Source organism: Furipterus horrens, unplaced genomic scaffold (assembly GCF_987537825.1).
Source record: "Furipterus horrens unplaced genomic scaffold, mFurHor1.1.pri manual_scaffold_6, whole genome shotgun sequence".
NCBI lineage: Eukaryota > Metazoa > Chordata > Mammalia > Chiroptera > Furipteridae > Furipterus > Furipterus horrens.
In genome coordinates, this window is record NW_028327176.1 from 17,542,475 (window position 1) to 17,684,579 (window position 142,105).

General features: G+C 48.2%; 2 protein-coding genes, 1 long non-coding RNA gene and 1 other non-coding gene across 5 annotated transcripts; all 4 read left to right on the top strand.

Annotated features, from left to right (window-relative positions):
• The first annotated feature begins 1,118 nt into the window (after positions 1-1,118).
• Positions 1,119-72,651, top strand: DNMT3A (DNA methyltransferase 3 alpha). Its single transcript, XM_090281092.1, has 22 exons — positions 1,119-1,268; positions 14,713-14,817; positions 29,675-29,945; positions 35,859-35,902; positions 36,347-36,493; positions 59,232-59,447; positions 59,711-59,869; positions 60,270-60,377; positions 60,616-60,772; positions 61,076-61,225; positions 61,331-61,375; positions 61,998-62,077; positions 62,791-62,903; positions 63,026-63,209; positions 63,451-63,535; positions 65,322-65,467; positions 66,276-66,366; positions 66,552-66,700; positions 67,755-67,840; positions 69,618-69,687; positions 70,473-70,591; positions 71,377-72,651. The coding sequence occupies exons 1-22, from the start codon at positions 1,206-1,208 to the stop codon at positions 71,516-71,518; spliced, it is 2,730 nt and encodes a 909-aa protein (XP_090137218.1). The 5' UTR covers positions 1,119-1,205; the 3' UTR covers positions 71,519-72,651.
• LOC150005781 (U6 spliceosomal RNA) lies at positions 19,854-19,959 on the top strand. The gene has a single exon (XR_016512072.1). It is a non-coding gene; the product is annotated as a U6 spliceosomal RNA (small nuclear RNA).
• A 19,287-nt stretch (positions 72,652-91,938) lies between the features above and the next one.
• On the top strand, positions 91,939-101,043 carry LOC150005782 (uncharacterized). 2 transcript variants are annotated; one of them, XR_016511702.1, is made up of 4 exons: positions 91,939-92,050; positions 94,386-94,483; positions 97,259-97,349; positions 100,904-101,043. It is a non-coding gene; the product is annotated as an uncharacterized LOC150005782 (long non-coding RNA). The 2 variants fall into 2 exon arrangements; XR_016511701.1 differs by lacking the exon at positions 97,259-97,349.
• A 21,543-nt stretch (positions 101,044-122,586) lies between these two features.
• Positions 122,587-134,536, top strand: YPEL5 (yippee like 5). Its single transcript, XM_090281093.1, has 3 exons — positions 122,587-122,765; positions 131,403-131,567; positions 133,597-134,536. Exons 2-3 carry the CDS (start codon positions 131,427-131,429, stop codon positions 133,819-133,821), a joined length of 366 nt encoding a protein of 121 aa, XP_090137219.1. The 5' UTR covers positions 122,587-122,765; positions 131,403-131,426; the 3' UTR covers positions 133,822-134,536.
• The last annotated feature ends 7,569 nt before the right edge of the window (positions 134,537-142,105 follow it).

Sequence of the window (142,105 nt, forward strand, 5' to 3'; positions counted from 1 at the left end):
GGAGGGGGAGCCAGGGAAGCAGAACAGGAACTGAAAGGGGAAGGGTGTGGATGGGCCCAGATCCAGCCTGCCTCCCACTTTCCTTCTCCTGCCAAACCCCTCCAGGGCCCTGGCTGGCGTTCTGGAGGCAGGGGCTTGGCCCACATCTTCTGGTGGGTGGGGAGCAGAACTCCGTCTCTTAAGCGAAGAGGGGCGAAGCCCGCAGCACCCCAGCCCCCAGATGAGGCCTGCGGCTTTGTCATTTCACTGGCTTGAGGCCCACACCTGAGGCAGGGAAGATGAAAATCCCCTAAAATTCAGCTGTGTGCCCACCAGTTTCTGAAGGCGAATGGGGTGGCGGGGAGAGGGGCCTGGCATCCTCCCTCTGCGCGGCCTTGGCCTCTCCCCACCAGGATGTCCTCACCCCGCAGGTCTACCAACACAGACTCAGCCTGGCCGAAACCGAGTTCAACCTCAGCTCTCTCAGGGCCCAGTGCTGGTCCTAAAGCACGGTGACATTCACTTCACGACATCCTGTGACTACCGCTCACTTCCGCCACGTGGGGTGGGAGCCGTGTGGGGGTGGCGTGAGCAGAGGGCAGACTAGAAGGAAAATGTAGCTGGGCTGGGGACCTCTGGGATTTCCCAGGGGGTGGTTGGGGTGGGAGGGGTGTGGGAAGCTTTCAAAGGGAAGAGAAGACGTGAATGAAGAGAAGGAGGAGGCGGGAGGCAGCTGGAAGTCCCAGCCGTGGCTCCCACTGTGCCACAGCAGCGTGGACTGTTGCCGCCGCAGACGCAGGTGGCCCCGAAGGAAGCCAGGCAGCACTGGGCCTCCCTGTCCCCGCTCTCTGAAGGTCCAGGCGGGCCCGAGCTGCCGGTGAGCCTGGGAAGAGGGGTGAGGGCAGAGGACTAGGCCTTGCAGGCCGGCAGGGCTCTGGGGCTGAAGGCCTAGCCTTGAGGAGGGGCTGGGCATCAGGCTGGGCCTGGGTTGGAGGTTTGCTGCCCTGCTGACCCCTCTTCTCTCCTTCAACAGGTGGAGCCATTGAAAACCCAAACCCAGAGGCAGCCCGAAGCAGAGTTTCACCAGACTTTTTCACTCAGCACCCGGATCTATGTCTAACTTTTAACTCTCGCTTACGAAGACTACAAATATTCCTTCCCCAAAGCCAAGCAGCCTCCCAGCCCCTTGCAGCCCCAGCCTGCCTCCCACCGCCCAGCTGCCCGCGATGCCCTCCAGCGGCCCCGGTGACACCAGCAGCTCCGCGCTGGAGCGGGAGGAGGACCGCAAGGTGAGCAGCTGGCTCTGCTGGGGACCTTCTTGCCAGAGCCCCGGTCGGGGGAGGGCCCGTCCCCAAGTCACCGCAGCTCGGATGTGCTGAGCACTGGACTGCACAGCTCAGTTTTCATGTAGGGCGTCAGGAGGACTGATAGCCCTATTTTGGCGATGAGGAAACAGGCTTGGAGAGAGAGGTCAGATCCTGGTGGTAGAGTGGGAATTTGAGCCAGGTAGTCAGGTTCCAAGACCCAGGCTCCCCCTGGCCCCCACTGTGGTGTTTGAGCAGAGGTTCAAACCCTAGGTCTGTGCAGTTGTTGGGTCGGCCTTGCAGAGTCCCCAGACATGGATTCCTTTTGGGATCGGCCTTTTACTAGCTGTGTCCTCAGGTGAGTCACTTACGTTACCTGTTTTAGCTGCCTTTGTTTCCCCGGGGTGTTCACTGGCTTCTAAAAGGCCAAAGACAAGTTCAGGGGGGCCTGGTAGATGTGAAACTGTGTCAGGCCCCCCCTCCTGCACAGGAATGGGGCCGCGGTGTGCTGGGCACTGGGGTGACACCCGTCATTGGGGAGATGGTGATTTCCTATGCCCCACCCCCACCCCAAGCTCTGAGGGTGTCATGCTACCCATGGAGCTAGTGACTTCCTTTTTTTCAGAGCTCTGTGAAGGGTGACCTCTTCACCATTTGGTCAAACTCCAGGATAGGCCTAAATCAGATAGAGGGTCTCACAGCAAACTGGTTGGCGTCCTTGCTGGGTCCCCACAGGCTGCCTTGGGTGCTCTCCAATTGTGTCTACCTACAGGCAAAACCCCCCACCAGTGGACTAGTAAGGCTCCCTTCACCCTCCTAGGGAAGCTGTGCCAGCCACGGACCTTCCTAGGGTGCCCTGTATGTCATGCTCTGGTCCCCACTGTTCCCTCTGCCTGCACCCCTTTCCCTGAGGGGTGATGGTTCTTGATGGTATCGGGGAACAGCAGAGCGTGTTCATGGGCACAGTCTGTCTTTCTGGAATCAGGGCAGACACCTGCTCCCAGGTGTGGGACCCTGAGCAGTCTGAGGAGCGTTGGGTCTGCTGGCCCTCCATCAGGGGCAGCTTTGAGACCTGCTCCCTGCTCACCTCCTTCCTGGGCTTGTTCATTTTTAGAACGTGTTTCGGTTTTCTGGGTGGTTTCCATTTGTTTGGTCCTTCAGGGACAACCCTTGTAACAAGTGGGGCAAGGACAAACGGCCCTAGTTTACAGATGAGGAAGCTGAGCCCAGACTTAGTGGTGGGTCCAGATGGGAGCCTGGTCTCCTGCCTCCAGGATCAGTCTTTCCCACAGAGCCTGCCTGTGTGGGTCCTGGAAGGGACACACACACACACAAGCATGAAGTCCAGACACCTGCCTTCTCTGCCTGGAAAGCTACTGCGTGCCGTGGAGGGGTGCCTCCCCAGCAAGCTGGAGAGAAAATGCATGGCATGGCCTGCCGGGCAGGGCTTCGAGGGGTCATTTCTATCCTTTTGACCCCATAGAAAAAGAAGAGATAGTCCAGGTTATCCCACGGGTCTTCTGGGCTACTCCCACCTGGTCTCAGGCAACAGCAGACCCAGACAGACCCTGCCGCCACAGAGTCGGGGCCATCTGTGGCCACCTGTGCTCTAAAGTGGCAGCTGTGGCCGTGGACAATTCCCTGTCTTCCTTGAACCTGGCTTTGCTCCTCTGTTGGATTAGGTGACCCTGACCCTCCTCCTCTGGCCCAATGTCCTGACCGGTGCCGACACAGCTTCGTGTCCATGTACTTGCAGCGGGCGATCAGCTGCCCCTGCAGGTGGGAGGGGACAGCGGGGCAATTCCTCATGGTACTGGCTATGCTGCCCAGGGCAGCAGAGCCTCAGCCGCTCCCCTGGAGAACAGCAGACGGGCGCACACTATTATGACAGCTCAGAACAGAGGAGGAGCACTGCGTGGAGAGTCAGAAGTCCCAGGCCCCATCCACTTACTGGAGAAAGGACGTCAGGCTACCAGGGCTTGCGTTTGCTCAGCTGTGAAATGGGGATAGTAATTCTAGCCGCTCCTGTTCTACGGAGTGGTTGTGGAAGTCAGGTGAGGTCATGGCCATGGAAGTGCCCAGCAGACAGCAAAGTCTTGTCCAGTTATGAGGGATTACGATTGCTATTATTATCTATCCATAGTAACTGTTCAGGCTCAAGCGGCAACAAACACATCCCTGGTCCCAGATCCTGGTGCAGATAGAGGGAGCTGGTAGACAGGGGCCGGGGCCCGCCCACAGCACACGTGCCAGCTCATCTGGCACACCTCCCTGGCACCTCTGGGCTGCCTCCTGACGCTCCAGGGAGTCGCCCTGGGAGGGTGGGTAAGGACACCCACAGCCGCCCACAGCAGCCTGCGAAAGCCAGGCCTGGGGCAGGGGCACCTCGTTGCTGCCGAGGGGGAAGATGGGCTTGGGCCGGAACTCAAGGAGCCTGGCAGAGTTGCCAGGGGTAGCTGGCACCAAGCAACTGCTTGGGAGCCAGAGGGAAGGGGTGTGGCCACCCACCAGCCCCACGTGCCCTTCCAGCTGCCCTCTCGGCCCCGCCTCCATTCACCTTTCACTCCAGTACTTCCTGGAGCTGCCAGGCCTTTGTTTATGCTGTTTCCTCTGCCTGCTATGCCGTTTCCCTAGTTTTCTCTCCTCTTCTCTGATCAAAGCTCTTGCTTCAGTCTGCCTTGAATCACCGCTTGTTGTGGACCAGGGGTTCTCAGAATGTGATTCCTATCCATTCACCCACAGATGGACCCTTAGGTTGTTTCTTGGCTATTGCACGCAATGCTGCAGTGAACTTGGGGTGCATGAGGGTATAACGCTAAGTGAAATAAGTCAGAAAGGAAAAGACAAAGCCATATGATTTCACTCATATGTGAAATCTTAAAAAGAAAAACACTAAACAAACAAAGCAAAACAAAAACAAACTCAGAGAACAGATCGTGGTTATCAGAGGGTAGAAAGATTGGTGGGGGGGGTGAAAAGGGGAAGGATGTCAATTAAATGGTGATGTGGAGTAACCAGGCTTTTGGGGGTGATCACTTTGTAATGTATACAGTTGTCGAATTATAACGTTGTACACTTGAAACTTATATAAGTAAACAAATGTGATTCCTAAACCAGCAGCACCTGGAAAGGCTAGAAATGCACAAGCTCGGGCCCCACCCCTGACCTGCTGGGTCAGAAGCTGTGGGGATAGGGCCCAGCAGTCTATATCATAACCAGCCCTCTAGGGAATTTGAGAAGTACTGGTACAGATAGTACCCACCCCCACTGCTACCCCAGGGCCTGACCGGAACAGAATAGGTGCTCAGGGAATATTTTGTGGAAGAAGTGGAGAAGAAAGTGAGAGTGGGTGAGATCCCTTCACAGGAGAGCAAGCCCAGAGCCCAGGAGCAAGCAGGCAGGGTGCAGAGCTGTGGGTGATGGGCTGAGGGGGCCACGCTGTGGGGAGGCGGGGCATGCACAGAGAGGGCTGTGTTATGTAGTATCCCTCCAGCACCTGCCCCACACCCCTTTTCCCTGTATTCCCCTAACCATAGGGGGCTTCTTGGGAAAGCTGGGAGGAGGCAAGCTTTGGGGGACTGAGCTCCTATGCTCTGGCCAGGGTGGGTCAGCTGGGTAAATGTGGGTCATGGTGGAGGCAGGGGTGGGCTGGTCTTATGGGAGGTGGGTGGGAGGTGAGCAGCAGAGAGGCCAGGAGTCTTCGTCCTGGCTTAGAGGGGATTATGGAGGCAGGGTGCCAGACCCTGTGTGGCGGGGAAAGAGAGGGGTAGGGGAAACAGGGAAGGGGACTAAGAACATTGCAAGCCTTGGGGCTGGAAGGACCTCCTCAGATATACAAGTATGAACCAGTGACTGGGCCAGGAGTCCAAGCCCCTGGCTGGGTCCCAATCTTGCTGCTTCCCAATTTCTTTTGGCCTCAGCAACGTAACAGCCAAGATGCATTCAGTGCTGATTAACTGCCAGGTGCTCTTTTAAGCACCGTACTTGCGTTCTCTTATTTCATTCTTACAATTTGCTGTGTAAAGTAGGCTCTGTTATTTACATCACTTAATCTCATTGAAAGACTAAACTGATGCTCAGAGAGGTTAGGTCACTTACCTAAGGTCACATAGTAAGTGGTGAGGCTGGGATTGGAACCCAGGCAGCCTGTGCTGTTGGCTTCTGTGCTCTTCAGGCTCCCTTCTGTGTGAAGGATAGAGTGAGAGATGCCACCCAGCTATGATGCTTCATAGCCACAACCACGTTTCATCTGCTGCAGGTTCAAATACATTTGTTTAGACTGGAAGTCAGGGTGGCAGAGAATGCTTTTCTCTGTGTAACAGTGCTCTGCCCTGGGGTAGGTGTTCAGGGCACTTCATCTCCAGCAGAAACTCACACGCACAGGCTAGTATGCATGGCCATGGGCTCCTGTGTATGTGTACACGTAGCTTCTTACCATCCTTCCTCCCTTTCTCCCTTCCTCCCTCCCTCCCTTCCTTCTTTCCTTCCTTCCTTCCTCTCTGCACAGATTGCTTTTCTTCCTCTTGCCCTCCCTCTCTTTTTTCCTTCAGGCTCAGGTATCTTTCCAGGTACCTAGCACATAGTAGGGCCTCACAAGTCTGTTGTACAAACTGAATTAGCATTCTTGGAGGACCTAGTAAAGCAAAGAGTATAGGAAGATACTTGCCTGCTGGGTGGCAGAAACTGCAGCAAAGGGGAGCATATCCGTGCTGGGGGGGCACAGCAAGTGTGCAGGTGTGTGCATTGCGTGTGAGTGTGTGTGAGTGCATAGGTGTGCACATGCTCATGCAGGGCCAGTGCTGTGGCCAGGGCTCCTCCTTCCTCACCTAAGTCCGACCCACGACCCAGAGTCCTGACGAGTATCGATTTCCCTTGGGCACTGACCACTTCCTGTGTTCTGGTATGAAAGCTCAGGGCGTCTCTGGGTGGGGGCTGCCCCAGCTCCACCCTCAACTGTTCTTGCCGACCCACAGGTCTGTTGCCCGCCCCTGGGCACACTTTGCATTTTATTGTACTTAGATGCCCACATACCCCACTTAAACCAGGCTCTTTGCTTTATAATTGTCATTATAAGGGTCGCTTAAATAGCATCCCTCTTAGTACATTTAAACAGTTACAGAAGAGGCAGCTTTACCTTCACCTCTTCAGGAACAGCTAAGAATAATAACACATCCATTTTTAGCTCTGGGGAGTCAATTAGATGCTTGGGCACGTGGAGCAGACGTGTGATGTCAACAGTGCCCACCCCTCAGCTGAGCAGGACCTACATTTCAGGCTTCAGGTTCTCTAAACGCCTCTAAGTCAGATATTGCTCCATGTCAGGTGTAGCTAACCTTGCCACCCATAGTCTGAGTGAGGATCAGATGGGGTGACTCAGCTATGTGACCTCTGAGCAGGTGAATGGGAGGTTAGCATGAGATGATGTGCGAGGGCTTAACACATGGACCTCGCACGTATTAAGTTAGTCTTATAATTTATTTTAGATACCTGTCTACCTACCCACCTACCTACCCCCCTATCTCCCTGCCTACCTGTCTGTCTGTCTGTGTGCATATTTGTGGTGTTGGCCTGCTATTTCAATACAACCCCAAGGGTGGCCGGGACCTGGGAGAAGAATGCAGAAAATGCAGATGGGAGTATGAATGGTGTGGGCTTATTTCTTTTTAATTTTTAAAGATTTTATTTATTTATTTTTAGAGAGATGGGAAGGTGGGGACAAAGGGAGGGAGAGAAACATCGATGTGAGAAAGAAACATTGATTAGTTGCCTCTGGTACACACCCCAACCAGGCACCAAACCCGAAACCCAGGCATGTGCCCTGACCAGGAATGGAACCGGTGACCTTTCGCTTTGTGTGACAATGCCCAACTGACTTAACCATGTTGGTCAGGGCTGAATGGCATGGGTTTAAAGTCTGCAGGGCACCCAGCACGTGTAAGGAAGGATATTTCTCTCTGGGTCTGCAAGCACAGGCAGGCCTGAGCTTCCTTCTCCCTTCATCCATAGAACAGAAGCAAAACTGAGGCCAGTGTCATGACACCTAAGTCCTGATGGCCAGGGCTATGGCTACCTTCAGAGGCCCAAGTGAGGGGCCACGCCGGGACCAAGGTCCCTCAGGTCCCTCCTGCCCTAAGTGATTTGACAGGGACTGGAGCCCATCCCTTCCAAGAAGTGGGCCCCATGGTGCTGGGTGGGGGAAAGCTGAGCTCAGCTCTGCAGAGGGGAGGAGGGCAGGCAGGGAAATGAGCTGCAATGGTGTCCCAGGACGATCGGGAAATAGGGGGATGCCCTCCTTTCTGGCACCTGCACTGGGCACAGGGCCTGGTCATGCCCTGCAGCTGCCCGTGCGGAGCGCCATGGGGCAATTAGCCGTATTGTTTACGGTCACCCCACTCAGCACCTGCGCAGTGAGGAAGAGCACATAAAGGAGTTTCTTTTGCCTAGCAATCAGTGCACTTGGTCCTCAATAACTTAGGAGGTTCCCACGGTCATTATCCCATTTTACAGATGAGGAATTAAGACTTAAAGACGTTAAGAAACCTAGCAAAGGCCACAGGGCTGTGAAGCAGTTTTGCCTGCATTCTCTACCTCCGTAAAGCAAGAGTGCCTGTTGGGTTGGAGAGGAGGTGGTGGGCTGTGCCGAGCCTGGGTGGGCTGCTGAAGCACTAAGTGTGAGTGAGCCGGCAGGGGGTCCACAGAGGCGGCTGCTGGCAGGAAGTGGGCGTGCTCCACTCTAACCCTCAGCACTGGGTCAGGTAGTTGTTTGCTTGCATGTTGTCTTTCCTCTAAACCGAGTTCCCTACTTGCTTATCTTTATACCCAGTATACAGTAGGTGCACGATAACTGTTTTTGAGCACACCCACGGTCCTGGCGTCGCCGTGGCCCCGGGACCACAGAGGTGAGCACAGCAGGGCTGCAGTCCGCTGGGCGTGTGCTTGCTGGTTCTCATTCCGAAGGCAGTGAGGCCCTGCATGGACACAGAGTGTGGATGAGGGCCTGGGAAAACGCACAGGCATGACCGTTTTCATCCATTTAGCATTTATGAAGCACCTGCTGTGTGCAGGGACTGGGATCTCTGGGGACTCAGAGGGGCCAACAGGACATGGCTGCTGCCCTCCAGGAGCCTGGCATTCTGGGAGAGAGAGAAGGCTTTCATCAACTGTTGTTATGAGGCCCACTAGGCAGTCAGTATTTGTTGATTGCTGTTGAATAACTGAAATAAAGGGCTGATGAGCTTTGGAAGTGACTGAGGTCAGAAAAAGCAGGGCTTTGGAGGGCTGTGTGGCAGTGTGAGCATCTCCAGTGATCCCAGGGCCGCTGTGTGAAATGTGGCAGCCGTTCACACCGTCTGTCTGCCTCTGCCCCTCCCTGCCCATCCGGCAGCACACCCTGCCACTCACCTGTCTGTAGGCCCGACCCGGGCAGGCCGTGCCCGGGAGCGCGCGCGCGCGCGTGTGTGTGTGTGTGAGTAAGTGGGCGCACGTGCACAGTGTGCTGTGCGGGGTCCTGTGGCTGTAGCACTGCAGGTGCGGTGCACAGGTGGCTCAGGACGGCGCTCTGCCGGCCGGGGAAGCCACTTCATGTCATGGCGTTTCACAATCACAGACGGGCCCTGGGAGGCTGGCCAGCCAGCTGGCAAAGGCTGCATGTGCTTCTTGTCCCAGGGGGCCCGGGGAAGTGGCTGGCTAGATCTGGCAAGTTCATCCCCTTGACTCAAACACCAACTTGAGACATCTGCTCAACGGATGCAGGGTCAGTAGCATCCGGTGTATGTTCTGAAGGGAGCACGTAGGTCTGGCTGGCTACCTCTGGGGGAGGGCCTCGTGGGATGCCTCTCTTGGAGAGAGGGGTACAGCGTCCAGGTGCAAGGCCCCTGGGACAGCTGTGTGTGGTGCGCGTGTAGGAATGCTGGTGTGCACCTTTACCTCGGTGTGCCTGCATGGTTACAGTTTCACTGGGTGTGTGCACACTCGGGCATACATGTCAGTAGCACACTGCATACTAGGGGATAGTGGTATGTTGCAGTGGAAAGACCCACAGGCTGGGAATCAAAAGATTTAAATTTTGATTCTCAAAGGCCTCGCTTCCTGGCTCTCTGATCTCTGCAGGTTAGATAACCTCTCTGAGCTTCAGATTTCCCGCCAGTCTAATGGGGGGAAAAAAAACCCAAAAAACTAAAACAAAACAAAACAAAAAAATCCAGCTCTGCTTTCTGTAAAGTGTAAGAATAAAAATGAAATAACGTATGTGAAATGCTTTGTTAATTACCATGTACCGTACAAATGTGAGAGATTATTATTGTCACAGCCCAGCTCATCAGAATGAGAAGTTGTATGTGGCTTAAAATAATCCAGCCAGTGAGCTGAGTGAAAATGTAGGTCAAAGCATAGCCTCAGAAGTTGAGAGGGGCTGATGGTGTCTATCTGATCTAACAGGCCACGGAATGTGAAGGTGCTTTGAGAGCTGTAAGGAGTTACATAAATGTAAAGTGATGCAATGTGATTATGTTTAAGCCTAGAAAGTACATCTTAGTCACCCTGTTCCCTGATTTGTAGTCAGAATGATCCGAGCAGCACTGGGACCTCATGCATGGTTGTTCTTGTGCAGATTTGTGCATGTGGATGTGTGCCTCTCTCTGTGTATAGACTCACTTATTGAGCACCTACTATGTGACAGTCACGCATCAGATATTTTTGCGTGCCTTCCCTCTTTCAGGTGCATTGGTCTAGGCACTGTGGGTGCCAAGGTGAATAAGACACAGTCCCTTACTGGTGGCCTGGCCAGGACGGTAGCTGGCAGTTGCAGTGCTGGGTAGTGGGTGCTACAGGAGAAGGAACTGTGAACTCATTCTAGGTGGGAGGTGGGAGGAGGTGGTCCAGGAGAAAGGAATCTAGGAAGTAAGCTGGAAAATTAAGGGTTTGCTGATCAACCTGAGAGAAAGGTAGCTGGGATTGAAGGAACGGTCTATGCCAACGTGCCAGGGAGGGAGACAGTCTGCTTTTGTGCCTGACGTGGTCTGTTTGCGAACAGGTGGGAGGAAGGCAGTGGAGAGGGGAGTCCAAGGCTGCCAGCCAGATCCTGGGGGTGGGGTGGGGCTTCCTTCACACAGGCTAAGGAGCTTGGCTTGATCCTACAGGCTTCTGGGAGCCCCTCAGCAAGGGCTTAAGCTCAACAGAGTGACATAATCGGCTTTGCATTTTGGGAAGATCATGGAGCCCCAGAGCTCCTGAGTATCTCACTGCAACAGCAACAGCCAGATGTTGGGGTGTGTCTGAGCAGTGAGTGATGGCTGCACATGCAAGGCAGTGAGCTGGGACTTGCCTGGGGGCAGGAGGGAGTGTGGGGGAGGAGGGAGTGATGCACTTCTTGTGAATACTTCTGGTCAGGATGTGCTGTGGGAGTGGAGGAGGTTAGCAATTCTTGAGTGAGTATCACATGTCAACTTCCCATACACCACCTCGTTTCATTGTAATGTCACTGTGAGGCAGATATTATTATTATTTTATGGATTGATTTTAGGTGGGGGGGAGGGAGAGAAGAGAGAGAGAGAGAGACATCAGTTTGTTATTCCACCTGTTTATGCATTCATTGGTTGATTCTTCTATATGTCCTGACCTGGAATCAAACCTGCAACCTTGGTGCATTGGGATGATGCTCCAATCAACTAAGCCACCCAACCAGAGCCAAGGTAGATATTATTATCCCCATTCTGTAGGAGAGAAAAGCGAGACGCAGAGAGGTTAAATATTCTTGAAGATATTTGGAGTAAAGAGAAGACCAAAAAGTCCCCCTTCTCTGTCCTCCCAAAGCCCACCTAAATAGAAGTTCAGCCCCCTCTTGCCACTTCCCAGTGGAAGGACTGACTAATTAGTTCCCTTACTTGACAGATTAGGAAACCAACCTGGGCTCAGATCTGTTCCTGTTAAATGTGTTACTGTTTTCCAGCTGCTCCAAATCACTGTGGATCAGATTCTTCCCTTTCAGAGTATTAGCAACGCTTCCTAATTCAGTGCTACTTGCAGATTTGATAAGCATGTTTTAGATTCCTTTGCTTCATCTATCAGCAAAGATATTGAGGGAAACAGGCCCCACGACAGATGTGAGACTGACCCCCATGCTGCGCCTCCTTGAGGGACATGGCCCCGAGCCACCTGCTCGCCCCTCTCATGGTTTTAGCCCCTAACGGGCCATGTGAACACAGGTCTGGAGCAGAAGGCGTTGCCTTCCTTTTTGCCCCGAGACTTGTGACTAATTTGAGGAAGAGCGATATGTTGGCCAAGAATAACATGCTTTTCACAGAGCTGTGCTTTAGGGTCTGTTGGAAAGGGCACGGAGTCCCTCAGACCTGGGTGCAAGTCCTGACTTAGGCTCCTTGGTTTCCTCAAGCACCACCCAGGGGCTCCCGAGGCCTGAATGCCCCCCCAGCAGGCTCAGGGCACAGCAGCTTGCCCTGGCGCTCTCTCAGCCGGTCAGGACCTGGACAGGTGGGATGGTGCCGGGGCATCCCACCCCTTCCCCTGGGAGTGTGTTGCACTGAATTGAATTCAACAGGGGAAAAAAGAGGCTGAGCACGTGTGACATAAGGTGAGGAACAATAGCAAAGCTGCAGAAAGCACAGGGGTTGCCCGTCAGGGGCCCCCAAAGGCTTTCTCCACACGCTGATCCTGAAATGTCAAGTGCCTTTGTTTTGGGGTCATCTCTGCGTGGTTATCATCATTCCTTTTTGCTGATTAGAAGCTTTCACATCTCTGATTAGTTGAGAATAGAAGTGAGAAAATCAAATGAAGCCCCTATAAGAAGTGCAGTTTGTTAAAGAAATGGTTCAGAGCCAGGATGTCTAGGCGGGAGGCGGCTTCCTAGACCACATGGCTGGTCAGGCTGATTCTGATCCCTTTGGCACCCCATCTTGTCTGCTGCCTTGTGTGGTCCAATCCCATGGGCCTGGCCACTAGGAATGGCTGGAGGCTCCATGGGTCAGGCCTAGTGCTCTCCAGGAAGCACAGGGGCTGGGCGAGCCTCTGGCTGCTGCAGAATCTGGGGGGCATGACCTGTTAAGTGATAGGCCTGTTCTAGGCTCTGGGGATCCAGTAGTAAACAAAACAGACAAGGGACAAACCATTTGTTCATTTGCCCTCTTAAAAATCTGCAAAGCAGGCAGAATGGACACCCATTTTATGGATGAGGAAACTGAGGCTCAGAGAGGACGGTCTGTTAACTACCAAATGGATGAGCTGGGCTCGTGAGCATTTTGGTTAGTGGTAGGCCCTGTGCCTTCCATGACTTCACATGGATTCTGACTGTTCTGTAAGTGCTGAGTTACCTGTTCGGAAGGATCAAGACTGTGCCCATTCAGCAGTGGTGGAATCAGACCAAGAACCACCTGAGCTTGAACTTCACTATAGTTTTGTAGATCCAATTGAAAACTTCACAAATGTTAAGCTGCATTGGTAATATTTCCTCTCTTTGAGATCCAAGCGGTCTTTTCTTAAGCGGAGGCATCTGTCTGTGGGGTCTCAGAAGATAGCTCAGGACCAGCAGGACTGGACGACCTCGGGGCATGTGCCCTGGGGCCACACTCAGCGCAGGCCTCCCAGAGCTCTAATGGACACCCGGAGCTCACCCCTCAGCCCAGTGCCCTCCCCTTGCACCCACAGACAGGCGCCAGGCTCCCTGGCTTCTCTTCCAGATCGTTCTTGGCTGGGCTGCTTACATTGTCTCTTTAGTCCTTCTCCAGCCCCTCGGCCGTCATTGCATAGCTTACAGACAGTGCCCTCTGAAAGGTCACTCGTCACCACCCCTAGCTTTGTCCTTGGCTTCTTTGCATCTGATGACTTTGGCTTCTTGGCCTGGCAGCTCTCTCCCTCCTTGCACCCAGAGCATCCCAGTGTGCTCTTCCTGCTCCCCAAACACCCGTGTCCTTGCTGAGTTCTGCCCTCCCCCCAGCCTGGCCTCCACCTGGTGCTCAGGTCTGGCGCCTCTGTTCCTCTCCCACTGTCACCTCCCAGAACGCAGCTGCGATGCCCTGCGGCCTTCCTCCTGGGAGCGTCTGTCCCTCAGACATAACTCGAATGCACGGATGGTCCAGTGTCTGCTGGTCGCAGTAGGTGTCTGTCTGTATGTCCCACCATCCCCTCAAAATTAATGTGGCAAACCACAAGATATTTTGAAATCATAGAAATGAAAGTTGAGTGGGATGTTGAGGGCCATCTTAAGCAGATCCTCAGGGAACCCCACGCCCCTTCCCCTTCTTCTCTGTGGCACTGGCACTGCTCTGAGTTGGCAAACCACCCCCCCCCCCAGGGAGGCCACGAAGCCATTCTTGGCTCCTGACATCACGGAGGGCACAAGGAGCCATCTGTGGTCCCTCTGCCGAGTCAGGGTCCCTTTCTCTGGTGTCCTTCCCCAACATCGTTTCTGCTTGTGATTAGTCATGCTGGAGTCGGCTGAGTCAGAAGGGACTTGTGGGTGGTTTGTGGCCAGGCTGGAGCAGTGAGGCAGGACTTTCTAGGTTTAGGTCTCTGTGCCCAGGCGAGCATGGCCCATCCCAGCACGTGCTGGCTGATGTGTGGGCAACTTCTCATCCAGAAGTTTGGAGAATGAGGGGGATCAAGGTGAACTAAGACATCATCCCTGAGACGTTCCTGTGAGATGACAGGCATACATGATGCCAGCGCCACATGTCAGACCCTTTGGGATATATTTTATATTTATAGAGCTGTAGATGTCCTCCTATGCTAGCCCTCATTCCAAGTGTTGCATGTGCTTCCGATATACATTACTAAAATTTTTAAAATATTTTATTTTTAGAGAGAGGGAAAGGGAGGGTGAAAGAGAGGGAGAGAAACATTGATGTGAGAGAGAAACATCTATCGGTTGCCTCTCGCACACTCCCTGACTAGGGACCGAACCTGCACCCAGGCATGTGCCCCGGCCAGGAATCAAACCGATGACCTTTCACTTTGTGGGACGATGCCCAACCAACTAAGCCACACTGGTCAGGGCTACATTACTAAGTTTAATATTCCTTTTCTTGTGATCTTTTTTTCAATAAAGATGATGTATTAAATATGTATCGAATTTAATTTTTATACTGTGTAAGATTTTTTTTCTGTATAAATAAACTCATTTTGAGAAACAGATTCTTTGTCATTGCGTGTATCGTGATTCTGCAGTTCAGAAATGTGGCCACCAGGAGGGAGAGCTGCATTCTGCTGGGGCAAGCGGGCCTGCCCCTAAATCCCCAGGGGGTATATTTAAATGGGGCTCTAAGGGTGGCTCAAGCTTCTCCAGGCGCAAGGGGGTGAAGTTCATTCCTGCCAGAAGGACCACCATGGCACAGGCCTGGGGGTGCGGCTGCTGAAGGGGTGGGACGGGGAGGAGGCCTGTTGGATCCAGCCCTGGCTTCACATGCTGTGTCTTTGCCCGCAGGAGGGAGAGGAGCAGGAGGAGGCACGAGGCAAGGAGGAGCGGCAGGAGCCTTGCACAACCACACGGAAGGTGGGGCGGCCTGGGAGGAAGCGCAAGCACCCGCTGGTGAGTGTCGTGCAACCCCCGAGCCCACGCGCCCACAGTGCAGTGATGGGTGTCTTTCTGGGCTACATGAAGACCCTGCGACGTGGTGTGGCCCCTTCCCTATTCTTTGATCTCCTCCACCACCCTCATGCCTTCCCTTTTCTACATAAAATGGGAGGCCCCTAGAGACCAGAGGCCTTGTGTTGTGGGTTCAAGCAGAGCAGGGACTTGAACCAGACCCCTGACTCCCGGGTTCCTTCTAGAAGGGCAGCAGGAGATGCTGAGAGATACCCACTGGTGACCCTGACAGGGCAGAACTTGCTTCTGCCTAGCCTGCCTGCCAAGGCCCCTCCCCTGCCATCCACACACCCACCCTGGGCCTCAGCCCCACCTGGAGAACCTGGAGCAAGGGAACTAAGGTCTGGGAGTTGGATTGAAGTGAGCAGGGAAGAGATGCCGGCTGACAAGTCCCTTTGTGAGGGAGGAGAACTGGGCCCTGTTGAAGTCCCATGGAAGTGTAGGCCGCAGGCCGGTCCACAAGCCCCAGGCAGCTGGGTGCCATTGCTCTGAGTCTAGGGGGAGCTCTGGGGTTGCCCAAGCTGCGGAGTGCTCTGGGGGGCAAGGCCTATGGGCTATAGGAGCCTGCCTTCCTTATGCCCCAGACTCAGAGGCAGAGCAAGAACTATTTGCTAGCACCAAAGACAGCTGGTTCCTTTCTCTTAGCCCCTTCCAGCTGAGAATGGGAAACTTGAAGCGTGAAGGTAAGGAGGAGCCAGGAGCTCCGGATTGTAACTCTGCCCCTCAAGGAAATGTTCTCAGCAGAGCAGGATTTGCTCCCTTGGGTAGAGTCAGGGTGCGTGGTGGCTGAAGTGAAAGGAGGCAGCAGCAGGAGGGAGGGCTGCAACAGCTGGCCCTGAGGGGGTTGTGCTCAGAGCCAGGCATTTGGGAACCTGCCGGGGACTAAAGAGCACCACTCCCAATCCTGCTGGAAGATTTGCGGGGAAGGGAGTGGGGGTGGGGCAGAAGTGAAATCATAGAACTAGGAAGTAATTTTAGATATTTTAATATTAAAGCAAACATGGATAATTTATGGCCTGGAATGAAAAATTCACAAGAAGTTGAAAGATAAAACAGGGGACTTTAAAGGGATCTCTAGCTTGCAGCAGACTCCAGGCTGTACCCCTTCCACCCTATTCCCCCATAGGACACCTAGTGGGAGAAGATGGGGGGCACAGGCTGGAGTGGGTGTGGGAGCCGGGCTGAGTCAGAGACCACTGATAATTCCACATCTGCACAGGTACCCATGACCCACCTTCCCTTTTTGAGTGCTGGCGACAAGAGCCCCCGCTTATAGCAAATAAGGACCTTGCAGCCCTTTGACTCCAGTGGGAGAGTGTATCACTGAGAGTTGGGGTGAAGCCCAGGGAGCATAGGGTACAAGGAAATCAGGGGCAGATGTGTGGAAATGTGTCCAGAGATGTACAAATGAGGTGAGAGGGACACGGGAGAGTGGGTGAAGGGTCAAGGAGTCATATGCTCCCAGCCTGGAATAGGGCCCAGTGTGGAAGGCAAAGCTTTGTCTTTGGAGTCCAGCAGACCAGGGTTTAAATCCCGCCTCCACCACTGACCACCTGTGTAACCTTGAACCTTGGGTCCCCCTTCTAAAAATTAGAGATGATAAGGATACACTTCTCTTAGACCCCTGTGGGAATTAAAGGGGTTCAGTCGGCCAAGAACTAGCACCTGCCCTTGCCTGGCCAAACCTCTCCTCTTCATGAGGCTCCAGCATCCTCAGTTTGACAGAAGAAACAGCACTGGATTTACTGCTTCCCAGCTGTGTGATCCTAAGCAAGTCACTCAACCTCTCTGAACTTCTGCATATTGGTAAAATATGGCCACCAGTAATACCTGCCCTGTCTACTCCAGTGGTGCTTTGCAACCAGCAAAGTGGAGCCCAGATGTGCAGGGCTGACTGTAATATACCTGCTCTGCCACAGGGGCCGGTGGGCCAGCGTCTGCAAGGCTTTGTGGGCAAGAGCCTAGCACGGGCTTCTCAACAGCTCTAATAGGACTCTGTGCACATCACAGTCTGGATGTGGTCCAGGCCATGTCCTAGGTGACACCTCAGGAGAGGCCCCAGGATGGGAAAGAGAGCATGGGGAAGGCAAGGTTGATTGGGGAGGCAGGAGGCTGAGGCAGCCATTGTGAAAGACTGGCACATCAGGGAAACAGGGAAAGACTGACCCCAGAGAAAACAGCCAGCCCAGCTCTCTCTGGGCAGCAGGCCCTGGGGTTGGGGGTTTGGGCAGAGGAGAAAATTCGTGTTGCAGCTAGAAGCCAGTTAACCCACCGTCCCCTGGCCCACAGGCCATCTGGGTCACTTGTGGAACAGGTGCTTGCCCTGGCCTCCTCCCCTCCCGGGCAGAGGAGCACAGCAGGGAGGGTTTCTTGGGGACCTGGTGCAGCTGTGGCCCTGAGAATGATTGGCCAGGAAAGCAGCTGAGTGTATGTCGTCCAGCTAAGCCTGCAAAGGGGAGGGAGCTTGGCTCAGTTCCCAACAGGTGGAATAGAGGGAGAAGTGCTGGGAAGCAAATGAGGAAAACCTGGTTGCAAGCTGGGCTCTTTATTTGTGCAAAGGTTGCATGAGATACATTCACTAGAGTCCTTACCATCGCCTCCGACCCCAGGGTTAGGAAATCTTTGTCCCTCTCCTTCTGCCTCCAAGGCCTACGTGTCCCTGGGTGCCTTCCACTCATTCCTGCTCCTGCTCCTGCCTTCTGGCTGCACCCTCACCCAGACCTCACCCAGACCCTAACTGCCAGCCCTTTCTCCCGCAGGGACAAATATTTTATACCTACTGAGCACCTACCAGGATGGAGGGAGGCCACACAGATCAATAAGACTTAGCTTTCAACCTAGTGAGCTTGAAAGGTGACCACACAAAATTATACTAACTACAGTCCACGGCACATCTCTGCTCGAGAATCAATCTCCAGGAACTCTATTTCTGGTGGAACAACATCTGGAATATTCCATCTAGCTCCTCACCATAGGATCTCTCCTTCCCCTGCACTGTGGCTCACTATTCGTCTCTTGCCACAGAAACATAGAAACCTTGTCTTCTTGCTGCCCCCTGAACACAGCAAGCATGTTTCACAGCCTCTCTTTTCTCTGTCTGCCCCAGAGCGCCTGCCCATCAAAGCCTGTCTTGTAAACGCAACTCGGTTCAGCCATTGAGACCCACACTGGCTCTCCCTTTAGAACTCTCTGTAAAATTAAAATGAACTCTAAGAAATCAAAGACAAGCTACATGCTTCCCCAGTCACTTGCTTGGACGGCAGTGGTCTTCAGACCTGACGCAGGTCTGCGAACTGTTGTTACCTTTCTGTATAGAATTTGAGAATAAGTATTTAGAAACTTTTAGATCCGTTTGATACTGTTGCTGCATCCAAGTGCTTGATTTTGCATTTCACAAAAGTATCATTTTTTGATGGACTGGGAATTAACAAAAGCAAAAGTGAACACCTGGCCTTTCACCCCAGACAGTTGGAACAGCAGGTGGAAAAAGCCTGTTCCTTCTACGAGATGGGATGTTGAGGGCCACCCAGCACTGCGGTCGCTGAGCCGAGCCGCGCGGCACTGTGTACCCGCCTCGCTGAGGACAGAGACCGGGAATAAACGCTCGGGGCTGCGCACCACTTTACCGCCTACACGGGCCTTTACAGCACGACTCGGCGCGATGCCGACAACACACCTGAGTGTGGCGTGGGGGTGGGGAGTGCCGTTACTACCCTCCTCACACTAAGATGAAGAGCCTGAGGTTCAGAGAGGATGGACGCCACACCTCCCAGCTGCACAGCCCACAGTACTCATCCCTCCGGGGTACCCAGAGTTTTAATTGTTAATATGTAAACACGTGGCTCTGTGAAAGCGTGTAACCTGGTTGAAAAGCGCACAGAGAAAACGTAACCGAGGAGAGCGATTGCTCCAAACACCAGAGTCCATGGGGAAAGTGGGTGAGGCTGTGGAGGGGCTGAGGGGTAAGAGGCGGGCCCACGAAAACCGGGCAGTGGCCTGGTCTGCAGCGCGGCTCTCAGCGCCAAGATGCTTGAGATCAGAGCCGGCAACAGGAAACAGGAAGCCGCCGCAGGGCTGGGCGGGGCTTAGGAAGGGAGCTGGCACCTGCGCTCGGGCCTGCGGGCTGGCCGGTGCCTGTGTTAGGGGGGAGGGGACAGCGGCTTGCCAGGCTCGCCTCTGTTGGCTGAGGCCATGAGTCTGCATGTGGGTGAGCGTCGGGGTGGGCAGAAGAGTCATCTTCCTGTTCGCCAGCTCCCCAGGACGTCGCCGAGTTAGAAGCGAGGGTGTCCAAAGTTGGTTCCTGCCTGGTCACAAGCCCAGACAAGTCCTGCGAGTGCCTTTGTCCTTCGTGCTGGTTACAGCTGGGGAACTAAGAGGGACGGTTTCTGCCCTTGCCCACCAGATCCTAGGGGGCGACTGGCCCTTCGCGGCTCCATGCCCTATTTACTAGTTGTATGTATTTATTCATTGAAGATTTATACCCACCAACTTCCTCCAGGGTTAATTTTGCTCAGTGGGAGCACTCTGAGGTCACCTCTTGCTAAGAATAACCCAGAAAGGGAGGGAGGGGAAGGAGGGGGCTGGGAGCAGGCGCTGAGCTCAGCCAGAGCGGCCCAAAGCCAGTAGTTACTCACTCCACGTTGAAGCAGAACCTCCAACGCAACGCCTGAGTGAGTGAGTTCCAGAGGGCAAAACTGCCCCACTTCAGAGCCAAAGACTGGGGGTACCAACCGGGGGGAGTTAGGGAACCATGTCTCTGCTGCCTCGGCCAGCTGGGTACAGTGTAACTCAGCTGTTGGGGGTCTGCAGAATGGGCGCATTTCCCACCCTGGTATGACCTTTCGTTTCGTCTCCAAGTTAAGGCAGAGCTCAAATCCCCTCTTTGTGTCCGGGCCAGAACAGCTCCCTTGCTCACCCCCGGAACCCTGGCTTGGTGGCTTGATGCCCTCTTGTTCTCATGCACAAAACTCCCTGAACGAGCGCTCACTTTGGCAGCGCATATACAAAAATGGAACAATGCTGAGAAGACCAGCATGGCCCCCGCGCAAGGATGACGCGCACACTCGTGGAGTGTCTCATGCTTTGTGCAGCGCCCAGTGGGCGTCCTCACACCCTTTGGTTCTCTCAGAAGACATGTGAGTTGAAGCACAATGTGTGGCCCTCGGTAGTAAAATTGTGACTTTCCACCATAAAGATATTGATGGAAAGCAATCTGTGAAATGAAAAAGAAGCTGAGTTATACCTGTGGTATTTGCGCTAATAAGTTAACTTGCATTTCCTTCACAAACCTTAAAAAGAGAGAGAAAACTTCCTGACAGGGTTGCTCCCCTTCCTGGGCCCCAGCCCCTGGAGTACCTGTGAGCCTGCATCCGCACACCGCTGCCCGCTCCCCGTCTTACCATGCTTATGAAGGTGTGAAGGGAACGGGGCTGTCCTATTTCTCACGAGGTTAGGGACTTCTTGTGACTGTACCCTGCAGATCCATGGCTCATTCCCCAACCTATCGGTCAGACCCACACCCATTAGTGGTATCCAGTATGGAAGAGCCTGGGCCAGGGCCCGGACGCCAAGTGCGAAGACATGTTGGGGGTGGAGCTGCACTTGGGCCTTAAGAGGAAGGTAACGTTTAGAAGTCAAGGGAAAAGTGGGAGACTGTCCTATTTTAGGACCCTCCTAGGCGAAGGCGTGGAGAGGGAGTGAGCACACCAGTGCGGATGTCGTGGGGAGGCCCGAAGGTTGAGTGGAGTAGGGTTTCATTAAGAATGACGGTGTCCGTCTTGGTCAGAGAGGTGGTTTGCAGGCAGCCTGCACAGTTGACACCTTATCCTGTCTAAAATGTGTTTCTCAGGAAGGTTCGTGAGGGGGTGGCGGGCGTGAAGTGATGGGAGTCATGTTTTGGAAAGCTGGCTCTGGCATCCATAAGCGTGATGGGTTGAGCACAAAAGAATGCAGGGAGACAGGAGCCCGTTGTGAGGGGGCAGTGGTGAGACAGAGCTGGCAGGGCCAGCGCCGCTGGCTGCCCCAGAGGAGGGAGAGGAAGGGGCAAGAACAGATGTTTCCAGATCTCAGACATGGCGTCAGTGTTATTGTCCGAGACCGAGCCTTCTGGAAGGCAGCGGATTTGTCAGGGGCCCTTTGGAAGGCCACTCTGGATGGCTGGTCTTATTGGGGGAGCATCTCAGTTTTGTTTTTCTAAAAATCCCTGCTGATTTTCATCCCTCCCTGGCCCCTTCCCAGAGTCACACATTCCAGGGCCACCTCCAGCAAAGATCCGCCGTCCCCTCAGGTCCCCAGCCTCCTGGGCGGCTCTGGAGCCCCGGCTGCACCTGCACTGCTCCTGCTGCGGCAGGTACTCGCCGGCACACGCACCTGGGCAGGGCTGTTGACACTGGTTTTCTTTCATCATCCTCACCTAGGGAATTTTGTGCTTCACTTCTGTCACCTCAGGAAAGATATAACCGAGCTGGAAAAGCTCCAGAGAAGGGCAGCTAAGTTGATCAAGGGGAGTCAAAGCTGCCAAGTGAGGACAGGCTAAAGAAATTATGACTCTCAAGTCTGGAGAGACAAAGGCCGAGAGGGGATATGATTAAAGCTATGAAATCATGTTGCTGGGCGGTGCAGGATGAGCACACCCCAGGGTTGAGGTGGGGGTGGAGAGGTACCCATTAGAAACTTTAGAAAGGTACATGAAGCACAGAAAAGAAAGCGCCATTCTCCATGGTACATTCCCTTCTTACCAAACTTGTCACCCTAGGCATGGATGGTAGAGGTTGAGAATAGCGAACTTCAAAAGAGATTTACTTAAATACATAGATCTTCTGTACATAATGGCTTTTGCAAGGAAGCCTTCAGCTCTCCCTGAAATCCTTTGAGGTGGACTTCAAAGAGCACAGCCAGGCCCTCTTCCAGGTGGACAGGTGTCCCTGCTGGAAGTGGAAGCCCAAGTGGGCTGGCCACTCACAAGGCATGTTCATTCTTGTGTCTGTTCGCCATGACCAGCAGGGGCGCGGACTGAGTGACCTCTAAGGCTCCACCGAGCCTTGATGTTCTCAACTTGAGCCACACACACACACGTACACATGCATGCGTGCACGCACACACACAGCAGAACATGATGGAGAGATCTCAGGGGAGGGCAGGAAGGCAGCTCCCAGCCTAAATGGTGAGGGAAATGGAACCTAGAAGTGGGTTCCCAGGCTGGAGCCAAACTTTCCAGAGTTGGCCCTCTTTGGTCTCTGGTCCTGCTGTCCCTTAACCCCACTGGTGACCCTTTTAGCTGCCTCACTAGGGAGAAGGAAATTGGAGAACTCAGGCTCCTAGTTCCAAAGTAAGGGAGCCTGGCTCCACTCACCCCAGGGAGGCTGAGTAGGGAGGCATTGGGACCTCTCTTGGGAGTAAGCATGGGGTGGATCTCTCTGGGTCTCCCTGTCTCAGGGCCACTTCCAGCCGATCGGATCACAGGGCTGGCGGGAAGGGGCTGCAGGAAGGCCTGAGCAGAGGAGGGGGAGCTAGGCCCAGAGCCAACCCTTGGGTGCAGGGCTGCCCTGCTTAATCGGACTGTGCAGCTGTTCCCTGAAACTGGAGTCAATCTGGGGAAATCTGGGGTTTGGTGGGGGGCTGATGGGCCTGCAGGAGCCAGGGGAGTGGAATGAGCCATGGGCATGAGTGGATGGCGACTGTTTCTTGATTTTGTTGACATCACTCTGTGGCATCTCACTCAGTCTTGCAGAGTGGGCGGGTGTCGCTGAGCAGTGGTGCACAACCTAGTGTGTTGGTGTATGTGATTGTGTGTCTGTGTGTCTTTAATCAAGAGGCCAATGCCAGCCTGACGTCAGGGCTCCCGGCTGGCACTGGGCTGAGCACTGCCAAGGGCCTTAACGGCACAATGGCAGTAATGTGGAGAAGGCCAGGGAGGGTAAGGTGAGGCCAAGGATGGGCAGGTGAAGGGCCATCCCTCCATCTGCTGGCCTCTGGGCGTCCCTCCCCACAGCAGCTGGTGGCCCACGGGAGAAAGCCCCTCTCAGCCACAGACCCCATCACCAGAGTAAGGGTGAGTAAGACACCCAGAGCCAACCTGGGACCGTGGCTTCTATGTGCAGAGTCTCCAGGGCTCCCCCTGCACACCTGGGCTGAGTTGAGCCTCACAGTCCCCCGTGAATGGGCTCCTGCACCCATAGACACCTGGCCCCGTTTCCCAGGTATGTTTCTCTTACCTCGTATTTGCTAGGCTTTAATTGTTTATGTGTAAATATTATATAACTACAGTAAAGGGCTTCCAAAAATCGCTTCCCTATTTGGAGCCTTTGAACTCTGCTCACCTTGGGGGACAAGGCCTTACCTATGAGGACGGGGTGGGAAGTTCTGGGGTTCAGACCAGACTTCCAGCAAAGGTGAGGGGTGGGGAAGGCTGGAGGCCTGGCTTTGGCCTGGACGGGTCCGCTGCAGAAGGCTCCTGCTTGCTTTGCCTTGCTTCGCTGCTGGCTTTTCCTTGCAGGGGCTGCTGCCAGGGAAACAGCCTGCAGCTTTCCCCCGCCTCCCTCGCAGCCTCTCCAGGCCCTGCTTAGGCCCATCAAAGCCTCCTTTCCTCTGTGGAACCCTTGGGATTTGAGGTTGGGCTTTTCCGGAGACTCAACCCAGAGCGGGAACCCACTTTCAAATGCCTCTCCTGTACCTGGGTCATTCTGGAAGCTTTACCCCTTAGAAGGTGTGTGACCTGAGGTAAACCTTGGAGGCTTTGTGCTCAGGAAAGTGAGGGTAACACTACCTGGCAGGATAATGGCGATAATTCAATTTATTAATCGTATAAGCATATTTATGTTGGGTCCTCTGTTTAGTGCTGTGAGCTGCAGGTAGAGGGTCAGAAGGGAGAGGAATGAAAAGATAAATGAAACAAAGCTCGCAGTCTAGGAGAGAGACGCACAGTAAACAAATAATTAGGTGCAGGCTGAGGAGCTCTGTAATGATCTAGGAGGCGCAACTGCTCTGTAAACAGACAAGGCACGAGGCGGGCTGGGGTCAGAGGGAGCTCTGGGGCGGACTTTAACCCCACTCCTCTCCTTGGGGGCCAGGCTGGGGCTTTGGGAGCTGGGGGTGCGGGTGAGGTGGAGGCCTCCAAAGCCCAGGGCCTAGCACAGATCCCTCCCAGGTCGGTGTGAGTGAGAGAGACAGACAAGCCGGCGACTTTAAAGTGTTCCTTCAAACAGGGGTTAGGATCCGGCCTCCCAGCCCTATCCACAGCATGTAATCGAGCAAGAGAAGCTCACCTGAGCTGCACACCCTCCATCCCCTTGCCATGTCTTCCGTGAAACTGGCCCCTGGTGCCAAAAAGGTTGGGGACCATGGCGTCGAAGACAAAGTGGAATAGTGGCTACTGCCAGGGACTGGAAGCAGGGGCAGTGGGTTGTTAAAAGGTATAAAGTTTCCGTTTGGGATGATGAAAAATGGTTAAAATGGTAGATTTTAGGTTTTGTATATTTTATCACAATATTTTCAAAAAGTTTCTTTTTAAATTGGTCCCTTAGAAAAAAGTGCTGTCCCCAGTGAGTGCCCCTACCCCTGGCCCAGGGTTTTTCAGTGGCACCTTTTGACACAGGCATCTTGGGCGGAATAAATGGTTCTTGGCTGTGGGGGCTGCCCTGTGTCATGTCATGTAGGGCCCTCAGCAGCATCGCTGGCCCATGCGCACAGGAAGCCAGCAGGCCGCCCGCGCCAGGTGTCTGAGACATTTCTGGTGGTCACCACTGCCCTCACCCGCCTGCAATGAGCTGCTCCCAGGAGAAGCCCGATGAGTGGGCAGCAGGCCACAGGGAAGCAGTGGGCCGCGGCCCCAGGGAGGAGGGGTCTTGCTTGGAAGGAAGGCAAAAGTCAGCACATTCTGAGCGCCCCTCTGGAGGCGGTGGGCAGGGTCTGAAGATCCAGAGTGAGGCTCAGGGGGCATGGTAGGGGCGCCGCAGGGGAGAAGACCAAGCTTTCCTCAAATCTGTTGCCCCCACCCACCCACTCACGCAAGGGAGGAGGGTATGCGCTCCCTACTATCATTCCCATTCTGCCACCTCTCCTGCCCCTGCCCCTCCCCCCAGCCCCACGGGTGAGAAGCAGAGGAAGATGAAATTGTCACCTACAGCTGCTGAGAGTGCCTTCTAAAAGGGCCAGGGGCTTCTCCCCATGGAAAAAACAAGGGTCTCAGGGTGTGCTGTGTCTCCTTTCAAGGCAACAGCAAAAATAGAAGCAAACAAAAGCAGGATTTTTAGCAGTTAGGTCTGACATGCAACAAAGGTGAGACTCCCCCTAAGAGGGTGGACGAGCAGGCTGCTCTCCCTACCTTATCTTCAGCAGTCAGGAAACAATTATGAGTACTGAACACCAGCCAGGTGCCCGACTCCATGAGGAGTCTAACCAGATAAAGTTCCTGCTCCCTAGAGGCACAAGCTCAGGGCGACAGGGGAGAGGGCAGGAGAGCGGAGGAGGGAGCTGAAGGGGAGGTGAGGAGGGAGGGGCAGAAAGGTGCAGGCCTGTCCAGGATAGCCTCTTCGCTTGGCTTCCCAGTATGGACCGTGCTTTCTTCTCACCTGAGATGCCCATTCTGGGGAGCGCCCAGCTCCTCTCCAGAGATTTGATGAGTTGCTTTAGTCCATTTGCCTGTGGATCTCCTCTGTCTCAGTGACATCCCCAGTTACCCTGAGACCCAAAGAGGGCCAGAGAGGGGCTCGGAGTGGGTTCTGGATGGGTAAGGTGGAGCAGGGGGTCCACAGCAAGAGTCGGTAGCGCCCCCTAATCCCAGAGCTTTGGTTGATGCAGGCTCATCCAGGATCAGGAGCTGACCCTGGGGCTGGGGCTGGGGCTGGGCCAAGCACGCCCCTTTCTCCCCATCTGCCCACCTCAGAGAGGATGGTGTGTCTGCGCTGCTTCAGACAGCGGTCCTGCAGGGCGGGCTGGGCGGGGAGCTTGACCAGTGTGGGTCAGGACCCTGGGGTTGGTTGGGTTCCGAGCAGGCACTCCTGGCTGTCTATGGTAGGGAGCTGGCAGTCAACAGGAAGCGAGTCCCAGGATGAGAGGAGGTTGTGTGGTTCCCAGGCAGGAAGTGAATGGCAGCGGAGTTGTCTTGAGCAGCTTTGCGGTGCCGGAGCCTGCCTCCCCCAACCTGAAGTGTCTGTGGGGCGGCAGGCAGCTTGAGGAAAGAACGCTGCCATGGTAAGGGATTGGCTCTGACCTGTAGCTGTCTCAGCCCGAGTGGGCCAGCGGGAACCCCACCCTCACCGCCCTGGGGCTCTGGGGGTCCAGGCGTGACCCGCTCTCCAGGCTGCCTGGGCCACTGACTTCCTCACACACAGGAGAAAGTCTTGAAGATGAGATGATTTATACCCGGAAGGGGCCTCCCAGGCCAGGGAGCCCTGCTGGTTTGAGCAGGGACGTGGGAAGAATGGCCTGAGTCCCGGGCGGAGTGTGTGGGTCCCGACATGTGGGACTGCAGCTGAGGAGAGACAGGGCCTTCTTGCCCCACTTGCATTCCTGTGCTTGACCTTCTGGCTCTGCTGGCTTCGCCCTCCATGCCCAAGCCTAACGGAGGAATTCTCGCTTCCGCTTCTGCTGGAGGCCTCCTCTTCCTCTTGCTGCAGCGCCCCCCCTGCCCCCACACCCCAGCTTTCCACGGGAGGCTCTCTCCCTGGAAGCAGGCCTGCCCAGGCTGCCCCACAGGGCCGGGAGGACGGCTTGGCAAGGGTCCTGGCGTTCCCTCTGCCCACGCTCGTGCTGCTTCATGTGCGTGCAACCTTGTCCAAGGAGGACTCTGTCTTTGTTCTGGTTTTTATTTTTGTTTTTTTTTCCCCAAGGCCCTTGTCCCTATTTGCCTCCTCTCGGAGTTTGTCACCAGATAGTAGCAACTCAGAGTTGAGGCTGTAGACCCTTAGAGCAGAAGCCACCTTGGAAATGGCTGGGCTGTGCAGGGCAGGCCTGGGGAAGCCAGGGCTCTGTCTGCCTTTCAGGGCACAGTGAGCGGTACAACACTCTCGAGGGAATTTGGCCGTTTCTCCGCACACTTACATGGGCAGACGCTCCGCCCCAGCCAGTCCACTTCTGGGACTCTGGCCTGCAGAAAACTACAGGTGCACAGAGCTCTAAGTGCAGGTGTTCACGGCAGCAAAAAGCAAATCAGCCCAAAGGCCCACCATCAGGGAACTGTGTGAGTGATTTGTGGGGTATCCATGCCATAGAGTGTGGACCAGCTGTGACAGAGTGAGACAGATCCCTGGGCACAGGAATGCAGAGATGCCCACTCTGCTTGTTATGTGAAGAAGCAAGCTGCAGACCAGGATAAGTGTGATATCCTTTTAGAAAAAACAACTCTGGACCAGTGTGTGAAAACATATGTATAAACATGTAACTTACACGTGATGGTAGGTGCATAGGAAAAAACATCTAAAAAGACACTTGCCAAACTGTTATTAATGGTTTACCTGTGGGGAGTGATTTTCAAGGTAGGGAATGGAAATAGAAGTTTTAACATTTTTTAATGCTACTCATTTTTGTGGTTTGAATTTTTGTAATATATGTGTCTGACTTTTATAAATAGAAAGAAAAAAAAGACTGAAAAAAAAGGAAAACACCTCCATTGGTCCAGCTGAGCAGTTTTCAACCTCTTTCATCTCATGGCACACATAAACTAATTGCTAAAATTCTGTGGCACACCAAAAAATATATTTTTGCCTATCTGACAAAAAATAGGTATAACTTTGATTCATTCCCACTGGATGGCTATTGTGTTGGCTGTTGCCATTTTTTAATTAAACATTCTATGGGAAAAGAGGTCAGTGCCCCTGACTAAATAGTCAGGATTACACATCTTAAAAATTCTTGTGACACAGGGGTTGAAAATCGCTGGCCCAGCCTAGTCATCTCGTGGTCCAGGTGGGGAAACTGAGGCACCCTCTTAGGCAGCGCCTTACCTGAGGCAGCAGGCGGGCAGCATGATGCCTCCTGGCCTTCTCAGGGTGGGCGTTATGCAAATGAAGCCAGCAGGCAGGGTTGCGGAGGGCAGCCTGGTGCCCGTGGCCTTGGCAGAGCTGAGCACAGGGGGCACTTGCCTCTTCAGCCCCAAGAGAACACCTCCATTCCTTCTGAGATATCCCAGCCTACTTGCCACCAGATGGCCAAGGACAGAGTGCTCTCCAGAGCTGGTTCTGTCCTCACCAAGTGTATGACCTCGAGCAAATCACAAAATTCTCTGAGAGCCTCCAGGGGAGGGCGAGCGGCTCTAAAAGGGAAGTGGGGGAGAAGGACCTTTGCTCACTGTGCAGTGACACTTATGAAGGATGGTTATAATTACATTTTTAAAAATTGTTTTTCTATTACAGTTGTATCACTCCTCCCCCCAAATTTCTCTCCCCTGTCCCACCCACCTCTTCCCTCTTCCAGTCATTCCCCATCCTGTTGTCCACGTCCATGGGTCATTTATACTAGTTCCTTGAATAGAACCTTCCCCTTCTTTCTCCCCCTTACCCCCCCAACCCAGTCACTGTCAGTCTGTTCCTTGTTTACATGCCCCTGGTTCTGTTTTGCTCGCTTGTTAGTTTTGTTCATTATGTTTCTGTATTAGGTGAGATCACATGGTATTTATCTTTCGCTGCCTGGCTTATTTCACTAAGCATAATACTCTCCAGTTCCATCCATGTTGTCTCAAATGGCAGGAGTTCCTTCATTCTTTCTGCTGCGTAGTATTCCACTGTGTAAATGTATCACAGTTTTTTGATTCACTCATCCACTGATGGGCATTTAGGCTGTTTCCAGCACTTGGCCATTGTGAATAGCACTGCTAGGAACATAGCGGTGCATAGGTTCTTTTGATCCAATGATTACTCTGGATGTGATTCTTGTAGCAACTTCAGTTCTTAGACTCGCGAGGGGGAACCTGGGACCACATGCTAGGGAGGGCATGCTATACAGACTGCAAATTGTTCACTGAGGCCTTGGCTCTCCTGGGCTCTGAGCACCAGGGAGAACCCATGAGAGCCAAAGTGGAGGGAAAGAACAGTTCTGGGCTTTGGGGCCCAGAGGAATGCTTCTATGGGGGACCCCACTGAAAACTCTCCCTCTCTGGCAGTTCCGGAAGCTCATGACAGGGTTTAGGCCTTGGGAAAGCTGGAAGGGCTTTGGCACAGAAGTCAGATCGGAATCTTCTGAGGAGGGGTCCTGATTAGAAGTAGGGATATCGTGGGAAGCATTTGTTTTTAACAAGGGCTGCAGAAGGCTGGAGGGCGCTGTGTCAGCTCAGGGAGTGTGTGTGTGGAGGTGCAACATGGGCTGTGGAACCAGGCTGGCAAGTCTGGCTATTTTCTTCTCCAGTTTCTTAAACAGGAGTCTATGGACCCTGGTCCTAAGGGGGTCAGTCCTGTGAACCCCATGAAACAAAGCAAAATTGTGAGTGTATGAATGTCATGCAAAATTGCATGAACATTTATGTGAACAAAATTATCTGGCCCTGGCTGATGCAGCTTGGTGGATTGAACACTGGCCTGTGAGCCGAAGGGTTGCCGGTTCAATTCTCATTTGGGGCACATGCCTGGGTTGTGGGCCGGGTCCCTTATTGGGGGTGTGTGAGAGACAGCGACACCTTGATGTTTCTCTCCCTCTCTTTCTCTCTGCCTTCCCTTCTCTCTAAAAAATAAATAGATAAAATCTTTTTTTTTTTTTAAATGGTGTGGACAGAGAGTGCGTGACTTTCACTAGCATTTCAGAGGTCAGGGATCCAAAAGAGGCTAAGGCCACTGGTCTGACCCTATCCTGTGTTGTTTCTTCATCTTTCCAGGTGGAGAGCAGTGACATGCCGAAGGACCCTGCAGTGACCTCCAAGTCCCCATCCATGGCCCAGGACTCAGGCCCCTCAGAGCTGTTACCCAATGGGGACTTGGAGAAGCGGAGTGAGCCCCAGCCAGAGGAGGGGAGCCCTGCTGGGGGGCAGAAGGGCGGGGCCCCAGCAGAGGGAGAGGGTGCAGCCGAGACCCCGCCTGAAGCCTCCCGAGCTGTGGAGAATGGCTGCTGCACCCCCAAGGATGGCCGAGGAGCCTCCGCAGAAGAGGGTGAGTCCTGGGCTAAAGGGGCAGCCTCTTTTGGGCTCACCTGGGGATTGGAGACTTGGTACCTAGCTAGTCCCTGGAGGCACAGGCTGGGCCTGGTAGTTGAAGGTCTCCTTGCCCAGGCTGTGCCCTGGAGGCTACCAGCTGGATGTGGCCTGCACACAGGTTTTATTTGGCCCATGTAGTATTTTAAACATTTAAAAATATTAGTTGCCAATATTTAAAAATCAAGACATTTCTCATCAAAATCAGAGTTTTGGCTTCTCTTGAAAAAATAAGAAAAGCTAAATCTGGTAACACAGGGTTTGCAGAATGCCAACGGTTGCTGGACTGGGGTGTTGGCTGTCCCATCACCCCCTAGGGTCCCCCCAGGCTGGTTGTGCACCCCAGTTTCCCTCAACCCCTACCTGGCCTGCTTACCCTTCAATGAGACCTGTAGCTTTTAGGGATTGCTGTATGTGTAGCCCCTGGCCTGGGTGCTCAAGGGCAGCCTGTGCCCTTGTGGGGATTTAAAGCCCAGTGAGCCTTCCCCAGCCCAGATGTCCTGAGCCCACCACAGTTTACATGACTGGATGAAACTCTGGTTGTGACAGACTGGGCTGGGGGAGGGGCAGTGGCCAGTGCATTGCCCAGCCCAGGCCACTTCTTCCTCCGGGGACTTGTTGGCCTAGCCTTGGAGTCCTGGAAAGTTGCCCACTTTTCTCTTTCAGGTTAAGCCAGTGATTTCAGGGCCAACCGAACTGTATACATGTTAGTAATGAGCACAACTAGCATTTGTACAGGGCTTCACAGTTTACATGGCGCTTTCTCATACATTATCACATTTGATCCTCCCAGGGCCCTGCCAGGTTGTTTTGCATATGTGCATGTTAATTTCGAAAAGTCTTCCTTCCAAGTGTGTATGGTGGAATGAGTAAATTGATTAATTGGCATAACTCATTTTGCATGGATCCAAACCTAACATTCCTGCAGGATTGAGAGCCTTTCCAGGAAAGAGATTTCCAATTTTATTTTTAAATATCTTTTATTATTCAACTGATATTTATGATGCTCCTGCTATGTGCAGAGAGTTTTCTGAGGTACTCTGTGTTCATTGTTTTACTCCTCCAAACAATCTTCTTCCAGAGGAATTATTATCCCCATTTTAAGGTGGAAAAAAAACTGAGGCTTGGTGAGATGAAGTGACTTGCTCAGGGACTGCAAATCCATAAGTGGCAGATCCAGGATTCAGTCGGTCCCAGTCTCTGGCCTCAGAGGCAGTGTGCCCTTGCACTCTTCCCTTTATTCTGCAATGGAGTTTGGGAGGGCTGGCCCCAGCTCCTAGCCTCACCCAAGTGCCTCCTGGGATGCAGTCTGACGTTGGTGGGAGTGTTCAGGGACCTGAATGGAGTAAAACAGAGGGAGAAAAGGGAATGGCTACTGTCCTCCTGTTAAAAAGGCCAGGTGTGCAAGAGCAGAACCCATCAGCCTTTCCCACCAAACGTGCTGGTCCCGGGAGATCTTGGCTGAGGCCCAGGTTCCTGGGAGCCCACCACCCCTGGCACCCAGCTCCTGCTCAAGACCCGGGCAGTCCTTTCTGGCTGGCAGGATGGAACCAGAGCTCCAAGGCAGCTTTTCACCTTGAGGGTTTGCTTTCGGTTTGAGATTTCCCTGTCTCCATTTCCGTTTGTTCTCAGGAGTTCCTTTTTCAATCAGTCAACAGATATTTATTAAGCACCCCTTTGGTCTGTGCCACACTCTAGAGAAACCCTCATGAACAAAAACCTAGTTCTTGCCCTCAAGGACCTCACAGTCCTCTGGAGAGACGGCCATTAATGAGAAAGCTGCACTGAAAAGGGCCTGATTATACAGAGAGATAAGTTGTCTAAGGGAAAATAAACATGATTCTATGAGGAACTATAACAGGACCTCAGCTGAAGGAGGAGCGAGGCTTCACCAGGTGAGGGGGGGTGTGCAGGGAGGGAGTGAGACCAGGTCTGAGGGCTCCCAGGTGGGAGGGAAGCGGGCATCAGAGGCCTCACAGGAACCCCCAAGGCTGCAGTGGAGAGCAGGGGAGACAGGGGTGAGGTGACGGGAGAGCAGACAGGGCCACGGCTGAGGCCCCCTCCCAGGGGCTGACATAACATGCTTTTTACATCCTAGAAAGATCAGTTTGCCCTCTGGGTCCTGGAATGGCCGGGAGGTGGGACGCGTGCTGAGGAGCTGCTGCAGGCACAGAGGGAAAGAGGGTGGCTCTGCTGAGCGAGGTGGCGAGGTGGCAGCAGACATGGAGAGGCGGACAAACACTGGGGGCACGAGGGGAAAGGGGGGAGATGGTTCAAGGGCGACTTCTGCATCGGAAGACTCTTCCTCAGAATCTCAGTGCTGAGCATGGGGGGGTGAAACTGCTCTGAGTTTCCTTGCTCTCTAAACTTCAGCCTCAGCACTCCTGTGTGGCCGCAGCAGGGGTTATAACTGGTGGGGCCCCTGAAGGCCGCTGTGAACTGCCCGACGCTGAGACTGGTGAGGTGTTACCTAGCGGGGTGGCCAGCGGCCTCCTGGAGGCCAGAGAGTACACACTCAGCTGCTTGGTTCCGAGGAGGAAGGAGACTAAGGCCCCCAGGAGGAAGGGACTGGGCTGCGTTCTCCTTTCAGTTCCCCTCGTTCGGGGGCTGCTTTTCAGGGCACTCCTTCTGTCTCTCCTGGAAGCCCTCTCACTTGGTCCCATGCAGGAAAAAGGGAGGGCTCTGAGGCAGAGCTCCTGTGGCCTGAGCACCCTCCTGGGTGCATGTGGGAGCCCAGATCCTGAGAGGACAGCCAGGAGAAAGATGGAGGAACTGAGGAGATGATGAGTCATCGGGGTGAGAGCCACCTGGACAGGCAGACGGTGGCCTTAAGAAGGCCCCTGCACTCCCTGCACTAATGCCATCATGATGCTAACAGTAACGATGGTAGAGTGGCTTCCTTTCCTTGGCTGTGTTGAGTGCTCTGTATCCTCACACTCCAAATGGTACACCTGGCATCACCTGAGAAGTCAGGAATGCAGACTCCCAGGCCCCAACCTAGACCTATGGAGTCAGGATCTACATGTTAACAAGATCCTCATGATTTCAATGCATATTCAAGTGAGAAGCCCTGCTCTCTATGTATTTATTCTTTAATCTGTATGGTCATGCAAGAAAGACTCTTTCATCCCCATTTTTCAGATGGGGAGATAGAGGGTTCAGAGAGTTCAGTTACCTACCCACGGTGATACAACTAGTAAAGGACCAGATTAGAGCTCCTCCTTCCTCATCCTGAGCACCCAGCATTGGGCTAGTGACTGCCTTCTGGGGCAAGCCTGGCCCTGCCCTGTCATTGAGCGTTAGGTTCCTTTTAAAGGGGATTTGGGTTGGCACCCTGCTGAGTATCATCCCAGACCAACAGGTAAGCGTTAGAAGTACCCTGGCCTCCACTGCCTCTAGGACCTGAGACGCTCTAGGGTCATGGCCAAGCCTGCCAGGGCCACCCTGGAAGGCACACAGCCACCTGGCCCGGCCTGTGACCCTGGGTCTGGGCCAGGAGCAGATGGACCGACTGCAGAGGAAGTGTTGAGAGAGCAGCTGACCCTCCTTGACTCAGGACAAGTGCAGCATTCTGAGGCAGCCCAGTCTGCTGTTGGGCTTGCTCAAGTGTGTGTAATATTACCCAACTGGGCATGCGCAGACTCTGTCAGAGAGAAAATGCCAGCGAGAAGGCAGTTAGAAACTGCATAAGGAAAAGTAATTCAGTTTTGGGGATCATGAGGCCAGGCACTAAGAAAGGGGGTACATCAAGTTGGTGTAGTCCCACCTCTGGTAGTCAGTCACGCCACTCCCCGTGCCTCAGTTTCCCCATCAGCAAACTCTAGGGGCTGTTGGAGTACTCCATCACCCTTGCAATTTCTTTCCTTCAGCAGCTGATTTGCTTTCATTTGAATGAATTCGTGATTTCCCATAGATCAAATGTCACGGAGGGTCCCGTGTAGGAAACGTTTGAGGTCCTCGGGTGCAGTCAGATCCGAGGGTGGGCGCCCCCTCCTGGTAGCGCAAAGCCTCGCTGGGCAGAATGCGCAGGTCAGAAAGAAGCCTCACACTCCGGGGAAGAGGGGGGGCTCCGGCTTGCCGGATGGGGCGCCCCGCTCTAGGGGCCTGAGGAAATGTTGGGGAGTGGGCAGTGGAAAGATGAGAGGGCCTAAAGGAAACATGTTGTTAGAGACAGAGATAGTCTGGGTGAGACCTTAAAAGGTCTGTCGTGTACAAAGCGTCAGCAAGTACCGCGCGCCCCGCAACCGACACGCGCGCTTCCTCCCTCTCGTCCCTCCGCCCCTCCACAGCCAGCTCGACTCTGCGGTGCGGTGCACCCACATGCAGTCGCGGGAGTCCCCGCGCGCAGGCACCCCGGCCCCTGTAGATGCTGGCCCCCGCCGTCCTGCTCCCCCCACCCCAGAACTACCCTGGCTCCTGCCCGCAGGCAAGTGCCCACATGTTGTCTGGTGAGAGGGAGGGGAAAGAAACATCCTCTGGGCGCTGAGGATTCAGAGGCCTTCAGTGCTGTGGCTGGTTTCCGCTTCTGAGCCAGGAGATGAAGTAGGGGCTGTTTTTTCCGTTTTTGGCTCTCTGTGTCCCCCTCCGCCTCTGGCCTCCCCCTCCTCCCCCCACCCAGCTACCATGAACCAGCCTTAGTGGCCTTCCGGCCTTTGGGCCCACACTCAGTACTCTTGGCTTCAGAGAAAGGACCTCTGGGGCTCAAGTAGGAGGAGGGCTCAATGCCCCCTGACCTGTAGGAAGCCCAGGAAGGCATAATTAACGCAGACCCCAGCCAGGGCCCGTCCACACCCCCTGCGGGTCGTGCTGGGAGTGGGACCTGGCATCTGGGTGGTGAGCACCCTTAGAGGACCAGGGTAGGACAGGGATATTAGGAAGGAATGTGGCTGCCTTCCAGCTTGGGACCAGGAGCAAGGACAAGGGGAGGATAACAATCTCCTAAAGACAGAGCTGGGGGGGGGGGCACTTCTGCCCCTAGGGTAGCCTCCCCTCGGGGAACTGGAGTCAGGAGGCAGATGAGGAATTGCAGGGAAGAGGAGCAGGGTACTGCTGCCTTAGGGAAGGGGAACAAAACTTAACTTTTATTGAGCACCTACTATATGCTAAGCCCTACTCTAGGCGTTCAATGTTCCCCAAAATGTAAAGATTTTAGAAGGGTTTTCTACCTTAATTCAGTGAGGAAACAGGCTAGGAGAGGTTACAGAGGTCTCATCGAGACTATCGCAACCCAAGTCTTCCAGAATAAAGGCTGACCTCAGGAACCTGAGAACGGGATGGGGAATGGGGTACAAAGGCAGATAATGATAATGGAACCATAGTTTGAGAACTGCAGAGTAGGATATTAGAAATTATCTCCAGCATCTCTGTTTTCCAGATGAGGAAACTGAGTCTCATAGAAAAGAAGTTGCTCCACCAGAGTCTGGCCCTGTACCCCATCGTTCCCCCCACCCCAGGGCCCCCCACATAGAAGCAAATGTTCCATCCCAGGGCCAGCGGAGGCTATGCAGTCTGGCCCTTCCCTGGAAAGGGAGCTCTGTTCTGTTGACTGGGAGGAACTGAGTAGGGCTGTTTCTACAACAAATGATCCCTTCTGTGTGCCCAGGACGGTCTGTGGGCCTGAAACCACAGCCCTGGTTTGTTGCCTGGATTTGGGCCTCCAGCCCTGCCCAGGCCCTTCTCTGCTCTGGCCCTGCTCTGAGCCCTCGGGGCCAGCGTGGCGCCTGGTACCTCATGGGCCGTCCGGTTTGACACAGGAACACCTGAGTGGTTGGAGGACCCCTGTCCCCATGGCAGGCACCCCAGGCACAAGGTGGGGCCTCTGAGCCACTCCTGTAACTCTGCCGACAGTCCCTTTGTTCTTCCCTCTCCACAGGCAAAGAGCAGAAGGAGACCAACATCGAAACCATGAAAATGGAGGCAAGTGTTTCCCTCAACCCCAGGGGCTCTGCGGATCCCAATTCTAGAAGGCCACTGCTCTGACCACCTGTGGCGAGTGTGTGTGAGGGTGCCTGAGGTGGCGCCGGGCCCCTTCTTTACACATCCCTCTCTGTGAGGAGGAGAGAAGTGGGTGCAGAGGTTGGAGGTCCCCCAAGGCAGCCAGGTAGTCCCCCTTCAAGACCAAGCCCTTTCCATCCTGGTTTATGTCCGCCTGTTCCCTGACCCCAATACCTCAGTCCCCAGCCCAGGCAGGGGTTTGCCCAGCCCTGCGGGGTTCACATCTCTGGCCAGGAGTCAGAGCTCTTGTATCCTTTCCTTCCGAGGTGAGTGCCCCCTCTGCCTCCCTCCATGAGGGACAAACTCTGCAGCGGGGCTCTCAGTGCCCACCTTAATGCCAGTCTGTCTCTGTTGTCTCTGTCCTAGGGCTCCCGGGGCCGGCTTCGGGGTGGCCTGGGCTGGGAGTCCAGCCTCCGCCAGCGGCCCATGCCGCGGCTCACCTTCCAGGCGGGGGACCCCTACTACATCAGCAAGCGCAAGCGGGACGAGTGGCTGGCACGCTGGAAAAGGGAGGTGAGGTGCCTTCTGGCCTGGGCCCCAGCTGGTGCCCCAGTACTGGAAAAGCAGAAGTTAGCTTCCACCGCCCCCTGAGGCTGGCGTCAGCTTCCTTCAGGTTAACCTCTCCCCAACTCAGGGGACTGCTTAATCCCTAGGCAGTGACTGCTCCCTTTGTTCTTTCAACAAATGTTTATTGAACACTTACTGAGTATCAGGTGGTGTGCTGGCCTCTGTGCGTACATTATTCCTGCCCTCATGGAGTTAACATTCTAGTGGGGGAGACAGACAGAACCAGTAGACAGGGGCTGAAACAGGATAACAGAGGCCTGCTCTGGGTGGGGTGGTCAGCAGGGCCTTCTTGAACGAAGTGGTATTTAAGTTGAGACCTAAAGGAACCAAAAAGCTGGCTCTGCAGGAACAGGGTGGGAGAGAATATTTGAGGCAGGGGAAACAGCACAAGCCAGACCCTGGCTTGTTTGGCTGAAGGAAAGACCAATTTTCCCAGAGTGAAATTAGGAAGGAGGAAAGGGGAGCCAGCCCAGGCTGGGAGATAGCATGGGTCTGGTCAGTCGTATGGGGCCTCCCAGGTGGCAGCCAAGAGCTGGTTTAATTCTAAGTCCCCTGGGATGCCATTGATGGCTTCTGTGCAGAGGAATGATTTGAAGTGGGTTGAAGCGGCAGCAGTGGAGACTCGGGACAGATCCCAGATGGATGTTGGAGATAGAATCAGTAGGGTATGCTGATGGATGGGAGGCGTGCAGGGGAGGGCCTGGAAGGGCTCAAGGATGGTCCCCAAGGGTCTGGCCTGAATGCGGGTGATGGTCAAGTCATGTCCTCAGATGGGGAAGACTGGGAACAACAGGTTTTGGAATGAAGAGTTGCAGTTGAGATGCTGAGGTGCCTGGAGTCTGGGCAGAGGAAGGTGTGCATCGCAGACACAAAGGAGGGAAGGGAGTCAAGAGCAGAACCTGGTGCTTAAGTCCAGGGAAACCGATGCGCTCACAGCGGGCGGTGTTGTGGGGCGGAGCTGCGGCAGCCGGAAACCAAGTTCCAGGATTGCATTTACAGAAACTCCTGTGTTTATGGCGCTCATGGGGAGCAGGAATGGCAGGCAGTAGGGACAGAGCAGGGGCCTGGGAGGAAGCCAGGGGAAGAGTGGGGTCTCAGAGAGTAGGTTTCCCAGGGAGTGTGGCCACCCAGCCCTGCGGAAGCTGAATTTGTTGAGACGCACCCATTGCATCTGACAAGCTGGAGGTAGCGGGTGGCTTTTCTAAGGGAAGCTGTGGTGGGGGTCGTGAGGTGGACAGGAGCCAGCCCACGGAGGGCTTCAGCAGGGAGAGGAGGGGAGGCAGTGGAGAAGGAAAGGCCAGGGGAAGACCAGACCACCAAGGAAGGGGCTGCCCTCCTATATGTTTGATTAGTGGAGAGAACGTTGAACTACCCACACCAGGAGGGAGCGGAAATGTGAAATGCTGTGAATTGCCACCACCTGGGGCATTTCACTGTCACTCTCACTTGTCTTTACCCCAGGCCTGCAAAGGAAGGCATTATCCTCAGTACATTGTTTCTGGGGGTTTGCTCTAGAGAAAGTTCAAAACAGGGTGGGGGTTTGGCGACTTGATTGTTCCCAGTACTTTCAGGATCCGGAAAGGCAGAGATTACTTTTCTGGTAGAGCCTAGAAAGGGGGCAGCCAGGCCAAGTCTAGGAGGAGAGAGGGACTTGACCCTGAGCAGTAAGTGTGATCTTTTGGTTTGGAAATTGGGAGCTGGGACTGTTCTCCCAGTCTCATCAATTGCCCCACTCCTGACCCACTGGAACCACGGGAGGGGCTTTGCCGTTTAAGCCCTTGTTGTGCATGGCACTGTTTCTGCTCTTCCTTAGCCTTGGGGTCTAAGCTAGACAGAAGGGCTTTTGGACCTACAAAAGCTTCTAGAAATTCTGTAGTCCTCAAACTGCCCCCTTGAAGAAGCAGCATGGAGCCTTGCCCTCACTTGCAATAAAGAAGGAAACCTGCCCTGGCTGGTGTGGCTGAGTGGATTGAGCATCAAACTGCGAACTGCAAGGTCTCTGGTTTGACTCTCGGTAGGGCACATGTCTGGGTTGTGGGCCAGGTCACTGGTGGGGGGGTGGGGTCGGGGGGTTTGGGGTGCGAGAGGCAGCCAATTGGTGTTTCTCTTACTCTTTCTCCCGCCCTTCCATTCTCTTTAAAAAATAAATAAAATCTTTCAAAGTAAATAAAAAAGAGATTCTTTTCTAACTTGCTGGAAAAATTAAGATAACAGATACATTTTCTCAATTTTAAGTTTTCTACTAAAATTTAAAAAGACTTGTTTATTGTGAACCTTTTCTAACACCTACAAAAGTAGAGAGAGTAGTATAATGAACCCCCATGAGCCTATCACCCAGCTTCAACAATCATCAAAAGCTTTTCTAGAAAATCTTAAACCTCTGGCCTCTACTTCTTCCCCACCCCTAACCCCCAAAAGGCACCCCCCCACCCGCCATTGTTTCCCAGGCAATGTCCCATGAAGGTCCAGCCAGCATTTCCTGACCTCAGAATAAGACACCTGCTCTTTAAAAGTTCCTGTAGGGCACTGTTTCTGAGCTGATACCCAGAGTGCCCCAATCTGAATGCAGTGTAGGGCACTGGGGCTGCTGGAAGCCTAGAGGACTCTTAGCTGTCCCATTATAGAATGAGGGGAAGGCAGGGAGGAGAGGGAGAGAAACATTAATGTATGAGAGAAATATCAACTGGTTGCCCCTTGCATGCCCCCAGATGGGGACCTGGCCTACAACCCAGGCATGGCCCTGACTGGGAATCAAACTGGTGACCTTTCAGTTCAGAGGCCAGCACTCAACCCACTGAGTCACACCAGACCAGCCAGGGAGGGACTTAGGCTCATTCTGCGGGGGGTCATCCATACATCAGGAAGAAGTGGCTTTTGGCTTTTAAGGGACCAATTGGAATTTATGGACGGGAGAGGAAGGGCATTGCAGGAAGAGGTGTACAATATGTGCAAATGTTCTGGGGCACGAGATAGCATGGCCTGTTCAGGAATGGAAGTTTGCGGGGGTGGAACACGGGAATAAGGGGCTGAAAGCAGCAGGAAGGTGGGTGGGGATTGTGTGCCCCGCTCTGGGGCTCCCGCCAGACTAGCCTGCACTTGCACCTTCCCTGTGGGGCCTTCTTGCCCCAAAACATCCACATCTGCCTAATTTCCTTTTCCAGGGACCACCCTTCTCAGTCAGAGCACAGTTATTAAGTGAGCGCTTCTCTTTACTTTTCTGTCCATCTGAGATTGCCTGCCTTCCCAGTCTTTTCTGCCCACCACCCCCACAAATTTAAGAAAACATAGAGTATCACAAATGAATGAAATTTTAAATAAGTGGATGAGGAAAATGGGGCATTTCTTCCTTCCCTGAGGCAGAAGTAGGAATTCCTGCTGGGGCTGGGAAGCTGTTGTCTTCTGTCTGTCCCAGCTCCTATTCTCTGCACCTCTTTACTAATTCTTTTAAGGATCAAACTGCTTTAATCATATAGAATGTGGCTCCCTATTGTCTCCCCTATCACATCAGAGATCCTCTGGCTTTTCCTCTAGACTTCAACCCTCACTGTGATCTCCACAATCACCCCATCCCACTTCATTGCCATTCTCTAATATGCGGGGCCAGCCTCCCCTTTATAATTGCCATGCTCCTTCCCTCTGCTTTGCCTTTTTTCATGCTGTGCTTTCCCTATCCACTCTTCAGGGTTAAGTTCAAGATCCACTGCCTCCTCCAGGGAGCTCTCCAGGATTTCTCTAGTCTACACGGCTTCCCTTCCCTGCACTCCTGTAGCCCTTACTGATAATGTTGGACTTAGCACTCAGTTTCATAGAGTATTTTTTCACTATTTAATGTGTGAATCATGTTTTCTCCCATTGTACCCAACCTGGTATTTGGCAGGGAGAATAGGCTCAATGAACACCTGTTGGTTGCTAAACAGTTGGGAGGTTGGTGAATGTGGTATCCCTTCTCAGGGAGCTCGGCCCTTGGTTTCCAGGGGTGCTGGCAGGTGTACCTGGAGAATAACTTTAGGCCCAAGGGCAGCCTCCACAGGTAAGGTGGTGCCTGGACTCTTCTTCCCCCTGCGCTCCTGCTGTTCCCATTGGGCCTTTGCTGTGCTTGAACCCAGGAGAGACTTCCCTGGCCTCGGAGAACTGGCCCAGGCTCCAGTGGTAGGGAGGGCAGAGACAGGCAATTCTTCCTCCCAAAGGAAGGCAAGTCCTGGGACCCTCTTTCTCCTAATTATCAGAACAAAAGGACCCAAGAAAGTGCTCTGGGTTTAGGAAGTCTTCTCATGTGTATTACTTCATTGGTACTCAACACTGTGAGGCAGAGGGGTGCAGTGGCCCAGCCAAGCAGCTGGAACAGCCATCAGCCAGAGGGAGGGGCTGTGGACTCCACCTCTGTACTTAGGGTTTTAGGACTCAGCTATAGCCCGGTGATGTTACGGCTCTCTCAGTGATCTCTCCCCTCCAGCCCGATTCTAAATTACTTCAAGGCGAGGAAGGATACCATGTCCTGCTGATCAAGGATCAGGTCTCTTTCCTGACTCTCAACCTGAAGGGAGGAACTCATGCATTCTTACACTTTAATTAGAGGCTTAATTCATATTAAATAGTGATGATAACACAGCCCTGGTCAGTAGATCGGTTGGTTGGAACATCGTCCCAATGAGCCAGGGTTGTGATTCGATTCCCCGTTAAGGCACGTGCAGGAATCAGCCAATGGGTGCGTGGATGGGTAGAGCAACAAACTGATGTTTCAGTCTTTCTCTCTCACTCCTTCCCTTCCTCACTTTCTCTCTCTCTAAAATCAATATATTAAAGAAATCTGTTTTTAAAAATAATGATGATAACAAATACTCTGTGGTCCAAATATGATAGTCTCTTCTCTCCCATCCCTCAACACTCAGACCCAATCTTCCCTTCCCTTCCCGAAGGCTGCCCAGCAGGTAGCAATACTTCACATTCCTGAAGGGAAGGGTGCCTTTGGAGGTGAGTTCAAATGCTGACTCGGTCTCTTTCCAAGGTTCAGGCATCACTGAACCTTGCCAAACTGAGGTCCCTCCACTGTGGGTAGACTGGACTGTGCTCTGTTCTCCCAGGCATATCTCATTTCCATGAGAACGGCACTCACCAGTTTGTTTTCTGCTTCTACCCATCCCGAGATTGTTCGGTGCTGGCACTCTGAATACCTCTGTCCCCAGGGCTGGCATTCAGAGGAACTAGGTGAAGATTTGCTGAATGAATAAATAATTCTAATCTCAGAGTTGTCTGGCTTAATAAGATAATGCATAACATTTAGAGCTCCTAGCACAGGCCTAGCATATAATAGCAGCTCAATCATGTTTTAAAATAAATTAAAATTATAGCCCTGGTTGGTGTGGCTCAGTGGGTTGAGCGCTGGCCTGCAAACCAAAAGGCTGCTGGTTCAATTCCCAGTCCGAGTACATATCTGGGTCTCAGGCCAGGTCCCCGGTTGGGGTTATGCGAGAGGCAACACATCGTTGTTTCTTTCTCCCTCCCTTCTCTTCTCTCTAAAAAATAAATTAAATCTTTTTTAAATTAAAAAAATAAAATTAATTAATTATATAAGTTTTACACAGATACATTTTTATTGTAAAAACCCCTCTCCCCCTATTTTAATTACTCCATCAGCAGTACCTGATATTATCAGTTTGATGTATACATGACATGATTTTTCTGTTCATCTATGTGCGTGTGTAAATATATAATTTTGCTTCACAGTTTCCTTTTCGTTTCCTTTTTTATTTAAGTGGAACCACACCGTAGTTTCATTTTACAGCTTGATTTTTCACTTACAATAAGTCTGGGCAATCTAGCCACATAATTACTGTTATATTCCACCATATGGATTACCAGGATTTTATTTAACCATTTTCTTCTTGGGCATTTGTGTTGTTTACAGTGTTTTACTGCATAAGTATTGCAACAGTAAACATCCTTGGTTATGCCTCTTTGTACATCTGTGTTTCTCTAGAAAGAGGAATACTGGGTCGAAGGCAGCATGTATTTTGCATTTTATAAAATCTGCCAAATTGCCCTCCAAAAAGGGCAGCACGAATTTATGCTCCTGCAAACAGGGTATGAGAAGACTCCCACCTTTGCCAACATCAATATTTTGCTAATCTAATGGTTGGGGAAAATGGTATCTTGTTATGATTTTAATTGGCATTTCCCAAATAATAAGTGAGGTTGGACATCTTTTCATATGTTTATTTGCCATTTGTGCTGCTGTGTTGCTGCTGCTGCTGCTGCTGCTGCTTCTGCTTCTGTGAGCCGAGCAAATGTTGCTTCCTCTTGCTTTTATAACCCTGCAGTCTCAACAGACTGCTTCCTGTCTGCCCTGGGAAGAACAGCCTGTGACTGTCCAGAGGGTCATCTCCTGCTGCGCTCTATTCCATTTAATAAGCCATCACTATGCACCTACTAAGTAGGGAGCATTGTGCTGGGGCCTCTGGAAACAGGTGAATTAAGTGTGATCTCCTGGGCTTTAGCATAGGAGACTTGAGAAATGGCAACATAAAGGAGACCATTAAGGACTAAAACCAAAGTACTAGCAAAATATTGTAAAGTAGCAACTTTAGGATATTTTGACCGGCAAACATTCTGCATGTACTCACCATATATAAACTAATGAAAACCTGAACTCTTGCAGAGTGGCCTCAAAAATAACATCAGCCTTCAAAGAGATGATGCCATTTGGAGCGGAGGTGACAGTATACTTTACCAAAAGGCTGAACACGTTTTAAAGGTACTCCCGTGACAGCCTGTAATCAGTTGTGACTTCCAGGGCTGCCGGCCTTTCGGAGAGGCTGTGACATTGTCATCACAGAGGTTCCCCATTGTCTCTTAAGTGGGTGGGCTGTTTGCCCACTGGAGTGATCACTTCATCTAAGAGAGAAAGGCTCTTAGAACAACCCCCATTTTTTGGTGGTGAGAAAGCAAGTGGCGGGGAGGGTGGTTGTCACTCACCCAGGATCCGTCAGCTGGCCACAGCAAAGCCTGAACTAGGCCAGAGGGGAGGGCCTTTACCGAGCACCTACTGCATGCCAGGCATTGTGCCAAGAGCACTACTTTTCACCATACAGTAATCCTAAACTATGGTAAAGTTAATTCATATTTCGGGCCCCACAAAATGGAAGCCACCCCAGTGGCCCCAGCTCATGTCACAAATCTAAACCCAAGTCAGCCTGCACTTATGGGAAACACCTGTCAAGGAAACCTAACATCCACCAATCACAATCCTCCAACTCAGCTTTAGCTACCTTACCTTACTCTCTAGAAAATAAGACCCGCTGGCCTTATAAGGAAATCCCCGACTTCCTACCCAATCCTGTGCTGTTTCCGCCTTGCCTCTTCTAATGCTTGGGAAGACGGCCCACTGCTTGTGGGGCACTATAGTCCCCCAATCTGTGGATTGTTCTCCCTTGAATAAAGGCCAGCATGCGTATCATTAAATTGTAAAATTCTTGTTTGACAAGTACATGGTCCAGAGTTACTATATGAACTATTGGTATCCCCATTTTACTGTTAGAAAACTAAGAGTCCCCTAGGTAAGTAGGTAAGAGCCACACGGACATCCTCGTGGAGAGGTCGCATGGGCAGAACTGGCCTCCAGATCTCGTGCTGCTTTTGTTTGCATCCAAATGGCTCAACTAGAACCGAGTCTTCCTGGTGTGCAGTCTTGGCTTCTCCTCAAATTGAAGTATGGGGTTGAAAGAGAGGCGTGGAGCTGGCCCAGCCCTCCCACCAGCTGCCTCTCCTCCCCTCCTCTTCAGCCGCTCCATCTGTGCCAGGTTTGGGTCCTTATAAGCCCTCAGGACTCGTCCCCCTGCTCCACTCATGTGGTCCTGAGACCTTGCCATTGAATTGCTGTTTTCTCATGACCGTGTGTTTGACATTGTAAGATTGGATTAGAAGAGCATTGGAATGAGTCAGGAGGCCTGGGTTCTGGTCTCAGCTTCTGCCCCTGATCCATGCAAGGCTCCTCTCAGGACTTTAGTTTTCTCATTAGTAATGTAACAGATATAGACTAGAAAACCTCAGAGATTCTAGAATTTCATAATTTGGGGGAGGAGGACTGGAATCATGGTCTGCAGGTCCCCTTGGCCCCTTTACTGCCTTGTCCATAAATTCTGAATTAAATATTTGAGTGCATTCTCAGACTCACATAAATGCCTCTTCTAGAGGCACATACATAAAGCATCCTTATAAGGATTCTTTTAAAAAAACTTGAATAAAATTCACACGTTCGGTGTTAGAGTCTAGTGTTCCTTTCCTCTTCCCTACTGTCCCCATTTCCTCCTCTGTCATTTTTTGCCTGGAGCAGAAAGGTGGAGCATGAAGCTCATCTTTAGACCCTAGGTTTTGGCACGAGGGTGGGGCTTGGATTCACCTCTAAGGAGGTGATGTTGCACAGCTTCCCGTGGCTTTGGTCACCAAAGATCTGCCTAGATCTGCTATCTGCTCATTACCGCTCCTTTTTTTTTTTCCCATTAATCATACAATCACTGGTTCATTATTTCAGAAAGTTTTTGAACCCTAACTGAGCAAATACTGTGTGCTCAGGCTTTAAGATAACACCAGAAGTATCTGGGTGTCTCCTGTGTTTCAACATTTTCTGGACACTAAGGAAACAAATTTAAAGGGAAATCAGAATCCCACTCTGGGATGCCCCCCTCCCCTGGGTGAGTGAATAAATTATGCTGCTGAATCCAGTAAGGGCTATTACAGAAATATGAGGAATGGGGCCTGGGGAGTAACTGACTAGCCCTGCCCAGGACCTCGGGGAAGCTTGCCAAAGAAGGGACATCGTGCAGATCCTGCACAGAAATAGGAGTTTGCCTGACCAGGACTATGGGGAAGGGCGTTGAGGGAGATCCTAAGGTAGGTGATCCAAAAAATTCTCTAGGAGTTTGGAGTCCAGAGTGCCTCAAGATTTCTTGCATACTTAGTTCAACTTTTAGAAGCATTCTCATAGCACCTTCTAGGAGGCAGACAATGGAAAAGATATGGTGGTGCTGTTTTCTCTGCTTTGCTTTAAAAACCAGACCATTTGGCAAAGAGGTCCCTGGGCCCTGGCTGGTATGGATCAGTGGATTGAGCTCTGGCCTTTGAACCAAAGGGTTGCTGGTTTGATTACCGGTCAGGGCACATGCCTGAGTTACAGGCCAGGTTCCCACTTAGGGGCCTCTGAGAGGCAACCAACTGAGAGATGTTTCTTTCCTTCTCTTTCTCCCTCTCTTCCCCTCTCTCTAAAAGTAAATAAATAAAATCTAAAAAAAAAAAAATGTCCCTGGGATGTTCAGGCATTGGGTGGTAGGTTTGGACTCTGTGACTCTGTGAAGGAGCCAATACAGTAATGTAGGAGTTAACAGACTTGAATTCAGTGCTTACTAAATACACACAGCGCTGTGCTGGCCCTGGAGGAGACAAACGGACACTGTGCCAAGGCACACATGGCCCCGTGGGGCAGTAGGAGTGTACAGAGCGCTCACCACGAGCCTCACTGTCAGTGGGGCATAGGGCTCGTGCTGCAGTTCTGGCCCCGAGTCTGGTGAGCATGAACAAGGGCCAGAGAACTTCTGGGAACTCCTGGAAAGCTTCCTGGAGGAGGAGTCCTTTGAGACTTCCAATAGGGATCAATAAATAAGGAAGACTTTTTAGGGAAAGGAACCACTGAAGAGAAAGAGAAAGACGCATGAAGCTTCTGGGTGGTTTAGGGAACAGCAAGAGGTCTGGTCACTAGTGTGTGGTGGGAGTAGGGGAGAAAGTGTAAAAAGAGATAAAATCACAGAGGAAGATGGTCAGATCGTCAAAGGCCTTCTTGTCATAGTGAGAAATGTAGGCTTCCTTGTGCAGTAGGGAGCTGGAATGAGAGAGCACTGGGGGGTGTCTATTAGGAAGACAACCCTGGTAGCATCATAATAAAGGGCCTGGAGAGGGGAAGTTTAGAAGCAGGACTGGTTAGGAGGGTGCTACATTTGGCTTTGAGGGTCCAGGTAATTGGAATCGGGCTGGACAGAATTGATAGAACTTGTCTCTGGTTGGAGGGAAGGGAGAAGAAACCGGCCAGTTCTTTGGGGAGTGGGGGAGGGTATCATTACCTGAACTAGAGAATCATGGAGGAAAAGCAGGTTTGGGGCAGCAAGGTGGTATGGACTTTTTATCTTAAGAATGTATATATTTTGATGAGCCAGAGCTTTTTATGTTAATAAAGTTCGATTTCTCCATGTTTTTCCTTCATTGGTTAGTGTGTGTGTATCTCTTAGAATTCTCTGCCTACCTTTTTTAGAAGGGGGTGGACTTTTGATTTAGGTTTTAGACAAGCTGCTTTTGAGAAGCCAGCAGGGTGGCTGTCCATGGGGAGAGGGTTAGCAGGCAGCTCCCGAGGTGTCATCAACCCACAACTGCTGAGGAGGGCAAGTGCAGGCTGGAGAGCAAGGAGGGAAGAGCCAAGCCCTGGAGAGCAGCCCTGCTCTGGAAGGACCAGGACAGGGAGGGACTGAGACTTGCAGTGTCTGGGAGCAGCTGGTAATCAGGACAGACTCAGAAAGGAGTTCTGGAACTGACTGCAGGCCCACTAAGCCCCGCTTTTCACCTGTGAAGCTCTTTCTAATGCGCATCAAGTCTCTGGCTACCCTGTTCCTACCTCTCAACACTCCCTGCCAACTGCACGCACGCGCGCGCGCGTGTGTGTGTGTGTGTGTGTGTGTGAATTTCACTATTTTCCTGACTTGCCATTCTCATAACCCTTCACAGACTACATGTTCATCTTCAGGCAACGAGGGCGGGCAGTATAAATATATTCATGGTTCACTTCCGTCTCAAATGGATTAAGTAAAAATAGGGATAAAACAGTTTACTCTCTTGTATATTTGAATCTAGATGCAGTTTGAAAGGCAACTTTGTGCAGCAAAACCCCCCCCCCCAAAACTAAAATTGAGCTGCACATGCTTTATACATACCAAAGATCCTATGAGAATTCAGTGTTTCTTAAACGGTGGGTTTGTGTCCTACTCCCATACAGTCACCTGGGCAGTACACTAAAAAGGCACATTCCCAGGCCCCATTCTGAACCAGTGTGGGCAGAATCCGTGGGTCGGTTCCCAAGAAATCTGATTTTCTAGCCAGGTGCCCAGCTGATTCTGGGGCTTGTGAAAACTTTGAGAATACTCAAGCTTTGGGTGATTCAAAGTACACTAAATCTGGCACGGGAGATACCCCCAAAGATGCGTTTATTGTATCACGACCACCCTATCACCCTCATCAGAGGTCTCGCTGCACATTGGAATCACCTGGGAGTTTTGTTGTAATTGCCACCCCTGGGCCCCCGATTTGGAGTCATTACCAAAGGCCGTGGCCCAGCTGCTTCTCCGGGTCATTGATTCTAAGGTTCAGTACCGAGTCGAGGAAGGACAGGCTCTAATGCAGGCAGAGCCAGGGAACTGTTTCCAAACATGGGTGGGATGAGAGGCCGGAAAAGACTTGGTACAGGAATTCAAATTTTTCCTTTGGGATGGAGATGATAGGCGTTCCTGCTGCTTTCAGCCTAGTTTACCCCACTGCTCATAGGCTGAGCTCCTCCTGAGTCTTCTCTTTGGACCCTGAAACTTGAGAGGGTCTGCATGCCTGAATCTGAATGGTGGTCCCCGAGGCCCACCCTTTGACCCCTGGAGCCCAATGCCAGGGTGGAGGAGGGGAAGGAAGAGCAGCCCAGGCTGTTGGGGTTTACGGGGTGCCTTTTGACCCACATCCCTCCTCAAGTATGAAGTTAACACCTCTCGAGGGTCAGGTTTCTAAAGAAAAGCGACAACATCGATATGTCCTCAAGCAAACTTGTCATAAGGTTCTTTCCACCTCTCAGATGTTCCGCCCTCCTGACTTCCTTTGATCTTATCTGTAATATTGAGCAGATAGTTGTGGTCCCATTAGGCTGATCCAAAGAAGCTAGGCATTTATAGGTCTCATCCTCAACTGTGATCCCCTGATCAGTCTCAGCCTTCACAGGCACTCCTGTTGATTTTCTGGGTCACGAGCCAGTGAGGTCTGGGGACCTCCAGCACCCTCACTTCCACCCCTGCTCCCTGCCCCTCCTGCACCCTCCTCACTCCCTGGAGGACCAGTGCCCCCCCCCCAGCTCCCGGCTGGGGGATGAACGTGACCATGAGGGAGAGTGGGGTTTGTGGAGAAGCCTTCCCTGGGTCGAGCAGGCCCAGAGCCACGGGGAGGGAGAAGGCAGACAGGCACAGCGAGGAATGAGGTAGCAGCTGACGTTCCGGAAGCCTAGGGCAGGTCTGGCAAGTTCTGGCTTCCACGCACACGCCATTAGGAAGTGGAGCAGTGGCAGAGGGCGGGAGGGGGGGCAGGGCTGGGGAGGAGTAAGGGCTGCTTGGGGTAGAGGTGGGGAGAGATGAAGTGAGGGGTCATTTTGCTCTCTGGATCAGAATTTATCTGAGCGGATCCTAGGACAGGCGCCAGGCAGCTCCCGTCCCGAACAGATAGGCAGGCAGCTGTGCCTGTGCTTCTCCCCCTCCCTTCACTGGCAGGAAGCAGATGCAATTGCAGATACCCCCAGAGATCTGGCCATCCCTGTGGGAAACCTGGGAGGATGTCCACTTCCTAGTTTGCCACCTCCCGCCCTTGAGTCTTACTGCCTTTGCTGATCCCAGCCTCCCGAATTCCCTTCTGCAAGAGGAGAGATCATCTCAGCCACACCATTTACTATCTCACTGCACGCTGACTTGAATAAGGGCTGCAGTTCCATGTGTGATGGGTCTCGGGCACACACTCAGGCTGTGAGTCACAGAAAGGTGGAGGCCCAGCTCCTCCACCATGTCCTCTGCCTCCTCAGTGTGCTCCCCCATCCTGGCTCTTTCAGGCTCTTGGGATGCCTGGTGCTCCTGGACCCTAGCGTTGGGGGTGTTTCAGCCAGGGCAAGAGGTGCGCTGCCAGGGAGAGCACCTGCAAGGTGGGTGGGGTTCCCTGACCCATGGTGTTTGCCTCAGTGCTGCACCTCTCCTGGGCCCAAGTTTGGGATTCTGGCACAGGGCTCAGCCACCCAGCACACTGCAGGTTGCCATGGTGACCCTTTTGCTTTTTCCTCCGAAAGAGGATGAATTTCTCTTTCAGCCCAAATCATCTGCCTGGGCTGCCACCATTCTGGGAACCAGACCGCTCAGCTGCATTGCCTGACACTTTCTGCCATAGAGGACAGCTTGTGGATAGGCGTGGTTTTAAAGTACAACCCAGTATCAGACAACAGCATGTTCTGGCTTGAAGGGGGAGCTGGAGGGAAAGGCCCAGGAGATGGGGCTTCACCTCAGACATGTGCATTGAGAGAGCTTCCCTCTGCATCTCCTTCTGCCTGCACTTCCTCTCTCCGGATCACTTCCTCATCAGTTAAAGGCTCTGACCCTGTGGGTGGGCTCCAACCCTCTGGGCCTCAGTTTCCTCATTGTAACAGACAGCCAGGGCCATTAGGGGTTTCCATACCTGGCCAGTATCAGAATTACCTAGGGAGTGTTTATAATAGAGTCCTGGGCCCTACCCCAAGCCTGCTGATCTCCACAGGAAAGCGCAGGAATCTGTATTTTTTAAAACCTCCTTGGGTGATCCTGACACATTTAAACCTGAGTGAGTTTAGGATTTTCCTGGCAAGATGATCTGTGAGGCCCTCATGGAAAGAAAGGGAAGCTCTGCCCTGTGCTGAGGACTGGCTGGCCTTTCTGGGTTCCCAGGAGCGTCTGAAGATCCCCTTGCAGGTTACTCCTGTTGGAAAGCCGGTATTTCCCGGTCCTGCTGGCTAAGCCCAGTCCAGGCCCCCACCTTTCCCCCACAGGAGAAGCCAGGAGAGAGAGAATGACCGAAAGGGGGGATGTTGCCATAACAACCAGCTCTAGGCAGAGGCCTTCCTTCCAGGGGCTGGTACTTCACCCCAGTCATGGTGGTTTCCATGGAGATGCATTACTGAGGGACAGGGGAAACATTTGCCCCACTTAAAGCATTAGTCAGGAGCTGCCAGAAGGCAGAACATCTCTAGGTGGGAGCCTTGGACCCCTGTCAACTTGGAGTCGCCCCCACCATGGCCTCTGCTCTCCCTGGGCAGGTCTGACACTTTCTCCCTGCTTAGTTGCTCTCTCTGCGACTGGTCTCCCTAGCAACAAGTCCTGCCAACTCCTTGCGGTTGGCTTGTCGCTATTTTTAGCTTCACTGCCAGCAGCCCAGTCCTGGTCATTTGCTTGCAACTTCCATGTGGACTGCAGGGGAATAGGAAAACAGATTCTCGCCTCTTTGGGGTATCCTAGACCTGGACCTCTTAGCACCTTTAGAATTATGCTATGGAAAGTATCTGTTCCCCACTGGGAATGTGGGCAGCAGATTCCAGGTGAGGCTCTTGAGACAACGTTGGTTTCAGCTCAGCAAACACTGTTTTAATCCTCTCCAAGGTGCAAGGAGTTCTGGCCCACACTGCTTCCATAGGAAGCTGAATAAGATCCAGTCGCTGCCCTCCAGGGATTTTTAATCTCATGGAGGAGAAAGCTTAGTACACAATCACCTTAGTGTGGGCGAAGACTGGCAGGTGCAAAGGGAGGATTACCCAGTGCTATGGGAGCACGGAGGAGGAGGAGGAGGGACAGGACAACTTCCAGTGGGGGAAGAGACTGCTGAGGACCTAGAGCCGTATTGTCCAGTAGAACCTTCTTCAGTGATGGAAGTGTTCTAAAATCTCTGCTATCCAGTACAGGAGCCCCTGACCCCAAGTGGCTCTTGGATACTTGGAATGTGGTGGGTGCAGCTAAGGAACTGAATTATTTTTATTTAATTTAAATAGCACATGCAGCCAGTGACTGCCTTACTGGACAATTCAGGTCTAGAGACACCTTCATGGTGGAGGTATTTCGTGAACTGGACCAGAGGATAGGTAGGTAGGATTTGGGCTGGTGGGAGTTGAAGGGGAAGGGCAAGGAAAGCATGAGCAAAGGCACAAAGCCCCACACACATTTGGGGATTAGCAAGTAGGCAGAGTGTGGGGTGCATGACGTAAGTGTTGTGGATTGTGGGGGCCTTGAGTGTCACGCAGAGTGTTGACGTCATCAGCAGGTAGTCAGAGGTCCAGTGTGTAGCTTTGAGGCTGTTGAGCTATAGGTGGGAGGATAGGATCAAAATAGACATCCATATTTGTCTTGCGATCTTTTTTCTGGATAAGGTCTCCTGGCCTTGAGGTCAGTGGGAATGTTTGTGTGGCAGAAAATACAGTGTCTTCCCAATGTGTGGCTTTGCACATGGCGTCCCAGGGATTGTGGCTTCTCTGATTTTGAGGAAAGGGACTCAGGTGGGAAATGCCCTGTTGGATGGAAGCAAGATTACCTCCCTACATCCTGTGGGCCCTGGATTTTGACAGAGCATGAACTGAACACTGAACTTTGAGTTAAAACCAGCCAGGCAGGCATGGCATTCCCACCCGGACCTGTGGAAGTTACTGCCCTTTGGTGGTGGGATGGGGTGAGGGGCGGGAATCATGGCTGTGTATCTCGTCTTAGTCCAGTGAGTTGGAAAGTCACACTAACAGCACTTATGATCATGCTCTTGGGAAACACAGGAGAGCAACATGTACCAGAATGTTAAACTTTCCAACTTATTCCAGGACATGTCCTTGCCACACAGACCCTCATACGTGTTCTGCTGTTTTCTGGCAACTGACTGGTATCAGAGTCACTGGAAAATGTAATTAAAAGTAGAAGTTTGTTTGATGAATCCAGGATTGGGACTAACAGTCAGGTGTTCTCAAGAGGTGTTTTCATCAGGCCTGCTGAATCACTGCCCTCTCCTTCAGGTGGCCCCCTCTTTTGGACCAGGCTGGATACTTCCTCTCCAGCACTTCTTTAGGCTCTTGACATCCATCAGATCCTCTTTTCATCCAGGAGTTCCTCCTTTCAACATACTTTTTATAACATTTCCAAAGACCTGACTGTTTTATATGCCCTGGCTTCTATAGGTTGACTATCTTTATCTCAATCAAAAAACCTATCCCAGCTATCACACTGGGAGGGTCATTCTGGAAGGTCAGGGACAAATGTGACCTGAGGATCCTCGAAGGCTGCCCTGTTTGTTTTCCTGACCTTTTACTAAAGGCACTCTTGCTCTTGATTGTGGCGTCTTTTCTGCTTTGGGGTCTGTCTCTGCCCACAGAGCACAAAGACATAAATCTCTGATAGAAGAGAAAAGGGTAACATTTTCTGTTACAGGAGAGGGATGGTGCCCTAGGTTGACAAGGGGACACCTTTGACTTTGGGCTTCCTTTTGCTTAAGATGGGAGCTGTGTTTGAGAGGCTACTTTTTTAAGTCCGCCAAGAGAAAGTGAAATTGACGGCTCTGGTCCAATCTGACATTTCGAATCCTGGCTGCAGAATGCCAAGACCAACAGAGTGTAGAAGCGAAGGTGTTCAGCCATATACAAATGGAAAAGAAGATGCCATAGATGAGATAGAGTGTCATTCAAATGAGCCGGGCAAGCCAGATCACAGACTTCGTTTTGAGAGGAGGCCTGGGCTGAGGTCCAAAGTAGCCTGTTCACAGGGCCTGGTGCTGAGGAAGCATCGCTGAGAGAGGTAGCTAAGCAAGTCCTATTGCATTCCGTAAAGGGTGGGAGCAGGCAAGAGGCATAAATGCGGGGCTTCTCTTCTCTGCTTGGGGATCTTCTGAAAAACTGTGCCAAGCAGATACCTTGACTGGGTTGAAAGAGGAGTTGGGGCAGAAAAGGGCCTGTGTCTTGTCAAATGGCTCCCTCTTGCTGTACGGATCCTGGGTCTCACTCGGGGTTGGGAAAGAGAAGTCTATAGGCTCCAAGAATTGTTTAGAGAAGGTGCTCTGCTTTGGAGTCCTCTTCCCTCTTCAGGGCTCACTCGCTCAGAAGGGTGCTCAGCCCCAGGAGAGACGGTGGGCTCTCCTTCACTGCACATCTCTTGACTTCATCCTTCCAGCACCCGTTCTTGCTAGTATGTTCCTGCTGTCTGTGGCTGGGAGCCAGGCAGCCAGGGCGTTAGGTGGTCCTTAAGAGATGCTGGTATTCCAGGGTCTTGAAAAGGCAGGTGTCATCACCCCTGTACTTGCAAGTGAGAAAACAGACTTCTTGTGGTTAAGTGGCTTGTTCAGGGTCATGATGATGGAACCAGAATCCAAGTCCAGACCTTGTGACAAGTGCCATTGGCCCCCCAGCCCTCCCTTTGGGAGCACTCACCTTCAGCTCCTCTGCTCTAACTCATCCTGCGAACTGAAGCCAAGCTCATCTTTCCAAACTACCACTCATCTTCTCTTGTCAGAAAACCTGCAGTTATTCTTTGTTGCCGGAGCATCTAGCTCCTGACACCTGTCTCTGCACTGTTTAGCTTTAGTCGTATTGGGGGGGTGGGGGAGGCAGGCAATGGTTTTCCCCCTTCCCCAGACTAACATCTCTTAATCCCCACCTGTCCCATCTCATTCCAAATCTAGTTCCTACGCCAGGCCCAGTCTGTGCTCTGCACTGACCTTTTCACTACCCAGTTTTTTGTTGACTTCTAGGCCATCCTGACCTAGGCTTGGTATTTGTGATATAGTTATCTTTACAGGTGTTCACTTTTCCATGGCTTTGTCCTCTCTCTCCAAGTCTAGTTGAATGTCAGTTCCTGTGTGACTGTTCTCCTTGGGGCCTCTGCCGAGGAGGGAGCTGGAAATGGTTGCGGGTGTATCTTGAGGCTCCACCTGGAGGCTCCTGGAGAAGAGGAATGTAGTCTTGAGCTGCAGATATTTGATTGGGAATGAAGGAATTGCTATACAGTAGTCTCCCCCCCTTACCTGTGGTTTGCTTTCTGAGTTTCAGTTACCTGAGGTCAACCACAGTCCGAAATTAATAAATGTCCCCAACCATCCACATCCTTATAGCTCAGTGATCCAGGATCACCTAAAGCAGATGATCCTCCTTTTGACACGTGGTCAGAAGGTCAATAGTAGCCTAACAGGAACAATGCTTACCATTCACTTCACTTCATCTCATGTTGGCATTTTATCATCTCACATCATCACAGGAAAAGGGTGAATATAGTGGAATTTCAAGAGAGACTACATTCACATAACTTATTTGTTACTAATCCCTTACTGTGCCTAATTTATAAATTTCATCATCCATATCTATATATAGGAAAAAACAGTAATATAGAGGGTTGGGTACTATCCATGGTTTCAGGCACCTACTGGGAGGGGGTCTTAGGCCAAGCGCTGTCCCCCCATGAGGGGGGGCTATCTTACTTTTGAACTAGCGCCCCCGCCCCCCAAAATCTGGCAAACAGGGAAGGGAGAGAAGTTCAAGGCAGAGTTAGTGGCCTGTGGAACCCAGGGACTTGGCTAGGAAGAGGTTTTCAAAGCCTGCACTTCTCAGCCAGCTTTTTAAGGCGCCGCTCTCCATCCACCTGCGGTGGGAAGGGAGCCCACTCCCCCGTCTTGTTCTGGAGCGCTCCCAGTTCCGTGCGGGCGTCTCCAGGCCACCTCCGGGAGCTTGGAGTTTTCCTGCAGCTTCTTGGGCTTCTTAGCTCATCTGCACCCTTTCTCTTTCTCTTTCTCATGTTCGTATGCTTCTGAGACTCACTTTTAACAACTTTATCCTGGCTCTCTCAGAGTGTCCGGATCCTCACCTCTCCTTTCGCTGCGCTCCCGACTTCCCTCCGCACCTGGATGGAGAGCAGCCCTTCCCTCCTGCCTGCAGCGCCCCCCGCCTCGCCCCCCAGCCTCGCGCGGAGGGCCTGCCGAGTTGGGGGAGAGGGGGCGGGGAGGGCCGGCCCGCGAGGAGGGGGCGGGCACCGCCTCCGGCCCAGCCCGGGCGGGCCCTGGGAACCCGCGGGGGCCCCGCCGCGCCCCCAGGCCCCCGCGCCCCTCGGCCCAGAGGAGAGGGGCTGGCCCACTGCCAGCGTCTGAGAGCCGGCCCCCTCCCCCGGCCCGCTCGCAGCCAACCAGGCAGTCCAGCGGGGCCCACGTGACCTGGAGTTCTAGACAAAGAAAATGTTCAAGCCCTCCCCCCCCACCTCCCCCCACCCCCTTTCTCTGGCCCCCTCCGCCCCCAGCCCCATCGCCCCCTTCCCCTCCCCCCAGACGGGCAGCTACTTACAGAGCTCCCGGGCCGGGGCTCACACCTGAGCCGGACCTCAGAGGGGCTGCACCTGGCCTTATGGGTAGGTTCCTGGACGGAGCCCCAGGGAGGCTGGAGGAGGGGAGGCGGCAGGGCCGGTGGGGGACCTCTGGGCTGTGAAGAGTCAAGTGCCTCCCTGGCCCGAGTTCTGGAGATGCTGAGTTACTGCTGTCCCACCCACTGCCTCCTCAGGAGCGCCAAGCCCCACTCCTCCCTGCGCTCAGGTGGGACCTGGCCGGTCAGGGCCGGGGGGAGCAGCCCTGCTGGGACCCCAGGGCAGTGGTCAGTGAGGGCTGGAGCAGGCCCCAGGCAGGGGCGCTGGGAGCCCAGGAGTTGGGCTGGAAACAGTGCTTTTGCTGAGCTGGCTGGCAGTTGGGTTGTCGGCATTTCCTGGTTGACCTGGTGGTCAACAAGGCTGGTGGAGCATGCTGTCCTCAGGCTATGCCAACCTTGTGGCCTCTTGATAGGGATAGTTTCCTCTGCTGTTTGTCCCTGCGAGCCCCCGGGCAGGCCACCAGGAAGAAGTGGTGCTGGGGATGGAGGGCGCAGTGCAACCCTGACCGGGGCTGTGGCACATCAGCGGGCGCCCTGTGGGGGGACAGCCTGATGCCAGCCTGTGACGGGAGAGGCGCCTGAGACAGCCCAGGATCGGCTGCATCAGCCGGGAGTAGCATGGGTGCCCAGACCTCTGACCTTTGGAACAGGAAGCAGCCTGCGTGCAGAGGGAGGTGGAAGTAAGGCTGGACCCGGAGGCCCTGCCTCCACCAGAGTGGAGTTACCAGTGGCTTTCCAGGCTGGACAAACTCCAGGCAAAGTGGCTTCCCCGAACCACAGTGACGGGGGGATGGTGCAGTGTCTCCCTGGTCCTGGCCAATCTCTGGGCCACCCTGGGGTGTTGTCTTCTGGTCTGGGGGAAGGAGCCTTCAACCCAAATGCCAAGGCTGAGTTAACCCTTCTTTCTATTGTTTGCCCGGGAGATGGATTAGAGTGAACGTAGAGCAAAACGGCATTCCCTCACTACCCTAGGCAGACTCCTCGGATGGGGAGGCCCCTCCCCCACCCAGTCACCGTCTTTGCCCCTTCCTCCCCTTTTCTCCTGCCTCCTGCTGCTAACCCACCCTTTCTTCCTTCCCCCACCCCTGCAGGCCTTGTCACGATGGAGGCCCCCTTCCTCCACCTCCGTCTGCCAAAAATTGTTTTGGGTGCATGTTCTCCTGCACCTAGTGGGTGGGCAGCGCTTAATAGCCGTCAGCAGCAGCATCTGACAAGCAGGAGGAAGTTGTGGGGGAAGAATAATGTTCAGGAACTGGCTGTGGAGGGGTGGGGAGGAGACAAGAGGGCTGTGGGGGTGGACGGAGAGTGGAGTGGTATCAGGCACGACTGGATTCTAGACCTGGTGAGCCCGGCACCCCCCAACTGCTGTTTGCTGTGAAAGTGACTTCAGCTCCTTTCCTCAGAAAGCCCCTCTTGTTCTCCTGCCTTCTGCTAACTGCACACCTTGTTTTGGCTGAGGGGCCTTGTCACCTCTGATGGTGTCTTTGGGTTATTCAAGGGAGCACCCTGGTCTAGCTCAGTCAGCAGACCTGATGTTGGAAAAGGCAGGGTGGAGGGGGAAGGGAGCAGAAATAGCTAGGCATGGCGCTTATCTGACCTGGTCTGGTACTGCCTCAGCCAGTGATTCTATAAGTAGGATTTCGTGCCTACCTAAGCGGCCCACCTTCTTGTTGGGGAGGAGGTGGTGGATAATTGATAGTAAGTAGGAAGAGGAGGGCCAGGTCCTGCCAGGTGAGTGGGGCTAGGTTGGGACGAACAGTTATACTCTGCATTCTTCCATCTCATTCTCCTGGCTGTTGGTGGGCTGAGGGCAAAGGATGAATTATCCCATTTTAGAATTTGTTGAGTCAGAGAAAGAACTAGGACTTCCATCCTTAGTGTTTTAGGAATTGCTACAGGAAACTGACTGGCTCAGAAACAAGGACTTGAAGATTGAATGAAATGAAATCAAATGAATCTACAAGAGAGTAGATCACTGAGTTTAAAACCAAGGTTCTTTAACCTGGAACTCTGTGATTTAGGGGTCCATAGACAGGCTTTGGAGCATCCTTGGAATTCTTGATACATACATACATCAGATTCTTATACCAGTTGGAAAAGGCTAACAGAAATCCTTCCATTCAATGCCTTTTTAGGTTGGAGCAACTCGGCAAAGAAGGGGCTGCTCCAAATTCAACTATTAATGAGTTGCCAGGGTTATAGATGCTCTGACTTCCGGCTTAGAGCTCTTATACTCCAGGTTGCTTTCTGATGCTGTTTCCTTCTCCAGGATGGGTTTGCACTCACAGCTCTAAGCTCTGGGGGAATGCTTCATACTGAAAGGCATGTCGAAGGTGGGATTTTCGCTCTCTGAGCCTGGTATGGTGGAAACAGGTGCATAGGCTTGAAGTTGAAGGGCCACATGTTCTAGATTCAGTAGCAGGGGTGAAGTGAGGTTAAATGGCCTTCAGAGCTAAATATAAAGGAGTTCGTAGTCCTCTGTAGGGTGATAGGAATCCTGGAGCAGGTTGTGAGAAGGAACGGGCTTGCAGGGCAGAGTCTGCTGCCAGCCTGTGATGGGAGAGGCACCTGGGACAGTCCAGGATCTGCTGTTCCAGCGGGGACTCTGCGTGGATGCCCAGACCTCTGACTTTTGGAACAGGAAGCAGCCTGCATGCAGAGGGAGGTGGTAGTGGGGCTGGACAGGGAAGCATGAGATGGAAAGACGGAGGCTGTCCAACAGAGACAGGGTTGGGGTTTGGGTGAGCTTGTTGGTGAGATGGCAGAGAGGATGCCTGTGCTCAGTAAATAATTGTTGAAAGAATAAATGTATTTATGTATGGCTCTGAAAGGTACACAGGTTCACCCCTTCCTGCTCTGTGTACCTTTCAGCATAGTGTGAGCATGGGAGCAGGCAAGCTCTTCCAGGGCGTTTCCACGGTGTTTGGGCAGTTGGGGAAGGAGGCACGCTGTAAACAACACAGCAGTGATTTCCATCATCAGTAGGCATCACAACAAAACTAGAACTGTGATCTGGACGCCATAGATTTTTCTGGCTGCCCAGGAAAATGGTGGGAAAAGGATAAGAGGATCCAGTTCTTGATTGGGAAACATGATAGGAGATGATGGAGCAAGGACTGTGCCTTAACGAAGGAGCATGATTCACATCTGAGTAGAATTAACCCTCCCATGTCAGAGAGTGGGCAAATGTTAATGGCAACAGATTGGGAAAGATTAGATAGGAAGGAAGACTTCCTGAGAAGCAGACGAGAAGGCTGGAACTGAGCCAAATGATTAGAGTTCACCTCTCAACTTCAAGTCTCTCTGTTTTCCATGGCAGGCCAGTTGAGTTGATGAGGGAAGAACTCTCTCCAGCCCTTTACTTCCCGTCACTGTCGCCAGACCACAAAGAGATTGAGAAGAGCACCCTAAGTATGAGGTGGCCTTGCTAATTCCCGGAGAGGTCAAGGTAACTTCTGGTCCTTGTTTCCCCAGGCTGAGAAGAAAGCCAAGGTGATTGCAGTAATGAATGCTGTGGAAGAAAACCAGGGGTCTGGCGAGTCTCAGAAGGTAGAGGAGGCCAGCCCTCCTGCAGTGCAGCAGCCCACAGACCCCGCATCCCCCACAGTGGCCACTACGCCCGAGCCCGTGGGGGCTGACACTGGGGACAAGAACGCTACCAAAGCAGCCGATGACGAACCAGAGTACGAGGTGAGCGGCTTGCTTCTTCACCTGCCTCGTCCAGCTCTGTCCTGGGTCCTTCCACTGCCAGCTCCTCCCGTCCTGTTCTCATGTCTCCACTGGTCCCAGGCCTCTTCATCTCCCCAGTTTTGCTCTGTTTTGGTCCATTCGGATGGAGCTCCCTCCTGGCTGCCCTGACACTCAGATGCCCAGGGCTGGGGTTGCCATGGGGGGATCCGGGTGGCAGGGCCTCGTGACCACTGTGTAATGACTTCTGCTCCTTGGGGCTCCAGGACGGCCGGGGCTTTGGCATTGGGGAGCTGGTGTGGGGGAAACTGCGGGGCTTCTCCTGGTGGCCAGGCCGCATTGTGTCTTGGTGGATGACGGGCCGGAGTCGAGCAGCTGAAGGCACCCGCTGGGTCATGTGGTTCGGAGACGGCAAGTTCTCAGTGGTGAGTCACGGGGTTCGGCGGTAGCCTGGGGGAGGAAGGGGTCTTAGTCCCAGGGCCTATGGTTTTGGCTGAGGGCACGGTCTGGAACTGGGGCGGTAGAAGTGAGCTCTGCTTGCCCCCACTCTATGTGTGTGAATGAAAGAAGCCCAGGAGATACATAGATTGCACTGGCAACTCAGAGAGCTAGGGTACCTGCTGAGTTTTTGCCTTGGGGAACCCCTCCCCCAGAATTCCTTTCCCACTTGCATTTAGGTCCTTTGTATCACGTAATTATTTATCGATGCATCCGGTCTCTCAAGGACCAGGGCCAAATCGAAACGCCCCTGCCGTATGCCAGGCACATGGTGGGTGCTTGATGGGCACGGGGGAGGAGAAACAAGGGCAGTGCTTGTCCCTCCAGGTGTGTGTTGAGAAGCTGATGCCACTGAGCTCCTTCTGCAGTGCTTTCCACCAGGCCACCTACAACAAGCAGCCCATGTACCGCAAGGCCATCTACGAAGTCCTGCAGGCAAGTCCTCCAAGGGATTCAGACTGCTAGTTGGCCTAGAAGCCAGAGTGTAGACATTAGGCCTGGGCTGGGGGTCCGCCTGCCAGGTCCTGTGCACGCCCTTTGTCCCCACCTTACCTGCCCCCTTCTGTACTCCTCAGACATTCCCCTATGGTCCTCCCCTTCCCTGTAGCTTGGCTACTGGGAGTCCACCCTGCAGCCTGTCCTGACACCCTCCCCCACACCTTTCGCCCTCTAGGTGGCCAGCAGCCGTGCGGGGAAGCCGTTTCCAGTGTGCCACGACAATGATGAGAGCGACACTGCCAAGGCCGTGGAGGTGCAGAACAAACAGATGATCGAGTGGGCCCTCGGCGGGTTCCAGCCCTCGGGCCCCAAGGGCCTGGAGCCACCAGAAGGTAAATGCAGCGACGCCCTCTGGGACTCCTGCCAGCCACACCTAGGGACACCATGCTTAGCGAGAGCTGCCAAGGCCTCCATCACGGGGCCACAGTCTCCCTCTCCTGGGGCCAAGGTAGAAGTCGTGCTCTGGGACTTGGAATAACCTGCTCCCCATTGGCCTGTTGGCACCAGAGAGTTGGGAGCAAGGAACAAGTGGGGGACCAGGCTGCACCCCATTGTAGGGAGAACGCGGGAGGAGAGGGAGCTGGGATTCCTTGTCAGCTGGTAACCATGACCTCATTCCCTGCTTCCCCATCCAGAGGAGAAGAACCCCTACAAAGAAGTTTACACAGACATGTGGGTTGAACCTGAGGCAGCTGCCTATGCACCACCCCCACCAGCCAAAAAGCCCCGAAAGAGCACAACTGAGAAACCCAAGGTCAAGGAGATTATTGACGAACGCACAAGAGGTAGTTGGCCTGGCTCTGGCGAGAGTGGCGTGGCGAGGCCGGCATGCAGAGGAGGGCGAGGCCTCTGTGGCCGCCTCTGATGCTGGGCTTCCCTCCCCTTCGCAGAGCGGCTGGTGTATGAGGTGCGGCAGAAGTGCCGGAACATTGAGGGTGAGTTCTGATGGGGCAGCTGGACACGGATGCCCCTGGGGCAGGCAGGTGGGCTGGCTCCTGGTGGGACATCAACACTCAGTGTGTCCTGTATGTCCCGCCACTTCCAGCCTATTTCAATGTTGTTGGCTGGTCATTAGGGTTTGGGACACTCCAATGGGTCACAGAGAGTGGCCCCTCTTGGATTTGATTGAATTTGCCTGAAATTGACCTTTTGGCCTTTTGCCTCATAATTATTAGCATCCTGTGTCTGCCTCCCTTAACCTATTGATGGTGTGTGCAGCTCGGGGGCCCTCAGGCCTGGGAAGGATGGGGGTGGGGGCCCGGGACTTAAGGACTGCCCAAGGACTGTCTCCAGAGTAATCCAGGGGCAGGGCCCTGTCCCTGTTTGATGCTGCTCCTGGGTGGTAGCATTGATGCTCTGAGAGATGACTGGGCTTCTCAGATTGGGGCCACAGTGCCTCCCTGTTCCATGGGACACCACCCAGACTCCTTTCTGCCTTACTTTTGTGGCTGCTGCTCCAGCACACCCCATTTTTGTAACTTTTCTAGAGCTGGCTTTGGTCCTAGGTGAGGGGGAGGTCCCAGCAGGGATGCTCACTCTGCTTTCTCTGCTCTCTAGACATTTGCATCTCTTGTGGGAGCCTCAATGTTACCCTGGAACACCCTCTCTTTATTGGAGGAATGTGCCAAAACTGCAAGGTAGGGTTGTTGAGGGCTCCCCGGGGCCCCTGACTGAGCCCACCTCCTGATCTCTGGCCTGTAGGGGGCAGCACTGGGGCAGCCTGCTGGTGACCTCAAAGTTAGCTGTGGAAGCAAGTCCTGATAAAACAGACCTGTGGGCTTCAAGCATTTGACTTGCCACTATTTTTCCTCCTGAAAGCTTTCTCCCGCTTAAAGCCCATTTTAGTCCCCAGATGTGAATTCACAACATCAGGCACTAGTGCGAGGTTAGGGGAGGTCAGGCTGACTGACCGGTGGGTTTCTGTGCCCTCGGGGTCAGGAGAAAAACCCAGGCCTGCAGCCAGGGGCAAAGGGCACAGCTCCCTCCATGACCTTCTCTGAGGCCTCCTCAGTGCTGTCCATTGCTGGGTCAGAAAGGCTGCTGTCCCCTTCCCTGATCTGTGGTTCACGGTGGACCCTGGTTCGATGGGTGGCCAGGTCATGTCTCCAGGGTCGAGTCAGGGTTCCAAGGTGAGAGCCCCAGGCTGGCTTCAAAGCCCACCTTCACCCTGGCTGTCCGGGGTCCTGCCTGGGGATCTGACCCTCCCAGGCTGGCTTCAAAGCCCGCCTTCACCCTGGCTGTCCGGGATCATGCCTGGGGATCTGACCCTCCCAGGCTGGCTTCAAAGCCCGCCTTCACCCCGGCTGTCCGGGGTCCTGCCTAGGGGTCTGACCTTCCACCTGCTCTCTAGAACTGCTTCCTGGAGTGTGCATACCAGTACGACGATGACGGCTATCAGTCCTACTGCACCATCTGCTGCGGGGGGCGTGAGGTGCTCATGTGTGGGAACAACAACTGCTGCAGGTGAGGGTCCTGCCACTTGGCCCCTCCCCCACCGGCTCTGGCTGCCCACCCTGCCCAGCCACATGCCACCCAGGACTGGCCTAGGGCTAAGAGTCCTGCTGCTATACTGGCCTTCCTTCCAGGTGCTTTTGCGTGGAATGTGTGGATCTCTTGGTGGGGCCAGGGGCTGCCCAGGCAGCCATTAAGGAAGACCCTTGGAACTGCTACATGTGCGGGCACAAGGGCACCTACGGGCTACTGCGGCGGCGGGATGACTGGCCCTCACGGCTACAGATGTTCTTCGCCAACAACCATGACCAGGAGTTTGTGAGTGCTGGGCCCAGGGCCTGCCCTAGAGCTCTCTGCCAAGTGGCAGGCAGACTCGCAGGAGCGGCAGAGCTTTGGTCGGTCATGGGCAGGGCGGTGAGCAGAGGTCCCTGAGCTGCAGGCCGGCCGGGCAGGGTTAGAAGGCTGGACACGCTCCCCGCTGGCTGGGAGGGCAGCCCTGTGTGCGGAGCTGGAGGTCATGCCTGGGCGCTCACCGGCCTTTGTCATGCTCACTGCCTAGGACCCTCCGAAGGTTTACCCACCTGTCCCAGCTGAGAAGAGGAAGCCTATCCGGGTGCTGTCTTTATTTGATGGAATTGCTACAGGTGAGAGTGGCACAGGTTCTGAGAGGTGCTGTGTCCTCATTCAGGGACGTGCAGTTCTGCATGGGACTGTGTGTATTTAGCTCTGGCAAAGCAAAACAGCATTGCAGCTGTTAAAGCATTACCCTCCAGGGGAAACTGGGTTCCATGAAAAGTAAACGATGAACCAGCACGTCTGGTGGGCACTTTTCGTAATGGGGGTGGCTTCCCAGCAGAGGACCGAGCGATGGTTAGTCAGAGACGATTGACAGTTCTCACAAACCTCAGCGGACGAGTGGAGCAACCAAAACAAAAACTAGAGAGCAAAGAATATTTAAATTGCCCATGATCCTGTAATGAGTGTTTTGGTGTATGTCGTTTTAGATTTTTGTTGTGTGCATACATGTGTGTGTTCATATAATCATACATAGATAGAGAAAACGAAAGGAGAGTATAATGTGTCGTGTTCTAACTTGCCTTTTCATTTATGATAGTATAACTGTGTCTCCTGTCAATCAGCAGAGAACTGTATTTTTTATTTGGAAATGCTGCATAGGGTTCCCCTGAGTGAGAGGACCATCATTTATTTAATCCTCCGTTGGGCTGTGTACTGTTTTTTGTTTTGTTTTGTTTTTTTAACTGTCAGGAGCAGTACTCCGACAAGCCTCCTTAGACACACGTCGTTAGAGACTTAAGAAGCTATTATCTTTTAGGGAATGCTGGGTCACCGTGCAGTCACTGTTGTTCTCATGTGGTTCTTGACCTTGCCAGAAAGCCCTCATGAAAGGTGATACTGACATTATCTACCCCTCTGGCCTATTCTCAGGCTGAGGGCGTCTTAATTCCTTAGAAAGGAGTAGCCCTCTTCAGAACTTGCCTTCATGTGACCAGAGGGAGAGGGACAATCTAAGCCTAGGGACCCTGGCCGAAGGGCCAGTGTGGGGATGGCATCCAGGCCAGTTGTTTGTCTTGTTTTTAACTCAGTGCTGATGTTCTGTGCTGCGTTGGTTTCCCAGGCTAGAAGCTGGAGTCTTTAAACCATGTTGCTCTTGGATAGGCTGCAAAAGCCCCTTGGTGGGGGGTCTGTTGGGACCGCTGGAAATGGTCCCAGTAGCCTCTTCCTCCTGGAGCTCTCAGGGTCTGTTCTAATTGTCTCTTCAGTTCAGCAAGGGTTTTGTGGAGGGATCATGGTAAGGATTTGAGTGTAGTTAGCTCAAGAGGAAGCACGTGAATAAGGTGTCCTGCTCTGTCTTGAAGACCATTTGCAGCCCCAGAGAAAGGCTGAATTAGGAACACGTGCTGCTCTCACGAGGTAGCGAGGGATGCAAAGTGCTAGGGGCTTACAGAGGAGGCAGGGTGATTCCAGGGGGTGTGGGGCCGGGAGGGCATTGATGAAACATTTGTAGAGCAGGTGGCATGTATGTTTCGTCCTTAAGGATGGGTAGAATTGCAGCAAGACGTGATATTTTGGGGACAGGGTTGGTAAGGAAGGACCAATGTGTGCGAGATGGAGAAATAGGAAAGAAGAGGCCACCTAAAAGTCAACCGTTGCTCTTCCTGGATCCTGAAACCACATACTATTTTTCCTGGCCTTGACGGCCTTCGAATTAGATCCAGCGAGACATGAAACAGCCTCGATGTCCTTGTCATGGATATTCCAGTTGGTCCAGAAGGATTTAAAGCAGCTTCTTGGGTAGAGTAGGGCTCAGCCTGTGGCTGCCCCATGTCTCCAGCTGGCCAGAGGGCTCCCCTGTAAAGACCGAGGTGCCAGAGGTGACCCGGTGACTGTGTTTTTTGCTGGCTGGTGCAGGGCTTCTGGTGCTGAAGGACTTGGGCATCCAGGTGGACCGCTACATTGCCTCGGAGGTGTGCGAGGACTCCATCACAGTGGGCATGGTGCGGCACCAGGGGAAGATCATGTACGTCGGCGACGTCCGCAGCGTCACGCAGAAGCATGTATGTCGGTGCTGTGGGACCTGTCCCGCCGCCTCTGCGTCTCTTGCACTCAGCTCCTAGGTGTAGCACCACCCCCTTTCATTTTGTTCATGTATTCTTTTCCTTACCCCGTTTTCCCCGCAGCCTCTCTTTTTCCTCCTCTTCCATTTTCCACCTTGTCTTGAGGGTGATGGCAGAGTGAAATGGGAATTGAGGAACTGACTTTTTGGGGCTCAGGCTGCTCCCTGGGTAGTTTCAAGGCCCTTGATAGGTGTGTGCTTACAATGGTGCTGAGGTGCCTGTCTTCCTAATCCTTCTGGTGACAGTGTTACCAGCTTCCATTTCTTAGGGTCTCTGGTGGGGTCTTTGCCCTTCCGGTTATCTGTGTCTACTCCTGAAACTATAGGCCCTCAAGAATCCTGAAGGGCATTTGAAGGGCATTCAGATGGCCCAGACAACCCTGCCCAAAGGGCACAGAGCACCAAGTACCTTCAGTTCAGCTGTGTGGCTGGGCTGCCTCCTCACTGAGGGACTGCTTTTCCTGCTGGGAACACGCTGGTGTCTCTGCTAGCTTCATATGACCCGGATTGGTCCCTTCACTTTATTGTTTAGGAAACTGAGCCCAGAGGGCCTCAGGGACTGGCGTGTGGCTGCGCAGTGCGTGTGTGCCTGTACGTAGTATATACGTCTGAATGTGTGCATATAGTAGACATATGAAGCAGCTGGGTCTCCTCTCCCTAGGTCCAAGTACATTTTCTGCCACATTCACAGATAATTTCTCTCTTCTGCCTCTGTCCCTGGACCCATCACATTACCTTTATCCTCCCAGATCCAGGAGTGGGGCCCGTTCGATCTGGTGATTGGGGGCAGCCCGTGCAATGATCTCTCCATCGTCAACCCTGCCCGCAAGGGACTCTACGGTAGGTGCTGCGCTCACCTGGCCACCTTCTCAGCCAGTGTTTCCGCACGTAGGGCTCCTACTTGGATGTTTCTGCCCGGGACGGCCACTCCCAACACCCCTGCCCTCCTTCACCCTACCCGTGCCCGAGCCGCACCACTGTCTCGGCAGACAGCCCAGCTGACGGCTTTCTCTTCCGCCTCTCAGAGGGCACTGGCCGGCTCTTCTTTGAGTTCTACCGCCTCCTGCATGATGCGCGGCCCAAGGAGGGAGATGACCGCCCCTTCTTCTGGCTCTTTGAGAATGTGGTGGCCATGGGCGTTAGTGACAAGAGGGACATCTCGCGATTTCTCGAGGTATAGCCAGCACCCTTGGTTTGGCCAGCTCACTAATGGCTTCTACCTTGGACCGCCGCTTTATCCCTGTCTCATCTGCATTGCGGAGCTGGGGACTGGGGACTTCTGCTTTGCAAGGGGCCCGTTTGGGAAGCACAAGGCTTCCCAGTTAGAGAGTAAAGCACTGTTAGGAGCCCACCCCGAAAGAACTCATGGTCCCACTCTAAGAGGAGGTATATGGGTGTGGGCCTCAGGACTTGAAGGGCCTGACTGTTAAAGAGGGGGTGCCTCCTCCTGGGGCTGGTGGGGTTCAGTGTGGTATTTCCCTGGTGGAGCCTAGGAGATACCAACATTGATGGCTTGTCCTCGCTCCTTGGCAACTGTGACAGATGTTTTATGGCACCTGGGAAGAAAACATGGCTTATCTCATAATGTGGGTCCCAACCTGGCTCGGAGCCAGGTTTGAGCCCTACACAGAGGGTTTCTGCAGCCGGAGGCCTTCTTAGGGTGGGCGGTCTGGGAACTCGGGCGCCCGCTCCTGAGTCTTGGGATCAGTAGCATCGCAAGCTGCTGTTCTGATTGGAAATACAGTAAGTGTCTGTGTGGCTCATCATCTGGATGCACAGCGACCATGTGCACGCTGGTGGGAGCCTTCTTTCTTAAAGCCCCGGGGCGGCAGACCAGGGTGGTCCGGCACGGTAGCCACTGGCCCCGTGTGGTATTTTAAGTAGCATTAAACTTTCCTTAGTCATATTAGCCTCATTTCAAGTACTCGTTAGCCACCTGCCGCTGGTGAGGCAGTGGCTGCTGCGGTGAACGTGTAGAGAGAGAACGTTTCCATCCTCGTAGCATGCTCAGTTGGTCGGTTTCGGTCTAGAATGTTCCAGGAAGAACACGTGGAACGAGGAGAGGTTTCATTCTGGCTTTTCCTGGGGGCACCGGGCTGTCCCAGGGTGTGGCCTCCTCAGAGAGAAGTCAGAGCCTTCGAGGCTTCAGGCCTCTCAACTAGCAGAGCTTCCTGGCATAAGTGAACACTCCTCTCTTGCTCATCTTGAATCTCTCTCCTGTTTTACAGTCTAATCCTGTGATGATTGATGCCAAAGAAGTGTCAGCTGCGCACAGGGCCCGCTACTTCTGGGGGAACCTTCCTGGTATGAACAGGTTGGTGAGAGCGCCCGGGCCCAGGGTGGCTGCAGGGCAGTGTCTGCAGGTGGGAGGCCCGGCCACAGGGGTCCCTGAGTGGCCCTCCCGGGCCAGCCGCCCCACTGACCAGCTTGCTGCTTGGCCGTGTTCTCTGTTTCCTTCTTGAGGAAGAAGGGGAGTCGGGGTGTAGAAAATACTTGCCTGAGAAACCAGCAACTAGCTGTCAAAAGAGGACCTTTAAAAGTGCACTCTTTATACATAAGAAGAATCCACGTGCTGCTGAGTTTTACAGTTGGTTCCCTTATGTTGGTGATGTACGTAGCGCCAGTTGGTCCTCAGTTTCCTGAGGCAGCGTCGTGCAGGCTGGGGTTGGGGTTGGGAAAGAGGTGTCCATGGCCCAGCCACATTCGGGTCCAGGAGAGGGAGTCTTGAAACGGCCCCGTGCAGGTTAGAGGTTCCTAATTCACTTGTCCACAGGCAGTCGGCTGCAGGCCTTTGGAAGGCTGCTCTTCATTTACGTTACACAGATGGAGATTTTCACGTTGAGGAATGGAGGAAGTTTCATTTCTTCAGTGCAGTTACTGCATTATAAGAAAGGGCCTGGGAGGAGAAGGCGTTCTGGCTGAAAGGGAATAGTTAAAAGCAGAGTGAGGTCTGCCTACTCTAGATGTCTATTATGGAGGGTAGTATTTTCCAGAATGTTTTGAGTGTAGATTTTAAACCTCCTCGGTAGCACCTGGAAATTGGAAACATCCTTCATCTGGCCTCAGACATCTTGTCCCCTCTTTGCCATCAGTATGAGGTGGTGGGAACTCCTCGGGCACGTACCTGTTTGGCAAGGCTGCTGTCTCTGGCAAGGGCTTTCTTGACGGGGAGGGAATGGGTCTGAGGGCAGCTGACCTGAAAACCCTCAGTGACCCCCTGAAGTTCCCAAGATGGATGGGTGCATTGGAAAAATGGGCTGGCTTATATAGTTAGTCCAGCATTTTCATAAAGCCGCTAACTTAGTGTCTCCTGCCAGACCTTGGTCCTAGGGAATTGTTCCCACCTGCTTCTTCCAACTCTAAAACTCTAGAACTCTTGAGTTTCCAGGAGGAGCAGGAGTACCAGGTGGGACCAAGCGGAGTTGTGCATGTGTGTGTGCATACATGCCTGTGTACACATAAACAGAGAAGTCTGGAGGTGTGGTTGAAGTGCAGTCCCTGTGGTCCCCACGCTGAGGTGACAGACCTCTCTATGAAACCTTTATTAGGTATTTCTAAATTGTCAGAAAAGACCCAGGCTGAAGGTTATCTGGCCTGCCCTCTGGGAAGTGACATGTTGAGTGTCAGAGAATTTTAGTCTTCGGGGGACTGCAGACTTGGTCTTTTTAATTGTACATTTAAGGTGTACAGTTCAATGAATTTTATCCAGTGGACACACCCATGTAACTGTCACCATAGTCAAGATACACAACATTCTGTCACCCCCAAAGTTCCCTTTGTGAGGGATACTTTTAAAACCGATTGAAAAGCGTTTGGGGTTGTCCCCTTCTGGGCAGGCGTTATCGGCTTATTTGTAACTGGAGACTACTTTTGAACTTACCTTGAAGGGTGAATGCTCGTGGGATGTGTCCATGGATACCTGCAGTAGGTGTGCAAATACTCTGGGGGAGTTAGAGGGGCTTACGACCTGCGTGAGGGACAGGACCGTCTTGTGCTTACCTGTGTGAGTCAGGTGGCTGGGTCAGCACTGCTGGGGTGCCCCTGCTCTTCCTCTGGCTTCTGTTGTCACCTTCTCTTTTCTGCCCCCCCAGGCCGTTGGCATCCACTGTGAATGATAAGCTGGAGCTGCAGGAGTGTCTGGAGCACGGCAGGATAGCCAAGGTTAGGCCAGCGGCAGAGCCCTGCGGGGCGGCGGGGAGAAGGGCAGGGGCGGGATGAGGCATGAGGCGGGGCAGCCACCAGCAGCGCTGTGTCCCGCCTGCCCTCTGAGGCTCTGAGTGTGGCCCGTATGGGGGATGCGATTGAGGAGGTGATAGGCTCAGTCTCACAGCTGGCCCGAGGACAGGATCCAGAGGCAGGTCGGGAGGGAAGGAGGGGTGATTGGAAGTCATTGCTGCCCTTCAGCCCTTCTTCGTGAAGCATTGCTTGCTGTCCCATGGGAGGTAAACACTGAGGAACCCCTGCCCAGGTCCTAGAGCGGCTGGGGCTTTAAAATATTTTGGCCAGGACCTGAGCCTCCAGAGCAGAGATTCTGTGATGGGAAAGCTCCATCTCTCTGGAGAAATCTCCCTGCGTGCGTGCACTAGGCATCAGGTTCTGTGAGAGCAGATGCCAGCGTTTGTGTCTTCGAACCTGAGTAATTGGGCATCTTTCTGCCGGCAAGTCACTACACTTGGGAAAGAAGCAATTCTTAGAAGACTCAGGAAGGACAGTGGTTTAAGCTTCTGTGCCTCAAGTTCTTGGCCAGCGGGACTGGATGACCTCAGAGGAAGGGGAAGAGCAAGGTGGTGGGGTCTGCGGAGGCTCATGACTGGGGCCTCCCCCAGCCCCCTGGACGGACCAGGCCTCATCAGGGTTGGCCTCACCATTCCCTGGCGAGCGCCGGGCACACATGGTAGGTACGTGACCAGCGAATGAGCGCTCATTCCTCTTTCCTCATCTTCTAGTTCAGCAAAGTGAGGACCATTACTACTAGGTCGAACTCCATAAAGCAGGGCAAAGACCAGCATTTCCCCGTCTTCATGAATGAGAAAGAGGACATCTTATGGTGCACTGAAATGGAAAGGTACCCAAGGCCATGGGCGGGGGTCACGGGGCTGTGTGGTATGTTCTGATCGCTGTCCTTGCAGGCGGGGTCTTTGTCTCTCCTGGCCAGGCAAGTGTCTTCCACAGTTGCCATGCAAGCAGTGGGTTTTCCTGCGCATCTCCTAGCATGGCAGATCCCTGGGGATGGTCCCAAAGTAAGAGGCATACAGGAGTCAATCAATCCACTATGCCTTGGCTCCCAGAGGTCCTGTTGAATGGCAAGGAAACACGGTGGCTTCAGGAGCTTCCTTACCTTGTGCTGTCGTTTTAGGGACCTTACAGACAAGGACAGCACAGGACCAGGTAGCCTTCCAGCACGAGCTGCTGGATTTGGTGCAAACTGGGCTCAAGGGCTAGATTACCTCCTCATTCTCAGCATTACTGTGATTTAGCCAGACAAAGGGACCATTTACACAAACAACCAAAGCAAACAGGAACTCCTGTGAAGTCAGGCAAGAGTTCAGCCCCTTTATAGGGTTTCCACCCTCTTCTGGGGAACATACTAGGGATGTGGAGTTGCTATTTACAGACTTCACATACCTCCTATGAATCTAAATCTCAGGTGGGGCCTGCCCTGCAGGTGCTCTTCACAGACACCGCCTTTGCTTCTCCTGTACAGCAAAGCCCTGGGCCATGATCATCTTACTTGCTTCAAATCGACAGAAAGTATCAGGGTGCCCGAGTCTTGAACCAGTTACAAAGGACTGAAGATCCCGCAGCGTCCAGCAGGCTGGCTCACCGTGCCCCTCTGCCTTGTCTCCGCAGGGTGTTTGGCTTCCCTGTCCACTATACTGACGTCTCCAACATGAGCCGCTTGGCGAGGCAGAGACTGCTGGGCCGGTCGTGGAGCGTGCCGGTCATCCGCCACCTCTTCGCTCCGCTGAAGGAATATTTTGCTTGTGTGTAAGGGACATGAGGGCAAACCGAGGTAGTGACACAAAGTTAAACAAACAAACAAAATTCACAAAACACAACAAAACACCAAGAACGTGAGGATGGAGAGAAGTATCAGCACCCAGAAGAGACAAAGGAATTTAACAACCACAGAGGCGGAAATACCGGAGGGCTTTGCCTTGCCGAAAGGGTTGGACATCATCTCCTGATTTTTCAATGTTACCCTTTAGTCCTATTTAAAAACAAAACCAAGTCCCCTCCCCACCCCCACGCCCCTTTTTTTTTGGTCAAACCTTTTGTTTTCTACTCTTTTTCAGAGGGGTTTTCTGTTTGTTTGGGTTTTTGTTTCTTGCTGTGACTGAAACAAGAGGGTTTATTGCAGCAAAAATCAATAACAAAAAATAATAACAATACCTTGCAGAGGAAAGATAAGAAAGAGAGGCGGGGGGGAAAAAAAGGAAATTCTATAGAAATCTATATATTGGTATTGGATTTTTTTTCTTTACTATATATCTTTTTTCGTTGTTGTCTCTAGCCTGATCAGATAGGAGCACAAGCAGGGGACAGAAAATAGACGCTCAGGAGGCAGAGGCCCCTCCCAGCCACTGAGCTGTCTTGCCAGCACCATTCCTGGTCATGCAGAACAGAGCCCAGCTAGCAGCAGGGAGACGAAAACACCACACAAGACCCTTTTATACAGTATTTCAGGTGCCTACCACACAGGAAATCTTGAAGAAAAATCAGTTTCTAGAAGCCGCTGTTACCTCTTGTTTACAGTTTATATATATATGATAGATAATGAGCTATATATATAAAAGGTACTGTTAACTACTGTACAACCTGACTTCATAATGGTGCTTTCAAACAGCGAGATGAGTAAAAACATCAGCTTCCACGTTGCCTTATGTGCAAAGGGTTTTAACCAAGGATGGAAAGAGGGAAAAAGCTGGAAGGTGAATCGTCACCCAGGTGGGTTTTTCCCCCTTGGTGTTCGATGAGGTGAAGGAGAATCTGGGAACAGCGTTTTCCCGCTTCTCCCTGCCAAAAAGAGGGGGAGGCGAGGTGGTCGGGACCGTGGACAGCTGAGAGCGGGATTCATCCAGGATCACGCAATAACCTTTTGATTTTTTTTTTTTTTTCCAAAAAGGAGACTCCCTCAGCAAGGTGGCAGGATAAGGGGGTCTTCATTCCAAGTTTCTCACATTAGCCGATTCGAGGGCTCCTCGTGGTGGGATCAGAAATAATCCAGAGTGTGGGAAAGTGAGCGTTCAGACCCCACCTGGAGCAAATAAAAAAACATACAAAACGTACTGGTGCTTTCCTGTCTAAAGTCGCCTTTTGTGTGTTCTTTTATGAGGCCCCACCATCCACCCTCTGTGCACAAGGTGGCTTCTGGCCCTGGAATGTGATGTTTTTGGTCATCTCCAAAGGCTGCAGTTTTATACTGGGAGGCTGATGACACCTTTTGTTATCATTATTCTTATGGTTCTGGTTATAGTTATGTTTGTTTTCAGATTTTTCGTTAAGAACACAGAAACCCAACCCCCCCCCCCTTCCCTTTAGGTTTCAAACCAAGGTGCGGGGAGCAGGGTGCTTCTACGTTAGTGGTGGCCCTGGTGCCCTGGCTCCCTACCCCTCGGGCCAGGTGGGCCACCAGGCGCAGCGACTGCTGGGCAGCTGGGGAGACCCCAAGGCCAGCCTTCCGGTGCGTCCCTCTTCTCTTCTACTTCCCCTCCTCTGGAGTCACGTGTGTCAGGGCTGGAGGGAGGACGGGCCAGGCCATCTCTCTCCGCGTGTGTGTGTGTGACTGGAGTGGTGTGTATTTCTTTTCTAGTGCTTGGTCTGATGATAGCTGTGCTCTTACCTCGAGTCAGCAGCACCTGGAGCCCCAAGTGCCACGACACTTGGTTCCACTTCCTACCGAGGCAAGCAGCCTGGCGTTGGTGGTAGGCGGGGACGGCATTGGCAGCTCCAGGGTGAGGGCCCAATGGGCAGATGCTTGCCTGGATAGATGGGGTGTAGATATGTGGCATATAGAGATATATATTTTATAATGGGAGGGGGGATGGCACCTCCTGGGACCGGCAGGGCTGGGAGGTGTGCTGTCAAGCACATGGTCCCAAGTTCGCATCCCTAGAAACATAGGGCCTATGGTAATAGGCACTCTATAAATACATAGATAGGGTCATGTATAAGAAATATTATGTAGTGGGGAGCAGCGGGGGGTGGGCTCAGGATGCTGAGCCTCGGGTCCCACTGCAGACATAGCCCCACACCAATCAGTCCCACACGCATACACAGGAACATTTCTGTCCCGACGCGTAACGAATGCACTCACACACGCAGCCAGGGAGCACCCCCGCGACTCTCCCCAGGATTCAGGACTTTGTGGAGTCGGCCCTGCAGCTCTTTACCTCTGTTGCCCTGATTGCAGGTAGACTGTCAATCCCAGAAGTTGCTAGGTGCTGAAGGCAGGAAAAGGAGGAGGTTTTATTTTAGCAGGTGCTCTCCTCTAGCAGGTAGCGTTCTCTCTCTTTTGCCCCTGGTGATGTCAAAAGATTCTTCTGTTAGCAACTGTGATACTGACCTGCAACTCTAGGCACCAGTCAAGTCAGCCCTCAACTCCCCCTACCTATTCTTCCCCCACCAAAATAAAATTGACATCAGGCCTGTCTTGGCCAAGGGGCTTCCATTCCAAAAAAAAAAAAAAAAAAAAAAAATGGGACAGTGAACCTCATGTTTTGAATAAAGCAAATTAGTAATTGGTGACGAAATTAAACCGAGGCTTTGAATCCCTTGCTCATGGCTCAGGAGTAAACTCATAGCCGGTAGCCAGCCTTTTCTTCTTTGCGGGGTGCTTAGTTCTGGATCCTGGTCTACTCATGTCCTTGTCAGATTGGCTTTGAGATCACACCCAGTTGCTTCCTGCCAGCTCTGTGACATGGTGGCAGGTGGTGCTGGTGGCCCCCCAGGGAGCTGGAGCGGCTATGAGGGGGGATACCCTTCCCCTCCCTCTCTGGACTCCCTGTACCTAACTGGTGCTCACCGTGTCCCCTCGTGTCCCAGTCAGCTCCATCTCCCTGGCCTGGAGACCACCAGCACCACTGCAGGAGGGCTGGGGGGAGGAGGGCTGTCTCATGCAGTCCAAGGTGCTCCCTCCCCCACTGGCCAGCACTAAGGTCTTCCCAGCGCCCGGTGCCAGGACAGTCTGGGCCTCCCTCTGCGAACATTTGCAGCATTTCGGGTTCTCGTAGGCCTTTGTCCTCTGCTTATGTGAAGGAGTTTGCCTTTCCCAGTGGCCTAAGCTCCACCCAAGAGGCAGTGTGGGAAGAAGCTTGGTAGCCAAGGATGTGGCAAGCCTGAGGCTTAGCGTGGGCCAGCCAGTGTGCTCAGAGGAGGTTCGGTGGCTGATCCTTAAGAGCTCTTGTTCTCCTGGCCTAGCAAGATGACCAGGCCCCAGAACGGGCCAGGCGCCCCTTGCACGGGTGAGCGTAAACAATCACCAGCTTTTCTTCCAGCCAGCCTGTGTGGTCAGTCTTGCAGTAGAACTTGGTGGGTGCAGGGGACCTTGGGAAGGTGCTCACTTGGCCATGCCAGGATGCTCTTAATCCACTTCCCACTATAGGGACTTCTGGGGACAGATACCGGGCCACCTAACAAAGGGGAGCTGTGCTCCAGCAGGCAGGGCCGTTCAAAATTTAAGGTGGGATCCTGCACTGGCTGTGGGGGAGGCTGTGGGTGGAGGCAGTGGAGTAGAAAAAACCAAAAAGGCCTAGCTAGAAAAATTCTGAAGTATGTCCCCAGTGTGATTTTTTTCCTAAAGAGCAGACCCATGTACCCGTGAAAACAAGGGCTTGTAAGCAACTGAGGATGGTGCCCCCCCTGCTTACTGTAGGCGCCAAGTGGAGGTGGTGACAACGAGGTCTAGAGAGGTAGCTGGGGGCTCACGCCAGGGTCCGAGCCCTTGGTCACCCACCTGAGGGGAAGCTAGTCTCCAGCAGGCAGCTGCTGAGCCCCATGGGCCTCAAGCTGGTGGGTGCTAACCCCTTTCCCTGTGGAATCGACTGGAAACCAGTAAGCCGGGGGAGCAGCAGGTGAGGATTTGCAGTTGGCAGATGACATTAGTGTGGTGCTATCTGTTTTTGTTTCCAGACCCCAGAACCTTCTTGCCACTGGACATCCTGTTAGCAAACATTGCCGAAGAGCATCCAGGACTTCTTAGCTTTTGGGATAGGCCTGGGGGTGGTTGGCTGGTGAGATGCGCTTGTGCGTGTTGGTGGGTCGCTAAGGTGCAGATTGGGACGGGCAGACCCAACGGGAAGGAAGGAGGTTGGAGATCAAACTAGTGCACCGAGGGCTGGCTCCCCAATGCTTCCAGCTTAGCTGGCAATTCTGGGGAAGCCTGGATGGGAGTGAGCCGCCCTCTCCAGCCCAGGAAGGTCTGTAACAGGAGCAAGGGAGGAATAATTCAGTGGAACCACCTGGAAATAGTCTGTAGGAAGACTGACCAGCAGTCCTCATATCTTTGATTCTGTCAAGTGACCCTGGAGGCAGTTTGAATTCCTGTCGCTGTCCTGCTTGGTGCAGAGCCGCTGTGGCACGGCTGTCTTTCAGAGGTGTCATTTTCAGGAGATTTACAGGAACCCCCTGAGCTGTGGGCTAGGGTTGTGGGGCCTGCCTGGCGCTGAGGTCTGGAGAGGGCAGGCTGTTGCCTTTGTCAGGGGAACAGCAGAGTCGAGGGTCTCCTGGTGAGAACCGAGTCTCTAGCCAGGCCCCATTTCCCTCCGAGGGGTGAGGAATCGGAATCTGTCATGGGGCATTGTCTAGTCGGGTTGCTCCCAGTGCTTGTGGTTAGCCGTGGCCCTGGAGTTGTCCTGCCCTCTGGCAGGAAGCAGCTGAAGCCTCTCTCCTCCACCACAGGATGGGGAGAGGTGCAATGGAGAGCCGCCCTGGAGCTAGCGTGGGGCGGCCCTCGCCATTTCCTGCTGAGGCAGATATCAGCTACAAGTGTTTGGAGGATCTGGGAAGAAAGGATAGATAAGGATGGACTCCACTGTGCTAGCAGAAGCTCTCGAATCTTTACATTTTGGTAAAGGAAGGCTGGGGTCTTGGGGAAGAGTGTTGCAGAGACCCAGCTGAAGTGGCCTTTGGTTGGTGACCTCTTGCTTATCGCTGCCTCTGGGCAGTGGAGTCTGGGGGTGGGACTTGTAGCCAGTGAGAAGCAGTGAAGGCAAGGATAGAATGTCCCTTTGCTATTGGTGACTGGCTTCATTGCCCGCACAGAGGCCCGAGGACTCCCGTAACTGGAAAACTCCCCCCACGGGCTCCCCCGTGGGAGGGTGGCTTTCTCAAACCCCAGTCTAGGGGCCTCCAGCCCAAGCCTGAGGACATGAGCAGGGACCCAAAGCCTCACCTTAGTCCCATTTCACTTCCCAGACCGATTTGGTTGCACAGCCCTAGAATTCAACAACCAACCACGATAAAATGCCGAAATTCCTTAGAATACGCAGAGGGAGGAGGTGACTCAACAAGGTGCTAAAACATTTTATTAAAAATATATATTGTTAAATTAAGTCTGCTGTCTGGACAATGACTGTTTGTTTTGTTTTCTTGTAGTGGAGTTTAAAAGAGACTATTATTTTACTCTGATATATTATTATTAAAAAGGCATTTTAACTTTGTACTTGAAAACTAAATGAGCGATTTCATGTGTTTTAGCTGAGGCATTGAAGTAGCGGGTGCTTACTTATTTGTGGGAAATCATGTATTCATACTGAAGAATAAACTCCGTAGCTGATTTGGTAATAACTTTTACTGTTACAGACGACTTCGCTTTGACCCCGTTGGCAGAGCGCTTTCACTCCACATTCCACGCAGCTCAATGCAGGACTTACTCCCAGATCCTTCCCTCCCCAGCCCTCTTCTTCCCTTTCTCTTCAGTTCCTCTTTTTTCCTTTTATTATTATTTTTCCTGGTTCCAGCATCCTTTCACCACTGTATTGTTTTTTTTTTTTTTTAGGGTTGCTTCTCTATTTATTGACAATAATAATGTACATTTCACAGTCTGGTTCTGGGACATCCAGGGAGGGGCGTGTGCGAGGGGGGGGAGGCCCTCCGCGGGTGCCCACCCCAGTCCCCGGACCCCTGGTGTTCTGTTGTATCTCTGTGTAAGTGATGCTCGTGACATAGCTGTTATGAAATAAAGAGGTCAATGCGTACAGCAGATGTAGAAAGTCTGTCAGTTCCGCCTTCATCACATTTTTTTTTTGTGCCCAGAAGAATATAATAAAGCTCCTTTCTAATGTACTTGTGCTGGAGAACACTTGAATAAATGGACTGTTTTTGTGCAAAAAGAAAAATGGAAAAAGCACCGTAATAATGTCCTTTTGTCTTGCGTCTCCTTTCCCCTGACATGACTGTTCACAGCCTTCTCCAGAGGGGTTAAATCCTAGCATTGGGTCCAGACAATGCAGGTCCTCCCTTTAAAACATCACCTGCCTGGGCGTTAAATAGGGATTGTAAACTGGGTGAAAAAAAAGGACAGTCTGGTTGACTTGAAGCTCAAAGATGAGTTATAGTGAGACAGCTTTACTAGGAAAGCGAATTCCGTCCTGGGCTGAGCGGTATAAGTTTTCAGACAAGAGCCGGGAGAGGAGAGGGCTTTGTGCCCGTGTCTCTGGTGAACAGGCCGGTGGGCTTTTGGCTTCTCTATCACACAAGGTGATGGTCTGGACTGTGCAAGGGACCCTGGAATGAAGCAAGGCATGTGGCCTAAAGGAAGAATCGAGAGATGTTGGCGAACACTGACAGGGCAGGCCCAAGGCCTGGGAATATTCTGAGTGGCTCCCTAAGGCGGGCCAGGCAGCAGAACCCCGCCTCCTTCAGCCCTGCATCAGGAGGGCTCTTTTTCATCCCTGACCACCCGTGCAGGGGCTGCACGGACTGCAGTGAAGCCCTGGTCAGCTAAGAGGTGCTGCACAGACATTTGGGGACACTGCTGGCCTCCGTGAGGCCCAAGTCTGCATTCCTCTCGCTGTCTGGCCCTTTTTCGGAACTATTGCAAGCGCCCAGTGCCTTGTGGTTTTGAGAGCCCATTCACACACCACGTCTCCTTCGTCTTCCTGATTCTTTGTCTGACAGTCGCTAGGTCCCTGTCCCCACCACCATTGAAGAGACTGAATTCAAACACATGTAAACTTTGGCAACCCCCCGCCACATCTCTACTCTAAGACCCCGGGTGTTCCGTGCTGTGTTTCTGTCTCCTAAGTGCCAAGCGGGTCTAGTCAGTGGTGTCTGCTCTTCACAGAGGGTTACTGGAGGTGTGTTTCCTGCATTAGACTTGGGGGAGCTTCAGGAGTGCACACTGGGAAACTTTGAGAAAAAGAACAGGCTTCTTTCACGGGCACTTTTCTTTACACAATTGTAAATGTACATTTATCTTTTATTCGACTTTTTTTCACAATATTTTTCAGTGTTGATGTAGAAATCTTTTTCTTTTTTAATGGCTGCATCGCATTTTCTTGTTGGATGTTTGTTTCTATATATATGCATTTTATTTTAGCTATAAATAGAGCTGCAATAAATATCTTTGTGTTGGTGTTTCCCCCTATATTTTGTATTTTTTCCTTAAGATACATTCCCAGAAATGAGACTTATTGGGGCAAAGTAGGTGAACATTTTGGCTGGTTCCTGATACATTTGCCTGACCTTCTCCCAAGGGTCAAAACAGATAGTTTACCTTCAGCTCTGAGACTCTCAGTTCAGAAAAAACCAAATGTAGTATTTTAGTTTAGTCCAATTCAGAAATGTGTTAATGTCAGTGGGGAAGTAAAGACTTAAGACGTTTGAGGGGAAGCAAGAAGTGGAAGCAACATGATTTGGTCACTAAATAAGTTAACTCACCTGGCATGCCTGCGGGGGGGAAGCCTGGTAGGAGATGAAATCCAGACTGAATCTTAGGTACCCGAGCAGATGGTTAAGGAGACACGGGTGCCCTCAAGCTCCAAAATTGCAAGTCACCTGAGCTGGGAGTGGGAGATCTGGTCAGAACTTATGAGACAGAGCTGCTGGGGCCATTTTATTAATAAAAACCATCCCGTGAACTCCCTGGATGCACACAAAGCATCATTTGATGGTAGACAGGGAACGGGCAGAGAGGGCAGGGCAGAAGTCAAGACAGTTGTGAAGCGATAGAGGCCACAGCCCAACTGAGGCTGCCCAGGTGGGCAGTTCCAGCCCCCTGTAGGCCCAAGGTGGGGTCGGGGGAAGAAACCACACACCACCAGGGCCAGCCTTGTGGGTTCATGAGAAACTTCCTTGGGTTCATCAAGGTTGACTGGGTGGGTGTGGAGTAGAATGGAGGAGGAAGGAAGACAAGAGCCGACTAGGCGCTGGTAGGTGGGAGGCCAATGGCCTGCGTAGCAGGGCCAGAGGTGGTGGGCATGGGTAGCAGGTGTCACTCCTGGGGGGGGGGGGGTGAGTGTTGGGTGAGGGGCTGCAGGGAGGGGAAGAAAGTATATGTTGGAGTTGGGGGCACAAAGATGTCACATCCAAGGGGGCTGGGGCTCCAGGGGGCCAGTCTCCTGGCTTCACCCCGAAGAGCCCTGCCTTCTCCTTCCCAGTACACTTTAAAAGGCCCCAGTCCGTTCACCTCAGTGGCACCTTTGCCTCGCCTCAGCTGGGATCCTGGGAGGGGTGCAGCTGAGCTGAAAGGGAAGTGCCTGAAGATGGGGGGGTGGGGTTATGGGCCAAGGCCTCTGAGGGGTGTACAGCCAAAACAGCAGTTTTTGGAGCTGGATGCAAATCTCAGTCAGTCCCTCATTTTCACACCTGAAGTCCCAGGTGCCTGAAATGTGTCAAGAAAGACCACAGCATTTAGAACTCACAGGTCCGAATCCTGTGTGGCCTTGGGCAGGCTTCAGCTACTAGTCTTGAGCCTCTGCCCCATCATTGGGAAACCTGGGTTTTATTTTCTTGACAAGCATGTGGTCCCTGGTGCTCTGCCCCTAACCCACTGTATGGGGATAGGGATTGGGACTAGGGAGGGAAGGAGACCCGCCTGCGGGGACCCCGCCCTGTGGCCCTTGCTGCGCTCATGGCTTTGGTCAAAGTTGGTGTGCTTGGTCTAAACGAAGGCACTTCAGGGCCTCTGGGGAGGCCTTGACCCTGAGGGAATCACAAGGCCTTCACTAGGCTGGGGGAATAGAAAACACCAGCATAGAGAAAAACACCCGCCTCTCACTGTGTGTTCATCCCTTGCTGGCCTTGACTTGGCCCCTGTAACAGCAAGATAAGCCTTATTGATTACCTGGGAGCTGCTTGGCCCAATGTGAGGATTTTGTTAGTCCCTGTCCTTCTTCCCGCCACCCACCCCTCTTGCCTGCCCTGATCCAGTGGGCGATCTCCCTCCACTGGCTCTGAAATGCTCTTCGCCCTTCTGCTCAGGGAGCCATTGATTTCTCTGTTTCCCCCACTCCCACCCCCAGCATTTCCTGAATGGCATTCATTCATCTTAAACACATACTGTCCCTGACCCTTATTTCTCAGCAAAGCTTGAAAAGCACTCTCTGTATTTGACACTTCTGCTTTCTCACTTTGGGTTCAACTCCACCCCCTGGTGGGGCCTTCCCTACCATCCCACATGACCTCTCAGGAGCTGGGCCCAGGTGAGATCCCTCCTCCCTGACAGCCCTTCTCCCTGGGCTCCTGACATCATACCCTGTGTGTTCCTGCCCCATTGGGTCCTTTCTCCTCCCTGTTCTCTAAATGTCGGAGGGCTTCCAGGCTCCCACCTGTCTTCTCCTGGAGGCCCAGGTTCCTGTATCTACCTGCAGTTGCCAACAGCGACTGAACTTTCTATGGACCTAGGTAATTGCACCCATTTTACAGATGGGAAAATTGAAGCTCATGAAGATTATGTAGTTTTCCAGGTAGAAGATGGACAGAGGTGCTCTCTGACATCCCAGCCCACCAGACTTTCACAGAGAGAGCATCTCTGGGGTGGGGAGGTGGCTGTGCTCCCGGGGCCCCTCTACATTCGAGAGAGTTGACTGTGGGTTTTAAAAATAATAATAATATAACAAGGTATCTCTCCATTCTAAAATTATATTATACCAAATTTTAAAATAAATGAAGCAAAAGCAAAAGCAAAAAAAAAATCATCCATCATCTCACCTCCCAGAGACCATTGTTATTGGAATTTTTCTATTTTTCTTTTATTAGATTCATATAGAACTTTACTAATTTAAAATTGTATTATGTATTATTATACTACTTGTAATAATTACTAACATTCATTGAGAACTCACTCTGGGCCAGATAATATTTTTCTGTTCACATTTTATCATGAACATTTTCCCAAATCACTCTTCTTAAGAAACATCATTTTGAATGGCCGCATCCTACCCCATCCTGTAGCTGTCCCATGATTTATCTAATCCATACTCTGTTTTTGGACATTTAGATGGTTTTCCTGTCTTTTATTTGGAGGGTGCTATTATCAACCACTCTGAAGTGAGGGAGTATTCTATCGTGGTCCTCACTAATCAGCATGCTTTTAACATATTTTTGTTTTTAAAAAAACCACCAAATATAAAGCAGCAGAGAAGAATGTGATAGGAGGCATTCAGTGAGCTCAGGTAGAACATGCATGTGTTCTTCAAAACAACATCCCTATGTGACAAAATTGTACAGAACTAAATGCAGTGCAAACATACACACACACACAGTAAAACTGGAGAACTCTGAATGAAGTCAGTGAATCATGTCACTGTCACTATCCTGATTTTGCAAGATGTTACCATTGGGGCAAACTGTAAAAGTGGATCTCTTTGTATTACTTCTTTTCTTTTTTTTTGTATATTTTATTGATTATGTTGTTACAATTGTTCCAAATTTTTTTCCACTTTGCTCTCCTCTGCCCAATACCCCCTTTCCCCCAGCAATCCCACCCCCCCCCCTTAGTTCATGTCCATGGGTCGTGCATACAAGTTCTTTGGCTTCACCCTTTCCTATATTCTTCTTTTTTTTAAATTAATTAATTAATTAATTTTTTATAACAATAAAAAATAACAATTCCCCCCTCTCAGACTTAAGACCCTTTATAATCTTATAAAGGACAATGGTCAAACGTCTCGTTCTCCTCTAGCTGCTTCAAGCTGGACATGGTCATCGTCCTAACTACCCTTGGGTCCAGAAATCCTTAATAAGAGTAGGGGTGTGGAGGGGATGGTGGCCTTCCCACATGGGAAAGATCTTGCAGACTCCAGGTCAGTTGGCTGTCCCCGGACCACAGCATGCTTGGTTTAACAGGCTGGCATCCTTGTTGTATTTGGTCACGTTGTGATGAAGCAGCCTTTTCTGTCTCTCCATGGTTATAAGACTTCTCTTCAGCTAGTGTTCAGGTGGTTATTCCAGGTGATTTCTCCACAATTAAGTTGTAAGTCCAGACTGGTCCTGGGAGGAGGTTAGTGTAGCTTCCACTTACTCCTGTATTACTTCTTAAAACTGCATGGAATCAGGACTTCCGGCCAAGATGGAGGCCTAGATAGACACGCTGCATCTCCCTCCACAACTAAGAAGGAATACAACTACCTCAAAACTAGAGACGACCAGAAGTTCCAGAAAATCGAGCTGCATGGAAATCCAACAAACAAAGATAAAAAGAAGAAATACTTATCCAGACAGGTAGGAGGGGCAGAGCCGGGGTAGAGAGGACAGAGTGTGGTGGCGGCAGCAGCAGCGGTGGCGGTGGCAGGCCAGTGGAAAGCCCAGTCACATGTTTTAAAAAATAGGGAGGGACACTTGTGGAGCGCTCTGAGCCCCAGACCAGACCCCGTAGCTAATGCTCCAGTGCTGGGGAAAACAAAGCCTCATTGCTTAAGTGGGGGTTGGGGTGGAGGATGAAACTGTCGGTCTCTCAGCAGAGTCCGCTTGTTTAAAGGGCCCCCACAGTCCCAGAATGTCCGCAAACCCTCCCACTCTGGGAACGACAGCCAGGGAAACAGCTAGAGGGGCGCCAGTCCTATATGGGAAGTGGGAGAAGTGCCTGAAAAAGGGCCGAGTGCTGAGCAAGCAGCGTTGTTACCTCTCAGACCTCTCCCCCACAAACAGCGCCACAACATGGTGAAACAGGTTGCCCTGCACTGATGAATACCTAAGGCTCCGCCCCTCACAATATAACAGGTGCAACAGCTCTACCTAAGACACAGAGGCAAACAAAGAAGGGAGCCTGTCAAGATGGGGAGACAGAGAAGTATGAACCAAAAGAGGGAACGGATCAAGGTTCCAGTGGGAGAACTAAGCGACAAGGAGATAGCCAACCTAACAGATGAGGAGATAGACAACCTAACAAAGGTACAGTTCAAAACACTGGTGTTAAAGATGTTCACAGACTTGACAGATATGCTTAAGTATGGCAAACACGTAAGGGAAGAAATGAAGGCTATGTTAAATGAAACGAAGGAACATCCACACAAAACAAATGGTGAAGGGAAGGAAACCGGGGTTCAAATCAGTGACTTGGAACATAAGGAAGAAAAAACAGTCAACCAGTACAGAATGAGGAAACAAGAATTGAAAAAATGAGGAGAGGCTTAGGAACCTCTGGGAAAACTTTTAATGTGCCAACATCTGAATCATAGAGGTGCCAGAAAGAGAAGAGGAAGAGCAAGAAACAGAAAGCTTATGTGAAAAAACAATGAAGGAAAACTCCCCATATGTGGCGAAGGAAATAGACATACAAGTCCAGGAAACACAGAGAGTTCCAAACAAGCTAGGCCCAAAGAGGACCACACCAAGACACATCATCATTAAAATGCCAAAGGTTCAAGATAAAGAGAGAATCTTAGAAGCAGCAAGAGAAAAGCAGAGAGTTACCTACAAATGGGGTGCCTATAAGTCTATCAGCTGATTTCTCAAAAGAAATTTGGCAGGCAAGAAGGGACTTGCAAGAAGTATTCAATGTGATGAAAAGCAATGATCTACAACTGAGATTACTCTATCCAGCAAAGCTATCATTTAGAATGGAAGGGCAGATCAAGTGCTTCCCGGACAAGGTGAAGCTAAAGGAGTTTATCACCACCAAGCTATTATTATATGAAATGTTAAAAGAAGTTATTTAATAAAAAGAAGATCAACACTATGAACATTAAAATGACAACAAACTCACAACTATCAACAACTGAGTCTAAAAAATAAAAACAAAATCCAACTAAGCAAACAAGAATAGGAACAGAATCATAAGTATGGGGATCATTTGGAGGGTTATCAGCTGGGAGGGGGAAGGGGAAGAAATGGGGAAATGGTGCAGGGACTAAGAAGCATAATTGATTGGTACAAAATAGATGGGGAAGTTAAGAATAATATAGGAAAAGGTGAGACCAAAGAACTTATATGCACAACCCATGGACATGAACTAAGGGGACTGGGATTGCTGGAGGGAAGTGGGTAAATGGGCAGAGGGGAGCAAAGGGAAAAGAAATTGGGACTGCTGTAACAAATAATCAGTAAAATATACAAAAAAAAAAAAAAACTGCAGGGAAATTTATAATTATCTAAATAAAACCAGTTAAAACAAAAAGCAATTCTAAAGGAGCTGTGACCTAATGCATGAGTATGTACTATTTCATGGTAAATTGTTTTTCTTTAAGATTATATTATAAACGTTCCTTATGTTTCTAACAGCCCTGGTGATAATTGCTTAATGGTTGTGTGGTATTTCAGCTTCTGGGTGTAAAATAATTTTCTTAACTATTCTCCTTTGCTAGGTTTTAGGTTGTTTTCTATTTTTAGCCACTGTCAATAATGTGATAATGAACATTATTATGCATGGAGCACTTTTATTCTTTAGAACTATTTCATTAGGATTAAATCCCAGGGAGTGGGGTTACTGGGCATAGATTGGAGCTCTGTGGCTGCATTATGTATTACTAATTTAATATCATGATACCTTTATTATTATTCATTAAAAATTTTGGGTGATGCTGTTTAATAAGATTATATAGGATTCAGGTGTACATTTCCATGACACATGATCTATATATTCCATTGTGTGCCCACCACCCAAAGTCTAGTTATCTTCTATCATCATATATTTGACCCCCTTTACCTTTTACTACCCCGCCTCTGCCTTCCCTCTGGTAACCCCCATACTGTTGTCTGTGTCTGTGAGTTTCAGTTTTATATCCTACATATGAGTGAAATCATATAGTTCTTGGCTTTTTCTGACTTATTTCGCTTAGCAGGATATTCTCAAGGCCCACCCATGTTGTCCCAAATGGCAGTATTTCATCTTTTCTTATGACCGAGTAGTACACCATTGTATAGATGGACCACATCTTTATTTGATCATCTATTGAAGGATACTTTGGTAGTTTCAATGTCTTGGCCACCATGAATAATGTTGCAGTGAATATAAGGGTGTATATATCTTTGCAAATAAATGTCTTCAATTTGTGTGCGTAGGGAGGGGGTAGATACTCAGAAGAGGAGTTGCTGGGTCATAGGGTAACTCTATTCTTACTTTTCTGAGGAACCACCCTGCTGTTTTTCATGGTGGTTGTACCAGTTTACATTCCCACCAGCCATAAATGAGGGTTCCTTTTCTCCACAACCTCTCCAACACTTGTTATTACCTGTCTTGTTGATAATAGCCATTCTAACAGATGTGAGGTGGTATTTCATTGTAGTTTTGATTTGCATCTCCCTAAAAACTAGTGAAGCTGGGCATCTTTTCATATATCTGTTTGCCTTTTGTATGTATTCTTGGGAGAAGTGCCTGCTCAGGTCCTCTGCCCATTTTTAATTGGATTGTTTGTTTGTTTTGGTGTTGAGTTGTATGAGTTCTTTATATATTTTGGATATTAACCCCTTGTTGGAGTCATTGTTTGCAAATATCTTCTACAATTTTTGTTTTGTTGGTGGTTGCTTTTGCTGTGCAAAAGCTTTTTAGTTTGCTGTAGTCCCTTTTATTTATTTTTGTTTTTACTTCCCTTGCCTTTGGGGTTATATTCATAAAATCTTTCTAAGACCAAGGTCCATAAGTTTAGTGTCTATGTTTTCTTCTATGTAATTTATTGCTTCGGACCTACTTAGGTCTTTGATCCATTTTAAATCAATTTTTATCCATGGGGACAAAGTGTAGCCTAGTTTCATTTTTTGGCATGTGGCTTTCCAATTTCCCCAGCACTATTTATTGAAGAGACTTTTTTCTCCATTGTATGTTTTTGGTTCCTTTATCAAAAATTATTTTCCCATATACATGTGGTTTTATTTCTGTGTCCTCAATTCTGTTCCATTGGTCTGTGTGTCCGTTGTTCTGCTAATACCATGCTGTTTTGATTACCATTGCCTTGTAGTATCATTTGAGGTCAGGTGCTGCAATACCTCCAGCTACATTACTTTTTACTCAGGATTGTTTTGGCTATTTGGAGTCTTTTGTGGTTCCATACAAATCTGATTTTGTTGTTGTTGTTCTATATCTTTAAAAAATGCCATTGAAATTTTGATGGGGGTTTCATTAAATCTGTATATTGCTTTGGATAGTAGGGACATTTTAACTATGTAGATTCTTCCAATCCATGAACACAGATTATCTTTCCATTCTATTGTATCTTTTTCTATCTTTTTAAATAATGCCTTGTAGTTTTCAATATATAGGTCCTTCACATCCCTTGTTAAGTTTATTCCTGGGTACTTTATACTTTTGGTTACCATCACAAAAGGATTATTTTTTTTTCATTTCTTTTTCTGAAATTTCCTTTTTAGTATATAGAAATGCAGTGGATTTTCGTACATTGATTTTGTATTCTGAAACTTTATTTATTTATTGTTTCTATCAGTTTTTTGGTGGAGTCTTAAGGGTTTTCTATATACAGAATCAGGTCATCTGCAAAAAATGAAACTTTACTTTTTCATTTCAATTTATATGTCTTTTATTTGTTTCTCTTACCTGACTGCTCTGGCTAGGACTCCCAGTACTATGTTGAGTAAGAGTGGTGAGAGCAGACACCCTTGTCTTAGAGGAAAAACTCAGATTTTCTGCCATTGAGTGTGATATATGGCCTTATTATGTTGAGGTACTTCCCTTCTATACCTATTTATTGAGTGTTTTAATCATAAATGGATGCTGTATCTCATCAAATTCTTTTTCTACATCTATTGATTGATAAGGTCATATGGTTTTTGTATTTTGTTAATGTGGTGTATTACATTGAACAATCTGTGTAGATTGAACCATCTTTGTGCCTCTGAATGAACCCCACTTGACTGTGATGTAGTATCTTTTTAATGTATTGTACTCGATTCGCTGGTATTTTGTTTAGGATTTTTGCATCTATTCATCAGCGATATTGGTTTGTAGCTTGCCAGGTTTGGGAATGATAGCTTTAGTATCATCTTTTCTAACATACAGGTTGGCTTTATCCCAAAACAGCAAATAATCTCTGCTGTGCTTTTCCGCATTCAGATTTGCAGGGAAAAACCAAGGTAACCCTCACCCGTTTCTACCTACACAATGTCACCTGGGATTTGAATGGCAGAATGCAGGGACAGCAAAGTTCAGCTAGAAGAGCTGTCACCGTGTCACCTTCCCACGGGGCCTTGGCAGCATCCTGGGACCTCACTGACGAGGGTGGCGTCCAGGACCATCTCCCGGGCACCGCAAAGCAGCGGAGGTGCTGGCGGAGGTATGGGACTCCTGCGGAGGTATGGGACTGGGGGGCGCCACGACTGCCCTGAAAACAGAGCATCAGGCTCACTTTTCGGGGCTCCTTTCAGAGCGACAGAATGCCGTTTCTAGATTCTGTTAAAATGCGACTCATAAACCCCTGCAGTCCTTAGGGCGCCTGGTGCGGGGGATGGGTGGCGCTAGGTGGCAGGCTCCCATTTCTCCGGCGCTGGCCATTGGGAGGCCCAGCAGGCCGATCCCTGGACGGCCGCTCTTCCAGAACTTTCTGAGGGCCACTGCGTCACTCTCCCGGGTGAGTCGCCAGTCTGAGTCAACAGCTACGCAGTGGCCTGAGAGAGGGGCTTGAAGTGTGGTGCAGGGCAAAGGCCTCGGAGTCGCCACCGCCACCCCGTGCGACCCTGAAGGTGCTAGGGGCTGGCACAGGCCTTCGCCCGCTGCTAGAGTGTTTATTTTATTTTACTTTTACTATTTTTCATATTTTATTGAATGTTATTCTCAATGGTATCTTATATTGTACTTATTTTTATTTTATTATTTTTGTTTTGCTTTATTATATTTTATTTTAAATATAATTATGTTTTTAAATTAAGATTGCCAGATAAAATACCAGATACCCACTTAAACTTGAATTTTAGAGCAGCAACAGATAGTTTTTTAGCTAAATGTATATTTAGTGATATTATTTGGTATAACTATATGTATACCGATATTCTGTCCTGTGTTATTATTTAAATCTGGCACCCCTATTTATGGCAGAACTCTTTTGGAGGAAATCTGACTGAGAACCCTAAGTCCTAACACAAAGAAAGTGAGGCACTTTGTGTCAAGTGGGAGTGGGGCAGGAGAATGAATGTCCCCCATGTCCCCCAGTGTTCCTCAGGCAGACCTGAGGAGCCCCATGTACCCAACCTGTCCTTCAGGGGTGGAGCGTCCCCAGGGCAAGACAGCAGGAGTCACAGCAGCAGGCAGCCTGCAGGCACTGTCCTTGCCCCTGGATATCAGGAGAGAGCCAAGACCTCTGCACAGTGGGTTTTTCCCAACCACAACTGGCCCTCTTCCTTTGAAAATGTCCCTCAGGTTCATGTCCTGTGAGCAATGAGCCCAGAGGGTGGGGCCCAAGTTGGCCACTGTGGGATCCGAGCAAGCCAGTGACACCTGGTTTCTGTCTGGGAACTGGGGCTGTTGCCAGGGTGACACATTGGAGTGACGTGAAAGGTGCTGGTGAGCTGCAAAGCACAGGTACTCTGCTATGTGCATGTCCTCCCTCCTGTCAGCTCTGCCTTGGTGGCGCTCACAGACGATGGCATCCCCCCAATTTTGAGTAGAGATTCCCTGAATTTGGACCTATGTTTATGGCTGTGTGACTACAATGACAAATATTCCTTTCTTTTAGGTCAACAAACATCTGTTGTCTTAGGGTGTGCCACGCGCTCCGGGCAGCGATGGAAGCTGCAGCCCTTCCGTGAGAAGCTCAGAGTCTGGGAGGGAAGATGGACCCGCACACACGGTGTGAGAAGAAACAGGTGGAGGGGTTGCGCCAGGGCATAGGGGGTGCAGCACAGTGTGAGGTCACTCTTAGGACTATAGGTCCCTGGAGCGTTTCACAGTCTGGCTGCCCCTAACCCAGCCCTGCCAGGCCCTTGGTCGCACCCCACAAGAAGCTTGGTGGGTCCCCAGTTTCCTGTGCACACTTACACCCTCATTTCTCCTTAAGAAAAAGAAAATCTAGCAGAAGCTCTTTCCTTTTCATGCTCCTAGGACCAATCTGTGGCTCCCTGCTCCAGGGATTTGGGGCCTTCAGGTGCTGAGGGTTAGAGGAAGGCTCAGTGAGAAGGTTGGCCAGAGAGGACCACTTCCTCTAAGCTGCAGGAGCAAATGGCAGGGCAAGAAGTGTGCGGGGCCTGGGCTCAGCAGTGCAAGGGGAGCCTGAGCAGCCTTTGTCCTGGGCCAGCCCATTCACCTAGAAGAGTTTGCTTTGCTTCCTGCTGGGCAGGGGGAGTGCATGGTGGGGGAGGTAGGAAGTACACCTGCCAGGAGGGGACAGTGTCTGCATACGCTTCCAGATTTGGGGTAGGTGGGAGCCATTCATATACTTGTTCAGCAGGAGCCAAGCAGGCTCTGCCCCGGTGCTGAGCCATCCCTGTGAGAGTGAGTAGTTGGGAGGGGCAGGCAGAGCTGGCTCCACTCTACCTCCTCCCCAGGGCTCCCACCTGCTCTGTGCCTTTAGCTGCATTGGCCCTACGGGAAGCCTCCTGCTCTGAAGCTCTGAACTCTTCCAGCAGGTGCTCAGTGCTGGCAGCCTCCTGGGGTCCTCCAGGCTCTATTCCAAGCGGTAGAGAACCAAACAGATGTGGTCTCTGTCCCACAGACCCGATAGTCCAGTGGCACATGGGATGTGTTTGCCGTGGGGCAGAAAGGTGGGTGGGAGAGTGGCTGTGGGGGCGCAGAGCATTGTCCCTTGCTTCCTGGTAGTGTTGCCCTTTAAATAAAACTGGAATCCATCCATTTCTTATCAGCTGCACCAACACCATCTCAGGGGTCACGTGGAACCTGGACAGCTAAGTGTCTCTCCACAAGCACCCACAGCCCCTGTGTTCAGTTTGCTACATGGCAGCCTGAACCATCTTCAGCAACAGTGGCAGCAATAGTACATTTTGGTTCTATTACAAAAGCGCCACGTGCTCATGGAAGAAATTCAAATAGTCAAGGGGGCTGTCAGGTGAAAACTCAAAGGCAGAACCTTCACTCCCTAAACCCCAACTTCCAGGCCCACTTCCCAGAGGCAATCAGTCTTCTGTATTCTTACAAAAATTTTCAAAACATATACATGCTTTTATATGTGTGTGTATATGTAATCGCATATACTGTATACATGTAGTGATACCTCTGTGTATGATGTACTGTATGTAACCTTAAAAATCAAACAGCGCAAACTTCTCACCTTGCATTTCCCATGTGCAAGTGTGTGCTGGGGCTCTCTTGCTGTCACGTTATCCAAGGACTGCCTGCTGCCCTGTTGTTCCCAGTGATTTGCTCTTATAAATAACGCTGCAGTGAAATCAATTCTTAGCAGGAAGTGCTGGCTCCCCCGGGATGTGCGAGGAAATCGTGGGCAGCAATTGCCCACCTGCCTCTGGCAGAGGCTCCCCTGGTCTCCTCCCCCAGAGTCTGACATGTCTCCTCCCCCTGCCAACACATCCCAGACCTTTGTCACTGTGACAGGTAAAAATTGGTGACTTATTTACAAAATTATGAGTTAGTCTGAGCTTTTAATGTATCTGTTATCCACATGAATCTCTTCTGCTGTTCTCTGTTGTCTTGCCTCTTCTTTCCACCAAGTTCTTTATCTTTCAGTCCTGAGTAGCTGAGGAAATTGGCACATTTTCTCTCATATTGCTGTAAATATGTCTCCCAATGTTCCTTGATCTTTTGACTTTCTGTGTGTGTTTGTGTATGTGTTTGTTTCTTTTTACATTAAATCACTTTACTTTATTTCATGTTGTGAGCTATTAATTGGACAAATAATCCCTTGATTTCAGTAATGACTCCCCCCATTTTCTACTTTGTGTTTCTATTAAAGTTGTCATTATTGAAAGACATACAGTCAAAAAGTAAAGACATTTATAATTTCAAAAATGTAATATAATAACTTCTTAATAAAGAAAATTTCTAATACACCACTACAAAATGAGCAAAAGGAATGTGTTTTAAAGTGATGAACTGGAAAATCTTATTTTTTTAAGTGCTGTGAGAAGGAAAGCCCCTTCCCCCTCAGGGTGTCTTCCACATCTACGCTGATCACATGCATAGGCTGCAAGGTCAGAACTGCCACCGATGTCATAGACCCTCTCCTCACAGGTAAGGACATCACAGGGATCACCGCACTCTTGAAATATCTCTGGCTGGGGCTTGACTCTCTCGATTCAGAGCACATTCCCGCTGTGGCGTTCTCTGTCTTTCCCGAGAAGGTCCTTGTACCCATGTGTCTATGTTGCTGAGAAATCGTAAACCCCGGGAAGATTGGCTGCCGGGCCTGGGAGCTTCCCACAGATCCAATTCTGAAATGCCTGGCACTGAACCCTTTTTTCTGGAGGATGCTGTGGGATTTCACGTTCCCGGTCATGTTACTCATATATCCCACGGCCACGCTGAGCGGGGAGGAGGGACTTGGTGAGACAGGTGGGCTTCAGTGGCTGTGGGGACTCTAAAGCCAGGGGATGGTCACCTGGCCACAGCTTTTGCAACTAGCTGACTTTTGTATTTTGCTGCAAAGGAATTTTGCGAGGGTACGCTTTTCAGAATCAAATTAGTCTTTTCCTTCACAGTTTACAGAGTCAGTTACTCTGCAGTCACAAAAGAAATATATTCATGCTTTCTTCTCATGCTTTCATGGTTCAGTTTTTACATTTAAATCTTTGATCTGCCTGCAATTTATTTTGATGTGAAGGAGAAAGGCATGGATCCACACTTAATTGTCTTTCTAAATGGCTAGCCGTGTTCCCAGTGCTATTTACTGGATAATCCATTTCCCCCACATATTCTAAATTTCTGCATAGAGTTGGGTTTATTTCTGGTCTCTGTCTTGCTCTGTTGATCTTTTTTCCTATTCTTGAGTGTGTCTAAAATTGTTTCATTTATACCAGCTTTATAATATACAGGGTAGGGGGAAAAGTTGGTTTACAGTTGTGAGTATGCAAAACACACAGTTTATTCTTGTATCATTATGTACTGATGATTGTATTAGGTCATTTACAGAATTCCCCAATATACAAAGTAGTGTAAACCCAAAAATAAAGCAGGTAAAATTAGTTTGATACTATTATTTATCTTGATGATTCAAATTCTCTATTTCATTCCAAAACGTTAAATAACCAAGGTTTCCTTGTTTTTAAGTACTTGCAAATATAAAATAATATTAGGAAAAAGGATCCGTTTTCACCATCCTAAAAGTTAGGTTATTAAACATTCTGTTCAACTTAAACAGGCAGTTTAGAATAGGTTATGTTACACTAATAACACAATTACATACATGTGACTATCCAGTAAAGTGATTGACATCTTTATTGAGAGATACGGGCACAAAAGTTATTTCCTCGGTGAAATATTTGGCTAAACATAGAATTCTATTCTCCTATAGAATTTATGTCTCAGGCAGAAAAGGTGTTTGAAAAACAGAAATCAAGAAACCTTCATCTAAAGTGGCAAAAATTAGGTCCTCAGAACAGAAACTTGGCTGCTCATGAACAAGGCTGATATTGCTTACTGGCAAAAAAAAAAAAAAAGGCTTTTTTGCAATTAGCTCCGAAGTGAAATACGTAGTGAAATGCTAGCTTTCCAAGTGAGCTCCTCCAGTCCATATATCCCCTGGGCCCTTCTGTTACAAATCCACCCCCTTAAGGAGCCCTGTGAGAAAGCAAAAACATCAATAACAAAAACAAAGCAAGAACAAAAACAAACAAAAACCCTCAGAGGTACTCAGCCACGCGCAGCCTCTGAGCTTCAGTGGTAGCCCTGACTTCCTGGTTTGCTTCCTCTGAGCCCAGGGGCAGGGATCCCGGAGCAGGTGTAAGAGAAGGAGGGGCAGCCGGCGCAGCATCAAGGCTGCGGGTGGGGCGGGGTAGCTGGGGGATCCTGCAAGGCACCTGCGTAAGGGGCCCGTCATTACAACGCCAGTTTGGGAATCTGGAAGCTTTTCGAAGAGCTAAGCTGCGGGGCTAAGGCTAAGGCTAAGAACTAGACCCCGGGAAAGTGTAAATTAGTTACAAAGTGACAGGGAGATTGCCCAGGAGGTTCGTGTGGACAGTGGGGGGAGAGGGAAAGGGGACTGCGGATCTAGAAGGGGGGCAGGTAGACAGAAAGGGAGCTTGTAAGAGCGAATCGTACGGTCCGTCTGAGCTCTGCGGAGACAGCCCAAGGAGGGGCGGAGCACTGCGGGGTGGAGCGCGGTCTGGGCGGCTGGGGCTCGGGGAAGGGGCGAAGGAAGAGCCCCAGGGAAGGTCCAGTCGAGGGCAGTTCGGATCTGGAGCTGGAAAGGGCCGGCAACAGAGAGGGCTGCAGCCCAGGGGGCAGGAGTGGGGGACGGAGGAAGAGAGCGGGGGAGGGGCGGGAGGCGAGAGCGGGGGCAGCAGCTGCGCTAGGCTGTGTGTCTCTAGGCGCCAGAACAAGTGGAAGCTGAAAACTGGGTTCCTTTTAGGCAGTTTGCTGCTGGTGGGAAGCGTCCTGGGGCCAGTGGTCCTCTGGTCTTACCCGTAGCCACGTCTGGAGCAGCGGAGCTCGCTGAGCAGGATGAGGGTGAGTGAGTGGCCCACCTGCCCTGTCCAGCAGCGGTGGCCTGCGACTTGTTTTGTTGGCGAGCCAGTCTGGAGCGCCCAGCCCCACGCGCTCTGTCCCAGCTGCCGGCCCTCGGCCCACCCTGGCCCGACCCCTTAGCAACTTTCACGTTCACTTCCCCGGTGTTAACTACAGTCACCGTAATGTCATTACATTCCCAGAACTTTTCCTTTTAAAATTGCAAGTTTGTATCTTTTTACCACCTTCACCATTCCACTACCCCAGCAACCACAAATCTGGTGTTTTCTGACTTTTAAAAAATTTTAGATTACACACGAGTTCATTCACATAGTATTTTTCTGCCTTTGTCTGCCTTAGTTTATTTAGCATAATGCCCTCAAAGGCCATCCATATTGTCGCAAATGAAGAGATTCTCTTAACGTCCGAATAATAGCTAGATGTTTCTTAGACATCTGCGATCCTCTGTGTGTGCGTATGCCTGACTGCCCATTAGTATCTGTCGGAACTACATAAATCACCTGGACTTAAGCAGAACTGCTTCTGATATTTGCGAGGGTCCTGGTGTCCGCTTGGGTTCTGCCTTTCTGTGCCTTGATCTTGGTGTGTGTCCCAGTGCGCCGTCTGTGCGCCCCTGTGCGCCCCGGCAGCGCTCTTCCATGCAAGTGCTGCCCCCTGGTGGTCAGAGCCGTCTGGCTTGCATTTTCACTCCTGTTTGAAAAATTCCTGGCTGGCAGTCTGGAGACTTCTTAGCCTCTTCTCTCCCTTCTCAGAGAATGATCCACACTCCTGCCTTTACCCGCTTACATCTGCTCAACTCCACAGCTCACTGCAGTCCCAATTCCATGACCTCCAGTCTTCTAGCTCTCTTTGGGGCTAAAGCCAATGGGCACTTCTCAGTCTCACCTCTACTAGGTACCTCTGACCACAGCCTTCTTGAAATTCATAGTGCCACACGCTCGTCCTTTTCCATCCACTCCTCCTGGCTCTCCCTTCCTGATGTAGCTCATCTTCCTTTTTCTGCCTGATCTTTAAATATATATTTATTTTATTGATTTCAGAGAGAGGAAGGGAGGGAGAGAGAGAGAGAGGAAGTGGGGGGAGAGAGAGAGAGAGAGAGAGAGAGAGAGAGAGAGAGAGAGAGAGAGAGAGAAACAAACATCCATTAGTTGCTTCACACACACGCCCTGGTTGGGGTGGAACTGCGACCTTTCAGTCCACAGGAAGATGCTCCAACCAAACCAGCCACACCAGCCAGGGCTCTCTGCCTAATCTTCAAATTCTGTATTCCCAGGGCTCCATTCTTGGTCACTTCCTGCTCTCCCCACTAGCCCTGGTGATCCCCTCTGCATGTCCTCATAACTTTAGCTATCTAAGATATTATGAGTATCAGTGGCCCCCAAATCTTTCACTCACAGAAAGACATAAAAACACATACTCTGTACAGCCATACCTGTGGACAATGGCAGCACACACACAAACAGATACATACACATGCACACGCATGCTTACAATTATACATAACCAGCCAGACATATACATAGACATCCAGAGAACAGCTCACAGAAATTTTTAAAAATTGCCACCTCTGCTGTGCTCCAGGTTTGAATTCCTCATCTGCAACCACACGCCTTTCCTTGGACAGGCTACAAATACCTCCTGGATCTCCAGACCCTGGGGTGGAGAGCAGCTATGAGAACTTCAGGAACATCTAGGGCAGTGAGAAGCCAGTGGGGACCGCTTTCAAATAATGGCATCAAAGGCAGGGACCCAGAACCACGGAAACAGTTGCTTTAGAGCAAGTGGCAATAGAGGCTTCTGAAAAATCTTAATTTAAAAATACAACAAGGAGCCCTGACTGGTATGGCTCAGCGGGTTGGGCATCATCACGCAAACTGAAAGGTAACTGGTTTGATTCTGGGTCAGGGCACATGCCTGAGCTGCAGGCCAGGTCCCCAGTTGGGCGCATGCCAGAGGCAACCAATTGATGTTTCTCCCCCTACCTCCATTCTTTTCCCTCAATAAATAAAATTTTTAAATAAAATGTTTTAAAAATAAGAATACAACAGGAATACATATTTCTAACAATGGCAGGAGAGCTTATTGTAGAAAGACATAAAACACACACTCTGTACACCAACACCCAACACACTCTTCAGCATACGTGGACAGGTTAAAAAGAACAGCTTAAAGCGATACAAGATTGAAAGGAAAAAACCTACCCTCAATTGGAAGGCAGGGACAGCCGGGGTGTGAGAGGTCAGGATTTTGGGAGCTGTGAAACCTAGCGAGGTGAGGCAGACATAATGCGGTGCTTTTTTCTTACAAGCAGTTTGTCAATATGCATGCAGTTCTTAAGTGACTGAGAAGCAGACCGGAAGGAGGTCCAAGGGTGTGGCTGTCATCTCTGTTCAGTCCTCTTTCAAGAGGCTGCCCTGCAGACTTGATAGGGACTGAGACCCACTCTCAGGCTCTCTTTTGAGGTGTGGCCCAGAAAGGATGCACACGGGTAGCATGGGCAGGGACTGCTCACGGAAGCAAGGATTTGGGGCAGGGACAGAGTGGGAGGGAATAGGCAAGCCCGACAATGTTCCCTGAGCCCCTACTGCTTGTGGGGCACTGTACTATGGTCCAACTTGCAAGGTCTGTGATAGCTCTTCAGTGGAGGAGCAAAGGGAAGGACAGGGGGTGAAGTCAGGTGCCCGTGGCTACACAGAGCAGGGAGCCATGATGGGCACCTGCAGCTGGCTGACATAGCCATCCTGTCATCTGTAACAGGAGTGCCGAGTGCTGGCAGGTGTCCAGGACTGGGTCAGGGCCGGGGAGCCAGGAGTGTGTAGAGAACGGCCTATACCAGCTGTGCTGAGAGGTAAGCTGTTGACATTCCAAGGGTGTTTCAAGGTCCGGTGAAAAGTCAGAGGGGCTCACAGCCATGGCCAGGGAGCTCAAAGGTGGCTGAGAGCGGGGCAGCCCTCCCTTGGCCTTGCTTGGCTGTCAAGCCCTTTTCTTGGAACTACAGGAGATGGGGCCCGTGGAATCAGCCCTCTAAGTGTTGCATTTGAGCCCTCCTGGATGTGCCACCAGCCTCGTTCATCAGCTCTGGCTTCCCTGGCCTGCCATTCACTCCAAATTCACCCATTCCTGGCTGCCTCTGGGCCACCTTCCCAGACCCTGGAGTTCCTGACACCCACCTGTTGGCCCTGTGGCCCTGGGGCTAGAGGAAGCAGAGGTTTGGGTGTACCCCATTGTACCCCACCTCAGGCAGCCAGCAGTGTGAAGCTCCCCATGGTTGGCCATGGTGGGAGCCAAGAGCAGCTCCCCAGGGGGGCCCCAACCTGGAGGGCTGCATGGTGGAGGGTTCTCCTCCTTGGGAGAGCTCGGCAGGTTGGGGTAAAGCCATTCTCAGGACTGGCTCTCAGACATCAGCCTTAAGAAGTGTTTGTTTCAAAAGTCAGACACCCCAGCCCCAACTTTAAGATTCTGTGTCAGGGAGGTCTATGCCCCCCCCCCCAAATCTCCAGTTTAGGAAGCAAAGCATGCCTGGTGACTCTGCCACTGGGAACCTAAGACCACCCCCTCCATCCCCTCTTTCATCCACTGTTCCTGTGCCCTAGACTTTGGCTAGAAAGGGGTCCATTCTCTTGTCTTACTTTGTGGTCTGCCACAGACAGCAGTCCCCTGAGAAAACCTCTTAGGACCACAGACTTTCACAGGACAAATAAGTGGATCAAACCACCTCCCCCAGCCACTTGAAAGCAGGCTGACTGGAAAGTGCAGAGAAAGTGGATGATCTGTCTGTCCAACTGTCCCTCACACCCCCAACCCCCGTGATGCTCACTCACCACACAGAGACTTGTCCTCCATACTGTGGGTACCCAGCTTGGCTGCCAGCTCCTGCAGCCCCACCACACACAGCCCAGGCTTCCAGGGGAAGGTCCGTGGGCTCAAGCCCAGGCTAGTTTCAATTAAAAAATTTTTTTTACTCAATGTTACAAGAACCAGGAAGATCTCAACTTGATTAAAAAAAGGTAGTCAACAGATACCAACACCAAGATGACACAGACGTCTAACAAGGATCTTTAAGCAGCCGTTATAAACACTCAGTTAGTGGTAAGCTGAATTAGAATCTACCTTTGCTGCCTTTGCTTGAATAGGTAACCCAAACCAAGGAAGAGCTTTTACACTGGGGAAGGAGCTGACTTACCAAAAAGGGTTTGGCTCTATTTCTTTACTTTGCTTTTATGATAACAGGAGGTTGAGAAAGAACTAGTGTTTTTCATTCATAGCCTCATTTTACAAATATATCTGTGCAAGCCAAGTCGGTACCCAGTGCAATAAATTGCCTTAGTCTGAAGGACTTTGGATTGACCTGGAGTGAAAAAATAAAACAGGCGTCCTATGTAGAAATGTTTTTCTTCTGGGAAAAAAAAAAAAAGTAAAGTATCTTTGGCCTAATCCAACTAAACTTTCTTCTGAATCAACAGCCTGTGAAACGGCTATGATGAAATGTTAGCTTTCTTTCATCTGCGCACCACCTGATTAATGGTCCCTTTTCCCTTAGAGTAACACAGGATCACCTGGCTGAGCTCTCCCTGGGTCCTGCCGCCTGCCTGGCTCTGGATTGTTGGCTTCTTTCTCCGAGCCTGCTGGTGAACTCCTTTCCTGGCTCTTGCTACCCACACCTCATCTTTACTTCAGTCCCGCGTGTCTCTGCCTTCTGCTTTCCTGCCACCAACCCTGTGTTTGTTTCCTTTTTGCCTATTTTCTGTGTTGGAATGGGCAAAGCATGCACATCACGTCGAAATTCTGTATGTTATCTTCTTTTTACATCCATGTCGACTGCGATAAACACCAGTGTTGTTTGCCAGTATTTTTAATTCTTCTCCAGTCTGGCACAATAGGATTGTTTATACCTGTCTCCTCGTGACTCATTTTAGTCAGTAAATTGTGAAAGAAAGTGATGCGTGTCACCTCTAGGTGGCAGCATTTAACAGTCGGTGCGCAATTTTCCGTTTCCCTCCCTACCTTGCTGCTGGCAAACGGGGCTGGCTCTGAAAGGTCAGCCCTCCACCCACCTTGGCCCTGAGTGAGGGGATGTGAAACAGAAGCCCCATCAGCCTCGATAAACAAGCAGCAAAAGCAAGAAATAAACCTTTGTTTAAAATCACATATATATATATATATATATATATATATATATATATATATATTTTTTTTTTTTTTTTATGTTTACAGCATAACCCACCCTATCCAAACGAGTATGTAAGATGGCTGAGAGCGCTCGTGTCTTGTTAGCAATTTAGGGGTTGATGCCTTCTGGTTCAATTTAACATTGAGTATTAGGTGGTAGTGCTTTCACGTGGTGATCCATATAATGGCACCTCTGGGAAAGCGAGCTCCCCTGGCAATACTGAGGCTTCTCAGCACTCAGATAGGGTGGTAAGCATCCCCTTTGAAGATTAAAGTATACAACACATAATACTTGAAAGAGGAATATTCTTGCCCTGGCTGATGTGGCTTAGTGTATTGAGCGCCAGCCTGTGAACCAAAGGGTTGCCAGTTCGATTCCCGGTCAGGGGACATGCCTGCGTTGCAGCCCAGGTCCCCAGTTGGGGGGCGCATGAAAGGCAACCACACATTGATGTTTCTCCCCCTCTCTTTCTCCCTTCCTTCTCTTTTCTCTAAAAATAAATAAAGTCATTAAAAAAAGGAAAGCGTATTCTTAAAGGGAAGCAAAAGGGGAGGAGAGAAAGGAATGTTCAAGGCAAACTCATTCAACGAATGCCTGTTAAGCACCTAGGAGCTTGGTCCACCGCTGGATACCAAGGACAGAGCAGTGGGGTTCACATTCAGGGCCCCTGCTGTCAGGGAGGTTAGAGCAGAAGTGAAGACCGTGCTTTCAGTGCACTGTTAAGTAAGCAGATGTAATGACGTGGGGTGTTGGCCGTAATACAGAAGTACTTAGTGATCTGGAAGCTAGAAAGAGATTAGAGTTAAACAGAATGGGTGGGCTGGGCTCAGGGGGTGAGGTACAAAGTTAGTTACAGATGATGAATGAATTCTCGATTCCTTTTGTACAACATTGTGCCTAGAATTCACAATGCTGTACTGTGCACTTAGAATCTGTTTAGAGGGTAAATTTGATGTTAAGTGTTCATACCACAATATAATTTTAAAATAAAAATATATATAAAAGAAAAGTGTTCTAAGCAGAAAGACCCGTGTGTGCAAAATTTCCGACACTAAACACAAGAGGTCCGAACGGCAAGATGGGAATTCAGCGTGATCACCATTTACCCTGTGAGTGGAGAGTGGCCAGAGGAGGTACAAGGGGTACAAGAAAGGTCCAGACCTTGTGTGGCATGGAAAGCCAGGTTACGAAGTTTGGACTTGGGAGTAACACAGATTTACTTTTTAAAACAGTCACTCTGACCACTGGAAGGAGAATTGACGAGAAGTGACCAGTTAGGAGCCATTAGGAGACAGATCACCGGAGCCCAAACTGGAGTAGCAGCAGTTAGAAGGAATGAAGTACTGTACCGCCCTGTGGCAGGTGAAAATCTGCGAACTAGGAACCTTACATTTATTTTAGTATTTATATATATTTTAAGGCTTTATAAACCCTTTTCACACACTTGTAAACCATTCCCAGTCCCTTATTAACCTTTCCCACTCCCTTATTAACATTTTCCACACTCTTATAAACACTACTTATGTTCTTAAACATATTTTACACTCTTAAAACTATGTAACTTTAACAACATATGTATATAGTACCTCAAAATCCCACGATGTAGCGAAAAATACTTGATAAATAATTAAATATAATATTTTTAAAAATCCTGCCATACAGTGAGGCCGTGATAAGTGAACCGAAATATGGAGAGGGGCTACTGTAACACAATACACAGGTGGTGCAGCTGGTCGGCTTGGTGGCTGATGGGCTAGGTGGAGGGGGAAGGGGAAGACCTAAGCATGATTCTGGGTAGACGGTGATGCCAGTGCTGAGTTGGAGAACCCCAGAGGAGGAGGAGGCTGGAGGTATAGACAATGAGTTCTGACTCAGGTGTGATGACTTTGAGGTTCTTGCAAGATATCCAAGTATCTCTGTGGGTCTGGAGCTCAAGAGGGGTCTGGTCCCATTAAAGCACTGCCCAGTGAGAATATTGCCAATTTATGTAATTCAGAAAACTGTGGCCGTCTTAGTCAGCTCAGGCAACTGTAACAAATACCACAGGCTGGGTGGTCCAAACAGCGGCCATTTATTTCCCACAGTTCTGAAGGCTGGGAGTCCAAGATCAGGGTGCAAGCATGGTCAGGTTCTGGTGGGAGCTCTCTTCCTGGCGTGTAGATGGCCACCTTCTTTCTGTGTCTTCACATGCCAGGGGGAGAGAACCTTAGGGAACTCACTGTGATGCTTGCGGCTGCATGGGGGTGTCCTCGTGGTCAGCCAGCCTCTCCTGAGAAATGTTCCTCTGTACCAATAGCTTTTACCTCACCTGGCTCATATAGGAAGAGGAAACAACAGCTTCACGTGTGTAAGCAAAGTCACGGAGTACAAAGAGAAGGGGCTTTGACGAGGGTTGCTGTCATCCCTGTGAATGCGATCCTGGACTTGTGCAGCTCCCCACCTGTGCTGCTGGGCACTGGGACACTGCTTGCCATCACCAGAGTTCACATGCCAGTACCTCTACCAAACAGCCGTGGGGCGCTTGGCAAATCACTAACCTCACTGTTAATGTCTACCTCAGAAAGAGTAAACCTAGAAAAAGTGAACTGAAGAGTGGAAAATGGTATGTGGAGCTTTTAGCCCAGTCTCTTGCTTTTGATAGGCAATCAAAAATTATGGCTCTTTTCATTGTAGGGGGGAAGAAGAATAAGGATAAAGAAAAGGCACAGGCGAGGACTTGTGCACTGTTGCCAACCTCATATCGGGCTGAAGTGGTTATTCAGACCACTCCCTAAATTCTGCAGGGGCTGGGGAGGGGCGGGTGAAGGAGAGAGAGTGATAGATGGAATTTCTCATTAAATGGCATGGAGTCGATGTTTCTGACCAAAGGAAATCCATGTTCTATTCTGATCACCATGCCCCTGTCAGGAAGATACTCTTCATGCAAAATACAGCTAAAAATGTTCCATACTAGGCATGAGGAAACTTCCAGGGGTCATGTATATGTTGATTATCTTGATTGTGGTGGTGTTTTATATATACAGGGCTGGGCAAAAGTAGGTTTACAGTTGTTCATAAGGAAAATAATACAATAATGAACTCTGTTTTTCACATACTCACAACTGTAAGCCTACTTTTGCCCACCCCTGTATATAAAACCTCCTGGATATACTCCTAACACCTAGGCAGGGCCCAGCAAATACTATAAAGAAATGATGATGAATGAACAATTCCAAACCCATAATTTCTGCGGGGAAATGACTCCCATACAGAGTCCCCACCACCCACATGTCCTCATCCATTCCCCTGTGAATAGCGGCCCACACCTGGGGTGCAGCTCATATGAGTGAAACAGTGGATGAGGCAAGAGTCAGTAGCTGACCTTTAGAATCTTGTGTCATTGCCTCAACCTCTTGCCAATAGTTCAGGGAGGGTAAGAAAAATGAGGACTGCTATAACAGAATGAGTTTTTGAAACTCTAACATGCATCAGAACACACTGGGAACCCTGTTAAAATATGATCTGGAAAAGAAAACCACTGTGTTCTCATCTTTCCCACTTGGGGCTGATGCCATGATGTTTGCACCACACCCTGGGTAAAAACGATGTAGAACATATGCAGAAGGAAGCGAGCATGATTAAGACCCCTTCGTGAAAGTGGTAGTAGAAACCCACATCATCTTAAGAGAGAAATCAAGTCATCTTAAGAAATGGACTTGTTGGAAGGAAGCTAGAGTAGGTAGCTTGCAGTGTGAGTGGGAAAGCTACAGAAGCAGGTGGAGAGCACAGAACCTCGGGGACTGAATTTGGGGACTCAGCCATCATTGGAACTCAGTCTCTCTTCTTGCCCTTTTCTCTCTGCTTGGCATTGTTTCCCGCGCCTACTAATAAATTTCCTTCACATTGTGGACATGGCTGCTAGAGATTACAAATCCTTATTATCGAGTTCCATGTTTCAGTTATGTATCGCTATATTACAAGCCACCCCAAACTTGGTGGTTTGATATAACAATAATGATTTATTTTTGCCACAAATCTATAATAATTTATTACTATTCTAATCTATTATGTGGGCAGGACTCTCATCATTAGTCTTTGTGGTATCAGCTGGGGCTCGAAGACTGGGTAGAGGTGGCTTGACAGCTGGGACCTGTAGTCATCTAAGGGATCCCTTGCCTACTCATCTGGTGATTGATGGTAGCTGTTGCTGGGCCCTCGTCTGGGGCTGTCGGCCGGATCACCCATTCATGACCTCACCATGTGGCTGCTTAGGCTTCCTCGTGGCAGGGTGGCTGGGTTCTAAGAGTAAGTACCCAATAGAACCAGTTGGAAAGGGCATTACCCTTTATTACACAGCCTTGGATATCACAAGGCTTTATTTCCATTGACTCAAACTGACCCAGATTCAAGGAGAGGAAACACAAACCCCACTTCTCAGTGGGAGGAGTGAAAAAGTCACATCGTAAAAAGAGCTATAGTCTGGGAGACATTGTTGTGAGAATTTTTGAAAAACAATCTACCATACTCATAACCTGAGACACCAGATTTTGTCAATTATATATGAAACAAAAATCCCAGGGCAGAACTTGGACTGAGCTGGTCCTGGTCAATATTCATTCCACTGACCAATTATTGTAGCCAAGAGGGTGAAGTGTAAAGAGAAGCCTAGCCTGGCTCAATGCTCGTTCTGTGGCTGGCCAGAGAGAACAGCCAAAACGGCATACGTTCATCATAAAATAGAACTTCCCAGGTTTCGGTCATTCTAGACCCAAGGTGTGTTCGTAGGGGTCAGCTATATAGATAGCTGCAAAAACATCTGGAGGGGACTGTTCTCAGAAATGTATATGTGTTATGGACTCCCCCCAAATTCATAAGTTGAAATCTAATCCCTAATGTGATGGTATTAGAGGAGGTAGGGCCTTTGGGGGTAATTAAGTCATGAGGGTGGAGCCCTCAGGAATGGGATTTGTGCCCTCGTAAGAAGAGATCAGAGAGCTAGCTTTCTCTTTTTCCACCATGCAAGGATGCAATGAGAAGTCGGCAGTCTGCAACCCAGAAGACGGCTCCCACCAGATCAACCCTCGTCTGAGACCTTCAGCCTTCAGGGCTATGAGAAAGAAGTTTGTTGTGAACTGCCCAGGTGTGCTCTTTTGCTACAGCAGTTTGAACTGATGATGAGACAATTGCAATGAAAGAGACCAATGAGGAAGGACCTATGATTAGGTGTTGGGTCAGTGAGAAGAGTTCTGGTGGACCTGGTCTTCAAACTTGTTTTTTAATAAGTGACTTTTTTTTCTCAAACCAATTTTTTTTCCAGAGCCCATAATAAAAGAGGTAAAAGTGGTAACAGTTTCTTTAGACATTTTTAAATTATTCTATGTGCAGCATTAAATGCATCACTGTTTAAGGAAACCCTAGAGTAACGCTGGGTAGCCAGGACTCTCCAACAGTTTGAAAAGACCCTGGATCACGGGGCTACTGAGGGCCCATCCAGCTGCACCATTCTCTGGGTTAATGAGTATGGCCTGTGAAGGGCAGTATGTTAATCGGTAACTCAAATAAGTTTTTGAAAGAGGAGGGCGGTCAGTAGTATAATTTGTAGGCTTTGTAGATTCAATGTTAATATTTACTGAGATTTAAGGTGGCGGGGGACAGATGCTTAAAGAGAAAACTAGACTTGATCATAAAATACTTCCTCCATGAAAAAATCCCTTAGGCTTACTCACAATGCCCTTATAATGTGAATCCATTTAAATGAACTGGGACCCCCCTGCTCCCCAAGATGATGCCCCTCTCCCTTCCCATCTCCTCCTTGCTCCCTCCTGCCAGTCCAGCACCACAGTGCTCTTTTCTCAGCATATAAATTTAGCTCCTCAAGGAGGTTGAGCAAGGCTCATGGCAACTGTGCTCTCTGCAGGTCGTATGAGTCATTCAGCCTCCTGAGGGCCTCTCCTCCCAAGCTCGTCAGCCTGTCTTCAGCCATCAGCAGGGCCTGGTTAAACACACGTGAAGGATGTCCCCTGGATTGCACTGTTCACTCACCCTGAGAATCAACACTGTAATTAAATCACTTCAGAAGATATTGTTTCCCCTGGATTTGGCTTCTCTAACTCCAGTTAGCTTTTTTCCTCCTCTGTACAGTTTATTCTCAATGGATATGTTATTAGGATCAGATGGTGAATGTAGATCCACTCTGCAGTGAAATAACATGCTTTTCTTCCCACCCTAAATTCTAAATTCTTGAAAGATTTTAAGTCGAATCTGATTATTTTTGCTTTTTACCCCTTGCCATTTCACATTAATCTACTTATTCCAGTTTGTCCCATGAACATTTATATTTCATGTCACTCCCTCTCTCAATCCTCTGGCTCATGGTCTTCCCAGATGGCTAGCACTTCCAAAAGGCCAGTTGAGTGACATCCCCAGACTTTATTTAAACAAGGGGGCAGAGGCTGCCATCTAGTGTTCGAAGAGGGATGGGACATGCAGGAATGAAAAGAGTCAACTATGTCAGCAAAAGCGCATTGTTCCTAACCTGTTGATTTTGGGGAATGATGATGAAGGTTTGTCACACAGCCAGACAGGCTGCACACATTAGAGCAAAAGAAATAGTGTGTATCTCACTGGATTGAGCGTGAACCAGGGGTTCGCCAGTTCGATTCCCAGTCAGGGCACATGCCTGCGTCATAGGCCAGGTTCCCAGTTGGGGGCACATGAGAAGCAACCACACATTGATGTTTCTCTCCTTCTCTTCTTCTCTCCCTTCCCCTCTCTGTAAAAAAATAATTAAATAAAATATTGAAAAAATAAAAAGAAGAAATAGTGTGTGGATGAGAAAAAAACATTCCTCTACCCTCTCCTGGTGTAGTGACTACTTATCCCAGTTTACTTGGGACTGAATGGGAACCTAGGACAGCAAATTTTCAGTACTAAAACCAGGAAGGTCCTGAATGAGCAGGCTACAGGCAAGAGAGGACATTTCTTCCCAGCAATTCAGCCAAGTGAGGGAGAGGACTGGAGAACAGGGCTCTGCCCCACGCCCCAGATGGTGAGGGCTGGCTGGCAGCTAGCAGCAAGCCAGCTGCAGTGCCTACACATGCCTCCTTTTCCCTTTTATAGCTGAGTTTGTTGATAGTTTTTACTAATGGTCAACAGATCCAGGTTAGTTTAACCCCTGTATTTTTCTTAAATCCATAACTTCTGTATCGGTTAATCTGTCATGATTCATGGGAAATGGCCCTAATGCTTTTGAGTGTGGGTGGGTGGAATGGTTAGAGGTATAGAGAAGTAAGATATAAAACAGAGACCTCATTCCAGTCTTCTCAGATCTTATAATCTTGTAAGGAGGAGGAGGGGGAATGAATTCAGTAGGTGTGAAGGACAATGACAACCTCTGCACTTCCTAAGTGGGGAAAATGAGGCTGGGAGTCAGTGGTGGGCCAAGGCTGGAACCCACTAGACCACACTGGCTGTTGCTCACACCAAAGCCTCTGGGAAGATCACATTCTGTGGGAGGTCAAAAGCAAGTCAGGGGCCAAATGCTTAGCTTCCTCTGTCCCTACAAGAACCCCCACTCCAGTCATACAGACAGTCTTTTGCTTCTTCAAACAAACCAAGTCCATTCCTGCTATCTCAGGATGTTTGCTCTTAGGGTTCCCTCTTTCTAGAATACTCTAACCTCCCTCACCACCCAGTCATTACTGGCTTCCTTCTCCAGGGACAGTGCAAATACTACCCCCTCAGAAAGGGCCGCCAGAAGACCTGCTGAAGTAAACCCACACCCACACACCAGTGAGTCCCCCTGCCCTAGCACCTTGCTTGTCGTAGTTATTGTGCTTAGCATGATCCTGCTCAGTTCCCTCACCTTTTCCCTGATCCCTGGCCCGAACTCTAAACTCCAGGAGACGAGGATGTTGTCCGTGTGATTCGTTGCTGTCTCCCCCGACTCAAGGGAGGAAGCCTGGCACAAAGCAGACATTTAATAGCTTCGGAATGAATTAATAAAGTACTTGATAAACAAATTTTCTTCAAAAAGACATGCAAATTATTTGTAAGTAACTAAATTCAAATAGAAAGAAGACCAGGTTGAGCAATCATAAGACATAAATTTAGTCCTAGATGGGTTTGTTTTCCTAGCTTTTGATGGTCAATGTACTGAAAATTCTAAATCTCAGGCTAGTTCAGTGCCTGTGAAAAGAAAGAAAGCAATGTCTTGAACACTGTTTTTGGGAGAGTCAGACTAGAATGTACATATTAAAATGCTTTGTAGACATATGAGGGGCCACCGCCTGGGCCACCCAGCTGGCTGCGGGCAAATTAAGAGACTTCTGGCCAAGATGGAGGCACAGGTAAGCACATCTTGCCTCCGTGCTCAACTACAGCAAAAACTACAACTAAACTATAAAACAAACATCACCCAGATTTGTCAGAAAATTAAGCTGTATGGAAGTCTGACAACTAAGAATTTCAAGAAGCCACATTAATCCAGATGGGTGCCTCTTCTACAACAGGCCATGCCACTAAGACAGTGAGTCAAAGCACCTCTACCTAATACACAGAAACAAACACAGGGAGGCTGCCAAATTGAGGAGACAAAGAAACATGGCCCAAATGAAAGAACAGAACAAAACGCCAGGAAAACAACCTATCAGAAGCAAAATTCAAACACTGGTTATCAGGATGCTCAAAGAAATCACTGGGTACTGTAACAGCATAAAAAAGACTCAGGCAGAAGTGAAGGTTGCATTAAATGAAGTGAAAAAAAAATCCACAGGGAACTGAGAGTGGAGTGGATGAAGCTGAGATTCAAATCGACGATTTGGAACATAAGTAAGAAAAAAGCACTCAATCAGAAAAGCAAGAAGAAAAAAGAATTTAAAAAATAGAATAAGAAGCCTCTGGGACATTTCCAAACATCCAACATCCAAATCATAGGAGTGCCAGACGGAGAAGAAGAGCAAGAAATTGGAAACTTACTTGAAAACATAATGAAAGAAAACTTCCCTAATTTGGTGAAGGAAATAGACATTCAAGTCTAGGAAGCACAGAGAGTCCAAAACAAGTTGGACTCAAAGAGTACCACACATCATAATTAAAATACCAAAGGCTAAAGATAAAGAGAGAATCTTAAAAGCAGCAAGAGAAAAGCAGAGAGTTACCTACAAAGGCGTTACCATAAGCCTATCAGCTGATTTTCAAAACAAACTTTGTAGGGAAGAAGGGTCTGGCAAGAAGTATTCAATGTGATGAAAAGCAAGGACCTACAACCAAGACTACTCTATCCCGCAAAGGTATCATTTAGAATGGAAGGACAGATAAAGTGCTTTCCAGACAAGGTAAAATTAAAGGAGTCCATCATCACCAAGCCATTACTATATGAAATGTTAAATGGAACTATATAAGAAAAAGATAAAAACTGTGAATATTAAAATGGCAACAAATGCACAACTATCAATGCCTGAATATAAAGAACAAACTAAGCAAACAAGCAGAACAGGAACAGAATCATAGATATGGAGATCATTTGGAGGGTTATCAGCTGGGAGAGGATAAGGGGAGAATGGGGGGAAAAGTGCAGGGATTAAGAAGTACAAATGGGTAGGTACAAAATAGACAGGGGGGGTGTCAAGAATAGTATAGGAAAGGGAGGAGCCAAAAAACTTAAACGCACTGCCCATGGATTGCTGGAGGGGACGTGGGTACTGGGAACAAAGGGGGAAAAATTAGGATATAATACTAAAATCAATAAAATATATTTTAAAATAAAATGCTTTGTAACTGTAAAATGCAGAAAAATGTATTATTATAACTTTACACAGGGAATTACTACAGTATTTGTTTATATAACTACTTTTCCTAGTGTATTGAAAACAGTCTTCAACTTAGAAAAAAGTGATTTAGAATCAGCAATTCAGAAACCCATCTAATACACAAATGGGATTATTTCTACAAATGAGGGCAGAGTATATACACTGTGCCTATTCTCGGACTCTGTTGTGTTTTTTTCACACTTTGCCCACTGACAGCTGATGTAACTTTTGAACCTTTTCTTTTTTTGAACCAGGCTTTTTCTTACTGAGACATGTAATATATGTTCATGTAAAATTTTAAGGAATTCTGAAAAGTATGGGAGAAAACTAAATTACCTGTAATCCTAATAATTTGGGAATAACCAAAGCAAATATTTTGAAATATTTTCTTCCAAATTCTTTTTCAAAACTGACGTTGCCTATGACAGTCTCATTCTGTGCAGCGCATAGAGTGAATGTGCTACACAGTCTCTGTTAGGTTGCCCGGGGCCCTGGTGGGCAGGAGGCAGATGTCACAGTATGAAGGCAAAAGCACAAGAGTTTGCTTCTGACTCTGCTTCTCAGAAGCTTGGGGACAGCCAGTTAATCTCTCAGAGCCCCAGTTTCCTCATCTGCAAAATGAGAAATAATAAATCCTACCACAGAGAGTGCTTGTGAGGACTCAATAAAATAAAATGGGTATCTACTGCTGGGAATATACCCTAAGAATCCTGAAGCACCAATTCAAAAGAATCTATGCACCCCTAAGTTCATAGCAGCACTATTCACAATGGCCAAGTGTTGGAAACTGCCCGAGTGCCCATCACTGGATGAGTGGGTTAAAAAGCTGTGGTGCATTTACACAGTGGAATACTGTGCAGCAGAAAGAAAGAAGGAACTCCTACCTTTTGCTAGAGCATGGATGTTACTGGAGACTATTATGCTAAGTGAAGTAAGCCAGTCAGCGAAAGACAAAATGCCATATGCCCTCACTTATAACTGTAATCTAATGAACAAAATAAACTGACAAGAAAAATAGGAACAGAGACATGGAAACATGGAACAGACTGATAGCTGTGGGAGGGGAAGAGGAAGGCGGAGAATGGTGGAAGGAAGGGGAAGGGATTAGTCAAAGAACATGTATGAATGACCCAAGGACATGGAAAATGGAGAGGGGATTGACTGTGGGAGAGGGGTGGGCAAAAGGGAAAAAAATTGTGACAACTGTAATAGAATAAACACTAAAAATAAATAAATAATAAAATGGGTAAAACGACAGAGACATAGTGGTGTGAAATAAATTATAGCCATATTATTAGTACTGTTAACAATAACATCTTTAAAGGTGGTAGGTAGCTCAGTCTTGAAGCAACAGTTTAAATTGAGGCAAAGTTGGCTGGATCCAGACACAATGGGATAGGACAGAATAAGAATTCTGCTCTCATTAATAGAATCTAGCCTTGTGTGGCCACAGAATACAATGCATACAATGGATACAATACATCCCATATCCAAGCCTTACCCCTTCCTTGAAAATAGTGATCAAGAACATAGAAAATCAATGGGAACCAACAACCCCCCAGGTCAGGCCACGACCTAATAATAGCCATCAGAACTCTCTGTCACCAGCACACTACAGATAGTTTAGTGTGGCAAAAGCTGTGATGTGTCACCCAGAGCACTCTTCAGGATTACAGACTTCTTCCCCAGCTGCTAGAAACATTGCTGGCAGACCACCCCAGGCTATCAGCCACCTCCAAGGATGACCTCAATGAAGAACACTGCCTTGCCAAAGGTCTCATCCCTTTACAGGGTGACCCACATCTTATGACTAATTATATGGGGGTATAAGGTCAGAGGAATTGTCTTAAATGCAAAATGAAGTTTAAATGACTGCATGGACTTTCCATTATACTTGGAATCAAATTCACCCACTTTGGCCCTTCATGACTGACCCATTTTTAAACACCTTCCTTTCACTTCCTACCCACTAGGCTCACTAGCCTCTCTAGGTGACATGGAACTCCTTCCATGCAGAAATCTTTAATTTTCTGTCCTTTTTGCCTGGGACACTCTCCTCCAACACCTGCACCTCCAGTAGCCGTTCCTATGCAACCTCACAGAGCCATCCCACTCCTACCCTAGATGCTGCTTAGTTTTCTTCCAGGCACTCCCAATAATCTGCAAGTATTTAATTACTAACTTGTTCAGTTTATGTCTCACTAGAGTCCATCACCCATGAGGGGCATGAACTTGATCTTACACAGCTCTGCAACCCCAGTTTCTAAAACAGTGCTTGGTACATAGTAAGTGCTCAGTATATATTTACTAAATGAAAAAATAAAAGTATACAGACAAAGCCAGGATTCTAAAAATAATGGTTTCATGCTGTATTTATTCTTTTCAACTTGCTGACTTCACTAAAATATTGCATGGACAAAATTCTATTTCAATGCATCTAAACTCACCTCCTAACACAAGACATCATACTATATTTGTAACGTAATTGATTGAACCGCTTCCCTACTGATAGTCATTTAGATCATTTCCAGGTTTTCTGTTTGTTTGATTTTGGTAGACAAAGAGTGCTTGAAAGATATCACTTTTACATATATTGTTACACCCTTGGATAAATGTTTTCATAAACTAACTTCTAAGAAATGGAATTGTTGATTTAGAGTCTTACTTAATCTTAAAGAAAGAATTGTAGACTAGGAGAAGGAGTATGAGCTTTGTTTCAGAATATCTGAATTTGAATCTGATCTTTGCCATGTGCTTACTTTGTGACATTCAGAGTCATTTTGAGATTCAGGTGTCCTAACCTGCAAAAATTCACCTGCTGTTTACACATCATATGAGCATAAGTATGTGTATAAATATCTTCTCCATATAGATATTTATCTCCTAGATAATAGATATATAAGTATCTTCTAGAACTCAGAGTTCTGTACAACTAGAAAAATTACTAAGCAGGTAGTGTGGCCTAGCAGTTAAGAGCACAGGCCTGGAGCCATACTGCCTGAGTGCTAATATAAGCACCACTGTTTACCCAGTGTTGTGGGTAAATTCCTTAATCCGCCCCCCCCATGCCTTTTTATAAGATGGGGATAATAATAGTATCCATTCCATAAAGTTGTTTATGTATAAATTAAAGTATAGGTAAAATACACAGAATACTGAGTAGCACATAGTGCATACTACATAAGTACTAGCTATTGTTACTGTTATTATCACTGTTGTGATTTGGGGGGAACGTATAAAGCGTACCATATAAAGAACAGAGCGAACTAAATACTTTTTGATACCTTTTTTTTTGTTTACCAAAAAGTCCTCATGTCTTCATGAATTATAAATATCTCTCACCATTTCTTCACCTTTACCTGAGGTTTCTCATCCCTTATTAAATTTATAATCCTTTTCAACCTGTTCACATCACACAGAATATTACTCTACATTCTATGTATGTTACTCAAAAACTGGACAAAAAAGAAAACCCTAATATTTCTCTGATTTCTAGGAAATAAACACAGCAGTATACTCCTACCCCGACAATTTTTTTTTTAAAGGCCACCACTGTATTGTACTGCCACCTCAAAAGTCACTGGTTATTATTCATGGTTGTTCATCTTGAAATTCAGATGGCATATCCACAAAGGACAAAGCTCAGCCCTGCCTGAAGGCTTTCTTCAGAATCCTCAGGGAGCTGAGCCACACTGGGTGAAACAGAGCTGCTTCAGTGGGTGTAGTTAACCCTCTGCCTGGTACACATTAAAATGATGTCAGGTTTCCCTGGAATACAGTGGAACATAATGGCCACAGCACTGGGGAAAGAGGCTATTTCCAATGTGATAAACAAGCACTGATCTAGTTTTCTATCTAGTATGTGATTATCTTCATATTTTTGAAATCGACCCCCTCCCCTCTCCAGTTTGCCCATTCTCCAAAGTCCATTTTGGAGCCACAGAACAAACACATCTGCAGAGGTAAAAAATGTGCTAGCCTTAAGGCACCTCCCAGATTACTGTATAATTACAACTTTTGTAAAAAACAATAGGCTTTCTATGAACTCTATAGAATGAAATCTCTTCAGACCAAAGCTTATTCAGTTGATACTAGTTAAAATTCAGAATCACAGTAAGAATGTAAAGGTATTGTAATAGTTAATTTCATGTCTTAGCTGAATCACGGGAGGCCAAGATATCTGGCTAAACATTATTTCTGGCTGTGCCTTTGAGGGTGTTTCTAGAAAAGATTAGACTTTAAGTTGGTAGACTGACTAAAGCAAATTGCCCTCCCCAATATGGGCAGGCATCATTCAATTTACTGAGGGTTTGAATAGAACAAAAGGCAATGGGAGGTTAGAGCCAACTTCTCTCTGCCTTGCTGTTTGAGCTGGGACATCTATCTTCTGTCCTTGGTGCTCCTGGTTCTCAAGCCCTCAGACTTGGACTGGAATCTAGATGGTCATCTCTCTGACTCTCAGTCCTTTGAACTACACTACCTGCCTTTCCAAGTCTTCGGCTTCCAGACGGCCTAGCCTCCTTAATCACATAAACCAATACTTTAAAATAAATCTATTTAGAGATTGATAAATATATACTCTCCTATTGCTTCTGTTTTTTTGGAGAAGAATGTTGACTAATACAGGTCTCTTGCCAGAACTCCTAAATCCACCAGTCTTGTCACTAATATATGCTTAATTAACATTCAATTAAAAATTGCATATAGCATTGCCTTTTTAATAGTGAGGCTTTTGTTCCTGAACCTGTAGATTTCAAAAAACTTGAAATTGAGGATCTTAAGACTTTAAAGTTTGGGGGATTAAAAACAAATTTATCTGTAATTAAACTTCAAAAGGAATATATTAATCCAGCCAGATTTCTTAGACTGGCACTTATGATCTCTCTATTAGCTGTTCTCTGCCTGGGCTTCCAACCTTCTCTCTTGCTACTGCTCATTACAGTGCTATTAACAACAGAGTCCCTCAGTTTTCCTGTTTTCTCCAAGCACACAGACACTTCCTGTCTTTAAGCATTTCCTTAAGGGCAAATTAATCACCAAGGAACTTATATAACAGATAGTATAGTATATTCTGGCAATGCCTTCAACAATAAAAATATATGGCTCTGTCTGCCCAGAACAGGACCATCCTCCTTTTGGGGAATGCCATTGTTACGAACTGAATGCTTGTGTCCTCTCGCCCCCCACCAAAATTCATACATCGAGGCCTCAATCCTCAATGTGATAGTATTTGCATGTGGGCCTTTGGGAGGTGATTAGGTCATGTGCATGGAGCCCTTATGAATGGGATTAGTGCCCTTAAAAGAAGAGGCCAGAGCTAGTAGCTTCACTCTCTTTCCACTGTAGGAGGATACAAGATGTTGGCAGTCTGCAACCCCATAGAGGGATGTCACCAGCACCTGACCATGCTGGTGCCCAAATCTTGGACTTTCAGCCTCCAGAACTGAGAGAAACAAGTTTCTGTTGTTTACAAGCCACCCAGTCAATGCGACTTTGTTATAGTAGCCTATACTGGCTAATATAGCCATTTCCCCGACTGCAACCTTATGGTACCAGAAGATCGGGGTGAGGGGTAGGGGTGTCAATCATAAGACTCCACTTATCTGGCCATGGTGAGTGGTCCCTGAGCCATCCAGGCCAATCAGAATCATTTTCTGAGACTTTTGTAACTGCAGGTCACAGAGAAAAGACTTTCCTTTCTGGTCAGGAAGCCATAATGATGTAAGCATGGAGCTGTTTGAGACCATGGCAAGGAAGTACAAGGGGTCAAGCGGCAAAGAAAAACAGAATTGGAGACAGATTTGACCAAACTTGGCTGCATCTAAATTCCCTAAGGCCAGATGAAACCCTTCTTCATATTCATTGGTGATGTGGGCCAATAATTTCCTTTTTGTGCTTTAGCTACTTCAAGTTGAATTTCTGCTACTTACAACCTACCTGTGTTGACGTATACTAGCGGTTTTGCAGAAGATGAAATTTCTTCACTGGATTAGTTCTTGTATCAGTCCTCAACAAAAAATGAGAACTAAACTTTAAAATGCTTGTGGCACTAAAATTTATCTTTATCAGTTTTCTTATTGCTAAAGTTAAACCTATGCAGTGTAAAGTGAAAACTCGAGTCGAGTCGAGTCGAGTCGGCAGCCGTCCGTCTCGAGAGACGATGGTGTAGCTTCTTAAGAGTCTATCTGCACCGCCGAGAATGGCTGTGCAGTCCAACTCGGGAGTGACACGGTATCTGTCTCCTCCCGTGTTGAATCGACATCTTGCGATGACGCTGGAGTGTCCTCTCCAGTGAAGCTGAAGCTACAGAGCCTGGGCAGGGTGATATGGAGGGTCTGCTGTTGCCCATGCAGCAGACCCCCCCTCTCTTCGCAGCTGAAGGGTCCAAGGGAAAGACGGAGTCAATACAGCTTGGCTTCAGGTGCGCCGCAGGAGTTGCCGGTGTTGACTACAGTGTCGAACCGCCTTAGGGACTCCGGCTCCGGATTTTCTGTTGGGGTTTACTCCCTTAGCCTTTCCCCTGAAGAGGTATGCCGCAAGGCAGCGGAGGTTTTTTGGAGTCAGAGTTTTCCTTCTCTGATGTGCCCTGACTGGAAGATCGAACCAGCGACACTTAGCTCGCAGGCCGACGCTCAATCCACTGAGCCAAACCAGCCAGGAAGTAAAGTGAAAACTAAGACTGTAAAAAAAAAAAAAATGAATATTTCAGATTTTGGTCAATATATATAATGATCTTATTATTTTTTTTACAAAAATTGGATCAGATTATGCATACAATTCTACAGCTTGTATTTTCTGCTTAATAATGTATTTTGGATATCATGATATATCAGTTCATATAGACCTGCTTTGTGGTGTTTTAAATGTTGATTTTATATTCAAAGTGTGTCCTCCTAAAAGATTATCACAGTAATGGTGTGAGTGTGTTTTTTCATTGATAGGAATCTAGCTTAGAGCCCAGAGACCATTGCTATTGACTTTTTGTGCACCTAGATAGGTTTTGAAAGAAGTTTAATGACTCGTTTTCACCTTAATGATATAAATCATGTCAGAGTGTTGGCAGTATTTCAAGTACCCTCTCTATTCAGGGTTGAATCACACAAGAGGGCTATCAGGCATTTGTCTGACAGCCTGGGAAGTGATGTTACCATTCTGTAATGTGGACAGTATAGGAGAAACAGCAAAACCTGTTCACTTTGGACTCAGCTTCATAATCAAGAGCCATGGAAATAATAGTAAGAACTAACACAGCAGTAACTTATATTGAGCACTTAATGGGTGCCAGGGACACTGGCTAAGCACTTGACATCAGTTCTATTGTTTAATGCTCAAAATAACCCTAAGATTTATCACTATTTTTAGTAATTAAATTGAAGCTCTCAATCAAGGTCAGGTGGCTAGGAAGTAGCCGTGCTGGAATTTGACCTCAGACTGAACAACTCTAAAGCCCGTTTTCCTTACCACCATTTATTCTGCTCTCCAATTTGTCCCACCCAACGTGAGACATTTATCTATCTGCAGCTCAGGACTCAGATTTTGAGATGCAAAAGTTTTTATTTGTGCGAAAGTTTGTGGAGATTTTACTAAAGCTTTTGTTGTTGGTTTAAAAATAAATTTAGGGGAGGATATTACAAGATCCTCTTGGTTGGTGCCCTTGATGCAAGTAAGGGTCAAAGGTTTGAGGGCTGAGGTTCTCTTCCCTGACCACTTACACACTTTCTGAGTCAGACTTGTAGAAATAATATACATTAGAAAGAATATAGTTATGTGCAGTAACAAAATTAAAACTAATTGTGAACAGCACCAAGTAATCACTAAGAAAATCCAATATAAAATATGACTTTACGAAAAGCAGGTAATGTATAATTTTCTGTTGCTACGGTAACTGTAAATTACCATAAACCTGGCAGCTTAAAACAATACAAATTTGTCATCTTGAAGTTCTGGAGGTCACAAGTCCAAAATGGGTGTATGAGGCTAACATCAAGGTGTTCGCAGGGTTGCATTCTTTTTGCAGGCTCTGGGGAGGTTCTGTTTCTTTGTCTTTCCTACCTTCCAGAGGCTGACTGCAGTCCTGGCTCATGGCCCCGTATCACTCTAGTCTCTGCTCCCATCATCACATCTTCTCTCTGACTTTGACTCTTCTACCTTTTTTTTTTTTTTTTAACCTTTTTTTTTTGTAGTAAAAAAAACCTTAGTTTATTTTTAACTGTGGTAAAATATACAAAACAAAACATTTACCATCTTAATCATTTTTAAAGGTAAATATATGTATGATTGTGCAAGCCAATTTCCAGAACTTTTTCATCTTGCAGAACAGTGTTCTGGTTTACTATGTTTCTGATTTTACGCACTCGAAGAATGTCAGAGTTAGTATATGTCAAGTGATGAAGGAGCTTTTATCCCCAAGATGCAAAGTAGGTTTAATGTTGGAGGTGGGTTACCACATACATCATATAAAGAAATAGAATAAAGGCAAAAACATTATTATTTCAATGGACACAAGATAGTTGATAAAATAGAATACCCATTCTTTATAAAGGGAAAAAAAAAACCTTACTAACTAACAGTAAAGTCTGAGAATTTTTTGACAGAAATAGTCGCACATGTACAGAAATAAAAGGCAAATGACTGGAAAGAAGTTAGCAAACTTATGATCATTTTCAAACAGAATAATTTTATATATCCAGTAAATAAGTTACAAAATTATCTTTCCTACAAAATAACAAATAACTGGGGGGTGGGGGGAGGTATGAGGGGACTAAATGGCAATGGAAAAAAGACAATAAAAAATAAAATAAAGTAAATTTAGAAAGTAAAAAAATAACCAACTAGCATTATGGTATATAACACCGGGGAACAGTTTTTGTTGAATTAGATCTGTCACTTGTTTTTGACTAACTTTTGGCATCTAATCTCTATCACGTCAGTTTTTCTCTATCACGTCAACTTTTTAAGGTACAGGATACCCTCCCTTTGTCCCAAAAATCATACAAAATGTACATACAAAGGAAAATAAAGAAAAAATTACCTGAATATACTGTTTATTTAGAGTTATTTTATTCATATAAAGGCTATATATTGTTACTGTAAGTCAAATTGTGTACAAGTAGTAAAGTTCTGCTACCAAACATACTAAGGTATTTTATTTTTTAAAATGACAGGCTAGGAAATGCCAAAATGAGATTCTTGAAACTGTCTCCTTCAGTTGGCAAGGCTTTAACAAATTGCTTCATGAGACCCAGTTTTATGTACAGAGGTGTGAATATAATGTTCTTTCTGTCAATAAGTGGCTCATGTAGCATGTTTGGATCACCAGGTTTGAGGTCAGATTTTGGAGGCCAAGTCGACTCCACCCAAAGCTTCTCATGAGCTCTGCTGTCCCACATACACAGAAAACAGGGCTACTTGGTGTATCTGCGTTGGTGACCAAGAAGGAAGCAGACCATTTGAAGGTCAACACAGATGATCCAATGGTGCTTGTGATATTGCAACAGATCAATGACTCTCTTTATGTCTTCATATTCTTCACGAAAACAAACTGAATGGCCAACTGGGACTGCACCAAATAAGTTGCCATTGTGGAGGAGGACACACTTCAAGCTCCACTTAGAGCTATTGATGAACAGTCACCATACAATTGTGTTATAGATTGGAATTCCCAGTTCCTCCATTAAACCATGTATGTTACGGCAATATACAAAGTCACCATCACCTCAAAAGTACTGCAGAAATGCACTTTCTCTTGATTGGAAAATAGGATGCCTTTGCTCCTTTTTCAAGCAAGTTTTTCTTGTGCAGTTTGATGCTAGGAGTTCTGAAGCCTCTTTGGTTAGTCCCAAATCTCGTGCCAAATCATTCAACTCATGCTGCTCAAATCCCTTACAAACTGAGTCATCTTCAATTTCAAAATCTTCATCATGCTGTCACTTAGTTCTTCACCATACTCCTGTTTTTCAAAAGAGGGTAGTTCAATGAAAACTGGCACTGGGATTTCAGCTGAATGAGGCACTGGGCACACAGCTGATGGTAGACTAGGATACTCTATTTTACATTTATTTTTCTTGTTATATCCTGACATTTTTACTATACAAAAGTAACAGTCACTTGAATGATCTCTGGGCTCTTGCCAAACCATAGGTATACCAAATGGCAATTTATCACGTGTTCTCTTCATCCACATCCGTAAACTCTTGACACACTGCTTGCACACCTTGTGAGGGACCCAAGACTTATCTTGATCACCAAGTTTTACTTCAAAATATGCAAAATAGGCTTGCCTGACAAATGCACTGATGTTTGTCCTTTGACTGGGAATGGTGAAACTGTCACAGATATAACAAACCGAATCAGGGTTGTTTAGGCACTTATGACGAGAAATAGCAGAGGCAGACATGATCTGAAGAAACAGAAATAAGTACGTATGTAAATAAAAATATAAATTCTGCTAACTCCTTGTATACAGACAAGAACTCGAACTACACTTAGGAATACGATTCACACAACCTCTCACCACACTGTCTCATGTGTAATTGAATAGCCTAGACAAGTATGAACCTATCACTGGTCTCCAAAGTCATCCCCCACCACCCTCCCCATGTGAGGGAGGTTTGCTCTCAGCCAATAGGAGAGCACTAGTGCTCCCCTTGATCCAGTCTCAATCCAGCCTAGAGTGGTCGCATTAAGATAAGCTGTACAGAAAAAACTTGACATGATAGAAGAAAACTAACTGCAGTTTTGAAATCAGTGTGCCTATTTAAGTCTAAAACAGCCGAAAAATTGAACTCAACAGAAATTATGTTAAAAATTATTCCCCTGTGTAATAGAAGTTCTCATTAACAGCAATCCCTTGAATTAGTTTGCTGGAGCTGACACAACAAATCAACACCACAGATTGGGTGGCTTAAACAACACATTTATTTTCACAGTTCTAGGAGATGGAATTCCAAGATCAAGATGTCAGCAGGTTCAGATTCTACTGCAGCCTCACTCCTTGGCTTGCAGGTATCTCATCTCTAGTGTCCTCACATGGTCTTTTCTAAGTGCACACACATTCCTGGTGTCCCTTTGTGTGTCCTAATCTCTTCTTTTTGAACAACACCAGGTTGTTTTGGGGACTGCTCCAATGACTTCAATGGGAAATCATAACTCTACCAGTCATTCAGGATAATCTCTGGTTTATCTTTGAAAATTCACGCTTCTTTGTTTACCTATAAACAGTCAGTCCTGTGCAGCCATTCTTGGCAAAGTTAAACCTGCCTCTTCAGTTCCATTCATATGTACCCTTTATACCTCCTATTTGGATTCTAACTCTGCACATCAGCAACAGCTAGATTAATTTTTCTAAAATATGATTGTCATCATTCTCTTCCAAGTTAATAAATATTGTGTTTAATAACTCTACTTTGTGACATTGGACAAGTAATCACTGTGCCTCAGTTTACTCACCTGTAAAATGGGATAACAGTACCTACAATACAGATTTGTTATACAATCAAATGAGGTAAAAACTTTAAAGCACTTAAAACATTACGCACTTTATGTGCATTTGTTAAATATTTCCCCATTGCTTTACTTGGTACTTAAAGTGCTCACTTTGAGAAAAACTAATTTCTGTGGGTTTAGGCATTGTATGTCCTTTTCAAAAAATTACATACAGAAATATTGGAAAAATATTTTCTTAATATACATGGGTATCTGTTACAGCAGTGTTGTTTTTTTAAAAACAAAGGTTGGAGCATCTGCATGTCCGTCAATAGAAAAAATATTTAATAAAAGATGGTGAACTCATACAATGAAAAACTACAGAGAAAAAGGTAAATTTGTAGATAAAATATAAATTTGATGCGGAAGGATGGACATAACATATTGGGTGAAAAAGCAAGTTGAAGAATAAGAGGTACAATATGCTTTCACACACATTTTGTTTGGGACGAACAGAAGGATAAATGTGAAGCTGTAAGCAAAGAACAGAGGTCTCTGTTCAGAATGAAGCTGAATGACCTTCCTACAATGAACATGTGTTACTTTTGTAATTAAAACTACACTTAAAAAGGATAGGAGAAAAAAAGTTTTAAAAGTTTTAAACTTCCTTATCTCTTGGAAAACTCACTTGTCAAAAGATAATTAGTCCTTTTGCTTTTGATGTTCAGGTGAAAATACTGGTGAATTTGGTGTTGATGAGTCAAATGCAAGGAGTTGCTTCAAAACCTCTATCCCACTACTGAGTCTTTAAACACGTTGCAGATTAATCTCAAATGTTAAGTCTTTTTAACTTGAGAAATACACATTATCAAATATTTATGCTTTATCCTGAAAGTCAGCTAAAGATCATCAATGTAACTACCTGGGTAATTCTAATGAAATGAAGACGGAAAACCTTCCACCTTAAGCATTGATTAGGGTTATGGGAACAGCTAACCTTTTCAATAAACAAATTTCATACTCTAAAGAAGAAAATCTCCATGTAGAAAACTGAATTTTCTCATCTTTTTGATAATCACTTCCACTACCAAAAGAAAACTCAGGGAGCTGTAAATAAAGCTGAACACGCTTGAAAAATCATTTTTCCCCAGATATTCTTCAGGGTTTGGGGTTTGTAAACAATCACAAAGAAATTACACGGTGTGTGTTAACTACCTAGGTATCTACTTTGCCTGGAAAACAGCCTGTTGTTTTCATTCGTTATCACTGGGATCAGAAAGCTAGGACTTCAGGAAGCGAGGCCTTGGCCACCACCTGGTGACGATGATGACGAGTGAGGTCTCACAGCCGCGGCAATTAGGCTGAGCTGTCCCCTTTAAGAAGCTGACTCACGTGGACGCTGTGTTGTTTGCTCTCAGCTGGGAAGGGGGTGGACCCGAAGCCTCTTCACATTGGACACCTCTGGAGAGGGGGCAGAGTTGTCCTCTTTGATTGGCTGTACGAGGTGTTGGGTCAGGGGCGGGGCGGACTGCTTGGAGCTTGCCCTGGGTCTGGAGCTTCAGGAGGGGTGGACCAGTGTGCGAAGTGGAGCTGGAGCCTTGGGGGAGGAGGGTGAACCAGAAAAGGGGCGGGGCCCAGCGGAAGGGGCAGGGTGCTAGGGTAGGGGCGGAGCCTAGAAATGAAGGACGTTCTGAGCCAACTGAAAAAACTGACTGCTCGAGGGGCGGAGCCACGCTGGGTGATTGACGCTGAGGCCCAACCAGGGAGAGGCGGGGCCAAGGCCGGGGCCTGATTAAACCTAGAGACTAGGGTGGCCGAGGGGCTTCATCCAGTTGAGAAGAGGAAGAGCCGCAGGCAGCCGCGAATCTCACAGCCACTTGCGGTAAGACAGGCGGGGGCTGGGCTCGGAGCCCACTAGGAAGCCCCCTAGGTCGGCGGCTTCGAAGCACTCGGGAATCAGTCCGAAGCGGGGGCCCAGGCAGGAAGTGCTTCTTCCTCGCCGCGGTATCTCCGGGGTCCCAAAGTAGCTGCCCTCGACCCATTTGGGCGGCCGTGGCGACGGGGGCTGCGAACAGGAAAGCTGGACTGTTTCCTCTTTGTAAGGCCCAGGCACGGCGGCTGCGTCGGCCCGCCCCCGCCGCGCAGCCCGGACGACCGGCGCGACCCGCCACAGCCGCGACCCCTCAGCTCGGCGTCCGCCCCTCCCGCCGCTGTCTCAGGTTTTGGCCGGTCCCCGCTGCACCGCCTCGTAGAGTCCCTGCAGGTTTCCGCCGAGGCCTTCCGCGCCTCCACCGCTGGCAGTTTGGCTAGCGAGCCTCCCCTCCCCCTCGGCTGCCCCGCCCCCACGAGCCGCGTCCCCGCCGCAGTGTCGGGGGCGCGCCCCAGGCTCAGCGCCGCTGTGGTCCGCGGGAGGCCTGCCGCCTTGGCCGCCTCGCCGAGCCCCTGTCCGAACTTGACTCCGAGTGGTGGGGCCCTGATTTTGCCGTGACGTGGCCCGTCCTTAAAAAGGACTACATCCCCGGCCGACTGGCATTTGCCGCTGCGGAGGGTGGTGTTTGCTTTTGTTTTCTTCCCCGCCGGGTTCGCCACCCAGCTCTCCTCCCCAACTGAACGCTGAACCGGGGGTGGGAGCCCCCGTTGGCCTGGCGAGGGCGTGGTGCGACTGTTGGGTAGCTTGGGGGCATCCCGGGTCGCGGGAACGCGGCAGGCCGGCTAGGACCCGGTGCAGCCGCCCGCTCAGCTGTTTCGGCCGGTGTTTGTTGTTCCTCGGGAGGCCCCACCGCTCCGCGCCCCGGCCCCTCCCTATTGGCCTGCAGTGTCACGTGCCCGCAATCAGCTGGGGCCAGCTGGGGCTGCGTGCTGCGCGCCGGCCGGGCCTGCGGGGCTGCGGGCCGGATGCACACCGGGTCGGGATCAGGGTCGCGCGGCCGTCCCGCGTCCTGCCTCCTCGCTGGTGTGAGGGAAGGCGCGCTCTTGCAACCCCTTTATTCTGCAGTCCTCTAGGTAGGTAGGACAATGAGTACTATGAACAGCAGGGGTTGGAAAACTGAACTACTACAAAGATAGGTTTAATCCTGACACCATCTATTATTTCTTCCTCCAAGAGAGAGCCTGGAAAGCGTGCGGCTCATGTATTTTTAAACTTTTTCTGTTTACAGAGCCCTTTTGGTAATTTGAGGATTTTTATTCCATGTCTCCTTGACAGATGGAAAACGTGCGGTAACCTCAGGCTAACCTTGTGTTTTTGGAAAATTAGACTTGCTGGTGGAGTAACGGGGGGGGGGTAATAGGATGTTGGCTAATTCTGCACAGCCACATTTGCAGTGTTGCAGCTACTTTCCAACACAGAGGAACCAAGGTGATGAAGTGTTTCCAGGGCACATATTTGTGCCAGAGGTGAAGTGTCTTGGTGTATCTTTTCCTAAGTTTATTGCATACTTGTATTAGGTAAGAAGGAAACTGCAAAGAATTTAGAATCGTTTCTCTTAAAACTTACAGTTCAGTGAAAAGTCAGACAAATGAAACTGTGTAACAGTACAAACTTAAATATTTGTGAGTTATGTAATGAATGTTATAAGAGTTCTAAAGTGGGGAAGTGAGAGATAAAGGAAGGTGAAACTGGAAGCATTCTGAAGTGGATTGGTATTGATTAGACCTAGAAGATGAAGAAGCTTTGGGTTGCTATTAGGCAGTGACCTCTGAGCAGAAGACAGGCCTGGAGCATGTACAAATAGTAAGAAGGTGAAGCTTCTGCAATTTGGCACACGGGATATTTCCCACATATCCCATAATCTTTATGGGTATGTACTGGAGCACCAGGTAGAATGTAGCTCCTTGGAAGGGACTGATGTTTACCTTTTTAGAGGGTGTCATCACCCAGCTTAGTACCCAATACAGGCCAACTGGTGGGCTTTTTTATTTTTATTTTTTTATGATTAACTGTAGGAATGATCTTATCTGTAGGAGGAGATGATGAATTGTGCCGAAGTAAATAATTCAACTCTGTAACAGGGGAACTAAGTAAATTATATTTTTACCAACTTTTCTAAAAAGATTAATAAAATCCATGTGGATTTTTCTAAAATAATACCTGGTAGGATCATTGAGGACTTATCCCTAGACTTATTTGCCTTTTCTTTTGCTCTACTTAAGTGATAGAAAAGAGAAAAACGTTTAGAAACCAAAAGGGAAAGGAAATAAGGCCCAAATTAAGTCTAAAAGAAGAGCTTTAACTGGCTACCTGCCTCCAAAAAAGCCAGTCCATGAGATATGCCTTTATATAATCATGAGTTGTGAAGCTAATCCTAAGTATCTTTGTGTCCAGAATATCATTATAAGTTTTAAAGTACCTTAAGTGGCTGACTAAATTAATAGCAGTTTCTCTGGTAATCCTGTATAACAAAGTCTGGGTCGTGTAGGAACTGACTTTGGCTATGATATGAACTCGCTACCTGACACTTGAATCAGGAACCCAGATAGTTAAGATGTATTCAGTCTATTCAGTTTGAGGCTGTTTTGACTCATGGTACTGCATCTCAACAAAGGAGAGATCTGGAATTTGTCTTGCGAAAAAAACTGGGGAGATTACCAACTGGATTGTTTAGGTGACTCACCGAGTTCTACATGACTAGTCTTATTTCCTAGTGATGACTAAACAAAAAGTGTTATAAAAACACAGTAAACTTAAAAATATTTAACAACAACAAAGGCATTATTTTAGGGTCAAGAACAAAAATATAAAAGGTACTGTCAAATGAAAATCTGATTCATCATTTGACATAGCAAAGGAAACTGGTCAGGTATTGCAAAAGAAAAAGATAGCACAGCTTTCTTGTGTAACTGAAAACTTAGCTTGGTGAGTATTTTTACAAAAATTGGAAAATTGGTTTTATGGATAAACTCAAATGTATTTTCCTTTGTAAGTTTTCAATAGACTTTAGTCACAGATCAGTTTGAAAATAGTTAATGAGATTACAGTAACATTAAATGTCAATTATAGTAATCAACCCAACACTGTTAAAAGTTCTTTGAGTTTTGTTCATTTCTTTGTTTTGGAGGGAGGAGAAACTGAAAAACAAAAATACAAGCATGCGTCTTCATGTTTCCATTTTAGCAGAACCATTTACAAAAAGAAACCATTTACTAAACAACCTCTTCTGAATGGCAGTACTAGGCTCCTGCCCATTCAGTTCCCTACAGGAGAGACTTGTAACCTGAATTCGCCCACCACCACCTTCTGGTGCAGTGGAAGGGCCCCTCTCAGTTCTGGTGGTATGTGTTTTCTGTGGTTTTCTAAGGAAATAATTCTATTACAAAGGAAAAGTCTTATCTGTGAAGTAGGTATTTTCCCATAAGAGGGTCCTTAGAAATGTAAATCGATACCTATTGTTTTCCTTCCTGATATTTTTAGGGCTGGTAGAGGTGGTAGGATTGAATCTGAACTGGATTATTAATTACGGGGAAGACAAGTGCCTATTTTAAGACCTAGAACTGTGACACTTAGAATTTGAGATGCTTCAGAAGGTTTCTAACTTTCCTCCTGCTTGTAATTTCTGCACCTGGTCACTTAGCTTTGCAGTAATTAACAGAAGATGAAGCCAGTTAATTGTTACTTGTTTCATATCCTTTCTGAGCCTTCCTTTATCTGCAATAGGAGAGGGAAGTTTGTTGGGGTGGGGAATGTTGAAGAAGGTAATCCATTTTATTAGATTGACCTTTATTTAGTATTTACTGTGTGCCAGGCACTGTCCTAAGAATATATTATCTCCAATTCTTACAACTCAGGGATGAATACTGCTATTTCTGTTTTGCCGATGAGGAAGGGGACCTTCCAAACCTTACCAACCTTACCAAAGTTGACACAGCTTTTAAGGGACAGAGCTGAGATTTGAACTTGGGCAGTCTGACTCCAGAGTTCAAGTATTGGGTTGGTTAAAAAGTTTATTTACTTTTTTCCCATAGCATGGCTCTAGTAGTGCTTAGTTGTCTTTAACTTCATCAGAAACAATTTTGTTAGATTGTATTCTCACAGCTGTTGTATTAGCATGCACTTAAAAAAAGAAAACTTATCAAAATTGGTGAATTTTTGTATAGCCATTTTATTATTGAGATGGAAGAAAATACACAACATTTTTAAAGTGCAACTGAAATGCAAAATAAAATTTGTGCAGTGTAATGGAGAAGGTGCTGTGACTGATTGAATGTGTCAAGAGAGGTTTGTGAAGTTTCTTAGTACTATTGATGTTTTGGCCAAATAATTCTTTGCTGAGGGGCTGTCTTATGCATTGGAAGATGTTTAGTAGCACCCTGGCCTCTACCCGCTAGAAGCCAATAGGGGAGATAGCTGGCATACTCAGAATATACAAATCAATAATTATTGGTGAAAATGAAAAATGTGTCTTTTATTTTACAGAAAAAACCATGCAAACTTTTTGGCCAACCCAATATCTAAGCTATTGTTTAAATCCCGGAGGTAAGGTGAGAAGAGAAGGGAGAAGCTGGGTGTATAGTATCTACTTTTGTAATCTTTTTATAGTTGATCTTCAGCATGCTGAACTGATTACAGAAAGTTAAAGAATTTACCTAGGAAAAACCATAAAGAGGAGCAGGATTAAAGTGACTTCAAATACTTAAGTTATCCTTGAACCTGAATGCCAGCCAAGTGGTTTGTTCTTTTTTTCCCTGAGAAAGACTGTCTACTTTCTAAATGAAAGGCTCTTTCTCTTCCAGATTTTTAAGCAGGGGTTGGTATACTTTCTGTCAATGGCTAGATATTTAATATTGTAATCTTTCCAAGCCATAAGGTTTCAGTTGCAGCTACTCAAACTCTGCCATTGTAGTGAGAGAGCAACCAGTTATAAATAAATGCCTGTGGTTGTTTCCCAATAAAACTTTATTTAGAAAATGGAAATTGAATATCTTGTAATTTTCCTATGTCATAACATATTCTTTTGATTTTTTCCCCCCTACCATTTAAAATTATGAAATTCTTAGCTTGTGGGTAATACAAAAACAGGTGGTAAGCTGAATTTTGCCCATATGCCTTAGTTTGCTGGCCCCTGCTAAGGAAAATATTTAGCAGTTTGCCAGAACAAGATATCATAATATTTATTTGTGTGTATGTGTATTAATACCAGCACTGAATCAGTGGATTTACATTGAAAAATAATACTATCTATATTAGTGTCAAAAAAATGAAATACTTAGGTATAAATCTAACAAAATGTATATAGCATCTATATAAGGAAAAATATAAAACTAATTGGATAAAATCAATAAGGACTAAGTAAATGGAGAGAGATTTTATTTTCATGGATAGGAAGACTCAGTGTTTTCAAGATGTTAATTCTTCCCAACTTGATCTGTAGGTTCAGTGCAATCCCAATCAAAATTCTAACAAGTTTCCTTGTGAATATCAACAAACTGATTTTAAAGTTTCTGTAGAAAGCTAAAAGACCCAGAATAGGTAACAGTATTGAAGGAGAAGAATAAAGTCAAAGACTGACACTAACTGACTTCTAGGCTTGCTATAAAGTGACAGTGATCAAGATAGTATGGTATTGGCAAAAGAACAGATAAATAGATGAGTGGATCAGAATAGAGAGCCCTGAAATAGACCCACATAAATATAGTTAACTGATCTTTGACAGAGAAGGCAATACAGTGGAGCAAAGATAGTTTTTTTACTAAATGGTATGGAATAGCTGTATATCCACATGCAAAAAAATGGACTCTAGAAGCAGATCTTACACCCCATTTACAAAAATTAACTCAAAATGGATCACAGGACTCAATGTAAAATGCAAAACTATAGAACTCCTAGAAGATAAGAGAAAACCTATATGATTGTGGGTATGGCAGCGACTTTAAATGTAACACCAATGGCATGATCCAGAGAAGAAATAATTGATAAGCTGGACTTCATTAAACTTTAAAACTTCTGCTCTATGAAAGATAATGTCAAGAGAATGAGCCCTAGCTGGTGTGACTCAGTGGATTGAGCATCAGCCTGGGAACCGAAAGGTCACCAGTTCAGGGCACACGCCTGGGTTGCAAGCCAGGTCACCAGTTGGGGGCATGCAAAATGCAACCAATTGATGTTTCTCTCCCTCTCTCTCTCCCTTCCCCTCTCTAAAAATAAGTAAAATCTTAGAATGAGAAGATAAGCCACAGACTGAGAGAAAATATTTGCAAAAGACATATCTGATAAAGGACTATCATCCAAAATGTAAAATACTCCTAAAAGTCAGCAGTAAGAAATCAACCTGCTTTAAAAAAATGGGCCAAAGGCCTTAACAGACATCTCACCAAAGAAGATATACATGTGGGAAACAGCATGCGAAAAGCTGCTCTGCATCATATGTCATCATGGAAAGTGAATTAAAACGAGATACCACTACACACCTATTAGAATGATCAAAATCTAGAACGTCGACAATACCAAATGCTGCCGAGGATGTAGAGCAACAGGAATTCTCATTGATTACTAATAGGCAATATGGTGGTTTATGACAAAATGTATGGTTTCTAACTATATGATCCAGCAATTATACTCCTTGGTATTTACCCAAAAGAATTGAAAACATATGTCCACACAAAGACCTGCACATGATGTCTTATTCATAATTTAATCGTAATTTTAGTGTTATTTGTAATTGCCAAACTTTAAAGCAACCACAGTGTCCTCCAGTAGGTGAATGGATAAATAAACCGGCACATCAAAAAGCATGGAGGAACCTTAAACCATGTTACCAAGTGAAATAAGCCAGTCGTAAGCTACATACTGGATGCCTGTTAATTCCAATTAGGCAAAACTATGGGGACAGTAAAAAAATCAGGGATTGCCAGAGGGGAGGATGAATAGGCAGAGCACAAGGGATTTTTAAGCCACTGAAAATACTCTGTGATACCATAATGATGGCTATGTGTCATTATACATTTGTGCAAACCCATAGAATGAACACTGAGATTGAACCCTAATGTAAACTATGTACTTTGGGTGATGATGATGAGTCAATATAGGTTCATTAATTGTAACAGATGAACCGCTCTGGTGGGAGATGTTGATAGTGAGGGAGGCTATGCATGTGTGGGAGCAGGGGAAATACTGTGAATTTTTTAAAATTCTATAGAAAGGTAGAGATTCTGAAATGTGATTGCTTCACCAGAGTCCTATTAAAATAGAAATTGAAAATTCTGGGTTGCTGAATGTGTTATTTATTGAAGGTGGAGGAAATTGAAAACAATTACTGAAATATGATCTGCGTATCATGTATGAATTTCACTTATATTTTCAGCCTGGCCTCTCACTGTTTCCAGTAATTTCAGATAAACTGATAATAGGCTGCCAGCTTAAACAATCAAGTTTGATACTTCCCTCATTTCAGTCTTTTAAGGATTTTAATAACTCAGAACCAAGAAAAGCTATTACCAAAGAGGCCTTATTTATAAAATTATCTGGGAATAGTACTTATAAAAGTTCAGATTATTAAATTACTGTCTTTTGCTTGGAAGTCAAAAAGGAAAAAAAAATCTTAAAGCTTTAACTGATGGGTTTGACCTTAACTTTGATTATAAACTTACTCATGTTAGTGCCATCACTTCTGTATGGTTGTAGGTACACCTGATGACCAGAAACCCACTTGTTTTCTGATTGCCCCTTTTTCTACTCTTACCCATCTCATGTCCCACAAGTCTCTTCTCAAATTACACATACTCAGAATGTATACTTAACACTTACGCTAAATCATTTTCTCACCTCTCTACCTGTGCTTATCATTATTCAGTTTCTGATATTTCACATTCTTCCTATGTTTTCCATTCCAACCAAAAGAGAATTGATAACCATTCCTTTTCCTGCCTAAGCGTGTATACAGTATTCCCTCACTTATCATGGTATTACATTCTAGACGCCCCCCCACCCCCACCCCGTGATAGGTGAAAATCTGCAAAGTAGGAACCTTACATTTATTTTACTTTTTGGTTTTTCAATTATAGTTGTCCCCTTACACTTATTTTAGTATTTATGTATATTTTAAGGTTTTATAAACCCTTCCCACACACTTATAAACCGGTCCCACTCCCTTATTAATCTTTTCCACACTTTTATAAACACTACTTACATTCTTAAACATATTCTACACTCTTAAACCTACATAACTTTAACAACATATGTATACAGTACCGCAAGATCCTGCGATATAGCGAAAAATCCTCGATAAATAACATAATATTTAAAAAAATCCTGTGATACAGTTAGGCCGCGATAAGTGAACCACAATATAGAGACGGACTACTGTACTTCCTTGGATCACTGCTCTATAGTAGTCTTAGCTTGCCTATGCCTATTTATTTGTTCAGTGCATGAACTTTAGATCCTTTTGTTCAAAGTCAACTATTTTACAATTCAATACTTCAAAGCAGAGACCACATATATAAGTGGTTTTCAATGACCCACCCAGTAGAGACCAACAATTTTTTAATCAAAAAGCACTTATTGTTCTTTTCTGTTTGCTTCTAGGTTTTTAGAACTTCAACTATAAAAATGGGCAGAATTTTCCTTGATCACATCGGTGGTACTCGTCTGTTTTCTTGTGCAAACTGCGATACGATTCTGACCAACCGCTCAGAACTCATCTCCACTCGATTCACAGGCGCCACTGGCAGAGCATTTCTTTTTAACAAGGTTTGTGGGAAAATCAGTTTCATTTTCTAAGTGGGTTGAGTGGTGGATATATTTGACAATAGTACCACAATACTCAGGGCTTAGAGATTCCAGGAAGACTTGGAATGAGAGCTGCAACCTATAGAAATAATTGCCCACTAGCTTGTCTTTGAGTGGACCTCAGGAAGGTATTACTAGAATGTGATTTTTAATCTTGGAAGTTGAAGGACTTATAGTAAGAAGGGTGGTCTCCATTCAGAAAACATTCAGTGTAGGAATATAGTAGTGACTTCACAGACTCTGGAAGGAAGGGGCTGAGACATCCCCGTACCATATCACTGATTTATCTTTATAGGGAAATAGCTGCATTAGGCTCTCATAACTTACCGCAAGTGAATACTGATCATCTAACAACCTTCTCTTACTCTAATGTCTGCTCACCAGTCACCCCTGTGATTATGATTTAGGTTATTACATAGGTTTTCCAACTGGAAGAGTGTTTCCTGATTTACAAATAAATGTGTAGTTTATCTGAAGCTCTAATTTCTGGTTTGCTTTGAAATTGGTCGATGTGGTTTCTGATTCAGGAGTCTAATGTATACTAGCAAAGTTGAATTTATTGGGTTGGCCAAAAAGTCATGTAGTTTTTTCCGTCAAATACACGTTTTTTATTTTCACCAGTAACTTGATTTGGATATTTTCAGTATGTTGGCTGTCTCCCACGTGGTGTAATGTTGATCATTCTCAGTTAATGTCTTGATTAGATTGCTATCAACTTCAGCTGGTCTACCCAACCATGGAGCTTTGTCTAGCATGAAACTTTGCAAACCACTTTTGACACTATTGATCAGTCACAGCACCTTCTCCATGCACTGCACAAATCTTTTTTTTTGCATTTCAGTTGCATTTTTTATCTTTCTTGATAATAAACCATAATATGCTAAAAATGTTGTATATTTACTCCCATCTTCAGTATTAAAATGGCTACACAAAAATTCACCAATTTTGGTAAGTTTTTTTAATGGACGCTGATATGACAGCTGTCACTATACAGTCTAATGAAGTTTATTTGAATGATGTTAAAGAAAACCAAGCACTACTAGAACCATCTTATGAAAAAAAAAAAAAGAAGAACTTTTTGGCCAACCCAATAAGTGTTTTAGGCTAAGGAACAGAACTAGTGCAAGGGTATTGCTCTTAGAAGTTCAGCTAAACTTCCCCAGTGGACAGCCCTCTGTCAATTTAGAAACAAGTTTTTCTCTCACAGAATTGATAGTGTCTACCCCTTGATCTTTCTCTAGATATTGATCAGGAGTTGGCACACTATGGCAGGCCAGCTTCCTGCTTTATTTAAAATAAAGTTTAATGGAGCACAGCCATGCTCATTAATTTATATATTATCTATGGCTGCTTTTGTGCTACAAAAGCAGGCTTAATAGTCACAAGGAAGACCATATTGACTTCAAAGCCAAAAATATTTACTATCTGACCCTTTACAGAAAAGTAAAGTACAGAGGATTGTTGAGTATTCAGAACCATGGAAAATTCTTCACAGATTTTTTTGAACCTACTTATTGCAATGCCTAGTCTACAGTAGGCTTATCCCAGTCTGTTTATATATAAAATGTATTTTCAGAAACAAACTTGGCAAACTTTAATGAAATGCCTGTTGTATACTAGGTCTCTCACATTGGTAGCCTTGTTTGCACTCATCATTGAGTGGTGAATAATAATAGTTGGATCCAACCCTACATTTTATGTCTCCAAGTCAAGGATTCTTCACTACAACTTAGAACTGTAGATAGCATATATAGTGTGGCTTGGACCAACACACTAATGCATGATCACATTACATGTACAGTGCAGGGCAATTCCAGATGTTTATCTGTCCCAAAAGCTTCAAAAAATAGCTCTTGGAAAGGGTATTGTAGGTTGGGCTAAAGTAACTGCTGTTTGCTTTTCTGAATTTGCTGTTATTGCACCAAATATTGTGTACTTTCTGGCAAATAATTTATTCACCTTTGCAATCTTGTTTTCACATGTTTCCTAGGTAGTTAACCTGCAGTACAGTGAAGTTCAAGACCGGGTTATGCTCACTGGCCGCCACATGGTTCGAGATGTGAGCTGTAAGAACTGCAATAGCAAACTGGGATGGATCTATGAGTTTGCTACTGAAGACAGCCAGCGTTATAAGGAAGGCCGCGTGATCCTGGAACGTGCTCTAGTTCGAGAGAGTGAGGGTTTTGAGGAGCATGTACCATCTGATAACTCTTGAAGAAAGAGAGATAACTTCATCTTTTCCCAGGTCTCCTTCACTGAAAACAAAAATCTACTTACATACACTGTCACCTTAGCATCAGAGTCGGATTCATGAACTGCGGAACAAGAGGTTATGAGAATCTAAGATGGAACCTTTCTTTCTTTCTTTCCTTTTTTTTTTTCCCTCTTTTCCATCCAACAACAGTGTGTAGAGAAAATATGCAGATGCTGTTAAATTTCTTCCCCTACTTTTACATCTCGAAGCAGAATAGTCTTATCTGCAGCTACATGGTGGACTACATGAGGAAAAAAGTCTGGGCTATTAGAATGGAAAAGTGTGTTTTATGTAAATTTTGAAAGGAAAATGTGTCAAGAGCATGGTTTTTAAACTTATTTGGGCTTCATTTTAAAGAACACTTTTTTTAACCCAGTTATTTCACTTGATTTGCTAGCTTCCGAGAAGAGATCCGAATTTGTGACCAGTGCTAAAGGTTCAGTGTTAGTATGGCTTGTGCTGGCCATTGTGCCATATTCTTGTTGGAGATGAACCATAGCACCAGAGCCCATTCTTCCTTGTCAGTCTTGACCCAGAGATGCCACCATTCCTAGTTATTTGTCACCATGTAATTGGTGTTGATTGGAAACTTTTCCTAAAATGGGGCAGAACTGTTTGGTTGTCCTTTCCATGTAACTTAAGCATAGTAATATAAATAAAGTAATAGTTGAATGTTTTTGGTCCTGTGTTACTTAAAAAAAAAAGAAAAACATTTTAAAAGAGCAGAGTATTTGATAAGTATACTGTTTCTTTTCATCTCAAGCTGAACTGACTGTGTGTAAAATACCACTTTGTTTAAATTAAAACATACTGTTTAAATCCACAGTATTGTATTTAGAAAACAGTTGAACAGAATGTCAGTGTGCGTTCATGCAGAAAGCATTTCATCTGTATCTGTTCTAAAAGAAGGGGGGTGGTGGATGAAGCAGTCTGTCTAAAAATACTGCTTTGCAAAGCATTTCAGCCTATCCTCAGTTTTGCTTTGATTTTGACGAGTCGGTAAAGCCTAATAGTTTTATCAAAGCACTCGCTCTCATTAGCATTATTTTCTCAGCTTCCCTAAGAAATTCAGCTATTGAAATTGAAACTATACTTGGTCCCTTCAAGTGGAAAGGGATCAAATTTGACTCAGGGTGTTATTTTAGCCCAGAATTCACAACATTAAGAAGTATTAAAATGTAAATGCTTCTTTATCCAAACTATTTCTAGATAGTCTAGTATTTGTTTCTGGTGGAATAAATGAGATTAAAATTGGCTAATTTGGGTGGATGTTGGGTGCACCATTTCTAGGTCTTTGTCCAGAAAGGAAATTTGCCTCAATTAGTAAAATCTGTCATTGATACTAGAAGTAACTTCTTAGTACAATTAAGATTAAGTTTCTCTTATTCGTCTTTGGGCTCTTGGTTAGAGGCATAGGGATCTGAATAAGTAGGTGTATAATATTGCATTTGAAATAAGTGGACACAAATTTCTTTCCTTCACCATGGACTACATCTTCAAGCATTAAGAAACAACATCCATTCCCATTCATTTCCATACTGGCCTTTGATTACATTCAGATTCCTAATAGCATGCCTTACCTATAGCACTATGTGCATTTGCTGTCACAATAAAGTATATTTTGTCTTGCATTGCTGCAGTACTGCTTATTTTCCAGTGATCCTTATCTAGTAATTATCTTGTCTTAGTTTTATCTGTGAACACATATGTCATATCTGAGTGGCCGTAGCTTGCTTCAGTGACACCAGGTGACATTCTGGCTTAGTTAACTTAATCTAATTTACACCTGGAGATATTGAATTGACCAATTTTAACTTCTCTGAGATGATTTTGCTTCAGATGCTGACAACTACAAATAAAATGTCATATGACTAGGCAAACTTTTAGGTGACTGGGGCAGGCACCACAGCAAGTAATATGGAAGATCCAGTCAGACTGGAGTCTATGGAAAAGCAGACACATTCAGTTGGTAGGGGAAACCACTAATGACAATAATTTTGTTCTGGGAAGGGAAAATTAACCAAATACAGGTGAATATACTGTGTAATAAGTGAGTTACTGAAGGCTATACAGATTTAGCTTTTTCCTTTGACTGAAAAGTTTAGAATCCTTCCTCTTAGTTTTATGTGACAGTGACCCAGTTGTTTTGATCTTAACATAAATGCCTTTATTTAAAGGTACTCTGAAGTGAATATCTTGGGTTAAAAATTTGTTAGTAATTATGCAATGTTGTAAGTTACAATTGTGAGTTATTGAAATTGGAGGTGAAAAGTAGCAGTAACCATATCTGTTTTCTAAATTTATCTATTCATACAAGTTATATGGGATATTTAAATGCAGAGTCTGTGCCCCAGCTCAGGCCTAAATCAGTCCAAAGGTAATTTTTGATTGGGCAGGATTGGGAAACGACTTATAAAAATTATTCAGAGACATTTATGATGTTTCATTTCCACACCAATTATAAAAGTATCTCACAGTTCAAACATAACCACTAATTGCATGTCTGGCCAGCTTCCCCCCAGGAACCGTGTAAAACTGAAATTCCTAGGGAAGGTGTGAATTGGGACTGGAGCGCGACTAAACTGGAATAGCCCTGTTTGGCCAGCACTTCGCACTGATCTGAAAATATGTTACAGAAGTAAAGCAGGCTTGAGGAGAAATTAGGGTGCTACCCATGCTAAATGGGGTATAAAATACTGGGGTTTCCCAAAATGAAACTTGTGTATTTAGGTGTAAAATATATATTCCAAAAGTACATGAAGGGTTTTGTGAGCTTGGGCATCACTATGTATTTAGGTTTTTAAAATATCTGCAATTTGACCATTTGGAGGGGTTAAACAGTGAATTATGTCCCCATTCCTTTGCCCAATACTGAATTGGCCTCTGAGGTAGAGCCAAGAAATCCAAATTTATTTATTATGTATTTAACCAAACTACAAAGATAAACCTATCTGCTAATATATGAAAACCACTATTCATAGGGTTATTCAAATTCTGTGTATGGTTATGGTGTTACCACCTGGAAAAAGTAGGTACTAGTCCCTCTCTATTGTGGTTCACTTATCACGGCCTCACGGTATCGTGGGATTTTAAAATATATATTTAATTATTTATCACGGATTTTTTGTTGTATCGCAGGATTTTGTGGTACTGTATATGTATGTTGTTAAACGTTATGTAGGTTTAAGAATGTAGAATAAATGTAAGGTTCCTACTTTGCAGGGGATCTAGAACGTAATACCCGCGATAAGTGAGAGAATACTGTATTTGTCACAAGAGGCCCTAGCAGTATAAATAAGAAAATACAGATTAAAATGATTTCCACCTGTTAAAAACTGACTTAAAAATGGATATGGACAACAGATAAACTAACTTTTAAGGAGAGAAAAACTCTGGGAAAGAGTTTCTCGAAAAATTATAGACTTTTATAAAGACCTGTCTTCAATGTTGATTGTAATTTATTGGCTATGTGACTTCAGGAAATGTGTGACTTAACTGCTGAAACTTAGTTTTCTCAATTATAAAAAAGATCCCTTAAATGATTCTTGTTGGAATATAGTGAAATATAGGCCTAAAAACCTGTTAATTATAATGCAAATGTATGAGTAACTACTCTTTGTTTAGTAATCTTGAACTACCCTTCACAATAATCTAGTTTTGCTCTAAAGTAGAGAATGACCAGAATGCTTTGAAAGTTCTTTAAATCCTTTCTGGTCTTGATGTGTGCTGCAAAACCTTTAGGCAAATTAGGACATGATATTTGTTTATCAAATGTTCCCTTTGACCTTTCACCATAAGGAATCTTCCATAATCTGCTACCATAGACATTTTACTTCGCTTTCAAAAATCGTTAAAGCTCCTATTTTTCTCCTCCCATGGAGCAGAAGGAAGAAATGTAAAAGGTTCATTGAATACAATCTTAATGTAAAATAAGTAAATAAAAAGCCTCAATTTTTTCCCCAGTTAGAATCCTGCAAGAAATTTTCACTAAGATATTGACTTCTTTAAATCCAATTTTCTTTCTCCTGTGTTTGTCTCAGCTTGTTTCACACTACTGCTATAATAGTCCAGTTTTTAAAGAATCCCAAGGTTATGAGAGAAATGGTTGATGTATCAAAATCATCTGATTTTAAACCTCTGCCAGTTTGCCCTAAAGATGAATAAGTCATTTCTTGTCCCTGGATTTAAAGCAAAGTACAAAGACAAATTTCACTTTATCAAAGAACATATCCAGAGCAAAGTCCAGGTTTGAAAAAGGAGAGGTGTTTGTGTTCCTGAGGGTTGACCAGAAGTTTTCAGGCCTGGGTGCAGTTTAAGAAATCCTACTGGTGTGCTCCAGAATCAGGAAATTGGCTTCTGTTCTCCAGAATGTTCTCTTCCACCTGTTGTTGAAGTACCATGGTGTAGTGCCTCACCACCTTCTCAGCTAACCCACTCTCTACCTGTAGCCCTCGCAGGAATTACTGGGCAAAGTGGAGGCATTATTCTGACCACATGATGATTCCATGAGTGTTTTCTGTCCCTAGCTAAGCCATCTCCCTTCCCTAGGTTCTAAGCCAATTGGAAAGTGCTCAGAAGCCTTTCTAAAACCTGTCAATATACCAGAAGAAGTAAGTATTTCAGTCTCTTTCCCAAGTAAGTCTTGGGTCTTTTTAGAGTAGGTCCCCTAGACCTGACTGGTGTGGCTCAGTGGGTTGGGCATCGTCCTGCAAATCAAAAGGTCGCCAGTTGCATTCCTGATTCCAGGTCAGGGCAGAGGCCTGTGCTGCAGGCCAGGATGCCGGTTGGGGGCACCCGAGAGGCGGGCAAGAGGTCAACCGATGGATGTCTGTCTCCCTCTCTTTCTCCCTCCCCCTCTCTCTAAAGATAAATGAAATAAAATAATTAAAATTAGAGTAGGCTCCTTAGAAAACAAGTCCCAAAGATTGGGATGGCGGTATTTTTAAGGACTCGAGTAATAAGGAGTGAAACATTTGGTCCTAAAGTTTACACTGAAAAAAATTTTAAATATAATATCAGCTGGAACCCATGCTACCAAAAAAGTACCAAAAAAGTACCAGTAGATGACGCAAGTATGCAAGAAATTTAGTTCTTAACTGACAGTCTGACCTGTCTTTTGAAAAAGAATAACATCTGGGGCAGTCTGCTATTGTTGCTACCAGTTGGTAACCTGAAGTGAGATGATTTTACTTTGGGTAGAATTGTGGGTGTCATATGAAATCACCTGAGAATATTTTTTGGAAACTATAAAGTACTACATAAATAATAGTGCAGTTTCCTGTTTTTGTGATACTGTTTTTTCTGCCATGTTTTAGTATTTAAAGTTCTAGCTTACATAACTTCAATTTTTTTTCAACATGACAGCCTGCAGTTATAGAAAATTGAATGTCACAGTGTGACTTTGAAGTTAGTTAACCTCTTGAAGCCTCATTTCCTCAAATTTAAAATACAGAGAATAATTTTTAGAGAATGTAAGTGAAAACTTATAAACAATATGATATTCTAAAAATATATTCCTATAAATTAAATGAGGTTCAATGAATTTTTAACTAGCATCGGTACCAGTTGCTAGAAAGTATTGGCTCAATCATTCAACAATACTTGAGTGTTTATTATGCGTGTCAGGCAATATGCTAATAATTAGTAACACCTGGCCACTACTTCCCAGCGGCCATATGACGTTGTTTGCAAAGCCCAGTAAATACCTTCTGAGCCACTATCTTAATACTGAATGTATTCCTCCCACAGGAAATGACACATTCCACATAGAGTACATAAGCTCATGAAACATAATAAAAGGCCTTCTCGTTCTTCCAGCGATTGATTCATGACTAAGTTTGAAAAGAGAACACCTTCCAGATTAAGTGAAAATACCAGAAATCATCTTTCCATGTGCAATGGATTCTGAAATTCGATTAACCTTATATTCTAAAACAAGCTTCATCTGTTGCCCTTCCAGAAGCAAATATAAATCAGCGTTTTCAGGGAGGGTCCTTGGCAATAAGAACGCCAGCTCACATCTGACAGCCATGCAGAGAAGAGGACTTTCATAACAGGCGGGGAGTCAAGGCTCAGAGCACTTACACAAGGAACATCCCAGGTAAAGTATTCTTTAAGTTGCGTTGGTGGGGAGGCAGGGAGAAGAAAAGTGAAGGTGAAAGAAATGTATATTCATAGGACCTGAAATTTAGACATCGTTTGAGTAGTGATCTCAAACCCAAATGCCTTTGGATGCCAAACAGTTCGTTAAAATAAGAAAAGGGACCTGGTGTAAGACCACCAAAAACGGTGGTTAACACGGTAAAGAGGGAGCGCATGTGCCACTTAAAGACAGTCACTTTCAACTTAAAACAGAATAGCTGGCCAAACAGCTTTTTCGGTGAACCTTGGAGGCTCCAGCTTACATCCTTTATCTAGTCCAACCTTTCATTTCAAACATTTGGAAATTAAAGCCTGGAGAGATGAAGTGACTAAGCCAAGTTCTCATTATAAGTAGCAGAGAGAAGACTGTTCGGGTGAGGCTTTTCGACACAACAAAAGGTTGTAACATTTATAACATTTTCAGAACGGCTTTGGAAGACGGAATGGTCTGGCCACGGATTCTGAGGCAAGAGGGCCTGTGCCTGAAACCCAGCTCTAACACTTAGTAACTGTGTGCTTTGGGGCAAGTTCTTAACCTTCTGTGCCTCAGCTCCCTTACCTATAAAATGGGGACAATAATCTCCAATAGTACTAACTTCATAGGGCTGTTGTAAGGATAAAAATGAGTTAATATGTGGAAAGTGCATAGACCAGTGACTGGCTTGAAATGCATGCTGAGAGGTCAAGGTTACATAGCTTTACTTGAGGTCTCTATTGAGTGCTGGAGTGCCCCGGTGGAGAAGATGTGAGGGACACCTGCCTGAAGAAGAGAAGGCCTTCCTACGGGTTCCTACCACCTCTTCACCAGCTGCTCTACAACCTCTACAGACACAGCCCATGAGACGTCTGACCAGGTCACATCCCTGCCATTGACTCCTCACTCCCCACTCTCTGCAAGGCCCCACCTGTCTTTGCATAGCTTAAATCACACCAAGTTCCTTGTCCGTCCTTGAAAAGTGACATGCTGTGTCCAACTCATTGTGCTGTGTTCGCTTGTTCCTCTGACTAGGATGCCTACCCCATTCTTTGCCTGGAATACTCCTTGTCCCTGAAGACTAAGCAGCTCTGACTAGTGTGGTTATGTGCTCCTGTACCTTCCTGAGAATGCCCTGGCTTACCTCTCTCATAGCACTGGCATAATTATACATTTACTGAACTATTTCTCTTTCTAGGTATAATTGTGAGTCTAAACCAACTTATTTCTCAGTCCTCAGGGGCTATTATTTTAATATCTGGTACAGAGTAGGGCAACGGTCAATTCCAAAGCCCAGGCCACACTCCACACCAATTAAGTCACAATCTCTGAAGATGGGACAGGGCATCAGTAATTTTCCAAATCTCCCTAGCTGACTTCCACGTGCAGACAAGCTAGGGAAGCACTGAAGTAGAGTTTCAGAAAGCAGGATGGATAGGTGGATGGATACATGGTCAGATAGATGGATAATCAGGCTGAAGGATGAATATGAGAGGAAAGAAGAGGGAGAAGTGTTTTCAATAAGAAGTAACTATATAAGCAAGAGCCCAGAAATAGCAAGGTACAAAGGAACCAAGCGAAGATAAAACTAAAAAGGTAGTGAAGGAGCAGACTTGGAAGGGCCTGACTTGCCAGGCTCAGGAATCTGAATTTTATGTTATAGGTATGTGGAAACAATTGAAAGATTATAAGTAGAAGAGTGAGATAAACAAATACAGTTTTTAGAAAGCCAACTGGCAACTGTGAGACCTTAATTGAAGGAGGGAGAGGCTGGAGGCAGGAGGCAGGAAAAAAGGTGATTTCTCTGCTTTACCCTTCTGCTGGGGATTGGCCTCTGGAAGCCTGCTGAACTTTCAGGAGAGGCAGCCCAAGTGAAGCTTGATTGGGAAGCACTTGAAACTATTAGGGTGGGGTGGAGATTCCTCATCTACAGCTGGTGGTAAAATGAGGACTCAAATCTAGTCTTTCTGCTTTTGAGCTTCGTAACTTCATAGTTATTTCAAGCTTCTCTGGGTGGTTTCTGACTTCATATCCTGTTGTGAAAAGTCAGACTTGGCAAATGCAAACTCATAGGCAAGCAGACGTTAATTCATTAACGGCAACTAGCAATTGAAGCTGAACCTTCCAATT

What these genes read in the sequence shown, in the direction of transcription:
- DNMT3A (XM_090281092.1), top strand. Translation starts at nt 1,206, where the DNA reads ATGCCCTCCAGCGGCCCCGGTGACACCAGCAGCTCCGCGCTGGAGCGG. An exon ending in GAAGTGCCGGAACATTGAGG is followed by an intron (nt 61,376 to 61,997) that starts GTGAGTTCTGAT and finishes TCTGCTCTCTAG; the next exon opens with ACATTTGCATCTCTTGTGGG. An exon ending in ACATCTCGCGATTTCTCGAG is followed by an intron (nt 66,701 to 67,754) that starts GTATAGCCAGCA and finishes CCTGTTTTACAG; the next exon opens with TCTAATCCTGTGATGATTGA.
- YPEL5 (XM_090281093.1), top strand. Translation starts at nt 131,427, where the DNA reads ATGGGCAGAATTTTCCTTGATCACATCGGTGGTACTCGTCTGTTTTCT. An exon ending in GAGCATTTCTTTTTAACAAG is followed by an intron (nt 131,568 to 133,596) that starts GTTTGTGGGAAA and finishes CATGTTTCCTAG; the next exon opens with GTAGTTAACCTGCAGTACAG.